At 35.6% G+C, this 143453-nt stretch overlaps 15 protein-coding genes across 17 annotated transcripts; 7 read left to right on the forward strand and 8 right to left on the reverse strand.

Annotated features, from left to right (window-relative positions):
• Nucleotides 1-6361: 6361 nt before the first annotated feature.
• LOC110723665 (long-chain-alcohol O-fatty-acyltransferase-like) lies at nt 6362-6916 on the reverse strand. Its single transcript, XM_021903008.1, has one exon. It carries the CDS (start codon nt 6914-6916, stop codon nt 6362-6364), a length of 555 nt encoding a protein of 184 aa, XP_021758700.1.
• Nucleotides 6917-7972: 1056 nt separating this feature from the next.
• LOC110723951 (probable long-chain-alcohol O-fatty-acyltransferase 5) lies at nt 7973-9348 on the reverse strand. Its single transcript, XM_021903364.1, has one exon. It carries the CDS (start codon nt 9173-9175, stop codon nt 8138-8140), a length of 1038 nt encoding a protein of 345 aa, XP_021759056.1. The 5' UTR covers nt 9176-9348; the 3' UTR covers nt 7973-8137.
• A 626-nt stretch (nt 9349-9974) lies between these two features.
• LOC110723605 (long-chain-alcohol O-fatty-acyltransferase-like) lies at nt 9975-11277 on the reverse strand. The gene has a single exon (XM_021902952.1). It carries the CDS (start codon nt 11164-11166, stop codon nt 10156-10158), a length of 1011 nt encoding a protein of 336 aa, XP_021758644.1. The 5' UTR covers nt 11167-11277; the 3' UTR covers nt 9975-10155.
• Nucleotides 11278-13518: 2241 nt separating this feature from the next.
• LOC110723606 (probable long-chain-alcohol O-fatty-acyltransferase 5) lies at nt 13519-14736 on the forward strand. The gene has a single exon (XM_021902953.1). It carries the CDS (start codon nt 13596-13598, stop codon nt 14643-14645), a length of 1050 nt encoding a protein of 349 aa, XP_021758645.1. The 5' UTR covers nt 13519-13595; the 3' UTR covers nt 14646-14736.
• A 265-nt stretch (nt 14737-15001) lies between these two features.
• LOC110723952 (protein ENHANCED DOWNY MILDEW 2-like) lies at nt 15002-32866 on the reverse strand. 2 transcript variants are annotated; one of them, XM_021903366.1, is made up of 20 exons: nt 32773-32866; nt 31925-32343; nt 31749-31845; nt 30071-30124; nt 29766-29959; nt 28997-29093; nt 28783-28881; nt 27920-28167; nt 27747-27836; nt 27185-27625; nt 26870-27020; nt 26632-26733; nt 23875-23967; nt 21822-21863; nt 20957-21067; nt 18238-18309; nt 18017-18135; nt 17831-17894; nt 17592-17749; nt 15002-16377 (listed from the first exon to the last, which is right to left on the reverse strand). In XM_021903366.1, exons 2-20 carry the CDS (start codon nt 32332-32334, stop codon nt 15363-15365), a joined length of 3657 nt encoding a protein of 1218 aa, XP_021759058.1. In that variant the 5' UTR covers nt 32335-32343; nt 32773-32866; the 3' UTR covers nt 15002-15362. The 2 variants fall into 2 exon arrangements, with proteins under 2 accessions (XP_021759058.1, XP_021759059.1); XM_021903367.1 differs by lacking the exons at nt 31925-32343; nt 32773-32866 and having other exon boundaries at nt 30071-30152; nt 31749-31835.
• An 803-nt stretch (nt 32867-33669) lies between these two features.
• Nucleotides 33670-40261, reverse strand: LOC110723953 (fimbrin-1-like). 2 transcript variants are annotated; one of them, XM_021903368.1, is made up of 15 exons: nt 39980-40261; nt 39538-39705; nt 39065-39235; nt 38558-38796; nt 38287-38458; nt 38159-38197; nt 37971-38039; nt 37764-37880; nt 37045-37256; nt 36734-36889; nt 36252-36451; nt 35994-36151; nt 35799-35895; nt 35597-35688; nt 33670-34277 (listed from the first exon to the last, which is right to left on the reverse strand). In XM_021903368.1, exons 2-15 carry the CDS (start codon nt 39622-39624, stop codon nt 34029-34031), a joined length of 2058 nt encoding a protein of 685 aa, XP_021759060.1. In that variant the 5' UTR covers nt 39625-39705; nt 39980-40261; the 3' UTR covers nt 33670-34028. The 2 variants fall into 2 exon arrangements, with proteins under 2 accessions (XP_021759060.1, XP_021759061.1); XM_021903369.1 differs by having other exon boundaries at nt 39538-39708.
• A 2775-nt stretch (nt 40262-43036) lies between these two features.
• LOC110723666 (glutathione S-transferase T3-like) lies at nt 43037-43827 on the forward strand. Its single transcript, XM_021903009.1, has 2 exons — nt 43037-43162; nt 43216-43827. The coding sequence occupies exons 1-2, from the start codon at nt 43037-43039 to the stop codon at nt 43825-43827; spliced, it is 738 nt and encodes a 245-aa protein (XP_021758701.1).
• An 856-nt stretch (nt 43828-44683) lies between these two features.
• Nucleotides 44684-46048, forward strand: LOC110723667 (putative nuclease HARBI1). Its single transcript, XM_021903010.1, has one exon. It carries the CDS (start codon nt 44684-44686, stop codon nt 46046-46048), a length of 1365 nt encoding a protein of 454 aa, XP_021758702.1.
• A 1865-nt stretch (nt 46049-47913) lies between these two features.
• Nucleotides 47914-55816, reverse strand: LOC110723954 (probable mitochondrial adenine nucleotide transporter BTL3). The gene is made up of 4 exons (XM_021903370.1): nt 55184-55816; nt 53658-53961; nt 52564-53031; nt 47914-48573 (listed from the first exon to the last, which is right to left on the reverse strand). Exons 1-4 carry the CDS (start codon nt 55585-55587, stop codon nt 48505-48507), a joined length of 1245 nt encoding a protein of 414 aa, XP_021759062.1. The 5' UTR covers nt 55588-55816; the 3' UTR covers nt 47914-48504.
• Nucleotides 55817-56782: 966 nt separating this feature from the next.
• On the reverse strand, nt 56783-59111 carry LOC110723607 (rho GDP-dissociation inhibitor 1-like). Its single transcript, XM_021902954.1, has 5 exons — nt 58923-59111; nt 58262-58328; nt 57885-58103; nt 57201-57325; nt 56783-57035 (listed from the first exon to the last, which is right to left on the reverse strand). The coding sequence occupies exons 1-5, from the start codon at nt 59109-59111 to the stop codon at nt 56958-56960; spliced, it is 678 nt and encodes a 225-aa protein (XP_021758646.1). The 3' UTR covers nt 56783-56957.
• Nucleotides 59112-59328: 217 nt separating this feature from the next.
• On the forward strand, nt 59329-62841 carry LOC110723668 (zinc finger BED domain-containing protein RICESLEEPER 2-like). The gene is made up of 5 exons (XM_021903011.1): nt 59329-59392; nt 61383-61426; nt 61517-61766; nt 61884-62769; nt 62838-62841. The coding sequence occupies exons 1-5, from the start codon at nt 59329-59331 to the stop codon at nt 62839-62841; spliced, it is 1248 nt and encodes a 415-aa protein (XP_021758703.1).
• A 4598-nt stretch (nt 62842-67439) lies between these two features.
• LOC110723957 (protein app1-like) lies at nt 67440-76469 on the forward strand. The gene is made up of 6 exons (XM_021903372.1): nt 67440-68288; nt 71196-71307; nt 71389-71560; nt 71645-71997; nt 74792-74923; nt 76123-76469. Exons 1-5 carry the CDS (start codon nt 67807-67809, stop codon nt 74912-74914), a joined length of 1242 nt encoding a protein of 413 aa, XP_021759064.1. The 5' UTR covers nt 67440-67806; the 3' UTR covers nt 74915-74923; nt 76123-76469.
• An 88-nt stretch (nt 76470-76557) lies between these two features.
• LOC110723955 (sodium/hydrogen exchanger 4-like) lies at nt 76558-81848 on the reverse strand. Its single transcript, XM_021903371.1, has 14 exons — nt 81187-81848; nt 79922-80040; nt 79726-79823; nt 79580-79639; nt 79437-79483; nt 79155-79343; nt 79006-79052; nt 78850-78916; nt 78517-78617; nt 78256-78357; nt 77761-77914; nt 77611-77673; nt 77408-77491; nt 76558-77231 (listed from the first exon to the last, which is right to left on the reverse strand). The coding sequence occupies exons 1-14, from the start codon at nt 81355-81357 to the stop codon at nt 76968-76970; spliced, it is 1566 nt and encodes a 521-aa protein (XP_021759063.1). The 5' UTR covers nt 81358-81848; the 3' UTR covers nt 76558-76967.
• Nucleotides 81849-95778: 13930 nt separating this feature from the next.
• On the forward strand, nt 95779-102506 carry LOC110723958 (GTP-binding protein BRASSINAZOLE INSENSITIVE PALE GREEN 2, chloroplastic-like). Its single transcript, XM_021903373.1, is given in 4 exon segments — nt 95779-96533; nt 96535-97374; nt 101234-101401; nt 101989-102506. Coding segments are annotated over 4 exon segments (1773 nt in total). The 5' UTR covers nt 95779-96113; the 3' UTR covers nt 102334-102506.
• A 27684-nt stretch (nt 102507-130190) lies between these two features.
• Nucleotides 130191-131289, forward strand: LOC110723669. The gene is made up of 2 exons (XM_021903012.1): nt 130191-130983; nt 131129-131289. The coding sequence occupies exons 1-2, from the start codon at nt 130191-130193 to the stop codon at nt 131287-131289; spliced, it is 954 nt and encodes a 317-aa protein (XP_021758704.1).
• The last annotated feature ends 12164 nt before the right edge of the window (nt 131290-143453 follow it).

Below are 143453 nucleotides of genomic sequence, written 5' to 3' on the forward strand. Positions count from 1 at the left end.
CCGGATGCCATCCATCCAGGTAGAGCTTCGGTCCAGAATTCCAACGGGATCCTCATAGATGCTTCTCTTTTCAAGAACTTCCCAGAAGACTGACCGAGGCGTATCATGGCAGGCGGAAGATGCCAGCTTTGACAATGCATCCGCCTGGTTGTTTTCCGACCTAGGCACCTGATTCAGCCGGAATTCCTCAAGTGCCTTGTTCTCTTCTTTGACTGCCTGAAGATATTTAATCATAGCCGGATGAGTAGCCTCGTAGCTTCCCTCATACTGGCTAACAACCAATTGAAAATCAGAGTAGGCGTCAATTTTCATGGCCTCTGCCGCCTTACACATGCGAATGCCGGCTAGCAGGGCTTCATATTCCGCCTCATTGTTAGAGGCCTGAAACTTGAAGCGTAGTGCATATTCAAATCTGTCTCCTTCAGGAGACTCGTAAATTACACCTGCACCACAGCCGTTCTTTGTAGAGCTTCCGTCTACGTACACTTTCAAAACCTGATCAAGATTATCCGGAGCCACCGGACGAGTCATTTCCACAATGAAGTCGGAAAACGCCTGACCTTTCACTGCCTTTCTTGGTTCGTAAGTGATTTCAAGGCTCTGCATTTCAATAGCCCATTTCAACATTCTCCCGGATGAGTCCAAGGTAGACATTGGCCGCTTGAGTGGCTGGTCCGTATAAATCACCACCGGATGTGCCAAAAAGTAAGGCTTCAATTTTTTGAATGCCATATACAAAGCGAGGCCAAATTTTTCAACCATGGGGTACCGGAGTTCAGCATTTTTAAGAACATGGCTAATGAAGTAAACCGGGAGCTGCACGTCGTCTCGCTCAGCAAGGAGAACGGCACTGAGGGCATAGTCTGAGACGGCTAAATACATGTACAACGTCTCCCTAGGAAAAGGACTGGCCAACCTAGGCAGAGAATGTAAATGCTCTTTCAACCTCTGGAACGCCGCCTCAGCATCATCCCCCCATTCAAATCTGGTCTTCTTCCTGATTGCTTGGAAGAAATAGAGGCATTTGTCACCTGACCGGCTGAGGAACCTCCCCAGGGCGGCCAGACAACCGATGAGTCTCTGAACTTCCTTAACAGAGCGGGGTGACCTCATGTCAATCACCGCCTGTATCTTTTCGGGGTTAGCCTCTATCCCCCTTTGATCAATCAGGAATCCGAGAAACTTCCCAGACTCAACACCAAAGACGCATTTATTAGGATTTAACATAACCTTATGCCGCCTGAGGGTGGTGAATGTTTCTTGGAGATCAGCAAGGTGATCCGTCTATAACTTGGATTTGACTATCATGTCATCAATATACGCCTCCACGTTCCTCCCAATCTGATTAATGAAGACCGTATTAATCATCCGTTGGAATGTGGCAAGCGCATTTTTCAAGCCAAACGGCATCACAGTATAACAAAATAGCCCCTGATCAGTGACGAAGGCCGTCTTCTCTTGATCTTTTTTCCACAGGGGTATCTGATGGAAGCCGGAGTAGGCATCCATAAAGCTCATCAAGGCGTGACCGGCTGTAGAATCGACCAGACTGTCGATCTTTGGAAGCGGATAACTGTCCTTAGGACACGCCTTGTTGAGGTCTGTGTAATCAACACACATGCGCCAGGTCCCATTCGGTTTCTTCACAAAGACCACATTGGCCACCCAGTCGGGGAAATTACAAGGCCGAATGAACCTGGCATCTAGCAGCTTTTTGACTTCGGCAGCTGCCGCCTGACTTCTTTCTTCGCCGTGGTTTCTTTTCTTTTTCCGGATGGGCTTCTTTTTGGGGTCCACGGCGAGTTTGTGGACGGCAAGATCCGGGCTGATGCCTGGCATCTCTTCCACTTCAAAGGCAAAAATGTCTTTGAATTCTTTCAGCAGAAGGTGCAAGCTTGCACCCAAGGTAGCATGAGAAACCGTCCCAACCTTAACAGTGCGTTCTGGACGGCTGTCGTCCAGTACGAGATCAATGCTTTCGCCAGCCGGTTGGGGACGGAGCTCATCTGACCGTTCACCGGTCAGTGATTGCTATTTTTTCTCTTTTTTCACCTCCACCAGCAGAGGAGCCTTTCTTTTCTTTCCGGCTGCTGATGGGGCAGGAGCTGGGTCGGCATCCTTGACGTTGTCAAGGTCTATTGGTTCCTGACCGCCTGGGGCCACGGTATCTCGGACGGCTGAGAGATAACATTCTCGGGCCGTCTTCTGATCCCCATTCAAGGAACCAACAGAACCGCCATCCCTCTCATACTTGATGAGCATGAGGGAAGGGATGATTATTGTCTTGGCTACGTTGAGGGTTGGCCTGCCAAGAATGATGTTATAGGCGGTCAACTCCTCAACAACCAAGAATCTGACGACAATATGTCGTCCCTGGCCTTTCTCTCCCAGCCGGATGGGTAAATCAATTCTCCCGGCTGGGTAGACCATCCCACCCCCAAAACCAACCAAGGGGTGGGTGACCGGATGCATGCTGCTGACGTTGTAATTCAGCTTTTGCAAGCACCGGAAACTGATGATGTCTGATGAGCTGTCGATGTCTATAAGGATCCGTCCAACCAGCTGATTGGAAACCTTACATTCAATGACCACCGGGTCATCATGCGGGCGGCGAACGCTGCCCCTATCCTTCTCAGTGATCAAGACGTCTGGGAAGGAGGAGTTGGCTTTCGCCTGTTCATCATCATCTTTGTCCATCTTTCGAAGATGGCTCTTGGTGCCCTGGATGGTAGGGCCACCACATGAGAACCCGCCTGCTATAGTGTAGACCGGCTCCTTATCGGTATCCGAGCTACTAGCAGGCTGGGGGGTAGTCTTGGAGGACTAACCCTTGTTTTTCTTTTTTGCCCCGGCTGGGGACTTAGAAATGTAGGACTTCAACAGCCCTTTGTCAGCCAGACGGTCCAACGCACGCTGAAGACTGAAGCAGTCGTTGGTGTCATGGCCGACCTCCTCATGGAACTGACAGAATTTATTCTTGTTCCGTGACTGGACAGAACTCTTCATAGGATTCGGCTTCTCAATGGACAGCCGGTCCTTTACCTCCATGAAGATGGAGTTGCAATCTTTATTAAACTCGTACTTGGGGACGTACGGTTTAAATTCTTTCTTTTTCTTCTGGGACGGCTGATCAGAGTCAGTAACCGCCCAGACTTCTTTTCTTTTCTTGCTCTCTTCTTTGTTTTTAGCCGGCTGAGCTGACCGGCTGTCTTTTTGTTTGTCAGACTTCTTGGAGTCCGACTGGCTACCAGGCGAGCAGAGGTCGGTAGCTTGAATGTAGCTTTCCGCCTCCCTTAGGGCCGCCTGTAGGGTGAAAGCCCCTTTTCTGACTAGGTTGAACTTAAAGGTCGACCCGTCTCTCAGACCTTTAAAAAAGTCTGTAAAAGCTACCTCATCAGACAGTCCCTGAATCTGAATTCTGATCAGGTTGAACCGCCTGACATATGAGCGCAGCCCTTCTCTCTCTCCCTGCTTAACAGTGCTCAAATCAAGGCTTGTTTTCTTAGCAGGGATGTTCATTGAGAAGTTGGAAGCAAACAGGAAGGCAAGCTTCCTGAAGCTGTCTATGGACCCGGCTGGCAGGTTGCCAAACCATTGTTGGGAAATGCCCTTCAATGTAGCCGGAAAGCAGCGACACCAAGTGGCATCATCCAACCCCTGCAGATACATGAGGTTGGTGTAAGCCATGAGGTGGTCTTCCGGATTGGTGGTACCATCATAGGTACCAACCAACACATTCTTAACATTGGCCGGCTGAGCCGCCTCGGTTATCTCCCGAGTGAACGCAGAAGGTTGTTCACCCAGGCGCAGCAGGCGAAGCTGCCAGTCCAATGGCTGGACATTTGGATATGCCGCCTGACCCCCAAAGAAGGTCGGCTGCATGAAGTGAGGAGGATACTTCCCGTAAGCCTGAGTAGGCACGTACGGGACGACTCCAATCATATGAGGGCCAGAATGGATGGTATTACCGCCTCTCTGGCTCTCATGCAAGGAGGGTGCACTCCCTGCAGAGACGTTGTTGAAGCTGTCTGGAAAGTTCGACGTTGAAGTCGACTCAGACAGCGATTGATTTCTCTTCCGGTTGATGATCTCCCGGGCATCGAGAGTTGATTTTTTACTTCTTACCGGCTGATGAGGCCGGCGAGAGTTATTGGGGTTCCCCCCAGGAAGGAGAATTTTCGACCAATCGATGGTCCCGGCTGCCTTCTCCTTTGGGTGAGGAGTGGGCTGCCGGTTTCTGACTGACTTCTCCTTCTCTGGAGGAGTCTTCTTCGCCGACTGACCTTTACTTGGGCCAGCCTGGCTTTTGGTGATCAACTTTGTAATTTCACCCTTGAAACTCGTCATGAACCTCATGAGTTCGTCTCGGGTGACAGGGGCCGATCCAGCTGCCACTTGGGTTGCCCCTTCCAGCTGCCCAGTAGGTCTGCTCGGACCCGCCTGGGAGGCGCCTCGCTCCAGAGTCTCTCTGGGCCGGATGCGCTTGACTCTGAGAGAGCCGTCCTCGGCTATAGAGGTTTCCACCTGAGGATCCTCCTCCTCCTCATTGTCTATAAAGACTTCTGGGTCTTCGTCCAGACGGTTAAGGGGTGGTACAGACTCTTAAACCATCTTCGAGGTACTCTCCCCACAGACGGCGCCAAATGTTTTGGGTGTTTTTGTCCCTCGGGAGAGTTACAACACGAAGACTGATCTGGGGTGAGCTGTACCTGCAAAACAAACGGAGACACCAGTTGGGTGGTGCTCCGCCTCCGACGCACAAGTTAGAAACTTGAAAGGAGAAAAAAGGTGCGGAAATTTAGGTGGGGATCTTCTTGGATTCCAAGCTCAGGATGTCTCTATCAAAAAGTAAAATGTGTAATAAATGGTAAAACGTGTCCTCAAATTGAGGGACATCTCCCTATTTATAGGGTCTTTGGGAATTGTGCCCCTGATTAGGTTACTGAACCCTAATCATTGGTGGGCTGCGCCGTTAGGCGGCATTCTCGGGATTTTGGGCCTGAAGGCAGCCTTTTCCCTTGATTTCGGGAATGACACGTGTCGAGCAGGGATTGGTCCATTTTAGACCAATCTGGGGCTGACACGCGTCACCTTCTGATTGGGCCACGTGGCAGGGTAAAATTACCCTAAACAGTTACTAGTCGACTTGAAATTAACACGACTTGTATGTTATTGACCAAACCTAAATTCAACTCAAATTGTTCCTGTCCCGATTTCAAATCGCCTTAATGCAATTTAGACCACCTTATTATTGTTGATCAAAGCATTTTGTCCAGGGAGACCAAGTCGGTCCACGCCAGCAAAAGAAAAGGAGCATCATCCTCAAATTTAAGAGCTAAATATAGTATATATTTGTTGTATGGTCAAAGGAGATAATTATCTTCCTAAATTATAGACTATAGTTCCCTAGTATATTGCCATATATATATTATAGTCAAAGGAAATAATTAGCTTGATAAAAATGATGATTATCTATTTATAGTTAGTTGAACCCGAATATGACCTGACTTGGAAATGACTCGACCTGATTGTAATCTGGAAATTATTGACTTGAACATAGCCCGACTTGAACCCGAGAATGACCCGACTTGAAAATGATCCAACCTGATTATAACCCACAAATTATTAACTTGAACCGAACCCGAATTGAAATCGAGAATGACCCGACCTGATTATAATCCACAAATTATTGACTTGAACCAAACCCGAGAATGACCCGGCCTGATTTTAAATCACAAATTATTGACTTGAACTAAACCCGACTCGAACCCGAGAATTACCCTAACCCGTGAAAACCCGAATTAAACCCGACCTATTGTTCACCCGACCCGAATGTAACCCGACCCAAACCCGATAAGAAGCCTGACCTGACGTGACCCGACTTAAGTATGACCCAACCCAAACCCGACCCGCATAGGTTATGGAATTAATCTGAATTGACCCTATCCAAGTTGACCCGACCCACTCTTACCCAACTCAAACCCGACTCGTTTACCCGAATTGACAGCAGGCACAATTGCTTCAAGGTAGAATTTGAACAAGTTGAATATCAATAACTAGCTAGCCATTGGTAAAAACCCATTTAAATTTCACCTGAGATTTTGTTAGAATGTATTTTAATTTGTAATTTCATTTAGGGATACATAATCAAGTAGAGTGAGTTACAAAATAAAGCAGTTAAATTAACTCAATTTTTATAATCATAAGAAGAAAACAATAAAATTACAAATAATTTGTGATCTAACAAAGACATAATCCAAATTAAATTGTCATACATTTTTTTTTTTGGAAAGAAATTGAATTATCATACATTGAGTAAAAAAATAATGAAATTAAACAAATAATAATTACAAGATTTCATTTAAAATAATTGTGATCCTATAAACTTGAACAATGCCTGAGCCTCCTCAGCAATTCTTACATCAACTTGATTCCTTAAAAATGGTGGAAAGAACAATAGATATCCTGTACCCATTACTAGACCAAGGCTTAATGGGCCACTTAAAGCCCAATGCAACCTTAACTTATGGCCCAAATTCTTCTTCAAATAGCTCTCCAAAATAACTAAAATCCCATTTAGTCCAAAAAAGCACGTGACCTCCCACGTGGGGCTCACAAATGTTAAGTAGTAAAAGATTAGTTCATGTATTAGACCAGATACTAGAAAAACAGTCATAACCGAAGGAATTAAGACCTTTTGTTGACGTACATTATTTTTGGACAAAAATACCCTCATGGGTACATATATGGTGTGTCGTAGTACATCTGTTACCATGAGGTTCCACCTTCGACTCCAAAAATCTTGGAGTGATGTTGACAAGTAAGGCTCATCGAACGGTGGATGTAGCTCCACGTCTAAGATAGCCTTTGCTAACTTGTTGCATATTACCACAATTACATCAAGGAATAAGTACATTATGCCACAATAACTTATCCAAATAACACATGAGTGTAGTGTTCTTTTGTAGGCATAATAATATGTTGAGAGAATTGAGAAAAGCAAGGCCTCATGCCATAAAGTTAGGGGTATTACTTTCTTGGTTTTTTGTTTTTTGGATATTGAGTCTTTGATTTTCATCGGAAATATAGCAACCAATATAAACCTAACCAGAGAGGTTAATTTTATTGGTGGATCGTCTTTCTCTTTGTCAGGATTAGTGGTAGGATTATGTAAACAATAAGATAATGGGCCGAGGCCATAGGAAAACAATAACAGTTTAAAGTTTCCTACATATGTGATGAAGTATGAAATAATTCCTTTAAGGATTACGGAGGAAAAAGAGAGGGGGAAAATGGTGAATAGAAAGAAACATGGAAGGAAAAAGATAAACCTTAACTTTCCCTTTGGAATCTTGAAAGCTATGAAGTAGCAATAGCATAGAGATGCTAGTAGTATTGACCATGCCCGAAGAAATGACTTTATTTCACCCTCCATATAATCTTTGTTTGGATTATATTTGGTTGCTTGGTTTAGTTTCCACTGTTTTTTTTTTTTTTTTTTTTTGATTTTTGGTATTGATTTTAGCTTAATACTACATAACAACCCTCAAATACTCCTATAAATTTCAATTATGATATTCTAATTTTAGGGACTAATGAACTATTAGTTAATCTAGTGATGGTTCTTGTTAGAATTAATTATATGAAACCTAAACAATCACGTAAATTGGATTTTTAATTTTACACATAAGAGTTGTCTTTTTACTTGGTCATGTAAAGTGAGTGCTAGGGTAGATCACTTTATAAGCAAAGGAAACGTGTTTTCCATGCATAAACAAATGTGTGTACTAAACAAACCTCTTTGTAAAGTTAAGAGTCCAATTTTAAGACTATTAAGTGATGATTTAAGTTTTATCCTTTGAAAAATAAATTAATTCTCATTTTTTTTTTTTAATATTTTATTACAAGTTAATTAAGGATTGGCAACTACTCATTATTTACAAGATTTTTGATGGATTAATATGTTCCTTTACTCTTTTAGTGTTAGGTAATTAGAGAAAACATCTGGGGAAATTATAAAGAGCAAATTTCACTCTTAGATTAGATTATAAAAATAAACCACAAATAAATTGTAATTTCAATACCAAAAACAATTAAGCTAACATTTCTCAAAAAAAATATAATAATTAATTTAAGCTTATGGTAACATTCCTTTGAGAAATCTACAAACAGCATTGACTTCCTCAAGAGATCTAACATCAATTTTGTTCCTTACAAATTGTGGAAAGAACAACCAAAACCCAGTTACCATCACAAACCCAACAGTTAATGGACCAGCTAAGGCCCAATGTAACTCTCCAAAGCCCAATCCTCTTTTCAGCCCAATCTCAATAACCAAGCATAGCCCATGAAGCAAGAAGAAGCACGTGACTTCCCACGTGGGACTCGCACGTGTAATATAGAAGAACAATAACTCATGCATCAACCCAGACACCACAAAAGCAGCCATAGTAGCCACTACTTGGGCCCACCTCTTCCCGATATGATTTTCCCAAAATGCCCTTACTGGAAAATATACAGTGTAACGTAGTACATCTGATACCATAAGGTTCCATCTTCGACCCCAAAAATCTTGCAACGATGTCGATAAGTAAGGCTCATCGAACGGTGGAGATAGCTCCAACCCTAGGATGGACCCCACAATTTTATTACAAACACCCATAACAATCTCCAAATTTAAGTACACTATACAACAATAAACCCCTAAAAGAACATTAGGGTGCAAACTCTTGTTGTAATTACTAAAATACCCCGCGATAATAATCAATGAATAAATCAAAACCTTCAACGGCAAACTAAGTGGTAATTTTTGAGTAGGGGTAAAAGGGTCTTTTCCAATCTTCTTAATCTTGATAGGAAAAGCAGCAATTAAGATGAAATTAAAGAAAGATTTAGATGGTAAATCATGGGTTAATGGACCAAGATTAAAGGAAAATAGGATTAACTTGAAATTAGCAAGCCAAGTAATGAAAAAACCGGTTAATCCTGCTGTTGTTGGGGTAGATAAAGAATATGGGAGAATAGTAAAAACAGAGAAAACTGGTAATAAGGAAATTAATCTGATTTTACCTTTTGGAAGCTTTGAAACTATGAAATAAGTATAAATGAAAGAGATTAATACCTTAAACCATACCTTAATTAAAGCCTTAATTTCCCCGTTTTCTTGTTCTTCCATTTTTTTGAATCAAATTTGAGAAATTTTTTGACTTAAAAAATGTAGGAGTTTCAGATCTTTATTGGAATGGAATGTTTGATTAGTTCAATCTGTAAAATTATATTCTGTACAGTTGTGATATCTAATTGAATCACAATCTAGTTGACCACGTTGGTACATTATTATGTAGGACATTTTTATAACGTTAACTTTTTTTTAAAAAAAAGTGGAATAAAGTGTAGTTTGCCTTTTATAAATTTTGATTTGCCTGATTATAGGAATTAAAAGGCACCAAAAACAAAAATGTTGACCCTAAACAGAGTTTCCATGCATCATAATTTGTAATTAGTATCATTGAATTTGATCCAATTAACCCTTTATTCTAAATATTTTGGTGGCATGATTATGCATTTTTAAATCTTTGATATGTCTAATTGAAAACTCTCAAGTTGCTCTTGCAGTCTTGCTAAAGTCAGCTTGACTAAATTTTTCGCGGCCAATTTTCATAGGTTAAAGTTATTTTTTAAAGTTTTGGTTAAAGGAAATTGACAAGGGACAAAAGTAGTTGGGTTTAAATGCTATAGTCCTCTACGACCAAAAATAGTAGGGAGCAAATTTTTAAACAAACTAAAAATAAAATAAAAAAATGGACCAAATATTAAGAGACAGAAAAATAAAACTTTTCTTAAATCTTAACCTTTTACTAAATGAACAACCCTACTTGTAAGTTGTACTGAACTACTAGTTGTACTTCGTAGTTGGTTAATGGAAGCAATAAATAGAGAACCATATGTAACAATACAAGTGTAAAAGTGCTACATAATACACTCAACTAGTAAATCTTGTTGATAAATAATACTTCTTCCAATATAGTAACTACATATCTATACTAAATAATAAATCCGTCATTTAATTATCACTCTTTAATATAAGATCTAATACCAACCGTAAATAAAAATTAGAGTTCTAATTCTTTCACTTATAATATAAAAATCTTGTAATTAATTTATACTTGGTATAATAATATCCTTCAAATTCTTGGCAAATACTTTGACATCCTCAATAGACTCAGAATCAACATGGCTCCTCCAAAGTGTAGGAAAGAACAACCAATAACCCGTTATCAACACAAACCCAACTGTTAATGGGCCTGAAACGGCCCAATGAAAATTCAGCTTCCAGCCCAATTCCCTCTTAACAGCCATCTCCAAAACAACACACACCCCATGCAACAAGAAGTAGCACGTGACCTCCCAAGTGGGCCAAACCCGGGTCACATAAAAGATCATAACTTCATGGACAAGCCCAGATACAAAAAAGGTCGCCATTGTACCCATCACTTGGGCCCATTTAAGGCCCACCAAATCAACAAAAGTTGACCTAACGGGTTTATATACAGTGTGACGCAGTGTATCTGATACCATGCGGTTCCACCTCCGACCCCAAAAATCTTGAAGAGATGATGACGCGTAAGGCTCATCGGACGGCTCTTCGAGGTCTAACCCTAGGGGACCCACAATGAAAGCACAAAATGCAAAACATAGGTCAATAAAAAGAAATAATGCACATCCAAACATAACCCAACTTTTTGTAAGGTCATAAATTATTACAAAAAGGGTAAAAAAGAAAGATCTTAGCCAATTATCAGGGGGTAATATTCTAGTGTGATCACTGTGATGGGTGTAATGTAGAGGATCTTTTTCCTTAATTTTAATGGGTAATGCAGCAATTAAAATAAAATTAATTAGAGAGTTTTGGGCCGATAATGGGCCGAGATTGAAAGCAAAAAGGAGAAGCTTTGAGTTAGCAAGCCAAGTAATGAACCAACTTATTATTGTGATTGGAATTGGTCTAGAAAGAGAAAGTGGGAGAATTGTGAAGAGTGAGAAAATTGGGAGGAGTGAAAAAAACCTAATTTTGCCTTTTGGAAGCTTTGAAGGTATCAAGTAAGAGTAGCAAAGTGATGCTAAAATTATTAAGGAAGATTGGAAGAATTTTTGTGCTTCTCCCATTTTTATGGGATTTGTTTGAAGTTTGTGATGGTTTTTTTAGGTTGCCAATATATTTTGTTTTGTCTTTGTTACTATGTATTTGGTTTTATAATGTAACAAAGGATGTATGTGTCATATACTCTTAGAAAAAGTCATAGTCATAGACCTAGTAGCTTATATATAGAGGACCTCTCTAGATATATACAAGTACAACCCAACCACCATTTATATGTCATTGAAAATTCTACCTAATACTTCTTCCCATTTTTATTTAGTGTAACATTTTTTAAAATGAAAATCCTTCATTATTTTTTGACACACCTTTCTTCATCCATAGGTTCCACTCTTATTGTTAAAATGGAGTAACATTTGTTGATGTATAATTTGCATAAATTCCTAACTTTGACCATTTGAAAATTGAATTTAAATTATAATGCGTTACAACCATACAGTTACATATAAATGAGTTATTTCATAAAATTGGATGACACACTTAGAATACGTGTTATTTATCTAATTGGCTAATTTGTACTCCAAACTTACTTATAAGACTTAATTTAAATTTATTTTAGTTGTAAAATGAACCTTGGCTAATTTGTACTCTAAACTTATTTATAAGACCTAATTTAAATTAATTTTAGTTGTAAAATGAACCTCAAGTAACTTTTGTATATCCTTATTAAAACATAACTTATCTCTAACTTATCTTCTTTATGTTTATAAAATATAATATAAGGTCTTGTTTGGTTGATTAGTGAATTAAATTCTCATATAGAGTAGAAAATTGCATTTCACTAGAAGTTATTTTCCTTATGAAATTCTTAGGAACTTGAGAAATTCCTAACGAATTTTGATTGACGGAAAAGAGTTGGGTATTCATCTCTTATATTATGTGGAAAATTAAAACTCCCATAAATTTTCTCTTCTTTCATTTTATTCTTTTGTATGTCAACTAAACAAGTATCCAACTTATCAAATATTCAGATCTAATACATTTCCACTTCTCTTATTTTATAATGTCAATCAAACAAGGCATAAGAGTATGTTCTCTTCAGCTCAATTTCAGTTCAGTTCAATTTAGCTTCAATCAGTTCAGTTTAATTCAGTTCCTAATTTCCTTCGCTCATAACAATTCAATTCAGTTCAGCTCCAATCAATACAATTCAATTCAGTAAATCAGAACATACCCTAAATATATAACTCATTTTTCTCGAATTATTTAGTGAAAATAGAGTGAAGTATTATGGATTTAGCTATGGTCTTATTGTTCTTTAATGCGTTTAGTTTAGAGCTTATGTCTTCAACCAGTGACATACTGACATTTCACTTTTAATTGATTGATACAGTATTTTTTTTTACTGTTGGTTGTTTGGTAGATGAAAAGATGAGCGAGGGTAACTAATACGATGTAGACAAGTCATAAAACCCTATTCAATTTTACCACATTTTTAGCTGCCTTGTCTGATCCACTTAACAGATGTATTTATTCGTTTATAAATCACATTCAATGGAACAGAATTTAAGTACATTGATAGAATCGTTGCCTGTTTGATATTAATGCCTTTTTTTGGTGCATTTTTACTTTTAGTAAGAGTGATGGATTTGAGTTGAGCATATGCAAATTGCTTTGTTTTTTTTTCTCTAGAGATTATTGATTCATTTGAAGTTACATTTGTGCATGGTTATTGTCCTTATTGAAAGAGCAAAATCAAGATCTCGGATCGAATTGGTTGGATACGGATCATAAGATTTAAATGACCTTTCTTGTTGATTTATTGAGGATCTGATCCATTATGAAATTGTCTATCACTTTGCTCGAATTTAATTTTAAAAATATACTAATGCATAAGTTTGGCAAAATTATTGATTATGAGTTAGAAGAACTACCTATATGTTTAATTTTCTTTTATTGCATTCTCATTTTGTTCAATGAATATATGGACAATATGGTACTCAACTTTTTCATCAAGAACTTTCAAAATTGATTCACAAAATATCCACATTATCTTATGGCTTGCATTAATTTGTGTAAATAAAACCTACTATTAATGAGACGGAAAGAGTATCATATAGTCATGTAACAAACCAAAAATCGAGAAGGAAGGAGTATCAAAAATATGTATACACTCTCTTTGTTTTTTAAATGCACTGATGCACGCAAAAAGTTTTTAAATACTACCTCCGTTAACTATTATGTGCAACAAAGGGGTAATTTCATTCTCAATATGCTTTATTATACACGTTGAAAGCCAGCTTGTACAAGCACTAATTTAATCAAATAATTACAATCTCCAAAGACTTTAAAAACTTATTTATTAATTTAAGTATATTTCTTTTTTAATTTAGATCATTAGATCACAAAGCTTAGCTACTTGTATAAAACTAACATATATTCCAAATAAAAATCCTTCTAAAAAGTAAACCCATAAATTTTTAGTTATTTCATAAAAATGGAAGAAGATGAAGGCAAGAAATTCATAAAAGCATGGATAATAATCCTTGCATCACTTTGTTACTCCTATTTCATAGCCTCTAAAATTCCAAAGGGTATTCTTAGATTCATCTCTCTTTTACCAATTTTCTCTCTCTTCACTCTTCTCCCTCTTTCTCTCTCTAGACCTCTTACAAATATCCTCTTTGGGGGTTTTATCGTGTGGCTCGCAAACTTCAAACTCTTATTGTACGCCTTCAATCATGGCCCTTTATCATATGATGTTAATGATGATCAACCATCTCTTCTTAGATTCATATTTCTTGCAGCTTTTCCAATCAAGATTAAGAAAGTCAACCCCTCAACAAAAGGTCAAGAGGGTAATTTAGTAATTTCACCCAACAAAAAGGAGGTGGTATTACCCTTGAATTTTTGGTCAAAGGTTGTTATTTTTGTCATTTTAGAAGTGGTGTACTCTTACAACAAAAATATGGTGGCCTTTTGTGGTTTGATGTATTTGGCTATTGATATTGCATTTGGGGTGTGTGATTTTTTAGTAGGGTTCACACTTGGGATCGAGCTCGAACCACCGTCCAATGAGCCTTATTTATCAACATCGCTACAAGATTTTTGGGGTCGGAGATGGAACCTCAGAGTAACAGAAATACTGCATCACACTGTATATAAACCCGTTAGGTCAACGGTTGTGAAATTTGTTGGTCAAAAGTGGGCCCAAGTGACAGGTGTCATGGCTTCATTTGTTGTTTCAGGGTTGATGCATGAGTTGGTTTATTACTATACAACACGAGCGATTCCCACGTGGGAAGTCACGTGGTTCTTTGTGTTGCACGGTGTGTGTGTGGTGTTGGAGATAGGTGTGAAGAGAACTTTGGGCCTGAAGTGGAAGTTGCATTGGGCTGTTTCCGGCCCATTAACAGTTGGGTTTGTGATGGTAACGGGCTTTTGGTTGTTCTTCCCACAATTAATGAGGAATGAGGTAGATGTTAAAGCAACTCAAGACATTATTGATTTTGGCAAGTATTTGAAAGAGATGGTGATGAGAAGATGAATGAGGTAGATCTTAGGTTTATCCAAGTTCAAAGTTTCTAATTGTTTAGTTGTGATTTGATCCTATAATTCCATTTTTCATTTTTTGTTCATGATCTCATGTATACCTTTCATTCTTTTGCCCGGTACGAATAGCAATCGTTTTACATATAATTAAGATAGGATTTATCTTACAAAATATAAAGAGTAAGGCTAAATAACTAGCACATAAACCACCTAACACTCGATAAGTAATCAAGATGTCAACAATATCGCGCATTCTCTCTTATAGAGCCTAGTCATGCATTAAAGTTTCAAGGTTGATCAAAGGAGCCTTACATTGATCTCCCCTTATTACACTGGCAATTTCGCCAAATGTTAGATAATTAATCTTGCATCTTACATTACCATCAATTTCTTTTATAGTAAGCCTGGAAATATTTTGATAATATTAACAAAGACGACCAGATTTTAGAAGAATTACATCATTACTAACATCTAAAGAAAACTTTTATTAGCAACCGTAAATTATGAGACATGTCATGGTAAAACTTAATCCAGGACAATACCATTGATATCCCCTGCCTTAAAATATGCTAATAAATTAGAAGAAACGATGATTATATACACCTGATAAACAATAATGACTCCCAGCAAAAACAAAACCCAGGCCCCTAAACCGAAATTATAAAATGAGGGTCAGTGCACAGCACACATCAGTTGAATACACTGTCAATATCTAATCATTGATCCAGCCTCCAGATGAAGAATAAGGATGGTAAGGATTGGCAGGACCTGGGATGAAGCCCCCCATTGGAATGCCAGGATGTTCATGCCTCGGACCTGGATGATGGTTGTAGAATCGAGAATCAGTGGGCCTGGGGCCTATATCAGGAGGACCATGAACAAATCCAGCACCACCACCCATCATAAGGCTCGGTTCATCCAATCTAGCACTATATTTATTTATAGCTGACATATGATCCACTCTGTTATGGAAAAGAGATGGTTCTGGCATGTATGTTGGTGCTGCAAACCGTTCAGGGGTTTCACTGTGAGACTGGTTTATTCCATATCCACGAGGGTGGTGATAATTGGGAATGGGGCCTGCCTCTTCAGTCCATATCTCTCTCCTGTTGGGATAAACATCACCTTGTGGATGGTACTTTGCCACTGTGTCATGATAGTGAGGATTCCCAATTCTGTAATTTGTAGCCCCTGGGTGATCATGATCATGAACATGAACTGGGCCTCCACTCATTACATTCGAAGGGGACTCGTACATAGAAGTTGGATTCTCCACGGAAAATCGTCTCTCTTCGTGATGGATAGGCTCGAAGTTTGGAGATCCTGGATGATACCTTAAATTGTGGGGTTCCCTTCTGCCTCTTTTATCAAAAGGAGAGTGATGGGGAACTTCATGACGAGTATTATCTGGAGTAAAACGTTGACGTTTGTAGTCTTGCGAGGACTCAACAGGCCGTCCAGCTACATGCATCATTTCACGGCGCCTCTTTTTCTTTTCATTCTTCTTACTTTTACTATTCCCTGGGGTAGCCTTTACTTGTTTGTCTATACTATGATCCTTGCGAGCAGATTGCTTCTCAAGATCTTCATTTCCACCTACAGCTCTGTCCTTCGGACCTTCAGGTGGATGAGTTTGTGGGGAAGCATTGTCAGCCTCCTTTGCTATAGAACTCTGACCGTGATTCTTGAATGACAAATCACGATCTAGCCTATTTGTCGGGTCGTTCCTAAGAAACATAGTGACGTAAGAAGGTGAAACACAGAAACATTCTCCATCCTTCAAGATTATCAGAGAAAACAAAGTATTCAACTTGTCACAGTCAAGCTTGCAATATTTTTTAGTACATTCTATTGGTGGGAACTGGGAAGAGTTTCAAATCATAGTTTTGCATCGGCATGTGTGTCATGTTACTATGGGGCACTTGAAAACAACGGAGGGAGTATCAATTTAAGAAATTTTCTTTACGTCTTCAAAATTTTACAGCTCTATTGGTTAGAGGGAGTATTTGATAGCTCAAGAAATAATTCCAAGACAACTAGCTTATTATTAATAAACTACACAGAGGCCCTATACACTAAAAACAGGTTTTTAATCAATAAAATTGAAAAAAACACTTGACAATCTGTAAAAACCAGTTTAAAAAGCAAAAGTAAATTAAGTTGAAGTAAAAAAAAAATGGTGAAGCAAACAGGACCTAAAGTTTTTTGCACCACCCAAAACACCACAAAATGCACTGACAGGATACAAATGGATGGTTCTCTTACCCTCCCACACCCTCAAGATGCAAGGACAGTTTTTAGACTGATGGGCTGGCTCTCACCTCATCTAAGACACCAGTAAAAAAATTCCCATTTGCCACAGTAAATTAATTGCAAGAGCAAAAGAAATTGTTTTTGCTACTGAAGAGGCCTACTGGATTACAGGGCAAGGAAAGAGAACAACAACAAAGCCTTATTCCCAAAATGATTTGGGGGGCTAACATGAAACGTCATAAGGAATTGTACGATATAAAGAAAAGGACATAACAAAATCATCATTTAAAGAGTTTGAAAAAAGATGAATAAAGTGTGTAAACAAAAGAGCAATTAAGAAAAATTAAGGGAGTTTTAAAGGAGGAACCAAGAAAAAAATTCAATAAGGTTTTAAAAGTGTGGTTAAAACATTGAAGAGGGTAAGAGAGGAAGAAATAAAAAAGGTAACCCATTTAGGTTTAAGGAATAAGGCAAGGAGCATCCCACAACTTCTCATCTGTACTACCTTTATGCAATTTGACCAGCTTACCAAAACTGGGTATTATTCGCACAGGTGCACAGCTCAAGCTACTAAAAATCCCCATACCCACAAAACCCCTTCACAATATCTGATATCCAGTGAGCATACAAATCTAAGTAGGAATGGCAGATAATGAGCTGAAACAAAAATGGGATAACTGTAGCTCACTCTGTTTTCTGTCCATGCGGATGATTATGCTTCTTTGCTATTTCCATATGTTTAGCAGTCCAATCTTGGCGACTCCAAAGATAGAGGACAGGTGCTACAACGTTCCAATCTTCCAATTGTTTGTCATTTACGTCAACCGATCCGGGAAGATAGAAAGACTGCAAGGAAAAGGGGCATCAAAAAAGATATGCAACAAAAAACTGTAAATAGATAGGTAATTCATACAAATTTCAGATTACCTTTCCAGAGAGTTTATCTTTATTCTCCCAGACCAAATCATAAGGAGGTTTCTTTTTATCTAGCCTAAACACACAAAAACACAGATAAGTACACACACACACACCAGAGAGAGAGAGAGAGAGAGAGAGAGAGAGAGAGAGAGAGAGAGAGAGAGAGAGAGGGGAGGGGGGGGGGGTGAACAATACCTTTCTGTTTCAGGGGGGACAATAAGAATAAGGAGCTTTGGCTTAAATTGAAGGGCCTTGTTTATGAACTGGTTTGCCTTGCTTGCTTTAACCCCAAAAGGAGGATTTAGCCCCATGATCTGATCCAGCGTTAACAACAAAGCAGGAGAAAATTTTCCAAGATTAATAAATAATTGACTCAAAGTATCAAACTGATAAATTTTCATGAAAATATTTCTCACCAACTTCGACCCCGTTGGCAATTCATTAGGTTGAACATCCATCCAATCTCTTGTCTCAAAGCAGAAATCATTCTGTAGAGGTATTCATTACAATCACTTTAACGTGATAAAAATCAGAGAACAAGACGAGCTATAAGAGGAAATATAATAGCCTTGGTCAATTCAATAAGCTGAAGATAAGATTATGAGCAAGAGATACTTTGAAAATTCATGAAATTTTTTTTCAAGGCATAGGGATCATCAAAAAGGAGACTGAGGGAGGGAAACAGATGATGAAGGGGGAAGGCTGAAAGGTGCAATGAAGTTGCAAGTGGACCACAGGCTGAAAATTAGAGGGTTCAACCAAAGCATCTCTGGGAAGTACACATGCTTTAACTCCAGCTTTGTAAAGCTAATTTATCATACAAATGCCACTGGCCAAAAGCAACATTCTGCTCACACCAGGAGATGGGAAAGGATTCCAGTTCAAAACAAAAAAAACAAAAGGCAAATATGGTCCATCCTGTTGTTTCACCCTATCTTCACTGCATTTACCTCACAATAATTCTTCTGCATCCCCCTCTACTTAACCCTCTCATATCTCCATTGCTCACTCCACTCTTTGCTTGCTTTCATTATTATTTGATTTTTCTTGAATTCTAATTACACACAGAAAATATGTAATACCTCTCATTCTCACCAAATATTACTCTGTGATTTACATGTCCACTTGAGCTATACTTCAAAACAAATCCATGAAAGAAACTATGGAATACATGATTTTTGGTACGAAAATCTTGGAGGCTCTTCAAATCTTTATCGATCATCACAACCAAATCCCAATCCTAAAGCATCAAGGTGATACCACAGTAGTAATACCATTTCTTCCCTACAACAGATAACATGGCTTTGGGAATATTTACACATAAGTTCTAATCCAAGGTGGTGGGCAATTTGATTGTTGGTGATTAGGTGCAAAATTAAGTATCTAACATATTATCCTCTCGGGAAACAGGGGTGAAACAATAAGCATAAGTCCTACAGAATACACATGGAATGACAAAGGATAAGTCTCTACCCTTGAATATTCTGCGAACACTCAAATTTTCAAATATAGCCAAATTGCTGGAAAAGTTTAGGAGTTCTGTAAAAGAAGAAAATACAGGTAAAGCAATTCTCAAAACACTTATTAACAATCATTTCTCATTTTCAAAATCTTCAAATGTACTCTAAAAACTATTACAATCAAACCTCACTTCAAATACCCCTTAATCTCATATCACGTCTCAACAACAATTGGGAAGAACAACTCATCTCCAAAAATTTTGTGCACTAAGAAATGATCAACTATTTGGGGACAAAGGGGGTGATTTGCTCAAGTATACAAAAACTGCAGTAAGTTATAAAACAATGCAATGTTAAAATGAAAGAGTTCATGTGAAAGCAAAAAAGAAGGCACACAAAAATTTTTAGATAATCCCACTTGTTGAAGTTTCACCTGCAAACTCTCCTCTATTGAAGAATGGTGTTATTCTAAAGTAAAGAAGAAATTGAAGACTACACTAGTATGTGAGTAGATGATAACTGTATGATATTAACTCTTTTTAAAATAATTGACAAGGCACAAGCACATCAGTACATTAAATATAAGTATGAAAATCACCAACTTGAATCTCCAAAATCCGACAAAATATTTCCTAGTTTGCCAATTAATTTCACTCTGTCTTCAAAATCCAACAAAACATATGTTAAGGGATGTTTTGTGGGGTTTGAAGCGAGATTCGGCAGTTTAGCAACTGTTAAGGGATTCAGAGGGTAAGTTTGTCAAATTTGATCCCCAGACACGTGTCACTTATAGTAAGTAATTAAGAAGTGCTTTTATCACATAACATTGGGGTTAACAGCGACAAGTACATCACCAAAGTGACAATACATTCATTCACAAAAATAAAAATATTGAAAACACAGGTCACTCTAGATCAAGGTAGCAAAGTTCAGCTCTGGATCTGGATTAATGAATCAGCAACAAGGGTAAACCTCGAATAAGAAGTTTGGCAAGTGGAGAGCATGTTATTATGGGTTCAGAAAAAACCTTGTCATACTATTGGAAAATTCATGAAATCACTACAGCTAATATGTCTCATATGTATTAATATATATGACATACCTAAACATCTGACTGCAAAAAAAATTATTAAGTGTTATAACTTGATATACAACAACAACAACAAAGCCTTAGTCCCAAATGATTTGGGTCAGCTAACATGAATGGTCATAAGAAACCATATGATATAAAGAAAGGACATAACAAGAGTATCATTTGAAAGAGTTCGAAAAAAATGGTGACTAAAGCAAGCAAAAGAAAGGGCATCCAAAAAAAAATTAAGAGTTTTAAAAGAGAACCAAGAATAAAATTTGAGAAAGATTTAAAGTGGTGGTTAAAACATTGGAGTAAACAAAAAACATGAAGGTTTGGGAAAACTTTAGAAAAGGAAATCAATACAATTCATAAAACATTAGTGGGATTAAATAATAGATATATAATCACGACACATCGTTGACGTGAATTTTCTCCCTCCACAATGCCCTATCCAATACCATATTTTCCTCAATCCCCAAAGCACTCATGTCACTCTCAATCCCCTCTTCCAAGTTTTCTTAGGTCTTCCCATACCTCTCGCGATCCCAACACTTGGTACAAGTTAAGATAGCCAAGGAAAAAAATATGTAATTAGAATACCTTTGGCCTGAAAAGATCATAATTTTTGTAATTGCATTTTCTCCCCCTAGTTTCAAGCTTTTCTTTCATAAGCTGGCTGAAATCATTAGCTCCACAACAGAAATCAACTATCTGTTCAAAATGTTTTAACATACAGCAAAGCATTAGTAATATAAGAAAGAACTACATCGAGAGTTTTAATAAGTAACGGAAAGCCAAAAATACCCACTACCTACAGCACATAACAAGCGTAAAAATCAACTAGCTTAAACATGCAAATACTGCATACTACAAACACAGTTTTAGCACCAAAATTGCAAGAGAATAATTATAATTCATATATTATCCAATACCATATGTAATTACAAACTATTGCAATTGATTTGAAAAGAAAATTGCACATTACAAATCCAAGTAACACCTTCAATCAGTAACTACCAACAGGTGTAACTGTTGCGAGCTTTTTTTTCTCAGAATAACCATGAAATGATTGAGGCCAAGTCAGCAAAGTCATTGAATCTGAAGGCACCAAATACTAACATTTCCACTGCTAAATCAATACCCTCAAAAGTCAAAACAGAGAATCACCAAAAGTTCAATACCAATTAATACCCAATATTGAATTTTCGGGAATGGAGGTAAGCATAAAAGATCTATCACCTTGATATTAATGAATGATTTTTACAGGACCTACTATAACTAATAATATAAAGCTGACCTCACTTATCAAATGTAGGTTGCGCTTAAAGAAACTGCTACTAACTAATACTATTATATATAAAAAAAAAAAAAAAAAAAAATAATAATAATAATAATAATAATAATAATAATGATTTAAGTATATAACAAACATAGTGGAAGAGTACATAGCAACAGAAACTCATACCATGTCATCGTCGTTGACATACCAATGAAGTAATTCAGCAATCTGCATACAGAAATGATGCTTTCAGAAAACCTTTCAGAGAGTTTGCTTGTATAAATTACAGAAATAAATAAATAAATAAATAAAATAATCCAAGGCAGTGCTATAACATTGCACATCCTTCGGATAACCTTATTTACCTACTAACAAGGATAACTTGGATGCATAGACGTGCACATCAACATAATAAGAAGCTCATTTCAAGGGTATGGTATATATTATTTTCAAGGAAGTAAGCTCATTCATACAGAACAAGGTTTCAATGACAAACCAGAAGACTTTGCCAGAAAAGGCAAAAGTTGACTAGAAGCTTGAGCAACACAAAGCCAGGATTACCCAAAAATAAATAAAAGTAATAGTCAAGCAGGCAGGAAATAGGGGTTTAAAGAGTCCAGGGCTACAGCCCACAGGCTTTTGCTTTAGGCCCTGAAACTTTAAACTTACCTTACCGCCCACTTGGAAAAAGTATTAGAGATCAGAGAGCTAATACCCCAAAACCTGAGCCAAAAACATATCTATCCCAATCTATTCCACATTTGCTTGACCCCCCAGGTAAAACCGTAAAACATAAACACTGTCAAGAACTAAGGTTTTATTTTGACATTCTTGCATGACTAATAGGATCAGACTTAGTATAAAACATAAAGTTCTATTTATAATAATGGAGATGGCATTTCCTGTTCAAGAGAATCCCGATAATTAAAAATGTAATTTCTGAACATATATATCCTCAATAAATAATCAGATAAACTCTCAATTACTCCTGCATCCAACCCAGATTTGTTTATGAGGAAACAACACTCCAACGTATTGGATGGGAAAGCAACTTCAACTACAACTTTTTGACTCCATTGCAAATCATTATTTACACTTTCATTCTTCCAAAGTTCCAAATTCATCAAACTAGATGGGAGGCAAGGGTAAGCAAATTAAATTAAGAGGTCGGTATCTCTTAACAATCCCATAAACTTTTCCTTGCATCTTTTCTGCAACCAAACATAATATTTTAGCAGCTTTAAAGGCAATGTCTTTCTTTTCTTTTATGAAAATTAAGCAGCTTATGCAACTGAAATTTAAGCAAGAGCTTATTTGAATATGCTATGGGCTCACCCTACACCTCCAGAGCTTTTTACATGGAGCAGGAGAACTCCATGGGGTAATACTAGATATATATGATAAGGATAATGTTAGCTCATAGCAAAGTTTAGTAGATGGCATCAAGGTCTTTATGTACGAATTTGTTAGAAAAAAGCTTTGCTACGCCAGTAACAAGTAATAATAATAAAGGAAAGTGTGATAGATCAGCCAAGAACAGCCAAATAACAGAGAAAAAGCAATAGACCAGTAAAATAGAGAAGAAATATTGAGGCTTTGACTAACAAAACAACGGTTTACACAATCGATAGGTTTAGCCTATCAAGCTCTATAATGACTTGAGGTCACAACTCTCCAAATAGTGACTTGAGGTCACAACTCTCTCAAGGAAGGATTCACTCCCAAATCTCTGCCTACTTTTTTTCCTTTCTCCTCTTTCTGTTTTTATACTAAGGCTAAATAATATTAAACTAATAATACTAGACTTCCTACAGTGCCCTTCCTAAAGTTAGTCTATTACAGAAAGCTGTAATACCGAAGAGGCATGTGAAATGTAGAGACAGAGCATAGAAGGAATTATCACCCTTTGAAGAGTGATAACTTTGTAAGTGTTAATTATACTGATCTTCAATAAAAGTAGTTCACTTTTCCACTGTTTTTACTGCTTCCTTGAGTTACAGCATAATTCTCATAATTTCCTACTGTTCCAGTTTGGTTCTAGCAAATTTCCATATTAAATCAAGAAAATTAGTAGAAATACAATTCACCAGCACCAATATGACTTTTTACCAATAAAGGCATAAAATTAAAATTCATCTAAATCAAGTGGTAGAATTACAATCACAATAAAAAAACATTCAGAATTAAAGAGCTAGATAATTCTTACTCACTGAGTAAATAATATCAGAAAACAGCTTACCTCCTTTAGCTTTTCAACCTTAGTAAAATGACGACCATACGAAGTATAGCGCATACCATAGAGGAAAGGAGCAAGGTGAACTCTAAGCTTGCTCTGCAAACAAGAAGGATGCAGCATACAATCAATGTTAAAATATTTTTTTGATACCAGAGTAGCTGACAATATGTAGCCAACTAAAGCATTAAACTACAGTCAAAACTCAAAAGCAAAACAATTATGCAATCTTAATCACAAATCAAAAGATTTATTATTTCCCCGATATAACTGATATAACCTTCCTAAATACTTAGGTCTTCGATAACTGCAACATGAAGCCCATTTGATGACAAGACCCTTTGGGGGGGGGGGGGGGGTCAAACTGAATGTATATTAGGGAAAGTGGAAATAGTCCCTAAACTTTATAAGGATAAAGAACCTTGCATCTAAAACACAATCAGCCAGTTTAGGGCTTGTTTGTGACCATTTTTTGTTATTAGTTTTCTGTTTTTTTTAAAAACATAAAAAAAAGAAACATGAAAAAGTTGTTTCCACATAATTGTTGTCAATTTAAAAAAAAAAAATCATGATATTAATAAGTTTGACCAATCTTCAATTCATTAAGACATATATCATATGATTTTAAAAAACAAAAAGCCAAACATCAGAAAACTACAGCAATACAGAACAAGCCCTTATATTTTGGTTACAAGGTTTCAAAAATAATACTTCCTCCGTCTCTTTACTTGCAACACCTAGGCGCACCTTAAGACCCTAAAACCTCTCCAATATGTTTTCTAGACTAATATTGTACTTAAAGCTACATATCACATCTATTATAAATGCATAAAGGGAGGCATAATTTGACAAAAATCATCGCTAACTCATTAAAACGCGGAAATATTAGACAAGTACTTAGAGACTAGTTAGAGTAAGACATAATTAGCATAATTTAATTAAAAGATAGAAAGAAAAGCAAACATAGTGTAGTGGATGGTCTCTTAAAGCACTAAAGAGTCTTTAAATCAACATCAAAGTCTTCAACATCTTCATTATCCACATCTTCACCAATGTTCTCCTCCCACTCCTCCTCCTCCTCATCATCATCAATCACCATTGGTCCCTTCCCTTTATTCCCTCTAGATGATGATAGGGCATTGTTTCTAACCCTTGATGCCCCTCTAGTAGCATAGGAAGGCTCATTGGCCCCGGTGGCTTTACTAACCGCACTCCATGTCATTAAACTAGCATTGATAATTTTTAGTTAAGGAAACATATAGTCATTAGAGATCTTGTTACACTTTAGACCTGCCTCAATTTTTACTTTCGTAAAATACAAATTTATATTTATTAATAATTAAACTTACAGGTGATAGAAATAACAAGCGTGAAATGAGATGTGTATCAAGTAAAAAGAAACAAAGAAAGTAACTTTTTGGAAGAGCTTAGACCTTCGATCAGTTTAAAATCCTGAATTTGACTTTTGAGTGTTTGCCAACCAGCTTAAGGGGCCACAGGTTCCAATAAAAAGCACTTTTACACAATGCTCAGTTGCTCACTAGTCACTACTCAAGCTTGTTGACTAGGCTATTAAAATAAGACCTAAATAAATATACTTTAAACAATTGAAGCTTTTAAGGCTTCTTTAATGGAAGAACAAGATAAAATGTTGAAGAAGTATAAGATGAATCAAACTGGTATAGTAATGGGATAGCCGATATAGTCACATAGGGAATGCCACAAAAATTTGTGGACCCCGTTGCCCCCTTCTATTTCTTATCTTTTTTTTTTTAATCCTTAATGAGTTAATGTTGTACAGCCGTAAATGGGTACCTTTAAAAAATTTCATTATTTTTTTAAGTTATTTACCCGTAAGGCCGTAAGTCAAATTTTCTTTATAAAAATATACAAGTATCTTAAAATTTTCCAACACTTTGCCTGATATAAGGATCTAAAAAATTAGTCAAGACACTTTTTGACCGTATCCCCATATCGGTTATTTTTTGAATCAGAGGATCCTCCAATCCCTAATTGGATACGACACGTCGACACCCAACTCGAATCTGTGCAACATAGATGGAGGTATTAACCCAACAGAGAAATGATGCAGAAAGTAGAAGTCAGAAGAAATACTTCCTCCTTTCTTTTTTACTTGACCCGCTTTGACTTATACACTATTCACCACTTCTCTTTTGACCGTCTTTTGTTAATAATATGTAAGGAAAAAAATATAAATCTAGGGTCTTATTAAATTTGTCTCAATAAGTACTATCATAATATATAACTTTTATAATTTTAACTTTAGAAAAAAAAGTTATTGATCGTTAAAGTTTTGCATTGACGAGTGTGATAAAAGAAACAAGTCAAGTAAAAAAAACAGAGGAAGTATAAAAGTAATGCAAAAGCCCACAAAGTCTACCAAGAAATTGTTGGGATGAAACTTTTTATGGGAACAAAGGAGTAGTATGGAAAACCGATAATTTGGAGTTATATGACAGAAGAGACTCTTGCTGGACTACCTAGACTTTAAATATAACCAAGGATGTAAAACATTGCAGAAAGTTGTGGCAAATATAGCTTAAGAGTAAATTGATCACTAGAAGAAACTACTTTCACTTCCCACCACCAAAATACAGCAGCAACCACTCCATACTTGTGGAATTGTGGTTGGATAGAACGGCAAAATAAAATATTCAATAGCTCTCAAAAACCTCATAAACTATGAAATCAAATAGCATAGCAAGAAAAGTAGTGCATAACACAGCAATGTACAGAAACTACCTTCCAATTGATCATATTTTTAAAAACTGATTGGTCACAGGCTTTTTTTATTTCTACAACACTGCTTCCTCCATCTAGTTTCTTAATTGCTTCACGAACAGCCTACATACAACACAAAAATGAACATACAGTGTCAAACAGTCAATAGCACAACCCAACTGCTAGGATGTAATGGCACACTGGAAAAAGCAACAACAAATGTCAATTTAATTTTCTCAAAATAGGTCAAGAATTATACATCACATGACTTTAGCACTTTCCCCTCTGTAATACTCTTACAGGGTTCCATTTTTCGCTTATAATCACGGCTAGAAATTAAACTCTCATGTTTTGCAATGATATCATCCAAAGTGATTATAGACGAAGCTTCACTCATCAAATTGAGAATCCTGCATTACGAAACCATACATTATCACCAAAATAAACACACAGCAGAATTTTAATTAGCTAAGCTGCTGGTCATAGAACTTGTAAACTCCTCGGCACAAAGAATATAAATAAAAACATTTAGAGAAAGCAAACTCAGAAACCTCACACCAGGAATAAACATTACCATCTTTCAGACTCAGAATCTAATTTTGGCACAAAACTGTTCACGGCAGATTTACTTGTTTCAGAAGATTCAACCACTGCGAGTTTCTCAGTCTGGAAAGGCTTGAAACACTTGCGTTCTTCAACTGCAAAAGATCCATCAATGTTTGTCAAACCAGACTTCTTTTCAGATGGTATCTTCTTGGATAAATTACTTTTTTGCAATTTAGGAACTCTTCTGTCAATCTTTTTATCGGAATCAATGTCTTCAACAGCCTTTTTCTTAGACTCAATGGCAGGTAAAGCCGGAGAAGATGCCTTCAAAGAAGCCATTTCCTTTTTTACTGCAAATTTATCTTCCTGCAAAACTCCTACAGAGGGCCCTGTCTTCTTTTTTGTAACACCAGGAAAGATAATATGGTCCCTTGAGGGAGTCCCTAAATCATCCCTAATCTTATGCTTCCTGGTGTAAAAAAGAACATTGAAAAAAAAAAAAGTCACTGTTTGAAGAATTATACTATAACAATGTGACAAATATATACAATCCAAAAAAAGCTTGGCAGCAGAATTTTAAATTCACTCACAAGCAATATATCAAAATGCGGTCTACCAATAGGCCTTCCCAAGCCCTTTGTTCAATGCCTGCATCTTCATCTTCTTCAAAAGCTATCTTCCTGGTGAGAGGTAACATAAACAGATCAAGTGACAATCTAAAAGGACCGGTGCTAAAAAACCTAAAATTAAAAATAGATTTTACCTGGGTAAACATTTTTTGTGATATGCCTTTGGACAACGTCTACAAACAGCCATCTGCAGTTGAGGGTTGCTCTTATCCTCCGATTGTTTACAGACACAGCAAGTATGAAGGGGGCATGTAAATGATTCTCCCAAACGGATCTTATCTGCAAACTCTTTAGCAGCATCTTCATTATTCCCATGTAGCCGATTTGCAACACAATGGGGATGATAGAAGTATCCACAGGTTGCATTAATACATTGAAACACCTGGGGAAAATAAAATAGTTGACACTCATAGAGACACCACAGTAGAGACATTTTGCACATTTGGAGAATTCATATAATCATATAGACAGACCATGTATACTTTGATGCAGCATATCTCAATTCTACATATAGTTGATAGATGTAGCTCAACCATGTATTCAAGTTTCTGAGATACAGAAGAAAAGTTTCTAGAGACATGGAAGAAAAGATAAGAGTAAAATAAAAACAGAGACCAGTCATCCAAATTTTAAGGTTCTTGTTGCGCACTCAGACCAGACTTGTTCATCTAAAAATATTAGAAAATAAAGAAAACTGAACTGTACACACCCAACAAAGTCAAGTTTTCCAACAAATTCAATCCTGAAATCACTCAATGGCCACATTGCATAAGAAAAGATATCAAAAACAGCTTGTTTAATTGCTCACAACCTTTCTAGTTCCTTATACTACATTGTAAAATAGAGTAGCCTTCTTATGCAAGGTACATCAATATATTTATGTCACAAAAAACAGTGAAAGATGTGTACGGACAGCCAGAGATAGAAAAGTAATAAATGAGCATATAAACAGAAAAGGGTGAGCAAGAAGCAAAATCTTAATTTATCGAGCAGATACCTTGGCACCAGTCTGTTTATCAGAAGACCCTAACTGCCCACAGGAGAAGCATTGATGCTGCTTATATTGACAATTTTGACACTTGAAATAAGGCAAAGCCTGCAAGGTAACACTTCATATCAAGTTCCACAAAATAACAAAAGTGCAAATTAATGTTGATAAGCAGAAGCTAGTAATTCATTTGACAATGAGAATAAAATGAAAGGCAACACACCTGCACTTCCATCTCAGTAAAACCAAGAGAGACGCATTTTGACGGTTTACCGGCTCTTCGAGTAGCATGAAAGGATCTCATGCAACTTCCTTCACAGCTGCATTTGAACAAACAAAATATAAACTAACCATAGACATATCAACGTAGTATACTGTTTCAAGTATATCGTGTCCCAATCCATAAGCTGTAATTTACATATGTTACATAGTGAAATATCATGTAAGCAGCTATACACTAAAATCAAACTGAATCATTTCCTACTGCTAATCCGCCATATGATTTTCACAGAAAAGAACAGAAACCAAAAAAAAGCTATATATAAAAAGAAAGTGAAATAAGGCCTCCTGGAAGAAATGATGCATCAGGGGTAAGGGTGGGACTGTCGATTTGGGAAGGTAAAAGTGGGTGGGACAGCTGTCTGCTAATTCTGTTTTTTTTATGTTTTACTTTCACTTTAGATTATTTTCTTTGGAAAGGTGCATAAAGCACGTGAATAAACTTAATATCACATGTCAATGTGTCATGTACAAAGTATATCATTTTGGCTTTGGGCCTTCTATTTTTTAGTATCAATGATTTTTTTTTTTTATCTAAAAAATTTCCAACACTTTATATACTAGCAGTGTCCAAAAAATTAGTCAAGACTCTCTTTTGAGCGTATCCTCGTATTAGCTATTTTTTGAATTGGAGGATTGGATCCTCTGATCCCTACTTGGATATGACACCCAAAACATAGTCCAAGATCAATAATACAAGATGATATACATACCACAATAAGGGACCTCCCTCATCACATAAGGAACAAACTGAATCAAAAGGCTCATCCTCATCGTTTTCCTCATCAGACGAACCACCTTCTTCACTAGAGCCAACTTCGTCATCACCAGAACCATCCTCGAGATCATCTGACAAACAATCATCATCACTAACCACAAACTCACTTTTTCCTTTAGCTAAAACATCCTGTGTAACCAACGGGCCCGCATAAGCATAACGTGCTATGATGCCACTTCAATAGAAAGAAAAACATAGAACAAAAATATATAGGAAGTGCTAGATAGTAAATAAACAAACCTCATCAGTTTTATGCTTCTTCTGCGGGTTTTTCTCAAGAAATGCCATTAAGCACTGTCCAGAGCCATTCTTTGATATTAAACTAAAGAATACATGACAAAAATAATAACAAATAACATAAACTAGTACCATAATACATGTATTTGATCATCAAGGCAGATAAAAAATTAGCGTATAGACAATGTGAATAGAGAAATATTGCAAAGCACATCCATAGTATAATTTTCACAAGTCATATAATAGAAGCCCCGGGTCCTCGAGAAACTAGCAAAAAATTAAATGGTGTTACAACTAGTTAGTGGCCTACAAGAATGAAAGGAGGCAAACAGAAAAAAGTATTGCAGATGATTAGCAATATATAGAAAGAACAACTGAATTGTAACAAAATATAGCCAGTTTTCAACAAACTCAAATGAATATTTTTTTAGCTCAGGGATAAGGAAATATATTAATTAAGTTGTTTGGTCACAAAATTCCAAGATATGCAATTTTTCTTCAACTTTGTTAGCTCAATTTCTCCTCACTGATAATCCATTGCTTCACGCTTTCTTTCACAATCATTCCACAATGCATTAACCTTAAGACAAATCATTGCTTCCCTATACTCACCACTTTCAAACCATCTTTCTCTCCCCTCAATCAGACAATCACCCATTGACACCTCCCTTCTTCCATAAACCCCACTACTCCCTCCCCTAGCCCACAGTTACACTCCCTTTTGACTTTCTCCATCACTCACCAGACAACTCAGCCCTTACCCCTCCCACAAACATCCATTTTCTTCACAAACCGCAATCCCCAAGAATTCATCCAAAATACATATTTTTTTTCCTTGCTTAATTTCCCAAATCCATATAAGTCAAACATTTCCCAGCCACAGGCCCACAGTCACCAGATTCCTCAACTTTCTTTGACCTCCTGCAACTTTTTTGTTGTTTCAAAAATCCCATATATGCACCAGTGATACAATTGACACTCCCTTGCCCTTACTCTTATTTGACTACCTTACCCCAATGCTTGCCCCACTACCACCCTTCACTTTCTTTTGCCTCAGCCTACACCAATCCACCACCGCCGCCCTCCCTCTTTTCAAACCCCTCCCCAAAAAATACCCACCGGCACAACCTGCAATAACTCCTTGTCATCACAAGTACAGCGATACCTTCCAGTCTTCCACAGGTTACCTAGATTTTGGCTTTGTTGAGATCATTAATTACTAATGCTACTATCACTTAAGGATTAACCCTCGTTTACCATCATCTAAGAGAACATTTTGGTATCTTTTTTCTATCAAGAAAACCCACTATGAAATAAAGAAAACCCAAACAATAATGATGAAGCAAACAATTTACACAATTCAACAAAAAGAACAAATTGGTATCTTTTTTCTATCAAGAGCTTTGCATCAGGTGAATGGTTATTGGTAAAATCCCTATGTGATGATAGAAAACTGATTTATAAGCTTAACATGAGTTTCACATCATTAGAAGATTTTACTTCTATGAAATTCACTAAATCTTTAACCAAAGCATAAACAAAGGAACATGTGTTGCAGACAAGGAACATGTGCTGGTCAAAGGAATGTTAAATCAAACTATCAAACAGCAAAAAAATGTCTATTGTCAAATACATAAATAAGGTTGATACAGCAGATGAGAGTGTCATGAGACTGACATACCTTTGATGTTTTTAATGATTTATCGTGCTTCACAGCTTGCTCGATTAAAGCCCTATTATGAGTGAGGTCTTTTGTAGAAGGGATGCTATCATACAAGCTACAAATCCGAAAAGAGGGTGAGAAACTATACTTCTATAAATGCAAGCATAAGGAATTTCCTATTTACCATTAAATACCTGAAAGTATCTGATAACTTGTTCCTAACACGACTCCAAGCCCACTCTGGCTTTCGTTTTACAACATGAAGAAAATTTACGGTTATCAACACCGTCCTAATATATTCCTCATAACTTTGCCTAGGTTTTTGAAGTTTGATCCAGTTGTTGTCCTTAGAAAGAACCGATATCTCCGGTTTTACTCCGGAGCAATCAAATTTCCAAGCTTTCACAGGCTTAAAGATTTTATCCAGCCCACCATCAGCATTACCACGAACGTATATCGGGCTTTCCGCCCCCTGCTCGGTCTCACTTGAATTCCAGTTCACAGGCAGAACCGAAAATGAAATCGGTTCCTCACCATCATCAACAAAGTAGTAATTTGTGACGGATTCCGGCAACTCTTCCATCTCATCATCAGAAATTGCCATATTCTCAACCTTTGATGATTAACAAGTTATTAAAATAAAAAACCTAACTTCAACAAAAAAAATCCTAAAACACCTTCCAGTAAACCTTTAAAGAAATTGACAAGATAATTTAGCATCAATAAACAAACAGAATCAACCACAAATTCACAATCAAACAATGATAAATTCATGATAAATAAAAAAAATTTGAAAAACAATTCACGATATACAGAAGTTCTGTTATCAAAGCAAATTGCATGTAACAAAATTCTTGCAACAAAATCGCTTCAAAAATATCATAACTTTGTTAATTTTAAGCAATAATTCAATCATTTGCCTTAGAAGAACCCTAAATTGACTATTATAAAACGATAAACCCTAAATTGACTATTATAAAACGATAAACCCTAAATTGTCGAATTGAAATTCGATTGTTAAACGAAAGAAAGAAAAAATTACCTCGAAAGTAGCTTCAATGGAGCACGCTTCAATGGAAGAGAAAGCGGTGAGTACTACGTACTGAAAAGTTATTGAAGGAAAAAAGTGCGAAAATACAAGTATAATGTCAATCGTCGGATCTAATTTATATCGATGGTCAAAATTAGCCCTATCGCTCCTTTTGTGTTTTAACAAATGTTACAATTTGACCGATATATAGTTTTAGACAACTTAATTGACTAAAATAAAATAAGAGTGAAGTAAGACAGTTAGGGTTTGATCACATTTACTTAACTAAACTAAACTGATTAAAGCTGAGCTGAATTGAACTGAACTAAACTAAACTGATTGAAGCTGAGCTGAATAACTTTTATGGTATTTGCAAAAAATCTTTAAGTTATTAGAATGAAAAACTTCCTCTCTACGTTGCGCTAGAACAAAACTTACCATCTTTATTTCAGCATAATAGTTAAACTTCTCTATTATACAAATCAAGATATTCATTATAAACGTTCTACCTTATTCATCGAATGCAATTTTAATTCTATTATTTCCATGTTACCAATTTAATTTGTCGAACACACCAATTGCCAAATCAGGCCTTAGTTTAAGTTTTCCGATCAATGATAGAGAAATAAGAAAGTATTTATAATGGAATAAATAATGAAATAATTACCTACACTACCTCCATCCCAATTTACGTGACTCATTTTCCTTGTATAAAATGTGTCATGTTAAATCACGTGCAAATGGCTATAGTCTAGGGATCAGCATTTTATTGAGGGTAAAGGTATGATACATGTAACTTATGTAGTCAAATTACTAAATTTGTGTTGTGAGAAAGTGATGGATTTTCCAACAAGGGTTTCAACATAGAATAAGAAAATCCAGCATATTAAAAGAGGAATTCTATGCACATCATCAATGGAAGGCCTAGTATATAATAGAGATCATATCATATCATATCATTAATAATGGACTGACACCAAAAAAGTGCTATGGAAATGAAAATGCACAAAGCACAGATGCGCATATTTGAGAAAGCAGACTTCTATATCACAGATGAGCACAAGAAATACAAGCTCATCTCTAAACGAAAATGCTCGTATTACAATAACTAAACTTTTCTGGCTCTCCCCTTCCTTGCCAACCTCTTTAACCTTTGCGCTACTTCCATAACGTTGTATAATATAAACATTGTTCTCTGTACAACTCCTAATGTGTTGATGGTTTTTATTTAACTCGTGCACCAGGAATGCAGCTTTTAAGAACTACCCTCATTGCTCATCTTCAATGCTGTCAATCACTGAAGAAGCCGTTGAGTCAGATGCAGCATCGTCGAGATTGAATGATGAGATCTCTCCGCAAATGGAACTCTCATCCTCGCTTTGAACTGAGGGAGCGGTAGAGGATATATCTGTGACGGTAGCAGATTCTGAGAGGGACGGGGAAGATTCTAGATCCTCCTGCTGTAAGCACCAGTACATGATGCTGGCCATCAAGGTCAGGATCATCTTTGGATTTACCTGTAAGAACCAAAGCAAATAAACATCAGCTTTTGACAAGCAGCATCACATGATTGTTTCACTAATCAAGAAACTTAACAAGATTTATTTATGTTTTTCTTTCAAGTTCACCCCAACATGTCCAAAGGAATTCAGCTCTTTGATGAAATTTCATTTATTTGGTCTATACATATGTTAGAGTGTCAAGGATCCAACACAAGTAATCGAGACAAAACAAGGGTCATGCAGCATAGCCCTTTTCTTCTCCGCCATTGCAAATTTATAACTGTTAAAAATCCAGTAGCAAGACCCTTTCCTCCCCTCTCCCTGTAGATTTAGCAACTCAACTAGAAAATGCCCCAAATCTCACTCTTCCTAAGATGATTTTTTCAAATCTTCATTTTCAAAAGTCAATAAATTTGATTTCTAAAAGGTTTTACAAGCCGTTAATCACAAGTCTTGAGGTTAAAAATCGGATCCGATCTGGAAATTGAACTCAAATTCATTCCTCAAGAAAAAAGTCATTCTCTGGCTAACAACCCTAGAGAGGATTTCTCAATAAAAAGTTACGGGTCAATAGAAACATCGCTCAACTATACCCGTCCTAAGACATTATCCTCAAGCCAAAGATTAAGACATGTTTAATGTGTCTGACAGCTTCTTCTAAATCCTATTGGAGCACACTACCTCCTTCGTAGTCTGGTTGACTTAGAAAAAACGGTACTCAGCCATACTTTCCCAAATTACAGTCACCTGAAGCCTACCTTCAATCCTTCACTCCAAAAAATTACTTTCCTAGGGGTTCTTTACCTCCGAGTAGACATGTGGTCCCGATCAATCTTATATTACATGCAATGGTGGCAAATATCCTAATGACAGAGCTGATAGTCATATTAGGCTGGAGGACTCTCATTATTAGCAAAAAAAAGTGGTGGAATGTACAACTGACAACCAATTTGCACAGAATGATTCTCATAATATGATAATATTGTAATACAATACAGGGAAGTTTTGTTGAGCTATACAGACATGAAGATTGAGCCTTGCAGAAGACAAACAACCTAGGTTGTGGATGGGCAAGAATAAAGTAGTAGAATGTCAGGAATCTTTTGTCTTCAAATCAAACAGCACTATTATTCAATCCTCCTGAGTTTGTAACCTTGGAAATAACTAAGGATTCAATATCTAGCTCTTGTTTTGTAACTTTGTAATACAAACTGCCCACTTTTGCATCAATTATAAAAGAATATTTTATCATGCTTGGTACTATGACAAATCTATAGCAATGGTTCGTGGTAAGGTGAGATGAAATAGGAATTTCACGATATTTCATAAATTACCTCCATAATGTCCTCGGGCAATAAAAAGACAGAGCATCCAAGCTTTCTTGCAACACTGATAATGTATATAGCATTCAACCTTTTTTCGTCATCTACAACACCAAAAAAAAGATTACAATGAATATCCCTACATTTTCACACATGGAATTATGGATAATAAAGTAGTCTGTTGTAAGTAAACCATAGAAACCAAAGTCTTTACCATTATCACCCTTGGTGACAAGGTTCCAATTGACAACCCTAGGCTCCACTGCACTTAAAAGTTCAAGGAAGAATAGGCCAGTAGAAAGGCTTTTGTCCTGAGTATAACATCATAGTCCAATCAGTTCTAATTCTCTGGAAACTAAGCATTCATAAAAGAGAAAAGATATTAATAAATACTTTGCTAGCCACTGACCTTGTAGCTTGAAATTCGAGACTTTCTCCCAGAGCTTTTCACCTTATAATTAGCCCAATTAAGGATGTCTGAATCAGAGATCTCCTTCCCGTGGGAGAAAGATCTTAAGTTTTTCAATAGTTGGAGCATGTTATACCTCATTAACTGCCACAGTAAAGCTAGATGAAAATAGAAATGTGTTATGTGATCAATCATATACAAAGTAAATTAATATGTGTTCAAAGAGTCTCAATCTCAGAGCATTTGCAGTGTTTATACCGAGTATTAGCTTCTTGTTTCCTTGAACAATATCATTTCCAGCAACATTCACAAGGGAAAACTTCAATTGCTTCCCGATTTTTATAACTTGATTGCAATTCTCCACTTTTCTGAAAGGCATTTTGATAGGAGGCTTTGTAGCATGCTTCCAGTTGACTGATCCAGGAGATACCTTGTCCAAAGCTTCCAAGAGTACCCAGCTGCAAGACATAAGATTAGATTGTAAAAAACAAAGAAGAAACAATATCCTTTACATGTAGCCAGATAACCCCAGAACAGAGAGAATCATTGATATATTAGTTCTGATACTAGTAGACAAAATAATAAAATATAGCTAAGTGACGTTTAATCTCAAAGAAGGGGAAATGATCTTAGCAGGTCTGATTAAGAAGTGACATTTTTATCAATTTAGTGGTTCCATCACCCCCACATCCCTGCCCTATTGATGGAGAAAGAAGAATAGAAGTTCAGAACATGCTCACCCATTTCTAACATCCTCGAACACATTGTTGACATAGGTGGCAATACCAAGACTATTCATCCAAAATCTGAAGCACCTTCCTTCCCTGGATGTCTGTACATCGTCTGTCATCATCTCTGCAAAAGAAACCTTTTTTCCATCTAATGACAAACCATTCCTGCAAATAAAATTCACATTTTAATAATTTACATGTAGGAAAAGGAAATAACAATTGTTCAGTCCACAAAACAGAATATTAAGAACAAAGACTGATGTATTAATTGCCTCTTACAATAATAAGATGTGTATATCTTCTAAATACTAATATCTCACCTCATCTTGAAAACCTGAGCAACAAAAGCGAGATTCAGGTTTGATGAGCCTTCAACAATGTCCTTAGAATCTAAATATCTCTTGCAACCCATTCTCTCTGCATGGTCAAGTGCCAATTTTGCTCTCTCAGTAGGGTCCTTCGCATCTAATGTAGCTGGATCACAATGTTCCGGTGCAAGAACATTGAGCAGGTAAGTATATGCCTTTGCATCCTATTAAACAGCAGCACAATCATTCAGTCACCAGCACAATAACTTGAATGATAAGATAAATTGAAGTTTAGGGATTCTAAGCAGATACTTGACGGGATTAATTAACTCCTAGCATAATACTGAATAAAACGAGAATCTATTGAATTTCTAACATTAGCACAGACATGATAAGTAGATAAGCATGATTAACTGTGAGTTTAATCAAAATAAGACGGGAAGTAAAGCTTTAGGCAAAAATAGTTTCAACTTTGTGCAATATAACATCTGCTGTTGTATAAGCAATCAGTCAAGGAAAAGATTTATCCATTCCCCAAAATAGCAATGACATGCTTCTAAGCCCAAAAGCTTTCCAACAATTAACATCCATGATTGCAAGTCAAGTTAATCATAATCATAACTAGTAGATGCTATACGTGAACATGTAACCAACATTACTACCAACAATATTACAGTATACATTTCTGGAAAGAGCTTCCTCAAAAAGCAAATTTATCAATTCAGACATACCTTCATATCAGATGAAAAGTTTGTGACAATTTTCTCATAACCGGCTCTCTGGAGATGAAAATTCATCCATTTCAACAAGACTTTTTCAGGGGATAAACCCATGAGCTCCTCAATGTCCTGCAAACATAGATAAAATGTCATTAGAAAACAACTTCTCTTAAGCTCAAACAGTATTATTGAGCAAAAAAAGGATGAACAGGGCATTACATCAGCGTCATCAGCCAATTCCACTAGCTGTGGTGTCTTCCTAAGGTTGAGATCGGCAAGGAGTTGGATCTGAACCAATATGATTGTCAGATAATTAGTGACACGTACAATCATTGTCTTATTATCTAAGTTTGACCACCAGTAAATAAGAAAATCAAAGGTCTCAAACTTGAAATATAAAGCTATACCTTTATAATTTGAGAGATTAATCCAAGCACCAAATGTGGCTGTAAAAGGAAAGGAGAGCTTCAGTTATAGAGATACAGAGAGAAATTTTCAAAAACAAAAAGTTCCTAGCTAGTTCAATTCTACTTACCCTTCCTTCCACCAAATCATGAGGTCCAATGTTAACCACAGTGCATCCAATGGCTTTTGCGGAGTTCAGACACAGAGTATGATTCTCATTTCTCTCCCAAGGATTAAGTACCCTTTTGGTGTTTATTGTTCTTTCATCTATTGTGCCAGGAACGGCAACATTTATAAGCTTACTGCAATAACCACAGAACATGTCATGATCTCATCCACACATGAGAAAGTTGCCACAAGGAGAAAATAATTTTCTAAATCAACTTAATTGAATGACTTACCAGAGAAGAACTCCATCTTTTGCAATATTGAAAAGATCGTCACTATTAGGATCTAAAGGAAGAAATTGCACCAGGAAAGGGTCATCACCAAGGTAAGTGTTGATGTGATGAACATAACATCCCTTCTCGGATTGACTGATTGTATGAAGTAGGGTAGTTGTCGAGGCCTTGAGAAAGGCAGAGGAGTCCTTTGTACCACCAACCTGAGCTGAGGCTCGAACTTGGAAGCTTAGATGAACCTGCCAATGCCAATAAAATTGACCTACATGTTACTTATGCTTATACATACTACCACATTATAACCTCCAATGTCATAAAGCAAGTTGTAACTTCTACATACAGATATTTATTATAGCATTAAAAACAGACTGATTAATTATAACATGAGCTCATCATTTTCAACAATAAATTCTACTTCTCAATTCTTAAATCTTAATGCATTAATACACAATCATACAACTACACAACACAGATAGATTAAGAATAAGAGATTCACCAAGTCATTACCTTCAAGAAATCCTCGAACTCGACCTCTTGATTCATATCTGAGGCTGACTCTATCAAAATATCCTTAATATCCTCCTCTTTGAAAGACTGATTAAACGCTTTTAACTTCGCCAAAACTGGCGGCATGTCTCCAATGGTAACCTTGCCATTGTTATTCTTCAAAGAAGTATACTATAACCAGAAAGCAAAACAAAACAAAAAACACCCATTAATCATCATCTACATCATTTTGTTTAATAACTACTCCCTCCATCCGGACTTAATGTTCGCCCTCATTATAGCCATTTGAATTAGTAATGTGACAACTAAATTCGGACGGGGTAATAAATTAATAATTATGAAAAAATACTCAAATCAAGAACTATACCAATACAATATTGTGCACCATCTAATTGCAATGACCAAAAAATAAACAAAACCCAGAAATTGCAATAAGACTAAAATGAAATAAAGAGGGTTTAAAGGGTAATTACTTTGGATTTGAGGCTGCGAAGTTCAACCTGAGTAAACTGGCTATGAAGCAAAGGATCAGAAACAACAACACCCGCATAACCAGACATCTTGCTAATCCTTTCTTCCTCCTCCAATCAGACAATCTGATTGGGAAACCGATTGAAATCTTCCAAATATGGTATTATTTCCTACTAAATCAAACAAAATCAATACCAATACATCATTATTGAAATTAAAAGAGAAATGAGGGCAAATTATTGGTATATTAATCATACAGTATAGTAATATTAGTTAATTCATACATTTATTCAAGAAAATTGCACTGTTCCATTGATCCAATAAATTAAACAAAATTGTCAACTACTACATATTATTATCAGATTATGAGAAGATAAACTGGTAAAATGAAAACCCAGAAAGAAAAATAAGATTTTAAACTAAAATAAACAAAAATGAACATACCAATTAACAAAATCTTTGTTCTTGCAGAAAAAAATAACCCAGCAAAAATCCTGTTTTGGTCTTAAAGTTTGACTCTTTTCTCCAAAATTATCACAAATTTTGGGAAGGGCAAGAAGAATGCGTAGCAAAAGAGCAAAGGTAACCCAAAAAGATTAGAAAAATGAAATCTTTTTTTATTTTTAGAAACTAAAGATTGAAATCTAAAAAACCCAAAAAGAAAGAAAACAAAATTAAAAAATGGGTTTGTGGTTTTAGTTTAGTGGCCGGCAGAAAAAAAAGAATTATTTGAGTTTTTTGAGGTTTTTTTTTCCTTTTTCTTCTAGTATTACAAAAAAAAAAAATTAAAATAATTAAAAAATATATATTGTTGTATTTTTTTTTTTCTGGTTCATTTTCATGACACAAAAAAATGGCCCACCAATCCAAGTCACCGATTATGATTTGTCTTTATTAAAGGCTTTCTTTGTCCACCTGGATTGTGGTGATGCCCGAAATTTGACACTATTCTTGATTTACCTTTTCATTTTCCCTAGTAGTCATCGACTTTCTTGGTATTTCATGCCATTTTTGGATTCTTCGATGTTGTTAGTTTTGGTAAGTTTTTGGTGCTTCATTGAGAGCTGGCAAACCCTGACCCGATCCGAACCCGACTCGAAGTTACTGAGAGAGATCCGAATCCGACCTAAACCGAACCCGAACAACCCGAATTCGACCCGATTTGACCCAAATTTCATATTTCGTAATAATATTAAGTTTTACACTATTTTTAATAGTTTCTAAGCATAACCCGAAATCTGACCCGGACCCGACCTGCTGACCCGAATTGCCACCCCTAATCTTATCTCGGGAGATTTTTATTTTTCACAATTCACATCCTAGTTCAATAAAACTTGTAAGAATAGCGAATATTATGTGTTATTGTCCATTTAACTAGTTTAGTTGGTAAAGTCTTAGAGGTGATACCTAAAACTTGAGATTGAATCACGTTAACATGATTCAACTTTGAACTAAATTAATCAAATATGCCTTTTTTTTTGTACTTTCATTGTGTTTCGTGATTGTTGTGATTTGCAATGGGTTGGTGGCTAACACACTATGGTGGTTAGTGGTGTTTGTAGTCGATGGCAATGGGTTTGAGGAGCGTTTTTTTATTGTCACACACTTGAAGGAAGGAGGTTGAATTGTGGTGGTTTCACTTGTTATTTTGATAGTAGAGTACACCGGTATATTGTAGAGAGGATAGTAAAAAGAAATCTATAAAATTTTAGCTTCTCAATAAAGAAAGAAAGTGAAAATTAGTTAACTCAAACATATCATATGAATAATTGTTAAATATGGTTCTGGACTGCACCTACAAATCAAGAGAGATAGTTCACTTTACAAATCCAAAGAAGATTTCATTCAAAAACTATATGGCAATAGAGGAGTAGCCCCTCGGCATTATAAAGTGATTAACTATTTTCTTCAACTAATGTAAGACATTTACATGTGATGATACTTAATTAAGAGGTCTATTTTTCAACACTCTTCCTCACATGTAAGGTCCTTTTAACCTTGTCTAATGATGATACTTAATTCTTTATGACTAACAGTTTGTTTGGATAAAGAAAGGGGAAGGAAAAGAAGGGGAGGGAGGAGAAGAGGAGGGGAGGGAAGAATGATGAGTTTTCCTTCCAAATCTCTCCATTGTTGGAGGGACCAATTTCCTACAATTTAATCATTCCATTTCTCTCCCCTCTAATTCCCTCCCTTCCTCATTTGCTATTCAAATGAAAGATACTCATCTCTCCATTTCTCTTTCCTTCCTTTCCCTCCATTTCTTTCAATCCAAACACACCGTAATGGTAAATATACTTGTCCTGTTTAAAGACTCAAAGGAATTTATTTTATTTTATTATAATATATATAATCTTTGGGATAATTATTAAGCTTTAACACATGTTCAAAATGATTTTCATTTTGTCGGTATTTTATGCGTAATAATTCTTATCTTCCCTCACTAAATTCTTAGAGCATCTTTAAGGGTGAACATTTTAATAGTTCACAATGAGTGAACAAATACGGTGGTGGCTTAATGGCAAACTCTTTAATTGTTCATGTTGAGTGGTCATGGGTTCGATTGCAGGAGCAAGCACTTGCATGAATTAATTCGATGTGGGCCCCACCAATATTTTGGACTGATATTCATGCAAAACGACGTCGTTTTGCTGTTTCATGTTGCAAAACGACGTCGTTTTGCTGTTAAAGGTCAGAAAAAAAATAGAAATCATCGGCTGGGAGCGCGCCACTTGGCCCAGCCGCTGCTTGACACGTGTGTACTGTTTTAAATATATCCGTTGTAATTTTACAACGAATATATTTTACAAAATACAAATCAAAAAAAAAAATTACCAACGACTCTATTTTTTTCCCCTCTATAAATAGACACCCATATTGATATACTTTTTTCAACTTTGAAAATTCATTTTTTTCTACTATATTTTTCTCTTCAAAAATCCCCTCTATAATTACCAATATTATTATTATTTATACCAATATTAATATTATTATTGTTATTATTATTTTTAATTATTATCATTAATATTATTATTATCGTTACTATTATTTTTATTATTATCGTTATTATTATTATTATTATTTTTATTATTATCGTTATTATTATTATTATTATCGTTATTATTATTATTATTATTATTATCGTTATTATTATTATTATTATTATCGTTATTATTATTTTTATTATTATTGTTATTATTATTATTATTATTAAAATTTTATTTTTTCCAAATATAAATTATAATTATGGATGCTAATACCAACCCCAAAACAAATAGAAAGAAGAAAAAAAATTTGGGTCAAAATATGATCCCGAATCAAGCCAATTTTCCTCCAATTCACCCAAATTTTTCACAAACACCCACAAATATTCCCCATAATTTTTCTGGAGTTTATCCTCAAATACCCCAGTCAAGTTTCCCAAATAATCCACCAAATTTCCCTCAAAATTTTAATTTTTCTCAAAGCAGTTCAAATTTCCCACATCCATCCATGATACCAATGGGTTACGGTGAATATGGTGCTGCATCTGGTTATTTTCCGTCACAACAACCGAATCCCAATATTTGGGAATCGAGCAATGTCTTATCTGAAGAAGATGAGGCAGAAGAAGATGAGAGGATGATGGTGAGGGAAATGAAACTCCTTCTCCCCATCAAAACTTCACTCAAATGTTACAGCAACCACTCAAATCAACTCCGGAATTTCGTGTTAGTGGTTCAAACAATAGAGGTTGGTCGCGATCAGAAACTGCGGCTCTTATATCCGGCTACATGAACACCAGCACCGACATAATTACCGGCACAAATCAAAAGAAGGGTGTATTTTGGAAGAGAGTCTTGGACGCATACGATGCTGCCAGGGAATCGAATGCAGATGAAATATCCCTACGAACTATTAGTAGTTTGAAGGGAAGGTGGATGCGAATCTCTGAAGCCGTGTTAAAGTGGTGCAGAAGCTATGATAAGGCCCGGAAGCGAAAGGGAAGTGGCTATAACGAAGATGATGTTATCCAAGAGGCCCACAAAATCCATGAGAACTCATTCGGACGATTCACCTTCTACGAGGAATGGATCCAATTAAGGAAGTGGGACAAATTCCGGTCTTTCTTGGACCAACAAACATTCAAGCCTTCGGTGGGACGTCCACATTCAACTCCACTGACGGATGAGTCTGTAGGGAGCGGAAGTAGTGGGAAGAGGACACGGGATGAGGGTGACAATTCCTCACCTACCACACCAACCAGCGTGGGTGTCGGTGATGAGAGAGTAGCTCGTGCTGAAGGTATTTAAAAGGCTAAGTCGAGATTGAAGGGTAAAGCTCCATCAAGTCAAGCATTTAAGGAATTAGAAACATTCAACAGCCGATTGCAGCTACTTGGGGATTCGATGAATGTGTCAAGCGAAGCAGAAATGAAGAGACTTGAAATACAGGAGCGTAAGGAGGCAAGGAAACAACGGAAAATTGAGTTAGAGCAATATAGGATCAACTGGGAGAAACTATCTCGTCTAGAACAGAAAGTAAACCGAGAACAGTGGGAAGACGAAATGATAGTAATACTTCGGAACAATATTCAACGTTTCAATAATGATGCTTAGTGTCCTTTATTTTTATTGTAGTTAAGTGTGTTCAATTCCTTTGTTGTTCTTCATTTGCAGTAGTGATAAGTTTTCAATTCCAGTTCAACCTCTTGTACTCATTTCCTTATGTTTGTACTTTATCAATTAATCAGTAAAATGGATCTTTTCCACTTTCCCATTTTCATAGCCCATGTGATCTTATTCTGTTTATTCAATTATATCAATTTGTCTCTTTATATATAATTGTGTCAGTATCTTAATTTCCCCTTTGTTAGCCCATGTGAAACCCTTCTTCTCCATTCAATTTCTGTGTGGTTCTAATCCAGTGTTGGTCATAGCCCATGTGAAACCCTTCTTCTCCATTCAATTTCTTTGTGGTTGTAATTCATTGTTTGTCATAGCCCATGTGATCTTTGTCTCTTTATATTCAGTTATTTCTGAAGAAGAATTACAAATTAGTTCACTATAAATAAACACCATTCTTTCATTTTTTTTACACACAAACACATAAATCGTTTGCAGTTACTATTAGCAAACCTCACTCTATCTTACATTTCTTACGTACAAAATGAATTCAAACAGTTTAAACGAAAGCTCAACCGATTCCTCTTCATCTTCATCTAACTCGGATGATGAGGGAAGGGAGCTTAGAGTTCAACAACGTAATGAAGTGTGTCTTATGATACAACACGTAATGCATGAGTACATTCCACCAATTATTCAAGCTGCCACTCAGCAACGCCGACGCAAATCTACTGAGCCCCGAAAGGATAGGGGACGCGAAGAAGGTCATGCACGGTTATACAATGACTATTTCGCGGAAGTCCCAGTTTATCCAAGTTCCTTGTTCCGGCGCCCGTTTCGAATGCGTAAACATGTGTTTGAGCGCCTTCTCAACGCAGTGACCCAACATGACCCCTGGTTTCAACAAAGGCGAGATGCGGCAGGTCGTCTTGGTTTGTCTCCACTTCAAAAGTGCACTGCGGCCGTTAGACAACTAGCTTACGGGTGTGCTTCAGACGCTTGTGATGAGTATGTCCGTATAAGTGAGGCAACTTCACGATTGGCACTCCAAAAGTTTACAGAAGGTGTCATCAACCTGTTCGGTGATCAGTACCTACGCCGTCCAAACATCGCAGATATGGAAAGATTGCTACGTATTGGGGAAGAACGTGGATTTCCTGGCATGATAGGCAGCATTGATTGTATGCACTGGGAGTGGAAGAACTGTCCACACGCATGGAAGGGGCAGTATCAAGGAAGAGAAGGAGTTGCAACTCTCGTACTGGAGGCAGTTGCGGACAGAGATCTATGGATATGGCATTCGTTCTTTGGGATTCCAGGTAGCTGCAACGATATTAATGTGCTTCATCGATCCCCTGTGTTCGAAGACGTCTTAGAGGGTCGAACACCTCCTGTGAACTTCGTAGTCAATGGTCATCATTATACGAATGGGTATTATCTTACTGATGGAATCTACCCTAGATGGGCTTCTTTTGTGAAATCCATTACGAGTCCACAAACTCGTCAGGATCGTTTATTCGCAAAACACCAGGAAGCTGCAAGGAAAGACGTTGAACGCGCATTTGGGGTCCTTCAAGCTCGTTTTGCCATTATTAAAAAGTCGTCTTTGGCGTGGGATACCGACATACTCCACAATATCATGCTCGCCTGCATCATAATACATAATATGATCGTTGAAGATGAACGAGAGACGTATCAAAATAACGTTAATACCAATGAGTTTATGAATGCTGGAGGCAACGCTAATGAGGACACTACCGAGTACCGTACTGATCGTATTGTGGATATCGGCTTATACTTGTCTCGTAGAACAGAGATTGAGGATCAACATACTCATTTGCAGCTAAAAAACGACTTGGTCGAACATATATGGAATAAATTTGGTAACAACGAAAACTTAGGCAAATAGGTTTACAACAAATGGTTATCCCTAAGGACATCTTACAAAACGATGTGTAGTTGTTTTTTTTTTTAAAAATAAAATGTACTAGATTATAGTTGTAGAACTGTAATCACGATTTGTACCTCTTTTTTTTTTGTTAATTAAAATTAGCTGCATTGTTGTTTAAAAAATATTAATCACAAGAATTAGTTTTTTAAAAAGCTGATAAAAAAATGCGATAATTTCTTAATTAGTAATCACGATTAAAATATTAAATACGTCAATTAATTACATTGACATCGGGTTAATAAATTATAATTATGAAACAAAAAAGATTATATTTACAAAAATAAAATAAGGTGGGGTAGGGAGTATTGATGATGAACCATTGTTTAGTGTTCATTGTTAAGAGTGAATATTGTAAATGGTTTGTTGGGTTGATGTGGATGAGAGAGAAATGGTGATAGTGACCCATGAACCATTTTTTTGTGTTCACCAATAATGATGCTCTTAATATATCATACTATGTCACCGACTAAATTCGCCAATTGTCATATGTAAGTATTATCTCATAGGGAGTTAAAAATGCATATCACTACTCACTAGTATGTAGGGATGTAGGATAAACTATATTGATATAAATATTGTCCTTTTCATCATGCTAGATCCAACTACCATTGAAAGATGTATAAATGCTGATTCATGCTCTACATCTCCATGATGCAAGTATATTTCTATAATAAGACATGTTTTTCAACTCAACCATCCGCACACACAATATATGATTATTTAATTATTTTAATCTAGAAAAAAAATTTAAATACATTTTTATTCAATTAAATTAATTAAAAAAAAATAATACCTCACACAAAATTCATGATCACTATGATCACAAAATTAATTTAAATACAAAATTGATATTCAAAATTAATTGACATTCACATACAATTTACACCATTTAGCATACTTGATGATTTTTTAACCTTTTAGACACTTTTTGCAGACAAACTTTTTTATGAATCCAAGTTTGATGCAATGAGAAAAGGGAAGAGTAGATTCATCATTCATTAGTAAATGATTCGTTTAGGCCCCCACAAATCACATACAGTAGCTTATTAATATTGTTATAGGAATTGTGGGACTAAACTTAGCTAACTTGTTACTCCTTTTTCTGATAGAGACTGGTCAAAACATAAGCATATGACCATATGCTGCTAGTAATAAATTATAATTAATTATATTTATCAAAATAAAAATATTAATTAATTATAGTGTATTTATTTATCAAATTAATTAATTAATAATCTATTAGTTTAGGGCCCAGCCCAACTTCCCAAGTTTTTGCAAAAGCAACCACACAAATTAGATTTTATTACGTCATTTTTTTATTTATTAAAATTAATAATATATGATTTTATTTTTATTTTATCATTGGGTAGAGGAGGACATCTTTCTACATTTTGAGTCTTCTAAAATAGAGTATGGTGAAATTAAATTTTATATGATTTGTCAAAAAAAATAAAAAATAAAAAAATACAAGAGTTCCATCACTTTTCCTAAGCTAACGCACACGGAACACCGGCCTAAACCGACCAAAACATTCCCTATACTCCAACAAAACAAAGCAACAACACTTTTTGCACCTTCCCCAACCCGTTTTTCTTGTTATATTCATTCAATCTTATGTGTGAATTCTTCTAATCATTTTAGTTTTATTATAAATTATTTTGGATTTGAAATACTTACATTACCGGATATATCCATTACGGTTATAAATATTAATTAGGTGTCACATGGGTGAAGAATGTTGGAGTGAATAACGGAAATGTGACACCTTTTTCAATCATCTTAAGATAGCATATGTGACTATTAACTTTAAACAATAGTAGGTTGTTTCAAGATCTACATCTCATTGTCAACTTGTCAACATAGACACAATTCAGACAAATCGCTAATAACTCTGTTAAGATAAAAAATGAAAGGCTCCCTTGCTGATTGCCATTTACCATAATGAATTAGGCCTAAGTTTCCTTGGGCTAAAAGGAATAGTAATAACTAATAAGTACAACAATGTAAACAACGAAGTGTATTTTACCAATAATAGGTCAAGAATGTACTAAAAAGCCTCTTCTAAGGTTCTGAAGGCAATCTAGGTGTCTTGCTACACCCCTGTGGCTTCACCAGATATGCCCCCTGTCCCCCGATCAGCAGTTAAGCCAGGGCGTTTGTGAGAATCATGATCATGCCGGCTACTGCAAACTGACAAAACGCACATGGATTGACAGGAAAGGATTATTAGATTCCCAATAGTATGGAACAACCAAATATACTTCCCCAGAAAGTTGACAGGACACCAGCTGACCAAATTTGTAGAAAAAGTTTCCGGAAGCTGTCAAAATGGAGTGGCTTTGCCAATCTCAATATATGACATGCTCGCTCATGGCTGTAGCACCAACTGGCTTCAATTAAGCTGTTACGCTATTTCATTCTGCTTTGAGGACTATCTTCATACACTCATACACAAAATAACTTATTGCTGCTGATGGGAGTACCTGAAGATATTCAGAGCATAGCACCACAATATGTTAGACATACATCAAGATCAAGTCATATCGACTCAATTCAATTAAATCAAAGCCAGAAAAATTCTTTTGCCTCCAACAGAAATGGACCCTGATTTTAATAATCAAAATGGAGGTCTTTGAGTCATTCCGTTGTGAGTTTGCCATTGGAACAGATATCTATTACTTAAGTCATGAATGTGAAGACAGAGCTGAAGCTCCTGCTAAGGTAATTCGAGCATAAAAACCAGAAAAATTGATAACGTGAGTGACAAAACAAATACAGCCTGCAGACCCTCCTATCTTCCTAAGAATTTAACACCAGCTTAAATCCAAGATTTTAATGGTTCATCAAGAGGTCACTTCAGAATCATTAGCCCTCATGTTTATGAAGGTTGGAGCATTTTTTCAAGGAAAAGTGGAGACAACGGAAAAAAGTAACATGGCGTCAACCTGATCCTGGGGAGAACAATCCAAAGGCTTTCCAGAGTAGATCAGTTATCCTCAGGTGGAAAAAGTAGCAATTGTTGAGGGTAGTTCTAGTTTGTTCCCCAACTCAAGCTTTCTTACCTAACGATAAAGTTACTCATTGGTATAAAACAGGTCTAAACCAAGCTACAAAATAAAGTAGTTGCAATAAACTCAGTTAATGTTTTAGGCCTTTTAAAAAAGTAAAAATGCAAAATCGTGAATTGGAGATAGATCTCTCACATTATAAAATTCAGTCTAGGGCCTCCAACTCAAAGTTTTGGTTAACTGCTGCATATAACTTCAATTATAGAAGGAATAACATAGAACGATAAAAATCATGAGGAATTGAACTAGCCCTGATCAGAGAGTGCCTAAACAGAAATTTCACATCTGTGTTCCTTATTGAAGATGGATTAACAGGGCTCCAATAATATAAGGAAGAACACAAGAATAAAAAAAAATTGTGAGCAATTGAACTAACCCTAAGCAGATAGTGCCTAAGCAGGAATTTCAAGACTGTGCTCCATATTGAAGATTTGCATTATTTAAAAAATTACCAGTCTTTTGACATACATTGCAATTCACTTAGGCCACTGAGCTTAAGAGTACAGGATGCTCATGCATGGAAGCATGAACAAGAAACTTCTATCTACAGCATGATTGATAGATTATTCACAACAACATAAAGAACGAAAGAATTTAAAGATGTTGGAGCTGATTTCCTAAACTTAATAATCCCCATTATTTTCTCATTCTAATCACTAGCACTCAATAGACAGGAAAGCGAAAGGCTTTTAAGATCTTGAATTTCAAGGTGCAAGTGTGCAACAGCCATATTACCTCAGTCTTGTCATCAAAACTCGGTACCAGATTGTGCAATAAAAAGACAAACGGTGCAATTTAGAAGACTGATTTCAAGGGCCTTAACCGTCCCACAATACCACTTTAGAGTTTAGAGCTGAGGAAGCCAGGGCTAAAGTCAATAACATATAGGGCAAGGTGCAGTCTGATACTAATAATGTGCTGCTGTTTAATTTGTATGTCTGAAAAGAAGAAAAATGTTTAGCTACTGAGGAAAGCATTCTGAAACACAAATCCGGGATTGATTGGCTAAAGGTTAGTAATTCCAACTAAAAAGTTGTCTTCTCTTTGCTTTTATTTAAATGAAAACAATTTAGGCACTGCATCCCAAAACAACAATCAAGGCAGCAAACTCAAACGATCCTACTAATATTCAATCCAAAGATTCAAAACTTAATACTTAATGCAAGTAGTAGTGGGAATCTGCGGACCATGTACTTCCTGCTAGTGATTCCATTGATGAAAAAAGGAAAATGTTTGAGTCAAGCTTTAAATAAGATGCTGCACAGTCCACTTATTTCAGACCAGACCAGACCAAATGAGACCATATCTTTTTATTAGCTTGTGTTTATTGCTAAATATCTTTAATTCCATAAGAAAATATCATTACAAAAATTTCATGATTAGAAAATACACATTAAAAAAAAAAAAAAAAAAAAAAAAAAAAAGTTAAGGACATCTCATTTAATGCTTTGATTCCTCAAGGATCAGAATACAAATAAGGTCAGAGTAGCCATATCAGGAAATCAGATCAAATCACATCAACTGAACTGAACATAGCCTAGATTGAGCTAACTTTGTTGTTAAATAACGGTTACAGTTACTGCACCAGTAATCAAGGAGAATAGGAGAGAGAGTGAAGAATATGGGATTAATAAGAAAACATAAGAGCGAGAGTTGTGAGTAGGATTTAGTAAGAAAGAGAGTGTTTTCAGAGGGATTTGTGGAAGGAAAGGTTTGCCACGATAGGAAAAGAGCAAAAGTGTAACCAACTTTAAGGAACAGATGAAAGTAGGAAGCCTAACCAACAAAAAGGAATGGAGGTACTATGTACAACCTCAACCCTGATTTCTAATATTTTTAATCTGCCAGTCAGGGATGAAGCCTTCAGACCACTTCCTTGCTGCAAAAGTTTTAGCAGGTAGAATGTTTCAGGTCATTAATTCGATTGTAGATATGATATGTCTCGTCTTTTACAGCTAAGAAGCTCTTCATTAGCAATGTAGTTTGAACCCAAAAACAGATCTAGCATGGTAGTAAGAAGATTTTGTCTCCAAGATGTATGTTTTATTGTTTTCATGTGGACCTTCAAAAACCTGATGATTCCATTTATGAGCTCTGGTTGATTGCAAAAATATGACAGCCAAGGTTAGCAACTAGTCTCAACGCCATTACTTACAGAGTCGAATTAAGCTACCAAATTTAAATGCTCTTTGCTTTAAACTGGATAAGCTATGGGTTAGCTGAACTCATAGTTACTATATAATTCAGGGTTTGTGCAAAATAGAGGTAAGAGGACAAAAAGGAGAGGAAAAACATGTCAGTAAAAGACATAAAGGATTGAGAGAACTTTAACAAAGGAAACTAGGAAAGAAGTATAATAAAATTAAGGGGATTTTTTACAACAACAAAGCCTTAGTCCCACAATGATTTGGAGTCGGCTAACATGTATCGTCATAAGGAACCATACGATATAAAGAAAGGGACAGTATTTTTTTTTTTTTTTAATACCAAAAAAAAAAAAATGTACGCAGCACAGAAAAAGGAGTACAAGCAAAAAAGAGCAAACTATCCTTTAAAACAGAAAAACAAAAATAACAGATAAAAAGGATCCTTAGAACCTCCCAAATTATGTAATCTATCAAAGCCCCCACCGCCTTATGCCACAAATAACAGATAAAAAGGATCCTTAGATCCTCCCAAACTATGCAATCTATCAAAGCCCCCACCGCCTTATGCCGTTATCCCATAACAACGCCAAATAAGACATTCTGTTCAAAACAAAATGAAAGCCAAAGAAACCATGAATATACCCAGGAGGCTGGGAGTTTCATTCCAACCACAATTGCCATGAAAGCATTGTCACAACTTCTCCCTACTCTTACCACATTCTCTAATACAAATATGTAGCCACTCCAAAATCTCTAAAGGGCAAACTCCCGATTGTCATGCAAACTAAACCTCTGTTATTAACAAAGCACTTCACAGGTAAAAAAAAAAAATAAAAAAAAAAAAAACATGTGAGAAGTCTTTAAGCTACATCATACTTCAACACTATTCAATTAAATAGGGTTTGCATTTTCAGGACCTTTTGTGCTTTTAAGATGCATAAAAGTCTGGGTCAAACATGCCTTTAGATATATAATATACTTTGTTAAACTGCTCAGCACAGATTCCCCCCCCCCCCCCCAATCCAACCAGGCAACTATCCAAAAAAAGAGTTCCACCTTCCCGTTTTCTAATAATAAGTGGCGGAGATGAGTAAAAGTCCCTAATAAATTTATATCTGAGCCATTATAATTATTTGACTTAGGGAAGGGAATAATATCACCAAATTCCAAAAATTCTATTCTGGCTTCATAGCTTAAAAATGAAATCAAATGTCTATTTGCAATATCTAATTAACAGTAGAGAAGAACATAAATGTACCTGAAGTACGCTGGGAAGCAGTCCAGCATAGAGAGCTGGAATCCCTCCTTGTTCAACTATCTTCATAAAAGTTGCTGGAGTACTCAATCTTGCTCCATGAGCTTGCAACTGAAGCTGTCTCCTGATGACTTCAAGCGGATAAGTAGCAGTTTCGGCACAAGCACCAGAAATAGCACCATACAATAAGGTTCTTAGGGGTCCCAATTCCAGTTGACCCAATGCTGTTATATCTTGGCCCTGTGACTTTGTTTTCTGTATCCTTTCCTTTCCTTCAGGTGAATTCAGATAGGATGTTTTGAGTATATCATACACCCCATAAAAAACTGCACTGGAAGGTGCGATGCTAAGAATTGATGGAAGAAAGCCCTTGTAAAGGGAAAAATATCCTTCTGTTTGGATCATATAGCGGAAAGCACCAACAATACCACCCAAATTTTCCCCACCATGTGCAACTATTCTGGTCCGAATCTGAAACAAAAAACAGCAGATATTAAAAGGAAAAACCACATCAAAAGTGTTGAAAGATAAACTCAAAGTACAATTGAATAGATGAATGAATGAATCCAACCAAATAATTGCAATGCCACTCTAAATTGATTCTGAAGCCTTCATTAGAAGTTTAAAATTAGGATTTCACAAAATAAATCAAACATGTTCATTCAGTGTTACCAAATATACTAATCCCACAACAAATTACGATCAGAAACATGCGACGTGGTCCAAAAGAACAATTGGGACTAATTTAACAAATAAACAGGTAGGGAAATGTGCTCCTGCCCGTTCCACATAACAAAGTCTACTGCAAATTAGGTTACGTTGCAAACCATTAGACACCCCATCAACTAACATTTATCTCTTGCAAACATACAACCAGGTCGACCACAATAGTTTAATGCACACCACTTCCCTACTAGAGTAGCAATCTTTAAATATATTATACTCCCTCCGTTACATATTACTCGCAACAAAGGGGTATTCTTTGTTAGACATAAAATATTCCTTTGTTGCGAGTAAGTAACGGAGGGAGTATAATTTTACTTTGTAACTGAACTCTAGAATGATTATAGAACAGGCAGTTCCAGTTTGTAACATACTGTGTCTAAAGGTAAGCAGAGAACAGAGGCAGTAATTCCAGCAGCAGCTCCGGCAATGAACCTTTCAGAATTTGCTGTTTTATCCGTGAGATGTAATTTGCGTAGTTGCTTTCTATATGTATCATAAGCACAAAAATTGATTGCTTTAAATGGAGCTGTCCGTAGAATATTAAGCAAGTTTCCTTTCCAAAAGCCCCTCAAGCCCTGAGTGGCAGCAATTGTCTTAACGAGCTCTGAGATGTTTTTCTGCTCACCACGAACTATATATTCTAGCTTCAGTCTCTCAAGTGGGGCAACAACAGTTCTGAAACAGTGAAATCACTCATAAACTGATGAAGTCGAGAAACTGTAGACCCAAAGAAAAAGGCACAGTTAAGAGTTAAAATCTTAACCTATTTTTGTTTTCAGCAAAGGGACGCAAGCTAGAAAGGATCTAATGCAGCTGATATTCTCAAACTCTCAACAGTATGTGAGATCAGCACCTCATCATCTTATGGATAAATGACATAATTAGATTAACTTTTACTAGAGGGATAGGAGTGAAGAGGAATGATACCTTAACAAGCTAACATAAACACAAATATGAAAAAGCAAGCAGAAGGTGACTTGCGCAACCATAATACTGTCCTAAAAGGTAAATGAAACAACAAAACTGTACAACAACCACATTATGTGGACCACACAACTAGCATTTAACAATTTGCTGGATCTTCTTCTATTTTAATGTTGCACATTGCACTATCACATGTATCATGCAATCAGCACAAAAAGGGGGAGGTGAGGTGAGTGTGACTGATGTCATATAAGATTCAATGAAAAATCTAGTAACTTGTGCTTTTAATCTAATGAGTTTGAAATGTCATTGATATGAAACTAACACGCTACTCTAGAAACACAAAAAGCTTTTTCATGATGTATTAAAAAAGGAGTAAGATCTGACCAAATAAACACCGTGAAATGAAAATAAATGCTTCTATTGCTCTCTTATAAGCTATAAAATTCCACATACAGGATGTAACAACTGCAGGATATGAGTATTAGAACTATCTGTGGCCGATAATTACTAAAACCGGAACAAATTATCGAAAAGCCTTAATCCTCAGCAAACCCATTTCTGGGCTTGTACAAAAAATTGTGGTAGTTACGTCCCATTCTCGATTGCTAACTGATATACTTCAATAATCCTACATTGTATAGTCACAACATACAGCCAATGATCACAACATTTGCAAGAATGCAAACATCAATTCGAAAATTCGAGGAACCACAACATTGTCCAGAATCTATGTTTTTCAGCACCATGTCAATAGATAAACCATAATTCCAAACAAAACTTTGCACCCAAATTCACAAATACAGTTGGATTAAACAAACCCAATAAGCCTAAATAATACTGTATAAATTTTCAATCAACAACAAAACAAGACCCAAAATTAAAGGCATTGATTAATTAACAATTATCAACATAAGAAAAACCAATTAAAATACCAAATTAACAAGAATTGCAACAAAATGTAGGGAGGCACCTGGCAACCATGGCAGCAACAGCACCAGCCCAGAAATGCTTACTAGAGTTCATAGCGGCGGCACCGCGACCCGAAGACACAACCTTTTCCTTCTCCAACACCACATTCTTAATACCCAAATCCCCTTCACCTCCATTAGCAAAACCACTACTACAATCCTTCAAACTAATTGATGAAAAAACCCCTTTAAAAGAAAAAGAAACTACCCTTTTCCCTTTAATTGAAACCCCAGAATTTCGAGAGCATGATTTTGAAATGCTATTGTTGATTGAAGAAGGGGGTGAAATGCAATTGAGGAAAGAAGGTGGGATAGTGGGGTCGAGGAAGAGACCGCCGGCGAAGAGATAAGGTGAGGAGTGAGAAGGGTAGTGTTCTAGTAGAACTATGGCATCGGAGGTGGGCATTGAATGAGATTGTGGAGGTCAAATTGAAGGATTTTTGGAGAGAGAAAGAAGGGAAATGAAAACCTGAAATTTGCAGATTTTCAGATTTTGAAAGTGGGGGTAGCTAGAGGAAGACGAATGAGGGGGATTGCAAACGGAGTGGTGTGGCCGTGTGGGGTTTTGCTTACTCGCTTTGACGTGTTAATACGGGTCACTGAGTTGGGTTCGGTTGAAGAGTTTAATCGAGGGGTTGGTTAGTTTTTGACACTTAAAATCTGTTTATATTTATATTTACTAAACTGAGTTGGACTAAACTAAATAGAGCTGAACTGATTGAAGTTTAACTGAACTGAATAGAGGTGAAGAGAAGAAAATTAGGAGATGAACTGAACTAATTGGAGCTGAACTGAACTGATTGGAACTGAATTGAACTGAACTAAAATCAAGCTGAAGTGAACCGACCTTTAAAGGAGTATTGTACTATGTAATTGAGTACTCTGTTCATTTATGTCCTTTGTTTGGTACGAGTAACTAATTTTTGCAGAGTTTTTAGCCAATTAAACTCTATTTGAGTGTTTGGTAAATATTAGCTTATTAAAAGAGCTAAATGGCTCAAATAGATCGAGCGTTTTCAATTGGTTTATTAAACATTTATTTTTTTAGTTGTTACGTACTCAAAAGCAGCTAATAGTTAACATTTACTTCATCTATTCTTGCATAATTGACACAATCGAACTTGACATGCATGCCAAGTGGTATTTAACATTTACTTCATCTGTTCTTTTTTTAGTTGCTTTCTATGTGCTTAACACACATGCTAATAATTAACATTTACTTCATCTGAACTTAAGATTTACCTATTAAAGAAGCAAGTGCCTGCTATAAGACAATATTCATAGTACGAGTAACTTACAGAGAAAGAGATCATTTAGACGCCTATTTATATAGTATTCATACCAACAAGCTTAAAGTAGGCTACATCTCAAGATGAATCAACAATGAAATTAAAGGATTAATTTTTAAACTTATGAATTGCTCATAAATTTATAATATAAACAAATTTAGAAGAAATATAATTGTAAGAAAAAAGGTTAGCTAGTAGCTACTAGCTAGATAGAGTTGCATTGCATCATTGCATGTAGATATATCAAAATTGTTATATCAAGAATGTAAAAATAAAATACAAATATATCAAAATTGTAAAATACAAGCATTACATAATAATCGGTACATTGTTATGAATACCAAACATTTATTAGTTAGAAAGGTACACCTACATATCTCACATATATTAGTTCTTCAATTTTTTTTTTTCTCCTGAATTTTTTTATTAACACTTCCTTTAATTGTTGCTACAAACAAGATTAAAATGAAAAAAAAAAATACTTTAATTAGTCGGATGGCCATTCTTTTTGAATATCGAACGTGTATTTGATCTCCAAGTAACATTTGTTGTCATCGTCAAGAAACTGAAACAATCAAAATACATATACATCACATTATTAGTCGTAAGATCTCTATCATTATCGAGACTTTATTAATTAAACAAAGTATTTAGAAATAATCACGGTACAAACAAGTAGTACTACGTATATAAGAGTCGATTTGAAAACTTGATGAGAATTTTCATTCACCTTAGACTTAGCACTGTATGAGCCTCTTGCAAAATAACCCGAAGGTGTAGTTTCCTCTGGGATCTCATGTGTATAAGGTTCTAATTGAGGGCTAAATGTTCCAATCATTTCTTTGGTACTGTCAACTGCATAATATTATAATCGAGTGAAGAATCGATCAAATATCGTAACACATTTTATTGAAAATTTAGCAAAGAATGTCTCAATAATAAGCATGATGCATTCAAAAAAAAAATAAAAAAATTCCAACCTAAAACGCAAATATGTCCAGAGTTTATTACTTAATTACAAGAAATAAGTAGAGATATTCTTATCAATATTATACGAGGTATTACACTTATAACTTTATAAGCATAATAAAAGTAAAAATATTGCGAGTAGTTTAAAATTGTATAATTGTATAAGTATGCACGCGTGGTTATCTAAAATTGTACAATGTGTTTTGATCAAAATGAAAAATAAATGAACATGTTACACATTCTCTTTAAATCCAAGTAGCACAATGTCCAGGCCACCATGCTCTAGACCAGCTTAGTAGCAGGATATCTCTAGAATATAGAGGGAGTTCAAAGGGCAATGATATAAACGGAATTCGTTAAATGTTTTAAGTAAGCACTAATCCTCGAACAATTTATGCAATAAAGATCAAGTAATATGTACTTGAATTGAGATAATAAGATGTACCTTTGATACCAGTTTTCCATATTGTGTTGGTGTACCTAAGGCCAGAGACAATGTTGTTGGTAACTTGAAAGCAAAATCGAAGATTATAAGGGCTACCTTCCTTCAAAGTGAACCATAAGCCTTTTGGGTCCCCCGACTCTGGTAATGGAAGAACAATATCCTCTCGACCAGGAGATATTATTGTCAAACTCAATATCTTCACCTCTGGTTCCAGAGTTTCTACGATATTTATTTAGTGCAAAAAGTTAATATAAAAACTATTGAAATACCGGTTTTTTTTTTTCCCAAATAAATCACAATGACGACAATATATACAATTTGCACATACGACCTGATATACATTTGAAAATTTACAACCCCGTATTTCCCATATATACCTTCTCCTGAGTTGATATCAATTTGTCCAAGGAGTTGCTCCTTCCATTTTCTTAAACTCTCGTCATCCTGTAACATTTTACAAAATTTCATAAAGAACAAGAAAGGACAATTAAATAATTAAATCTACAAACCCACGTTTCAAATTCTCTTCTCTTATTGAAACTTGATAATTGTATCATTTAATTTGTATGTATTCTTACCAAAATATTATCAAAAAGTTAAGGCATACTTATATATACTTTGCATGTATTAATGCAACGTCGTCAAGTTGACCATATTAGTCTATTCTCAGTCTCCTTTACTACAATTTGACAATAATATTATAACTATAGCTAGGGCTGTATCAAGTTGCAATAATCATCATCGTCTTATAGAAATAAATATATAATAATATTAAATAATATATAATTTCTACATTGCGACCAGATTCAGACAACAATCTTTGACATGGAAAATATAAAGTTACTCCCTCCTGTTTTGGGACATCCAAAAAGAGTACCCACACTATATGTGCGGGAGGGAGTACGTACGTATTTCATTAGCATTTCAACAATGTCAACAAAAGAGAGATAGGTATTTGTGGATCATCACCAAAATTTTCAACAAATAATGAAAAAAAGTTTGAAAATAAATACGTAGTAAATAAAAATGTGATATCACCTTATCTTTCTCAAGGTGTTGCCGAATACTGCATTTTGGACCCAGTTGTATATTATTTAACTCTTCCTCTTCTTCCTCAGTATGACCTAATGAAGATTCACTAGGTAATCTATTAAAAGATGGATTTGGATCTTCTTCAATTCCACTTCCATGGGTTGAAGATGATATTGAATCAATTGTTTCTCCCATTTCCTTTCTTTGAAATCCCTTTATTTTATTAGAACTATATATATAATTTTTAGATAAACTTGTAAAAATTCTACCCTAAATTGATCATAGCCTATCTGAAAATTTAATTGTGAATAAAAGCACAACTAATTTCCATCATCAAACAGTTTGAAATATCACAAATAATCATAATATTAGGTTTGAAATAATGAGGGTTATTATGAAAGAGGTAAAATTAATGAAGGGACAAATTTTGATGGAAAGGGAGCTAATTAATTATGAAAGAGATTTAGATTCTAGAAGTATGACTTATCCTCAAAAGAAATTTGAGAAAAAGAAGGGAGAAAACAGATCACAATAATTAGAGGCTAAGTTGATCATACTAATTTTGAAATGGTAATAATAAAGGTTAATTTTGGGATCATATGCTTTTAATTAGAGGTGAATTCCTCTATACATTAATGGTGAGAAACAAGTAAAAGTAGGGGTGTACAAAAACTGGACCGGACCTGAAACCGGACCTGAACCGACCTGATCCGGACCGGACCTGACCCGGACCTGTTGATTCAGGTCCGGTCCCGGTCCTTAAAAATCAAGGTTCCCGGTTCCGGTCCGGACCCGGTCTAAACCCGGGGTTTTCAGGTCCGGACCTGAAACCCGGAAAAATTGTATTTTTAAAAAAAAAAAAAAAATAAAAAAAAAAAAAATTAAAATAATGCTTGACAGCTTGAGGCCTTGTGACGCTTGAATTCTCTTTCATTTCATTCTAACCCTAACAAACAACAGGCTGTCTCCCCCTCTCCCTCACGCAGTCACGCACTCACGCAAGTCTCAGCCCACCGCGGCAACGCCCACCGCCGACACCTCCTGCCTTCCTCACTCTCTCAGGCGAAGTCCAGGCGCCCACCGACCACCGCATGAGACAGCTACTGCGCGGATTTCGATTTCTCCGGTAAGTTATTTTTTTTTTTAATGTAAATCTAAATTATCTAATTATGTTTGGGTATTTTGTATTCGAAATAATGAATTAAGTGTTAGAATTTATATGTTTATTCATGTTTCAATTGCTTATAATGATTATTTGATGTTTGCATGTTGAATTTCTTTTTTTTACTTCAATGGTTTCGAATTTATGTTTTTTCTTTTTTGGTTTATTTTCGAATTTTAATAGAACAGGGAATAGAGCAAGATATTACATTGAATTTATTGTCTGTGATTTGATTTTGAGAGCTGAAGGAGTATGATAGAAGGGTAAAAGTAGTGAAATATAGGAGCTGGACAGATGAAAGAGAATACGAGGGTGGTAATTTAGAATTTGAAATCATGAAGTTTTTTTAGTATTGTTGATCTTGGACCTTGGATGTCAAACTAATTGCTGATACTAGGATATTGTTATGATCTTTCTGTAGTGTGTTGTTTATTTAATTGTAGTCTTAATCATCTGACTTTGATTTCCCATTTAGCATTCTAATTTTAAATCACATTATTCCAGGCAATCAATTTTAGTTACCTAGTTCATGTAATGATATAAAAATCGAGAGCAAGCATTTGGTTATTATTCACAGAAATAAAAGAGATTCCTTGTATACAGAGCTAGTAATTTGGGTAAGCAAATCATTAACTAAATTATATGTAAGATGGTGACATATTATGAAAATGGACCAGACCGGGTTGATTCATGAGTTTCGTGTCTAGTTTATCTCAGTGACTTCGCATAGGATTTAAGCCTTGTTGCCGTGTTGGGTGACATATTGCCATTTTCATGCATCATAATTCATAAGTAGCTAAAATGTGTTGCACCAATTGAATTGCTTATTTTTGGCAATCAAATTTTAAACTTACTTAGATGAAATAAATTCTTTGGTGTTAGAGGAGAGTTTTAGATTGTAATGATTACGTGATTTTCATTCTCTTTTTTTTTTTTTTTTTTTTTTTCTTTATAGAAGGTTGGCAGAGAACAAGAGGTGGGAATAATTCTTCCTCTTGTTGCTCCAATGGGCAAAGACTCAGAAGGGTACGTAGTTGTCTATATGAAGTAGTTTACAACTAAGGCCACTCGATCTCATTGACTATCCAGCCTAGTTATTACCTTTGTGGCAATAGGTGCAGATAAGGAGCCTTAACTAGATAAGCAGTTGTTTGTTATCAACAATATCCTACAAGTTTTTTGTTTGCAGTTGTTTGTTATCAACAATATCCTACAAGTTTTTTGTTTGCAGTTGTTTGTTATCAACAATATCCTACAAGTTTTTTGTTTGCAGTTGTTTGTTATTTTTGTTTTTATTCTTGCAGGGAGTGAAGGAAGTCAAGGAACCACGGATTCTTATTCTTGCAATGTAAGTTGCTCTTAAATTTTTTTTATAAAATGGTATGTGTATATAATTGTTACTTTAAAATTACTTATATTGTATATAATTATATTGTAGATGGAGAGCTCTCAATCCAAACGGTCTGCTTCTTTTTCTGAACAAACGTCACAGCCACTTTCTGAAAAGGATATGGAAGAATTGCAATCTACTTTGCCTCCTGATAAGAAGCTAAAAGCGGGGCGGGAATATATATGGAACAGAAAAAGTAAGAGGAAAGCTGAGTATTGGAAATATTACTTAGAGTACGTCGAGAATGGAAAACTACGAGCTGAATGTAAGTTCTGTCCTAAAACTTTTGCTGCTGATGGTAATCTTAATGGTTCAAAAAATGTTAAAAACCATGCGGAATCATGTCTCGGTAATCCTATTAATATAGAAAAAGAAAAGGGCAAAGAAAAGCAAACTAAATTGTATTTTGATCAAGAACATGAGAGTAGTGAATTAAAGTGTGGGAGTAGGATTATTAACATGAATGATGTTAGAGAGGCATTGATTCACATGATTATTGTTGATGAGTTACCATTTAAGCATGTGGAAAAACCCGGTTTTAGGCACTTTGTGCAAGTTGCATGTCCACAATTTCACATTCCATCTCGTGTTACCATTGCTCGTGATTGTTTAAAGTTGTATTATAGTGAAAAAGAGAAATTGAGAGAAATGTTTAAGACATGTCAAAGAATTTCTGTGACCACTGATACTTGGACTTCAATACAAAGAATTAATTATATGTGTCTTACAGCTCATTTCATTGATAATGACTGGAAATTGAATAAAAAGATCATAAATTTTTGTCCAATTTCTAGTCATAAAGGAGAGGCTATTGGAAAAGCAGTTGAGGCATGTTTAGAGTATTGGGGTATTGATGATAAACTTTTTACTATCACTGTTGATAATGCTTCTTCAAATGATGTTGCTTGTGCACACTTGAGTAGAATGGTTAGAAGAACAGGATGTATAAATGATGGAAAAAATCTTCATGTTAGATGCATTGCTCATATCATTAATTTAATTGTGTGGGATGGTATTAGAGAACATGGTGTGTGCATTGATAGAGTTAGAAATGCTGTGAAATATGTTAAGAATTCCCCTGCAAGAATACTTAGATTCAAAGATCTTGTGCAAAAAGCAAACATAGATTCAAAATCTTCTTTATCCTTTGATGTCCCCACTCGTTGGAACTCCACATACATAATGTTGGAAACGGCTTTGAAGTTTCGACGTGTTTTTAGTGGGTTATCTCTTCCTGATGGAGAGGATTTGAATGACAATGAAAGGCCTCCCGAACCCGAAGATTGGGAAAAAGTGGAGAGGTTGGTTTTGTTTCTAGGGGGGTTTTATCTGTTAACTAAACGAATTTCTGGTTCCCATTATGTGACAGCTAATAAAGGTTTAGGAGAAATTGCTTCTATGTATGATATGTTGAATAATTGGGAACAAAGTGAGGACTTGAATTTTCAAGCCATGGCCATTGCAATGAAAAAAAAGTTTGATAAGTATTGGGGGGATGTGGATAAGATGAATAAGTTCATTTATGTTGCTCTTCTTCTCGACCCTCACTCTAAGATGGTCATTGTTGAATTGACACTAACGGATATGCATGGACCGGAAAAGGGTACAAAACTTGCTAATGATGTGAAGGAGTTCGCTTACTCTTTATTTGAGGAATATAGAAAAATGTATGCTACTTCTAATATTCCAGATTGTGGAGATAATATGTCAATGGATATTGATAATAGTAAAGGAGTGGGTTCCGATTATGTGAGGAAACTAAAAGAAAGAGCAAAACGATTGAAGGGGACAAGTGGGTATGCGATAAGTGAGTTGGATAGGTACTTAAATGATCAATTAGGGCCGGAGGAGGAAGAACAAGATGCATTGACATGGTGGGGTAAGAATGGTCAGCGTTATGTGATTCTTAATCGCATGGCACGTGACATACTAGCCATCCCATTGTCGACCGTTGCATCGGAATCTGCTTTTAGTACGGGAGGTCGTACTCTAGATCCATTTCGGAGTTCTTTGACTCCTAAGGTAATGCATCGTTATCTTTTTATTTTATAAAATCAAGTTTGTTTATATCTTAATATGACTTTGTTTATACATATTTGTGTAATATTTTTGTATTGAAGATGGTTCAAGCGTTACTTTGCACACAAGATTGGCTTAGAGCTAAGGAAGTGCCAATTGTTGATGTGGAAGAAAATTTGAAAGAGTTAGAGGAAATAGAGAAAGGTAGTAATAATTTTATGTATTTGAAATTTTGTTACACCAAATTTATTATTTCATTGTTATCAATCATTAATATATTCTATATTGTATTTTATTTAGAGGTGCAACGTGGTGAATCTAACGATGTAGACGATGAAGTTGTTTTCGTGGACTCATTAGTGTGAATCACGCGATCAAAGGGAAAACAACTCGTTGGAGAATTTATGTATTCCTAGTACTTGAGAGTTGAGAGTTGAGACTTAAGAGAATTTATGTAATTTTATGACTTTTCGTGGACTTATTTGTATTTTCGGTGGACTCATTTGTATTTTTGGTGTTTGAGAATCGGGACTTTATAGACTTTATGTAGTTTTGTAATTGATAATTTTGGTTTGTATGTAATTATTAAATTATGCAACAGGTCTAAAAATCACAAAACAGGTCCATATGCAGGTCCAACAGGTTTTGTATTAAAAAAAAAAAAAAAAACGAAAAAGACACAAAACAGGTCCATTCAGGTCCAAACCCGGACCGGACCTGATTTTTCAGGTCTGGCCCGGAACCGGACCTGTTAATTCAGGTCCGGTCCCCGGTCCTCATAATTACCCAATTCAGGTCCCCGGTCCAAACAGGTCCGGTCCAGGTCCGGTCCGGTTTTGGACCGGTGTACACCCCTAAGTAAAAGGATAGAGGGTAAATTAAGTCTTGTGATGATCCGAGATTTGTGGAAAAAATTGTAATTTACTAATTTTTGCACAAATGATATTATTTTTTTTTTTTTTTTTGAAACAGCACAAATGACACTACGTATTATAATATGCAAGAATTTATTTAACTTGACAATTTTGGAATAAGAAAATATCTAGTTTTTAGTTTGTGTTGCTTGCTTCATGCCTTCATGGATAATAATTGTGACCTTATTTTTCAAGGTTGTATCCTTAATTTATACTTTTATCTACGTGACTATTTGTGTATATATACAAGTACTCTCACTTATTGTTCACGGGATTTAAAATCTTAACCAAAAGAAGAAAATGTGAGATCATGTAATATATTTCTAACGTTAAATTCAAAATAATAATTTACATAAAACTTTGACCATATTGTATGGTTTATAATGCATTTGATATTGTACAAAAGACAATGAGTATAATATTGCGGAACATAGCGGGTATATAGATAGAAGAGAACACTTAGAATAACATATATATATATATCATTGGAAAAGATGTACTCGAGTGTTCAATTTTACTATTCATTCCCCCAAGGCCAAATCTTATTTTAGCCTCATATATATATGAGTATATATTTTATAGTTTTAAATCATATTTGGTTCATAGGGGGTTTTAAAAAAAAAAAAAAATTGGTTCGTAGGGAGTAACTAGCTAGGGATCAATCATACGATTATATGAAAGCAATGCAACGTCCCATCCCAAGTTATAAATTTATTATTCTAATACTTCCTCCGTTTTCTTTTACTTGCAACACTTCCCTAAAAAGGAAATGTCACAATACTAGCAACACACTATAAAAGGAAAGTTATCTTGAGGAAAAACTATACTATTTTCCTTATTTAAAGCACATGTCCCACTAAATTACACTCCTAACAGCCACTCATCCCATTTTTAAGTGTATTATATCATGTGAACCCCACATTTCTTAAATACCGTGAAAAAATGTGTGTTGCATCTAAAAGAAAACAGAGGAAGTATGTGTTATCAACCACAACAATACAACGTCCAAAATAACACTCCTGAGTCACTCTTACTAATAATGAGCTAATAATAATTGGACCTTGCTAACGAACGCCCCCGACATGGATAAACCTTTAAAATATCATCTAAAATGAATCGATCGGTGTAATTAATGTTAATTTTAATTTAATCTTTCTACTTTTAACTAGCTTATCCAACGCCTCGGACGGGTTCGTTAGCTTTTATCATAATAATTAGTTAATTACACAAATATCAATTCTTAACAAGAAAATCAAAGCATATTAAGTATAGCTTTTTGGTTTACTAGCATCAAATTTAAGTAAATTATAGTAAACCATCTATATCTATATCTATATCTATATTAAAACTCCAAGATAAGGAGTTTCATTTTCCCATTTGTCATTTTTTTTTGTCATTTCGCCACATCACTTTAAATTTTTTGCCACGTCACTTTTGCAATTGTATTATTGTATCTAAATAATGTGCTTGATTTACATCTTATAATAATGATTAATCAAATATTGATTCTATATTTAAAGAAAGAGAAGGTGTTACTTGCAAACCAATAGACTAGCCATTATTAGTATTTAGTTTGGTCATAATTGAGAAGATGAATAATTAAAATGTTTTAAAATTGCTTTGACCCATTTAATTTGTAAAATATGTAACCGATATGTATTCAAAATATTTATCCCTATAAATTAACTATCTAAGAAAATGATATACTAAACGGTCTAAACCTCTTGGAGAAACATTTTACTAGGCCAGTATTGAGCCAGGTAAGTATTTGTTTACTCTACCTACCTTGAATGCAATGGATATATTTTGCATACTTAACTCATATTTTTACACTTTTAATAAATCACCCCGAATTAATTATGGGCTATATATATTTTAAGCAATAAGTAGCATTTTTGTTCGATGATTGTGTAATATGTAAGAATTGCTATATTTTAATAATATGATATTTCATTTTCCCTCCAAAAAAAAAAAAAAAAAAGAGATTCCATTGGTTGATTTTATTTATAGTTCACTCAAAGCTCTCAAAGCTAGTGCGTGTAAAATTTTTCATTATTTACTACTTATGCTCGGTGGTTGAATATTGGTTTGATGATTCATTTGTGCATCCAATTTGAAAACAATACTACATTTTTTAAAAAAGGATATAATGCATGTAATTATTTACCATATACGTAATTGAATATGAAGAAGATAAACAAGCCCGGGGCATTGCCCGGGGCACTAACTAGTTTATCTTGTAACAACCAACATTTTGGTTGATTGATAACATATCAAAGCCCCTAAACTATCAAGCTGTTTACTCTTTAGTCCTCTTTCCAACCCAAACCAACCCCCACCTCCCTTCAACCCATATCTTCCTTCGATTTTACAATCCAGCCCAATGCTAGTGGGTCAACCTTAGTACTTTTATGTTTGATTAAAATTTACTCCGTAAATAACAATATACTTCCTTTGTTCATTTTAATCACAATATTGGAGATTTTACACTATACTTGCACACTCCTTTAACTTTTGTTGTGTTCATTTACTTATTATTTATTTATTTATTTATTTATTATTATTATTATTATTTATTTTTTATGATTTATGTGTTAGGAGAAACATAATATAGTGGAGTCTTATTATTATCCGTCTCATCTCAATATATACTTCAAAAATATTAACTCTTTATAGTATTTACTAAAATATACGTAGTAATTTAAAATATTAATGATACGAAACGTGGACTAATTGACAAGCGTGAATAAGTTTCTACTTTACAACATTATTTTTCACTCTCTAACCAACCTCATAAGATTCAGTGCGTTTTCTAGTGTGGTCGGTTGACACACACCCAAAACACTGGTCAAATAACCGAGTAACCCCTAATTGACCAACTAAACAAGTAATCTCGGCTATACAATGTAAGCAGTCACGTATGAAACTTTGTGCATAAAATTACAAAAATCATAAAAATCAAAACAGATCACCTTATTATTAATAAAATAAAATCATAACTATTTAGTTTTTCTAAAAAAAATAGAAATAAAACTATTCAAAAATTTTGAAAAATAAAAAATAAAAAAGTGGGATATTGACATGTCAACTAGTAGTGGGTTTGACTTTTTTCCAACCAAATTTTAGATAATGTCTTAAACCAAAAAAAGGGGCAATTTTGTCATTTTCAAACAATAAAAATCGAATAAAGTGCTATCTTCTCTCTCTCCTCTCCCTTCCCCTCTCTCAGAAAACCAACAGAAGAGAGAGAAAGAAAGAGACCGACTTTCATACCAGAAAACCAACTTTGTGACTCAGTGAGTGGATACCGTCCGTTTTTTTCTGTTAGAGAGAGAAACAAATTTTAATTATTATTTTCCCCAAAAAAAACCCCATAAAATTATTATCCAAAAATACAAAAAAAAAATGGTGTCTGACCAAGAAATAGCAGAGGGTTTAGAAGCTTTGTTTCGTGAAACTAACCCTAATTCCTTCACTTCCCTAAATGAAGTTATTCATCGATTGCAATCGAAATTAGGGTTTGATCTTTCCACCAAAATCGATTTCATTCGTGCTCATATTAGCTTCCTTTTTAGTACTCCTCAATCGGCGATTCCACCGCCGTCGTCGGCGCCGGCGCCGGCGACGGTTTCTCCGGTGGTGGTTTCTCGGCCTCATCCCCAGAATTTGAATGTAAACCCTAACCCTAACCCTAATAATAGCCCTAATGTTGTTCATCCTCAGCTTAATGTCAATGTTGTTCATCCTCAACATCGGGTTTTTCATCACCCTCCTCCTCCTTCGGCTCAGTCGTACTTCCCAAGGGGCCCCACTGAGATCAGTTTTGCTCAGCCTGGAACTGGGACTGTTGTTTCTGACTCTCTCTCCTCACCAACTGCTAAAGAGAGGTTTGTGTTTTTTTGTCTTTTATTTTTAATAAAAATTCTTTAATTTTTCTAGGGCATGTTTACAATTTGGGGGTTTTTAGACGTGGGTCACTTTGGAAATGCGTTAAAAATTAGAAAAGAGCTGAGTGTTTGAGATTTTTAGGGTTAGTTTTTACATCTTTTGCAGTTAATTAGTTGTTTTTCTGCTCCTTTACTGTAGGCAAGTGATTATGATTAAATTTGATATCTTGTGTGATGGGTCTTGTAGCAATGTGTTGCTGTCATGTGTATCGCCTATGAAGAATTCTGCCTTTAGGGTGAATGGGGGATTTCTTGTGTTGTTGCGTTTTTGGTAAAGTTTTGATCTTGATCGTTGTAGCTAGATTTAGTTAATGAAATGAACGGTTTTTAGATATTTTGGTCCTTGAATGCATACTATTTAGTCATTGGGGAATGTAAAGTTTGGGACTTTAGGCTTCTTATATACTCGTTTAGCTTACACATGTTGTGTTTTGGAGTCATGGCATTCTGTGGAGCTTTGTGAGGTTCAAGTAGGACCAGAGTGTATAGAATTGAGTTAGGTAGTATGCTTCATTCATAGTAGTTAGGTCATAGTACCTGTCCAATTGTCATGGCGAAGGCCTATTTTGGGTAGTTGGGCTGTTTGTCTTGATTGCTATGGAAAAACATGAAGAATCTGAATGTATGGGAAGATAAAGGTTTCATCAGTTGGGATTAATGAGGTTGAGAGGTGAAGAAACCCATAATTTGACGTTGCTGGATCAAATGTCTCTATGCAAGGGTGTGTACGTGTTATGTAATGAATCTTCTACTATTGTGATTTAAGATAAATCGAAGGACTTTAAAGTGTATATCTATTCTTACTTCCTCCGTTTATTTAACTGTCCCATTGGGGATTTTGGCACGATTTATCAAACATACTTTGACTAATGTCTGTGAATTATACATAAGAAACAATATAGTTTTGTGGGTACTCGTTGGAATCGTCTCAATGAGTAGATTATTGATATTCATTTGTTATAATTTATATTTAATGATAATTAAAGGTACTATTGGTCAAAGATTTGCATCGGCATGCGTGTCATGTCACTATGGGGCACTTTAAAAACAACGGAGGGAGTATATAATATGAATATTACCATAGATTTTGTTTGATGTTTTAATTGTTATTAGGATACTATTAAATTAAGGGGCATTTGGGTGTGTGTGGTGAATCTCCTACTCTTGTGATCTAAGATAAATCAAATGGCTTGAAAATTTATATTGTATAATATGACTATTGGCATAGATTTTGTTTTAATAGTGATGAGGAATTTACCAAATTAGGGGCATTTAGGTGTGTATTTGGTGAACTATGTTATATGGACTCGAGTACACGACATTTATGTTGTCATACTTTGCCTGACACGGACCCATGTATGAAATCCAATTTTATTCCGGATACGTCATTTGGTCGTTGGGCACGACGATGTTTGTTTAAGAAGAGGAGTCGAGGTTTCATGATGGCCATGAATGACGCTTCGAAGGGGGGGGGGAGAGGAATGGCTTTTTACTATATATATATATATATTTTTTTTTTTGTTTTTACTTTAAGGTCATTTGCAGATGGGAAACTCTTAAAGCAAAATGATAAGGGATTTTTGTGTATATATATATATATACACACACACACACACATATATATATATCTTTTTTTCATATGTAAGTCAACAAGAACTCGAAAGGCACGTGTTGTGGGTCAGTTTAGTAGTCTAATATTTGATGTAAAATTAAATTAAATTTTGCCTTCCTAGCAAGACTTTATTAACCTTTGATTGAAGATATTTTCACCTAATTGTATTGCCATGTACCGTTTACCATACCCGTGTCCAAAGTTAAGATAGTGTCCTTGTGTCATTTTTTTGAAAATGATGTATCGGACACTCGGATCTATACCCATATTTGATATTCGTTCTGGTGTCCACGTAACATAGGTGGTGAATCTCCGTGATCTAAGATAAGCCGAATGGCTTGAAAGTGTATATCTTTTCTTGTATAATATGAATATTGGCATAGATTTATGCCTTAGTGTGAATAGGAAACTACCAAATTAGGGGACGAATGGTTGGTATGATACCATATTGGTATCAACTATGATTTTAGAATGATTAAAATTTATGGGTTTAGGAACCTTTTTTTTTTTTTTTTTTTTTTTTTTGTTGAGGGGGGGGGGGGGGGGGGACGTGCCAATCGTCTAGGTATGGAAATAAAAATTTGTGTTCATTTCTATACATAACCCAAACACATGGTTTTTAGAATCAAGCTCAAATCCCATACCTTCTGTATTTAATTCTTCCTTTTAAGCCCATATCAGCTTAATATTCTTACTTGTCATGAATGCTTTAAATGTCAGGAATCCTACGGTTTGATTCCATTATTTATTCATCTTTTTTAATTGTGATTGGCCGCTTTATATGACATTTGGCAATTATGGATATTCTATACTCCTATCAGGTTATCTATTAGAGTACCTTTCAACTGCAATTTGTCTTTGCCATTGTGGCTTTGTGTATTTCACCAAAGTATACACAGGCTAATGCAAGTTTAACACCTTATTTCTGGAAGTGATATGTTGTATTTCCATTCACTAAATTTATATATATATATTTTTTTTTTTTTTAAATTACACAGTTATTCTGGCAAGACATCCGGTCTCCAGGTCTTGTATTTTCAAATATTTGGTCTTTGGCCTGTTTCGTTCTGGTCTGGTCTGGGTTTGTACCAGTGACCAACCCTATTTAAGATATCAATTTGTCCCTTTTATATTGTTTGCCTCTATGCTTCTCTTTATTTGTTATGGAAATATTTTTTACTTTTCTATTGCTGGGATTTGAACTAACATGTGTTATAATTTCACCTCTATTGTAGTACCCAAAGTCGACCAAAACGAAGAGGAGGCCCAGGAGGGCTGAATAAACTTTGTGGTGTTTCACCTCAGCTTCAGGCAATTGTTGGCCAACCAGCCTTGCCTAGGACAGAGGTTTAGCTCCTTTATTTGCTCTTTCTTTCTTCTCTCTATATCTATTCTTTCTTGGTTATTCAATGTATGTATCTGGTACAGATTGTGAAGCAGCTCTGGGCCTATATAAGGAAGAATAATCTCCAAGATCCAAGTAATAAAAGAAAGATAATTTGCAATGATGAGCTACGGTTGGTATTTGAAGTTGACTGTACAGATATGTTTCAGATGAACAAACTGCTGTCAAAACATATTGTTCCTCTTGACCCAACAAGTATGAATAGCTTTGTATGAAAAAAAAAAACTCTCATATCTGCTTTCTATGTTGCCTTTTGAGCCTATGTTTTGATGGCTGCAGAGGTTCCAGAGCAACCATCCAAGAAAGCAAAGGTTGAAGAAGCTGAAGTTCCGAGCACTGATCCTGCGGCCCCTGATACACCTGCTGCTCCTGCTGTCTCTGCAGCCCCTGTTACCCCCGCTGTCTCTGCTGCCTCTGTTACCCCTGATGTCTCTGCTGCCCCTGTTACCCCCGTTGTCTCTGCTGCTCCTGTTACCCCTGCTGCCATTGCTCCTCCTGCTGCGACTGTTCCTCCTGCTCCTATTGTGATCTCTGAGGCACTGGCTAAATTCTTTGGTACGAGTGAGAAGGAGATGCCTCAATCTGAGGTATATAAGCGTATTGAAGAGTACATCAAGGCACAAGGCTTGGAGGTGGGTGAACATTTGTTTTGGACTGCTTTTGTCTAATTATATGTACAATTTATGCTTGGTAAAATTCCTGAAAGCTTTTGGTGGTTCTGTACTTCTTGAATTGGTTTGATCACTGTTGTTGGTTTGGGATAAGTGAAAAATATATTGAAGAGGTATGAATTAGTACCAGTACAACGGAAGATCCGAGTCTAAATGATACAGAAAAAAACATTCATAGTTGGAGAAATAGTGACAGTTCTAGTTATAGTAAATTGGATGTTTTGACAAGTCTGTCCTGTGAAGTGCTTTTTTACTTGTGGAATATTCTAATATTTTTGATGACATTGCTCAAGATTTTGGATTGGATAGTGTACTTTACACGGTGTATTAGCTAAAAAAAAGGATAGTTGGATAAAATCTTCAAATCCCACTGCAGAGAATCTCAAGTACCAGGTTTATCAGTTAATGCACCTACCAGAGTGCCCTAGCAAGTTCTGATTTTTAATTAGTGACACTGACGAGTAGGGCTTTCATGTTCTCTGCTAATAGGTCTTTTGTTGAACTTGATCTTGTTTGCTTGAGTTCTTAGTACTATCCTAATTTGTGGTTGCTTTTCAAATGAGACTGACCCCATATAATCTTCACTTATGGATTCATGTTGCCAGAATGGCCATGGATAGGTTGATTCCTGATAAGTGTGAGTTCCATTTATGGTGACCATGTGCAAGGAACTAAGGACAGTGAGGCTGCCAAGACTGCACTTTTTACATTGAAGATGACCATTTAAGTCTGATCTCATGGAGCTTAGTTGGCTCTAATGACTATGGATCTTACATTAACCATGCTGATTGTCAATTATTTTATTCAATTGCAGGGGCAACGCTGTTTAGGACAGCAGTGCACTGTAAACCTGTGATGGGTGACATTATTTCAGGAGTGTTGTGGACATTGAGGCAGGGGATTTCATGATCTGGGTAACTGCTGATCATGTTGCTGTAAACCCTAATTTAAGAGCCTGTATTGTAAAGGTGGAGGTGTTTAAAGGTCTGTTGTTGAGGATTAAGGGTAAAGGGAGGTTGTCATGGCTCATGGAGTCATGGGGGAGTATGAAGCAGGAGAAAAAGGTTGATAGTGAGATAGTGATGATGGCCTGTGTGTGGAAACAGGTCTAGGGGGAAAGGGAAGGTTTAAGGTTTTATATCTCAAAGGAAGTGGTGTGGTATATATATATATATATATATATATATTTCCAGTTTAGAAGCTTATCTGGTTGTGTTACCATTTTCTATTTGGCTGTAAATTCTGTGCAGCCTGTGTTTTCTTGGTTCTGGCTGCTATTTTCTTATGCATATGACTTGCCTTTTCCCTGTAGATTCAAACTATGGTCCTTTTTTTTTTTTTTTTGGGAGTAGTTGCTGTGTGGCATTGCATTTAATGGGGTTTTCGTTTTGAGTTTTTGGCTGTGGTATTGGTAAATAGTTTCTGTATGGAGGCAATGGCCTTTTATGTATTGTTATAGAGCATAAACTGTGTGCTTCACAGTGCCCGTGCCTATGTTAGCCCTGTTGACCTTTGTTTGTTTTCTGAATATAAAAGGTATAACTAGATGAATCAAATTAAGGATGGACAGCATGAATTAGCAGTGGCGGAGCCACATTAGAACAAGGGGGGACAGTTGTCCCCCCATTTTCGGAAAAAAAGTTTTTCTAAAAAAAAAAAAAAATCAAGAAAATACAGTAAAAGGCTATAAATAACATATACTTACAGTAGATATCACAATATTGAATATGGTTTGGTGGTTGAGTCCTTAGTAAGGCTGTGTTTTGGTCCTAGGTTCGATTCCCTACTCTACTGTTTTTCAGCTTTTTTGTTTTTTTTTTCCCCTACTTCTTGTTTTTTTTATTACATACTCTAATTTTCAACAACCTTTTTAATTTGATTTTTTATTTCCTATTTCTTGTTTTAGGATTTTTAATGTTATTTTTTATTTCCTACTTCTTGTTTTTAATTATCGCTTTAACTAAGTGTGCTTAAACTCAATTTTTTTTTTACATTTCTAATAAATAGATTACTATTAATTAATTGTTTGTAACTGTGTTTTAACGAAATACATATTAATAATATGATTGATTTGAAAAAGTTGAGTTTATTTTTTCGAATGTAACTCAAACCCTGGCCCTTCATATCTACCATCAATTTGTTTTAACGATAATTATTTGACTTTTTATTTATCAATTATGTGATTACATAACAGGATTTACAAATATAAATTTATTCATTTTTGTTGGATAATTTTCTTAATATACAATAAAACTTTTTTACCCCTCTTTTTCCATATAGAAATAATTGGCATATGTGATTTCAAATAAATATTAAACAATTTAGGTTATTTTTTTTTTTCTTGAGATTTTTGCCGAAACTTTAACCTCCAAAATTTGTCCCCCCGAATTATAAATCCTGGCTCCGCCACTGTGAATTAGAATGTAGTGATAGCGAAGAAAGATGGATTCAGTTCATATAACATCCAACCTAGATTCCTAGCTTTGTATAGGTATTCTGCATTGTGCAGCTTAAGTGCCCGTTTTCCCTAAGTACAGGACTACTTGATCTTCTTGCATCCTCACAGCCTCACCTTTATAATGATTTTTCACTTTTTTTATGATGATGATTAGGAGTTTCTATGAATTAGATCTATTTGCATGTTGGATTTTTTTTTTCTTATTATTATTTTTTATATATTTGTATATTTTAATTTTTTTTAGGACGAGATCATATTTGGGATTACTCACTCTGTTGTATTTTACTTATTTTCCAGGATCCTTTAAATTCGATGGTCAGATGTGATACAAAACTTCAAGAACTGTTGGGATGTGAAAGCATTCCTGCTCCTGGGATTCGTGAAGCTTTGGCTCGTAATCATCTTTTCCAGCGAGCATGATGTAAAATGGTTAGTATCAATTACTACTTTCTTTGGGGTATTGCTTTAAAGTAAAAGCACACATTGATCTGAATGTTTGTGATACTGGGTGTTGTTTGATATGAAATTGATGATGACTTACATGTTTCTGGATCAAGCTAAATATTCTTTTCATAAATATCTTCAAAAATTAGTTCATCTTTATGGTCCGCTGTTATCCAGTTAGCATTTGCATGATTACTGGGTAACTTTTATGAGCAATGAGTCTCCTGTTATGTCTTTTGTTTGGCATGTAATACCTGAGATGAATTATACAACACATATCGTTGGCTATGATAATCATCTGTTTCACATAACTATTTATCAGGTTTTATTAATTTTTTTTTAGTATTATGGTGTTATGATAATTGGCTATGAAATTCATGTGTCATTTGAGAGGTATTCTTTAAATTTTTCTACATAATGGAATATCCATCCTTTAAATTGATTATGGGGCCAAGACAGTTAATTTATGAAACAAAATCGAATCTTAAAAGACTTGTGTGGGCTTAAATTTATACTCCCTCTGTGTTTTAACAAGTGTTATAGTTTGATTTTTGTTCACTATTCACATAATTATTTTGACTTGATTAATTTACTAATATATAAAAAAAACAAATGTTATTGTATAATACATTATTGGATTCATTATAATGTATACTTTCATAATATCAATTTTCAAATAATTTTACTTGCATATAATGAGATAAATTAATGGTCAAAGTCGTGTCTCGGCATGCGTGTTTGGTCAAAATGTAACATTTATTAAAACACGGAGGGAGTATAATTGGGTGTGTTTATTCACATATTTCTGTTTACTTATGGTTATTCTTGTTAAAAATATTAATCTTAAGCTCCTTTGTGAATCTTTATATTCTCCGTTAGTAATATGTGGCTCAAAAACCTTGACATATCCAACCCAAAATTGAAATGTTAGATTTAGATAAAGTGTTGAACACCGGTGCTGTAGATAAAATGACGAGTTGGGATTGGTATATGATGCAAAAGCAATGTGGCAAACTGTTGCTGACAGTCACACCGACTTGAAAGACCCAGTTTAAGCTGTTTTTTATTTGCTGTTATAAAATTTGTAGTTTCTGAAGTGTTCTTGTAGTTTGGTCTTCTGTGCATCGTACTTCATTTTCGTTTACATATGAATGCCATTTACACAATGATGTTGTTGCTTGCAGGTGTTGATTTAATGGCAATCTAACTGACATGGTTGGATGTGTTCTAGGCAAATAGTAGTCTGAGCGATCTATCTGGACATTATTGTAAGTTATGCGTAGGAAGATGACTGTAATTAGGTTCAGGATATGATGTAGGTAAGTAAATCCAAAGTTAGGGCTGGGACTCAGAATCTGCTGTTTATTTGTTATTCTGTAGAGATGCACTTCGACTATGATGGAGTTTTCTAACCAGTAGGGGGATTCATAGATCTTATGACTTAGAAAGCTTTGTACAAGATAGTAGTGATTACTTGCCTGTCTTATGAACATTTTATTTATTAATGCTAGGCTTTTAATGTTGCAAATCACATTTATATAGTTATGTCCTTGTGTGTTGTCATGTATAGGTAATCAAAATTCGAAAAATAAATAAAATCAAAATGTCGCTTTGTGAAAGTTAAACATCATATTGACCTTGTCATATTCGAAAAAGCATTATAAATTTGTACTTTCATATGAATATATACTATGATAGTATGATTTATGACAGCAATGTGGAAGTATGAAAAAAAACATTTATTAAATTATTATCAAACTTTGGTTAACTAGCCCACCAAGGGCAAGCAATCAACGGATTAGCCTTTGTTCTTAGGACTGCATTTGCCCCAAGCACCATGTCCACCCGAAACTGTTTCATTGAGCAAGGCAAATTACTCTCACCTCACCTCAGCCGCAATGCAGGTTTGTCAAAGCCTGAATGAAATAAAGACTTGTTTCTCACAGGACTATCTGGACTGCAATTGCTCAATCAGAACCTGAAGCTCGACTAGCTTCCAATTGTAAATCAGCGAAGATGCTGTTTCTTCTCACCTTCGCTGGTTGTTACTTGGCCCGCCAAAGAATGGTCTCATATAAGCATCATCAAACTTTCTCCAGTATGAATGTATAGTGTGAATGGGTCTTTCAAACAGCATTGATAGACTGTCCTTAGCCCGACTCAGATTTGTAGCAGTAGATTCGTCCATTGAAAGCATTGGTAGGGTGAGATCATCTTTAGGAGATTTGGGCTCTTGGGTGGGAGAATGCGGGACTAGATAAAATATGAGTGGCTTTGTTAAAAATCCAAAGACCTGTGGATGCAAAGAAAAACTTGATTGAGATTTATTTTTCTTCCCCGTTTATGTTAATATTTTTTTCCCGCGCTTTCCCAGATAGAAATTACAAGAAAAACAATCAGTGTTTTTAACAGAAGTTACTGAAGCACAACACAATTTTTGGTAGAGTTCAAACAAAGAATATAGCTTACCAGTGTAGTAAAGAGTACAACGATCACGGTAGTGGTAACCATTGTAGCATTGATCGTATCCATTGTTACACCGGAGTATGTAAACTTCAAAGTTCAAACATAATAAAGTTCACAGTAATCAGCAAAGTATATCACAAAGCAATTGAATATGAGAGCTAAGTTAGAAAGGCTATGAATTGAACTGGCATAGGATAAACATGAACCTGTTTAAATGCTAAGGCAATTGAGACAGCACCTCTCATAAGTCCAGCCCACCATATAATTACCTACACAGCAGGGAGGTGAACTAGTAAAGCATGAACAAGTTTTTAAATACATAACTCGGAAATCTAGCTACTTAACAAGAAGCTTACCTGCTTTTTAAATGTAATGGATGATCTTCTTCCAGATCTCTCTTTCTCTCGATTCATACGATTGGACAAAGCGGATAGAGGAAACACAAAAGCAGCACGAGCAAGTAAAATAAGAAATACGATGGTACCGTAGATGCCCAACAATGTCCAAATGCTGCAGGTAACAATGAAAACACATTGGAAACCAAATGTATCAGGCAGACAGGCACCCCTAGTTGATACTTGGGATTGGATTATTAACTATTCTAAATAAAGATTATATATCCAATGCATAAATGGTCTGATTCCTGAGAGTGATATATCTTTACTCAAAAATATCGAATAACATTGTCCAAGCAGAAGAATTGATGCATTAATTCCAATAGCATACTAATCAAAACAAGGAATCATATAGCTCATGTATATGATCAAAACAAGCTAGAATCAGAAGCATTTGGTAGCAGTATAAATTGAAATTATTAGTCTGAGTTGCATAAAATAAAGAAGTCGCCGTACCTCAGCCTGGTCATTTTCCATTTCTCCATATCAAAAACATCCATACCCACGTAAAGGAAAATGAAGGTCTCGGCAATGAATGACATGGTTGCAAATATGTGCCTGCAAAAGTTTGAGAAAAGTGACAAAGTACACCAACACAATCATGTAGAATTCTCTTCCGGTTTTCTCTAGAGTGCAGAACTTTTTTAGGGGGGAAAGAGCTTAAGTACATAATCATATCGACTGCAATAACATTTAGATGAAAACTGTTCTGTCTACCTTGTTGAAATTCTTGAATTTTCTGTAATATTATACCACGCATAATGTGACATTACGATACCACAGAAGAAGACAGTCAGAATTCCACTCAGCTCTGCTAGCTGCAAAAGCCAAATTGAAACACAGAAGAGCATAAAGCTTTAATGATATACATGTATAAGGTAGTAACTAAAGAAAGCAGATCAGCATGATATGATATATGCATGTTTAGTAGTGAAATGAAAAGGAACAAGTTATAAAACGATTATCAAGACATGAGCAATTGCTATAGAATCATGCATATCTGAGTGATAACCAACAAACTCGCAACTTTGAGCAAAAATATGCACTTGCCTCTGCCAATGTGTAGGAAAGATATGCCATCAAAGTCATTAGGGCGATTTCACGATCTGTGGAATGTCTGTAAAGAGATGAGTAACATACTTTTAACTCGACTGCCAACCAAACTTAAATTATGGTATGAAATGGTTTTAAGCTCAGAACACTTACCTACCAAAATACGATGCTTTAAGAGCATATGCAGTCAGAAGCCCTGTCTGCAAGAATAGAAGAAATGTTAAGAATTGGATCTGTCAGACAAACAATTTCTGAAACAAAGGATATACTTTGAGAAAGTATTTCAAGTTGTTTAAACTTACACCAATCCCCAGTGCAGTGCTCGCGAAGAAAAGATAGAGAAAACTTCCAAGAACATGTGTCCAATCACCAACTTTTTTCACATTGAGCTTTTGAATTGCATTGAAGAGAACAACTGATGTTGCATCGTTTACAACCCCTTCCCCAAAAACTAAGCTGTACAGCAGAGGAGTATCGTCTTGATTAAGAACCTTCAAACAAAAGAAACTTATTAGAACTGATGCTTATGAAAATTTACATCATCACACTTAAAAGGCGCTAAATTGATCAATGTACGTACTGACCTGAAGTGTGCACACAGTGTCAGTAGACGAGAAAATAGTACCAATAGCTGAATTAAAGGTACAAAACAAAAAGATAAGTGAGTTAACATAAAAGATCACTGGAAATTTAGCATGAAAGTGACTAAAAGGAACATAAAGCTTACCGAGGTAGTCTCGTGCTGTTAGCGCAGCAAATCCAACTTTAGGAAGCAGCCACCAGCTACCTAACAGACGAAAACATGCAGGAATGACTTAATGAAAAATTCATTTTCAGGCCAAATGCAAAGGCATAAGAGGGTCTGCATATTACCAAGAGAAATGATGGTTGTTGAGATAAAGACACCAATTACACCGAAAAGCATAATTGTCAAGAAGTTTTGGAAAAATTGTTTCTTCTTAACTTGAAACCTGAGTCAAGTACAAGCAATATATGGCACCTCAGTAAATCTAGTGAATGTAGTTATCTATATTATCAATGAAGTCAAGTGCACTGACTGACTGATTACCCTGCATTGAAGATGATCGGCGGAAGGAGATAGATGAAGAATAGTTCTTCATCAAACCGTAATATGTGAGAGTTTGTCCCCTTGCTTATGAACAATATAATCATTCCAGTCAAGCATCCCTAAACCGAGGCAAAAAGTTCATCAATACTTGAAAAACATGCTTGATAGATATGAAAAAATGCAAAGAAGGTTCCTATATATGTTTTGGTGTATGAAATGACAATTCTAAAAGTAATCACTAAGGTTGGTCCGGCTTAAAGAGGTTTTGATGGCCATTGTAGGAACAACGCGTAAATTCTTTAGTCTCATTTCTCTCAACTGTAATGTATAACCATTCAAGGCATAACTAAGCCTTTAAACTCTAGTTTTATCATATGTTAACTTCTCTATTTCTTAGCACACACAAAAATTGCATTCTTCTCTTTCATTTCTTGCAACTCACAATTTTCTTAAAGTCACAAACTTCTTGGGCAGATCATATTATAAATGACTAAAAAATTTCTGATAATGTAATTCCTTTAATACAAAACTTATCAATGAACTTATGAACACAGGCTAAACAAATCATCTAACAAATGACATTATAAACATTAAGTAAGGTTTCAATTGGATCAATCTACCAAACTTAAGGTATAGTCATTGGAACAAAAGGTTTACTACTCCTAGAATGTTACATTGTTGCTCCAAATGAATATGTACCATATAACACGAACACCATCATTATCACACATAATAATGTATCGTTACGTGTATACAACATGTTCGGTTCACTTCTTGTTCATATTTAGTCATACTTATTAAGATCACCACATTCCACCTCCTAGTTCCTAACATCTAATGTTACATATAGCATGTTCGGCTTATTTCTTGTTCAAATTTAGTCTTATTCATTTAGAGCACCATACACAAATATACATTCACAATATTCCACTTTCTAGTCCCTAACATCTAATGTACATAGCTAGTGTAAATATGAAACATTTAAATAAATGTGCATTCTACTACCCTATATGTTACTCGGACATGAATGTCCGAAACAGTTAACCCATATATGTAAATCCGACCCAAGTAGTGAAACATAACAACTACCCACATGCAAATTTGTCAAGCATGATCAAAACAACCCTTTTTTTTTTTTTTTTACATACTCCTACCCAACAAATACAAATTACTTATAATATGTACAAAGTATATATCATATCATATAAGTTTTGTATGATTTAAATCAATGTAACAAATAACAAAATGAATATAGGAGTAATTACAATGACAATGGCAGTGATAGATTCATTGAGCCAGCGATTTTCTTCAAGCAAATGACCAATCACCAAACAAAAGCAAAGAACAGCCACAAATACTGAAATGGGCACTACTTGTGCATGCCCACTTTCACCCATATTTGCTATTTCCACTCCTTTTTCCCATAACAAATCCATAAAAAACACCTATAAATTTGAGATTTTTTTTTTTTGATTAATTGAATGTATGTGTGCAAAAAATATAGGAGATAATTGTGTATTGTTAAAGGTAGAGAAGAGCGAAATTCAAGCTCTATATTGACATCTGGACTTTGGACTGTGTGATATTGTGTTACGTGGTATTTTTATGAGAGGTGTTTATTGTCATTTTCTGGTTTCATTTGCCTACTTTTATAGTAGGTTTTTATTGATCTCTTGGATGTAATCCTAAATTTCATGTTCCAATTTTCAATGTTTATCTTTGTTTATTTATAGTTTTGGTCAAGGTTGCCAAGAGGGTAGGCCCAATCCATTGAATTCGAAAAGATTTACTCCAGAACAGTTCGGTATAACATATTGGCTCATCTGAACTTCACTTATCTTATCGATTGAGGTTATCTTATTTGAATTTATTCAAACTTATTTACTTATCAGTTATCTTATCAAACTGAGTTATCTACATAAAATTATTATATGTTATTAGAATTTACTCCTTTCTTATAATTAAATCTAAAATAAGTAAAATAAAGGATTTTTTGACTTTTACCACAAAAAAGAATTAAAAAAATGTTTTTTACCACCAAAATTTCTAGAAATTTTATTTTACCACCAAATAAAAAATTAAAAGTTGTTTTTTACCACCTGTCGTCAAATACCTAACGGAATTTTTTAAATTCTTCGATTTTTGTGTCAAACACAAGCTTTTTAGGGGTTTTGGGGGGCACTTTAGTCCTATGGTACCAATTTGAGATTAGAATTAACAAAAATGATCGAAAATACCTCGTTTTACGTGTTTAAAAAACTTCGATTTGCGTGAACACACAAAACGAGGCATTTTCGATCATTTTTTGTCAATTTTGACCTCAAATTGAATTCGTAGGGCCAAAGTGCCCCCCTAAACCTATGAAATACATCTTTTGCGCACAAAATTCGAAGGATTTTTTTTAAAACCGTTAGATTTAACAGTTTTCTTGATGTTTGGTGGTAAAAAACAATTTTTAGAAATTTTTTTGGTGGTAAAATAAAAGTTTTAGAAGTTATGGTGGTAAAAAACAATTTTTTGATTTTTTTTGGTGGTAAAAGTCAAAATTTCCTAAAATAAAATGAGGAAAAAAATTAATATTTATGTACCATAATTGATTTTAAGTTTTAAATGACCTCAACTTAAGGAAATTAATACTGATTAGGGGATTTTTCCACCAATCACCATCTGACAAGTGGACCAATCAGGTTCCGCCATGTGTCCGTCACATGGGCCAATAGGAGCCTGCCACGTGTCAAGCAATGACCCGTCCACTATGGACCAATTACGACACGACATGTGTCCTTCCCATGACACCTGGGATAACTGGTCACCAAGGCCCAACTTCCGAGGGAAGCCCAATCAGCCCAAGGTTAGCCTAAACCTAGATTGGCACGTTTCCCGAGGTTATAAATACCTCCCTTAATCCTCATTAAGAGAAAAAAACACGAAGATTACACACGTTAAACTCTCTCACCTAGAGAGACCCAATCACTTTAATTTCCGCATTAATTACTCCTTAATCAAGTACTAACTTGACCGTCGGAGGCGGATCTCCAATCATCCGGAGCATCCGTTTGTTTTGCAGGTACAAGCGTTCGGTTCCAGTCTCGGAATTGTAACTCTCCCGCAGGACATCAGAAAACCCCGAAACATTTTGGCGCCGTCTGTGGGGAGAGTACTTCTGAGATGGCATCCACGTTTGTACCGACTCCTGAAGAGAGACGTCCCCTGGACGACCCTCTAGTTCAGTCGGACCACGATACTAAGACTGAATTTGAAGTTGAAGCTCACACAGCTTCAGACGGGACCCTAAGGGCCCGACGTACCCGTCATACCGAAAGGAGGGAACGGGAACATCTTCATACAGGAAGCGAGCCAGCAGGCGCACCGCCTGTTCGGCAACAGCCGACTGATGGGTCTGCTCCCATCACAAGGAACGAACTCATGACCTTCATGAGGGACTTCAAGGGAGAAATTCAAGAGTTGATCAACAAGAAGCCGCCTGCTCTGGACAAGGAGCAGTCGGCTAAGAAACCCTCCACTTCACAGAAGAGGAAGCCAGTTCAAGGGCGAGAGGCGACCCCTCATCCTAAATCTAGGAAGCGGGAGCCACCTGCCCTTGATTTCACAAAATACCGTTTTCCTACTCCAGGAAATAGGAAACCTGTTCGTCATATTCAGGCGGACGGGTCGAGGAAAGCATACACAGACGCTCGGCTACTGCTAGAGCAGAAGAAGAGTGACCGATTGTCAGAGTCGGCCTCTACTTCAAACTTCCAAGACAGTCTGCGAAATACCTCGATGAGGCATACTCAGTCGTATCATGAGAGTCAGTCAGGCGGCACCTCCCGTCAGTTCGGCTATCATAGCGACCAGGCGGTACCAAACTTACCGTTTGTACCGCAACAACAGTATTTTTTACAGCCACCTCCGTTTGGTGGACATGCAGCAAAAAACGTCCAACCTATGGACTGGCAGCTACGGTTGCTTAGACTTGGTGAACAGCCGTCGGCCTTCTCCAAGGAAATTACTGAAGCCGCTCAGCCGGCCAAAGTGAAAAATGTATTAGTAGGCGCCTATGACGGCACTACTAACCCAGAAGACCATCTGATGGCATTCACCAACCTGATGTACCTTCAAGGGTTGGATGATCCCACTTGGTGCAAGTGTTTCCCAGCGACTCTCAAAGGAATCGCACAACAATGGTTCGGCAACCTGCCGACTGGTTGTGTAAATAGCTTCAAGACGCTTGCTTACTTATTCACCTCCAACTTCGCCATGAACATCCCTGCGAAGAAGACGACCCTTGATTTAGGAACAATTCAGCAGGGCGAGAAGGAGGGGCTTCGTTCTTACATCAGGCGGTTTAACCTGATGAGAATACAGATTCAAGGGTTATCGGATGAAGTAGCCTATACTGACTTTTTCAGAGGTCTCAAAGACGGGTCGACCTTCAAATTTGATTTGGTCCGAAAGAGGGTGGCGACTCTTCAAGAGGCCTTGATTGAAGCGGAAGCTTATATACAGGCGACTGATCTTTGTAGTACGGTAAAACAGTCAGACGGGAGAAGGTCCGACAAAAGAGAAGGACGACAGAAACAGTCGTCAAACAAATACGAGAAGAGAAAAGAGGTTTGGGCGGCTGATTCCTCTAAACAGCCGGCCCAGAAAAAGAAAAAAGAATTCAAACCATACTCCCCAAAGTATGCGTTTAACAAGGATAGCCAATTTATCCTAAAGGAAATCAAGGGACGGATCTCAATTGAAAAGCCGGTCCCCATGAAGGGTTCTGCAAACAACCGGAACCAAGAAAAATTCTGTGATTATCATGAAGATGTTGGTCATCACACCAATGAATGCATCAGTCTCATGCGGTATCTGGACCGCCTGGCTGAGCAAGGTGATCTTGACACTTATGTCAAGAAATCTACGGGGAACACTTCCTCGAAAAAGCAGTCGGCCAAAAAGAATCAACAGGCCGACAGTTCCGATACAGATGATGCAGTCGTCTACACCATTGCAGGCGGCTTCTCAGGAGGCGGCCCCACTATTAGGGGCAACAAAGACAATATCAGACGGTTAGATGTAAATTCCGTTCACCAAGAACGACCCTCCAAATATTCATTTCCTGAGATTGTCATCACTGAAGAAGATCTAGGAGGGGTAAGATGGCCGCATGATGACCCTATCGTTATTGAATGTAAAGTGGCCAACCAGAGAGTAGGCCGAATCCTCATAGATACCGGAAGCTCCTCAGATCTCATCAGTAGCAAATGTCTGTCGAAGCTAAAATATCATACTGATTGCATACAACCGGCATCCCACCCTTTAGTAGGGTTTGGAGGAGGAGTCGTCCACCCAGTGGGACGAGTGGATTTACCCATCCGCCTGGGCGAAAAAGGGGAAGGACGACACATGGTAGTCCGGTTCCTGGTAGTAGAAGAACTCTCGGCCTACAACATGATTCTGGGACGACCAACCCTGAATAATTCCAAGGCTGTTATAATCCCATCTCTTATGTTGCTCAAGTTTGAGAGGGATAATGGAACAGTCGGGTCCCTAAGGGGAGATCAAAGGATGGCCCGAGAGTGCTATCTCTCGGATGTCAAGCCCACTGTTATGGCCACTATGTCGAGCGGTGGAAAAATAGACCTTGACAATGTCAAGGAGAGTGCGCCTGTTCAAGAAGCAGACGGCAAGAAGAGAAAGACATCCCAGACAGGGGCCGCAAGAAAAGACAGAAAATAACAATCATTGGCAGAGGAGCGGTCGGATGAATTCCGCCCTCAGCCAGCTGGTGAGGATACGGACCTAATGTTAGATGACTCGCGTCCTGACAGAACAATCACGGTTGGGACGACTGCTCTAAGGTACCTGGGTGACGACTTTCACAAACTATTGAAAGAATACAAGGACATCTTTGCATTCGAAGTCCATGAAATGCCAGGCATTAGTCCTGATCTGGCGGTACATAAACTGGTCGTGGATCCGAAAAAGAAGCCGGTACGGCAGAAGAAGCGGAACCATGGCGAAGAAAGAAGTCAGGCGGCAGCCGCCGAAGTTAAAAAATTACTTGATGCAGGGTTCATTCGGCAATGTTACTTCCCAGACTGGGTTGCAAATGTGGTGCTTGTTAAAAAGCCGAATGACACCTGGCGAATGTGTGTAGACTACACAGACTTAAACAAGGCGTGCCCCAAAGACAGTTACCCTCTGCCTAAAATTGATAACCTGGTCGACTCAACAGTCGGCCATGCTTTGATGAGCTTTATGGACGCCTACTCTGGTTTCCATCAAATTCCTTTATGGGAGAAAGATCAGGAGAAGACGACCTTCGTCACTGATCAGGGGTTATACTGTTACACGGTCATGCCATTTGGTCTTAAGAATGCCCCGACCACTTTCCAGCGGATGATAAACACTGTGTTTTTTTGATCAGATTGGGAGAAATGTCGAGGCATATATTGATGATATGATTGTCAAGTCTAAACTTCAAAAAGATCATCTGTCGGACCTTCGAGAAACTTTCGCCACACTCAGGCGGCACCATGTCATGCTCAATCCCAAGAAATGTGTCTTTGGAGTTGAGTCTGGGAAATTTCTCGGATTCCTTATCAATCAGAGAGGAATAGAGGCGAACCCTGAGAAGGTGCAGGCGGTCATCGACATGCAGTCGCCTCGTACCATCCGAGAGGTTCAGAAGTTAACAGGTTGTCTGGCGGCCTTGGGAAGATTTCTAAGCCGATCAGGCGACAAATGCCTATACTTTTTCCAGGCAATTAAGAAAAAGGCAAGGTTTGAATGGGGGCCGGATGCTGAGGCGGCCTTCTTGAAATTGAAAGTTCACTTGCATTCCTTGCCAAGGCTGGTCAGCCCTTTGCCCAAAGAAGTACTCTACATGTACCTGACCGTCTCTTATCATGCGTTAAGCGCTGTTCTCCTTGCTGAAAGAGACGGTTGTCAGCTCCCGGTCTACTTTGTCAGTCATGTACTGAAAAATGCCGAGTTGAGGTATCCCTTAGTGGAGAAATTTGGTCTTGCACTCTTCATGGCTGTTAAAAAATTGAAGCCCTACTTTTTGGCACATGCAGTCGTCGTGTATACAGACCAACCTATCAAGCGGCCACTTACCATCATGGAGTCGTCAGGCCGAATGATCAAATGGGCCATAGAAATACAGAGCCTCAAAGTTACTTTCGAGCCTAGAAAAGCAGTGAAGGGGCAAGCCTTTGCTGACTTTATTGTTGAGATGACTCGTCCTCCTGACTCTCAAGTTACAGACCAGGTCTGGAAGGTATATGTGGACGGAAGCTCTACTTCAAATGGTTGTGGAGCAGGCGTCATATGTCAGTCGCCAGAGGGCGACAGGTACGAGTATGCTCTACGCTTCAGTTTTCAGGCCTCAAACAATGAGGCAGAATATGAAGCTAGACTAGCCGGAATCCGCATGTGCAAGGCGGCAGGGGCAAGAAAAATAGACGCCTGTTCCGATTCACAATTGATAGTGAGTCAGTACAATGGCGAATACGAAGCAACCCATCCGGCCATGATCAAGTATTTACAGGCGGTCCGACAAGCAGTCGGCTCCCTTGAGGATTTCCATCTGACCCAAGTGCCGAGATCAGAAAACAACCAGGCGGATGCACTGTCAAAATTAGCATCATCCGCCTCCTGTGATACTCCTCGAACTGTTTTTTGGGAAGTAATGGAGAAGAGAAGCATCGAGGAAGACCCTATTGGAATCCTAGACAGAAGCTCAACCTGGATGGATCAAATCAGGGCATATCTGACAAACGGTACCTTGCCTGATGATCATCAACAGGCGGCAGCACTGAAAAAACGAGCAACCAGTTTTGAAATAATAAAGGGAGAACTTCACAAAAGGGGGTACCTTCAACCCTTCTTAAAGTGTGTTACTCCAGAAAAGGGACGAGAGATACTAGACGATCTTCACTCTGGTTACTGTGCTTCCCATATAGGCGGTAGGACGCTTGCTCAACGGGCAAGGCGGCAGGGCTACTTTTGGCCTACTTTAGAAGCGGATGCAATGGAGATGGTGAAAAAATGTGACAAGTGCCAAAGGTTTGGCAAGTTAATTCACCGTCCGGCTACTGACCTCACTACCATTCATAGCCCACTACCGTTTGCTAAGTGGGGCATGGATATTCTGGGTCCATATACGCCTGCTACAGGCGGAAGGAGGTACATGCTTGTTGCCGTCGACTACTTCACTAAATGGGTAGAGGCGGAGGCTGTAAAGGGAATCAAGACGAAGGATGTAATTTCATTCATTTGGAAAAATGTCATCACTCGGTTCGGGGTTCCCATGTCTATGGTTTTTGATAATGGTCCCCAATTTGAGACGCCTGTTCTCAAAAGCTGGTTGGGTGACCAAGGAATTGCACACTACTTTGCATCTGTCGGCCGTCCACAAGCAAACGGCCAGGTAGAAGCCTTTAATAAAATCATCTCAGACGGTCTCAAGAAAAAGATTGAACGAGCAGGCGGCCTATGGGCGGATGAATTACCACAAGTTCTCTGGGCCATTAGGACAACTGAAAAAGGGGCGACTGGAGAAACTCCATTCCTCCTAACTTATGGTGCGGAAGCTGTTCTTCCAATAGAACACTACGAGCCGACTCTTCGAGTAATGTTATATGACGAAGAGGCAAACTGGGAAGCCATGCGCCTGGCATTAGACTCACTTCCTGAAAGAAGAGGCAATGTTGTCTTGCGCCATGAAATTTACCGCCTGAGAATGACTAGATCATACAACAAAAAAGTACACAGGCGTCCACTCAAAGTGGGGGACTTTGTACTTAGGAAAATGGAAGCAGTTGGAAGGGCTAATGAGTCTGGCAAACTAACTCCCAACTGGGAAGGACCCTACCGAATCTGTGAAGAGGTCAGGGACGGTACCTACCGTCTGGAAACACCAGACGGCCAACCGTTGCCTCGAACTTGGAATGTAGATAATCTTAAGAAATATTTCTTTTGAATGATATAAATAGTCAAGGACTACTTAATAAAAGTTTGCATACTTAATATTCAATTTTGTACAAAGAGGGGCACGCCTACTAACAAACAGTCGGCTACTCTCCATTAAGTGTTTCTCTTATCTTCAGAGGGGCATGCCGCCTGTACCTTTACAGTCGGCTACTCTCCATTGAATATTTTACTCTATCACCATAGGGGCATGCCGTCTGGACATATAGTCGGCTACTCTCCATAGAAGAGGGCCGACTGGTTCCAAACACACAGCCACCCCCCTTATACTTAACTAAAAATGATCAGGGCCTGGCCGACCCTGTGCCTAAACAGGCGGCTACCCTCCTTTTACTTAGCACCTACGTTCACCAAGAACTAACCAAGGCCACAGGCCGAATGATCAGACCAGGCGCCAAGCCAACTAATCCAATCTCTAAACTAATACGACCTGTCCCAACATCATAGCAGGCGTCCGGCGGCATCCCTCCGGATGAAATTCGTCGCAGAGAGAAGCTCCCTTTTGGGTGGAACATTTCTCTATAAACTAATTACACGGCACCTATACGACTGTCCCCAAGGGCAACCACGTAGCCGTTTTTGAGACAAGGATAACTCTATCACTAACTAAACCAGTGGTAGCAGTTGGTATCTGAGTCTGATGACCGCCTGTATTACTTGGGATAAATGCAGGGGGTACCTCTTGAGTTAATAGCCAACAAACATTGGCGAATCAAAAGGTTCAGCCGGCCTCCGCCGCCTGGTACCTTTACTACTCAAGCAGGAGTGACGGCGACTGAGTAACACCAAAGTTAACTCATAGTCACTCTCTCAAACTTAGTATGGAGCCTAAAAGGTATGAGTCGTCCGCCTGTTTTTAGCAAACAGGGGATCTCAACCACTACTCCTGCTAAGTTAACAACCTATGAGTTAAAAGCCAAAAAACATTGGCGAAAAAAGGGGAAAAACCGGTACCCACCGCTTGATACCTCTACTACTCAGTTACTTGGCGATTAGGTAACAATCATGTTTACTTGGTCACTCCCTAAAAAATTTAGTTTGAAACTAAAAAGGTGTTCATACAGTCGGCCCAGACGGCCTAAAGTCTCTAGCCTAAAAACATGACAAGTAGGAAACCACTTTCCTACTTGGTTAATTTTACAAAGAACAGAACCGCCTGCTTAAAGGCAATCTAGTCTTTGAGATGGTTCGAATACCGATTGGATAAATGGCCGACTGATCGTCTAGCCTGGAAACAGACAACCAGTCGTCCAGGGGCATAGGCGGCGTGACTAACTATCCGTACCTGTCTGCAACTATCGGCCATGTAAAACAGTCGGTATAGTGTACAATTGGATTTCAGAATAATTCAATACTTGAACAAATTTGAAGCAAAACAAAAAAATTCATTAAAAAGAAGCCGGTCATTAAAGACCGGCAAAATATTCAGAGCCCCGGCCCCCTGGCCGTGTAAATACAAAAAAACGGCACGCAGGCCGTGGAAAGAAGACATAAAACTTAAGAAGGGGGCAGATCTTCAATATTAGCAGCTGCTGCCTGGTCAGCACTCTTCCTGCTGGACTCGGCTTCAGCTGCATCCTTCTTTGATGCATTACCCCCAAGCGGCACAAGCGCCACTACCGGTTGCTCCTCCTCCTCCAACGCCTCTTCCTCAGCAACCGCCAGGATCTCTTGATTATATCTATCAGAACACTGGCGGTACGTTTTTTCCCATGAGGCAAAGTCGGCATTGGGGAAGAGGCGGCCCCAAGTCATGCGCTGGATTTGAGCAGAGTCTTCCATCATCTCCCGGACCAGCTCTTTCTTTTCTTGCTCGGCCTTTTCCGAGAGCTCCTGAGTAAGACTCTTCTCCTGGGTCACCAGGCGTACCTTTACGCTCGCCAAGGATTTCTCCAAGGTTTCGTATGAGGACATCTTTTGGCGAAGAGGTCTCAGCTCGGCCTTGAGGTTGTTGATGGTTGCCTCCAGCTCGCTATTCTTCTTCTGGGCCGCCTCTAACTGAGCCCGGATAGCGGCGGTAGCCTGCGCCTGATAATAAAGAATATCAATGGTCAGAACTTCATTTTGGGCAATTTGAAACATTGCCTTATCACAGTCAGAGGCGGCCATAGCTTTTGCAGCCTTTACCTCTTTGTTCTTCCGGTCAAGCGGCTTGCGAAGGCCGTTCACTCGGAGCAGGGCCTAAGTAAAAAGGGGAACAGGCGTCAGTTTCCAAACAAAAAAGAAAACAGGCGTCCTGGAATTCAAATACTCAAAAATATGCTAAGTATACCTCAGCAAGGACCCCTGCAATCCCGTCTAGGTCAAGGGTGCCGACACCCCTGACCGCCTCCCTTTCAGCTGGAGGAACGGCCTTGATCATAGACTTGGCCACCTCGACCAAGTCAGGCTCCTGAGGGCCGGCTGCATCAAGCATAAACAAACGGATTAGACCTAGTAAAGAAGGGAGCAAGTCTAACATTTACAAGGATAATTTCATACTTCTAGGTGGCCCAGCTGGAGTTTTAGAAGAAGTGGTCGGCTGCTTCTCAGCCGCCACATGTTTCCTGGCAGAACCAGGAGAGCTCGCAACAGTCGTCCTCCGGGCCTTGGGGTCCGGCTGTTGGGAAGAAGAAGCTCTTGGAGCGCCCGTCTAAAAAAAAAAAAGAAGAAAAGAGTCAGTATATGCATAAACACAACTCCAAAAAGAGGGTGAAAGGTTCGAAGCCCACCAGGGGTGCCCCCTTGTTGGGGGAGTCGGTTGAAGACTGTTGCATGATGGAGGCCCGCAACATGGCCGCCGCAGTCTTGGAGGCGGTAATTTTGCTCATGGCGTCCGCTGCAAAAACAAATAGCAAAGTTAATAAAAGTCATAACACGAAATGCATGGAACAACAGAGTATTCGACAGGCCGGCTACCTCTTGAGCACCGACTGCTGAGGCCACAGGCGGCCAAAAAGTACTCGTCGTAGAGCCATTTGAAGCTCGGGACGCAGTGCAGGGGTACTTGCTCTCGTACCCCTGAAGTAGAGTTCACCTTCGACTCTACTTTGAAGAGTCCTTTATCTAGGATCTCTTTTTTAGCCTTGGGGGGAACAGGCGGCATGCTGCGGCCGCCTGCAAGAAGGGGCGGATTCCTGTTCCACCTGTTGAAGCGCTTGTTCAGCTCTGTGTCTGAACTCTCAATAATAAGGAAGGTGCTCCGCCAGTCCTTCCATTTGTTTGCTTTACCTCTCGTCATGAGGTAGCCCCTGTGGCTCGTCAATTAATACCAGCCGGTACCGCCTGCCTTAGGGGTCCGGTTGAGGTAGTTCGTGTGGGCGAAAGCCTCGAAGTTCGGCTTCACCCCATGCAGTTCGCACCCGGCCACATAGCCGAGTACGTTGACCCAGGAGTTCGGGGCTAACTGCCATAACCCCAACTCATACCCATCCAAGATCCGCTGAACAGCCGGATGTAGTAGGAAGCGCAGCCCAGCCTTGATGGCCGCCTCGTAGCAGCCAAAGCAGGCGCCATCATAACTGGTACCAGCCGGCCAGACGACTGTGTCTTCTGGATCCGGCACAAACACTAAAAAGCCGGGGCCCATTGTGTGGTTTGCGATAAAGCTCTCCACTTTCTCTTGCATGGCTGTGATCCGGCCCCGACGTACCGTGCAGTAGTAGGGGGTATTTTGCTCTTGGTGAGAGGCGGATGGCTCCGCCCAATCGTCCCCCTTCTCAACTGCGTGAGAAAGCCTCGCCTCTTGTAGGCGACTGTTTTTCTCTTCTGTGTCCAGAGAAGCATGGCCAGAAGAGCTAGACTCGGAATCGTCCTCTGACGAGTCCGAAGAGGACGACTCTTCCCCTCTCCCAGAGGGGCCCGCCTCCTCTCCTTTAAAAGGAGCACGAGAGAATGTAGAATTGTCAACTGTAAAATGGGAAGGGGTCACTTTGACTCCTCCCTCAGAACTGCCGGCTTTCAAGCCGCTTTGTTTCACTTCCACATCTGGCGCCTGGTCAGATGTTTCACTAATCGGCACCCTGTGGGAGGAGCCGTCTGAGTTTGAGATCCTGGCAGTCTTTTTTGTTCTGGCCATCATGCTCTGCATAGACACAGATACAGTCGGACTTTGTATAAAGGGCAAAGATGGGTCCAGAAAAGGGCAGGCGGCACTCCTAGTCCTAGATTCAGCCGTCCCCGGTGACCGACTGATCACTAACCTAGGTCGTGTCGTGTGCTTCTGTGGTGCCATTTCAAAAAAAGAATAAAGTAAAGAGAAAATTAAGAGTAAGAGAACCGACGGTTACCTGAACGAGTGACGATTGATGAAGTTCTGAAAATCCTTTGCAGTCGGCTTGTCAGAGCAGGCGGTAGGCAGAAAGGGTCCAAAATGTCAGAGCAAGTTCAGGGGTCCGAATGTTCTCTCACAAAGTTTTCAAGTGTGAAAATGACCGAAGTCAACACTCCTTTATATAGGCGAAGTGAGAAGGCGAAGGGTCACTTCCAGAATTCAAAATTTTGGCGGGAGAATCTCTCGGCCTCTCGCCGAGTGACACCTGTAGCAGGCCGTCGCCTGTTACAGGGTGATACCTGTCACAGGTAACACGCGACCAGTCACGTGCCACCTGTGAGGGGCAAATGATTAGGGGATTTTTCCACCAATCACCATCTGACAAGTGGACCAATCAGGTTCCGCCATGTGTCCGTCACATGGGCCAATAGGAGCCTGCCACGTGTCAAGCAATGACCCGTCCACTATGGACCAATTACGACACGACATGTGTCCTTCCCATGACACCTGGGATAACTGGTCACCAAGGCCCAACTTCCGAGGGAAGCCCAATCAGCCCAAGGTTAGCCTAAACCTAGATTGGCACGTTTCCCGAGGTTATAAATACCTCCCTTAATCCTCATTAAGAGAAAAAAACACGCAGATTACACACGTTAAACTCTCTCACCTAGAGAGACCCAATCACTTTAATTTCCGCATTAATTACTCCTTAATCAAGTACTAACTTGACCGTCGGAGGCAGATCTCCAATCATCCGGAGCATCCGTTTGTTTTGCAGGTACAGGCGTCCGGTTCCAGTCTCGGAATTGTAACTCTCCCGCAGGACATCAGAAAACCCCGAAACAAATACCACATGGACACATCATGCATCTTCATCCGAATTTGCATGAGAATCTTACAAAAAGTATATATACTCAACAAATATAATTTGATATTGGGAAATTCTCTTTGGTAATACCATAATTTTTACTTTTCTCAGTTGTGAATTACAAAAAAATTTATTATCTTTGGTAAACCTAAATTTTGATTACCAAAGATAATACTTATTTTAATTTAAACTCATTAACCATAGTTAGTTTTTATATTTTTGTAAATAATTAAATTATTTTTATTTAAAAAAAAAAAAAACCAACCCCACCCACTGGTGCCCAAGCCAACCCCAGCCCCTTCCCCTCCGCCAGCGCCACCGCACTTCATTGCCGACTCCACCCACCGTTGCCGGCACCCAAACCCCTTAACACCGACGACCATCCCTCATCTCTGAAAACCGCCAGCCGCTCATCCCCCCACCCCCGAAAACCACTAGTCGCTCACCCTCCACCCTCGAAAACCACCAACCTTTCATCCCTCACCTCTGAAAACCGCCAGCCGCTCATCCCCCACTCCCGAAATTCGCCAGCCTTTCATTCTTATCCCTGAAATCCGCAACCACACCTGGAACCCCTCTCCTTTCGGACTCCCCTTCCCCGATTTCCTAATTCCCTTTCCTTCGCCAAATCGGACCCAAACCCACGACCCAAACAACCATCGAAAAATCACTGGCGAAAATCAGGACAAAATCATCGGTTTTTGTGGCGAAATTCAACGACGCTGCTTCGAGACGAAGGCCGTGGTTTTTGAAACCAATCGGTTTCGAAGGTGGAAAAAGCCCGATTAACGTTTTTGATGGTGGGGTATTAGTCGGATGGGGGATTTCGAGGGTGGTTTCTAGGGTTTTCGGGGAAAAGGGAGGTGGGTTTCAGGGATAGGGGATAGGCGCGGCGGGCTGGGGAGGCCGAGGCGCCGGTCAGGGAGGTGGTTGGGCGCCGAAATGGGTTGGGGCATGAGGTGGGTTGCCGGCGCCGGCGTGGTGAATGTTGTTCGAGGAAGGGGGTGGGTTTTTTTTTAAATTTTTTTTTTAAATTTAATTTATTTATTAAAAAAAATAATAAAACTAACCATGGTTTATGATTTCAACTAAAAAGATGTTAACCATGGTTTAATATTAACTAAATTGCTTCATTAAGTTCACCATTGAAAATTATAATAAATTAAAGTTTATCAATGATAATAAGAATTTTTGCAATTTACCACTGAAAAAATTAAAAAGTTTAGTGCTACCATTGAGAATTTCCCTTTGATTTTTAATACGACTTAATTAAATCAAATACTATCATAAAATTTTTATGGATGATTTTGCGGGTGTTGAGCCCTCATGGTTGTCTAGGCTCGTTTGGCACAAATCGTGCAACAAACTAAAAATGAGCTCTCTAAGCATAACAAGACTCATATGCTCACATTATTAGGAAGTGTCATGCACTCATGTGGCTTTTGCCTAACTATGTATAGTGTTAAGACGTGTTCAATCTGTTCATCATATTTTGCAAAAATAAGCCTATAATTAGACACAACTAACAAAAAAAATCGTGTTTTACTTGCCTAACACCAATATGGTCTCGTGAACACAATAAGTAAGAGATGTCAAAATCTGTCGCGAACTCGCGATCGATCTGATTCGAAATTGACTCGAAAAACATCCAACTCAGATTTTAACTTGCATGAACACAATAAGTTAACATGATTCAAATTTGAAATTAGAGTCCACCCAAGTTCACCAAACCCGACTGAAACATTCAAATTGACTTTCTTTGCTCGATGGTACGGTGCTATGTCTCAACCTAACTCCGACAACACCCAAAAAATTATAATTGAACCACGACTCGTTTGGCTATTTTGATTTTTGACCCAAAAATCAAAACCTTGCAACAGTCCTAAGACTCCTAACCTGCATTACATGTTGCGCACACTCCACAGCATCAGCCACCAACGCCGCCTTCAACCACCCAACACAAACACAAGCATTACTCTTCTACAGAGAGCAAAATTTCTGCCATGAAAACTTAGATTATTACAAAGAAAAAAGGACTGATTTTTTTTAGTTGCTTCAATCTTTGTATCTTCATTTGTAACAAAATGCTAGCTCGAAATTACTGTCCATCAAAAAAGCTTAAACGTTTGATTTCTGTTTATCTCTTCAATTCATCTCATCAATTTGCTTCAAAGTTTTCATCTTCTTGTTCATGTAATTCTGTAGCAAGTGTAGCAGTTCATAGAACAAACCCCTGTTTTCAAAACCCTGTTCTTCAATTTCTGCCATGTTCTTCATTTGCATTGCAGATTATAAAAAATTATTCATCAAATTCTGTGCAAAACCCATCTCTGAAATTGATTAGAGAAGGTAATTTTGATGAAATTGCATCTCAAACGCTGCAAATTTGCCTTGGTTGTGGTGTTCATATGCAGAATTTAGACCGTAATTTGCCTGGATTTTATGTTACGCCTGCTACGAAAAAACCCAGATTACAAATTGCCAATTAATCGAAAATTTGTCGTTGATGAACCCGAGGCATCGGATTCCCTCAAAAGGGGTGTTCTTAATGAGTTTGATGAGACCCAAAACCCTCCCTTAAACCCTAATTTATGTGAAAAACCTGTTGTTTGTGCTAGGTGTCATTCTTTAAGGCATTATGGTAAGGTTAAGGATGTTAGTTTGGAAAACTTACTGCCAGATTTTGATTTTGATCATACTGTTGGTAGGAAGCTGGCAACAGCCTCAGGGGGTAGGTCTGTAGTTATAATGGTAGTTGATGCAGGTGATTTTGACGGGACGTTCCCGAAAAAGGTTGCTAAGCTGGTTTCAGCTACCATTGATGAGAATTTAATGGCCTGGAAGGAAGGGAAGTCTGGGAATGTTCCTAGAATGGTGTTGGTGTTGTCTAAGCTAGATTTGTTACCGAGTTCGTTGTCCCCTACTCGGTTGGAGCATTGGATTAGGCAACGGGCTCGGGAGGGTGGGGCAAATAAGTTGACTAGTGTGCATATGGTTAGTGCTGTGAGAGATTGGGGTGTAAAGAATTTGATTGATGATGTGGTAAGATTGGTTGGGCCAAGAGGAAATGTATGGGCAATAGGAGCTCAAAATGCTGGGAAATCTACATTGATAAATGCAATAGGAAAGCATGTAACTGGGAAGGTAGCACCTATAACTGAGGCACCTGTACCTGGGACTACCTTGGGGATCATAAGATTGGACGGAATCTTTCCTGGGAAGGCGAAGTTGCTTGATACACCGGGGCTTCTTCATCCACATCACATAGCTACTAGGCTGACAAGGGATGAACAGAAGCTCGTGCAGATCAATAAGGAGCTGAAGCCGAGGACTTACAGGATCAAGGTGAGTGACAAATTATATATCTCAATAGTGAGTTTTTGCTGTAAAATTTTATGCGGTAAATCATTTGTTGTGTGTTATTTCCATTTTACGGCATCAATGATAATCATAGTGGCCTCTGAGCATGTATTTTCTATGTCTTGCATAAATTTGGCGATGATGGTGAATGGATTATTTTTACAAACTGTATAACAAGAAAGGTAGAAAGCCGACTTTGACATTTTTCCGGTTTGTTTAGATACAAGTTGGTAGTGTGACCAGTATCCATACTTAATGACCAGGCTAGTTTATGTGATTAATGTTAAAACAAAACAATTAAATTAGGAAGTGATTATGGTAGGACATGAACTGTAGTAGAATAATATGGCTATTTTTTTGAAAAAAAATAAAAAAAATTGTATAAAGTAGCATTGTGCTGATTGGCCATGTTAATGAAATTCATGTGATTTTTGTGTAATACTATTAATTAACTCAAATACATGACATTGTTGATATAAGAATGCCAAGTATTTTGAAAAATCTACTGCTTTGAAATTTTTGTTTTGTAGGGACAGTGCCCCAAAACTTATTACTCATCAAAGTGAATATGTTTGTAGATCTTAGATGTAGCAACTTAGCAAGCGCCACAAACATAGATAAATCTTTTTTTTCTTATGTTATCTATTTTTGTCAAGTTCAAAGTACGTAAACCATATCTGATTAGCTCAAAACATGAAATACCTTCAAACCATTTCATAGATCTTCATTAAGTCATTTATACCTTGTAAAATTCCATTTGTCTACTCTACATAGTGCTCTTGTGTCTAGTTGATGGTGCTGCAGTGCTTGGGATTTAGATATTTGAAGACCACCCCATGATAGAGAAATAGAGAAGCTTGTGACTTTTTGGCTATATAGTATACAGGTGAGAAGGAATCTAGGGTGTAGATAGAATTATTTCCAGACTAAGCACTGTCCAATCAAAATTTCTCCTATAACCCATCCTTGATATCAGCCTTCACCAATCTCAGCTTATGACCAGCTTTCTTGAGATATAAAGTGTCGATGTCCGTATGTTATACAAAATCACTGAGCTAGATATATAGAAAATTGTAAAAGCGAATGACCCTACTGTCTTTGAGTCAGAACCAGATAAACTGCTAACTACTAGTATTTATTAATCATACTGCTTTATAGATTTTCTGCAGTTTGCTGAATATAATTTTCTGAAAAGAAGTATTAGACTTCCTCCCATTCATCTTCTCCCTTCCACTCCCATTTTCCTATATTCTGAAAGTTTTCTCATGGAAAATCGAAAAATGATCTTCATCAAAATATTTGGTGCCTAAGAGGAGATGAATCATCTAGCTGTACTTGAGCATCAATGCCAATCCTGGAGGAGTAGAATTTTGTGCACTTTTTACTATTATTTGTCAAACCATCACAAACCTGAATTACTTAGTCTGAGACATGGCCCACATGGGAGCATGATTTACTTCATGGATATCTTTTCTGGGATATACCCTGTATAAGTGTTCTTCAGGCAATTCATTAACTCAATCCCCTGAGATACTTGCGAGGTGGTCGGTTGGCACTATGGGAATAAGTTTGGAAGGCAATTGAAGAATATGTTTTGAGATGTATTCTAGACTTTTAGGAGCAGTAAATCGTCCTGAATTTTCATTCATTTACTTAGGCTGTAATAGCAATGTTACAGCCATTCACCAGTATTTAATACATGCACAAAAGGGTAGACTCGTTTAATTCATACGTATAAGATTCGTTCATTATTTTTTTGCTTTGCTCTCTGCAAAATTCCTATTTAATACAACTACTGCATGAACATTGGAACTTAAGAATGCAAAAGATCTCATCTGTCATCAAAACTCTTCAGCAATCAGCATTCTAGTTACAGGTTACAATCTTACATTCTTTGAGGGTCATTTGTGAAGGGGCTATCCCATCCCTAAAATCTGCACTTTGTTTGGGGTATCACCAAAAAAAATTGATTGCCCGCTCATCAAAGGATGATGACCTACTCGTGATGGCGTCAAAAGAGTATGAGATAGAAAAGCAAATGGGTTTTTAAGCTTATGTTGGGGGTTGGAAAATGATATCTAGGTTTGGGGGGATCATTATGCCTCATATTTCCTCCCACATGAGGAGCAAGGGTTAGCGTAACCTGTGATTTCAGATTCTTCTTTTTTGAGTTACAACAATGGAAATGCACAACATAATAAGAGTGTTAGCATGTAGGCTGCTTCCTTTTAGGTCTTATCTAAAGCATTTGTAGCATGCATAGGAAATTGATTGAAAATCGTGCTCTGTAATATATTGGAGCTCCAAGCATCCTTGGCCCTTTTGTTTCCTACATTGCTTGTTTCTTGAGCAACTGGCTAAATTATGACCTTCTCCAAGCATTTCTTCAGATCCCAGCTTCCATTCATATTGCTGTTTTTTTCTGCTCCTTTCTTGCCCTTCAATTCTAAGCATATTTGTGGTCTATACAATTTGAAAGAAGTATGTTCTTACACTCTCTGTTTAGTAAAGGCAATCTGTGGAGCAACATTTATGGTTAGAGTTTTGACAGTCAAGCAGGGAAGAATTTCTTGCTACAATCCTAGCATCCAGTTTCTTGTTCTGCTTCTTAAATTTTCTGGTGTATCTTATCACTCGATGTACCCATATAGGAGGCATTAGTGTTGACCATAATCCTGATTCAAGGGGGTCATAAACAGGACAGTTTGGTGGTGGGTCTTTAGTGCAAGGTAACTACTTATGTTATGACTCTCAACCTCTCAGGTTACAACCTTGGCATTATTAATGGCATAATTGAGTAGAGAAGGAATATTCTGAAAATACATCTTTTATTTAATGGCATAATTGCGTAGAGAAGGAGTATTCTGAAAAACACATCTTTAATTATTATTTTTCTTCTAAGGTACTGCAGTAGGTGCATCTGATTAGAGGTTTCCATGACAGGTTGCCAAGGTTTGAGATGATGTACGCATGTGCATTATTTTTAAATAGCCATTCTTGGGGTTTTTATATGTCAGGATAGGTTATACCTTCCAAACCTTCCCATTATTAACTTCTTTGCCGCAGGAGATTTTTTTTTTTATTTTTGGAATGCCCAATTTCTTCTGCACTTGAAGCATTTCCGTCTTGGATTAAGCTAGCAATCTTCTTGGATTTAATATGAACCCTAAATCAGAGTTCAGTTTTGGGTTTGCACCTTGCAGTGGATTAATAACCATTTAATTCTGAGTCATTATGACAGATTGGTCTTCATAGTCTTCCTTGATGCGCCTATGTTTACATAGAAAGTGAATGGTGTGTGTTATTGTCTTAGCATGCCACCAAGAAAGAAATATTGTTGATTTTGGTTCCTGTAGTGTCTAGTACTTTTCTTCCCTTATATTTTTTTTGGCTGTAAAATATGAGTAAATTCTTAGCTATGTGTTGTTGTATATTTTTCCTCCATTTATACAAATGTAAAATTGTCTTATACGAAGTAGTTCAGTAGCTGTATACCTGTGATGTAGAACAGTAGAAGCAAAAGTAGATCACAAAGGAAAACAAAGGAAGTGTTGTATGATTGACGCTTACAAGCATCACTGATTTATTACAGTGTAACATAATTACTACGAGTTCTATGGATGCACAAATGACGGGATATCAATTTGTAATAAATTTAATGCCGCCGTTGGATTTGTGTCATATCTAATTTGTTGATCTTTCATTGAACGCACTGCCGTATGATGTTGCTGTAATTGGCTGACTGATATATATATATATATAAAGCGTGCGAGTGTCATGAGTTTTATTGATGTGTATCTGCAAGTCTATGTGCCTCGTTCAATAATATTGTTCATCTCTACAGGTTGGTCATACAATTCATATAGCTGGGCTTGCAAGGCTAGGTGTTGAAGAATTGGCTGCAGACTCTGTTTATGTTACTGTATGGGCTTCCCCTCTGTTACCATTGCATATGGGAAAAACAGAAAATGCTGATAGAATGCTAACAGATCATTTTGGTCGACAGTTACAGGTATGTATGCTTATTTCTTTATGCCTGATGTCGTAGTATCTTAGTCTGTTTTGTGTTATGTTTATGTTCCTTATTTTATTATTATTGTTATTATTTTTATGTCTATGATTGGTATGTATGATCATTTTGGATTGTCATCCAGGTTTTCTTAAAAAAAAATTTGCTACGGTGTAAACATGAAGCAAACTTTTAACTTTATCTGACGCGATGGAAATTATATTTAGCAGACTAGTATCCGAACTAAATAAATTATAAGTGCATGCTTGGGGTTTGGGCATTGGGTACTTGTTGTGCTGGAAGTTGTCTATTTGAAGTCATCAAATATCTTATCAAATGCAAAGCTAGGAGAATTTAACATACCAATATACCATATATATCACTCAATCTTTGCTTTTGCAGTTTTGCATGTTAGCTCTTAAGATACTTTAAAAATCCTACTTTACAGCATAAATCTATACTTAGTTTCTGGTATAATCCTTTTTTGTACCATAAACTTTATTTTCACATCTGTCATCTGTTTTCCTATTATTTCTGTGTTATGCTTCTGCGTGAGATCTTTATACCTTCTACGTGTGCCCTTGCTTCAGCCACCAATAGGAGAGAATCGTTATAAAGAGCTTGGTAGCTGGGTGAAACGGGATTTTCAGATAAGAGGAAATAGTTGGGATTCAAGTGCTGTTGATATTGCAGTTGCTGGTGTGGGCTGGTTTGCCATTTGCATCAAAGGGGAGGCAACCATCAGCGCTTGGACTTACGATGGAGTTGATGTTGTTCTCCGAAATTCCCTTCTTCCTCATAGAGCACAACAGTTTGAAGTTGCCGGCTTTAGTGTCTCAAAACTTGTTGCCGAGGCAGACAAAACTTCCAACAAACTGAAAAATCAAGGGAAAGAGGGGAAAAGAAAAAAAGCCTGCTCTAATCTGAAATCCTAAAATTGTATAATTTTTTGAAAAAATTAGGAGTAAACAAATTGAGAATTATCAATTATGGTGACTTGATGTCTATTGACTCCATTCCTTATCTCCTTATTAAGGTTATTTTTTTGAGGGAAAATAAATAAGGTTATCTATACTTTAATATTTAAAAACACAAACCACAAATTTTTCATATGACACATGGCATCACAAGTCACTCATTACCCCATATGCCACATGTCACCCTTAATAACATATTAATATTTATGTTTAAGTCTTTTTGCATTCTCCAACTTCCAAATTCAAGGAAAAAAAATGAAGTGTTTCATTTTCATCATAATAAAATAAAGTTCAATTAATTAGTACACATTATAATAAAAATTGTTTTTTCATGTCATATACTTTAAATATAATTTAAACTAATATGTCATTTCATATCCCATAATCTTCACACACACACACACATTTAACTAAATCCCTTCATCTTCTTTCACAGCTCTACCCTCACTCTTTTTTTCTTTTAAGTTTTAGAAATGAAACAATACTTTGTATAAACTAGGGATTCTTATTGATGCGCGCAGATGGCTAGCCCTTTAAAGAGAATTATTATAGGCGGTCTTTATACCTTATGCATATTTGCATATGGTATATATATTTTATTATATCTATTTGCATAGTAATTTTTAAATAATTATTGATGAGACGTATAAAATAAATTAAACAAGTCATCATATAATTGTATATTTTGTAAAAAAATGGAGAGTGTAAAAAATGGAGAGTCTAAACTCTAAAATGCTTTAAATATTGAAATAAACACAAATAATTAATCAATTTTGGTGATTCAAAAGACAATTTTAAAGCTTTTGAATTCAATGAGGGTAAATATGTAAAAGAACATTTTTAGGGATATAAATGTCCATGCACTATTCATAAGAGTATTCTTCTACTTTTTATAAGGTAGGGAAGCATACCTATATACAAAGATAATTAACCCAAGTAATAACCCGTGCATTGAACGGGCTAAAAAGCTAGTTTGGTTTAATATAACGCGCTTATTAGTATATTACTCATTAAATTTGGACCTATTTTTCATACTTTTTTTTTTGAGGGAAAATTAGATAGGCATAATATTAAAGATCGAATTCCGCGTGAGTACTAATTGAGAAAAAGAGTCTATACAAACAAATTCCAAACAACCCCATGTATCTCACATTCCTGCCTAGTAACCAAGTAGGCTACACATGAGAAATTTTTAATAGAAAATTTGTGTAGAACTACCTTAAAAATAGGCTGTGAACAACTACCAATTTTTTAAAAATTTATTTAAAACTATCCGTAAGTTGGCGAACGTTTGTCTAGCATATTAAATATTAAATTACTTTAATATTGTTGAATCTGTTCAATTTTTTAAGTCTATTACGAATAATAAGACCCTGTCATCTTCACCTTAAAAAAATTTAATTGCAGTAAAATTAATTTCAGTTCAGTAAAAATAAGTTCAGTTGAGTAAAATTCAGTTTTCTTACCGAATAATTATAATAGAAAATCAGTAAAAATAATTTCAGTTCAGCAAAATTAAGGTGAAGAGAACCCGCCTAATATTGAAACTTTTAAATTTTCTAAATTTATTTTCATATCATGTATTCAAATCTTAGAGACAATTTTCTTAAATGATATGGAAAAGAAGGAAGATACTTTAGCTTAAATGTGAACAGCTAATTAGAATTAAAATCATTTCATATATTGTCATATAAGAAAAAAAAAAAAATCACTTTAGAATATCAAAGATATATGCATGTAATAACTATTCCATAATAAGTGTGTATATGGTTTAATAATAAGAAATAAATCATTTGGATATCAAATGAGATCACTTAAGTATCAAAAGAGATGTGGATATGGAGTAATAATATAAGAAATAAATCATTTGGATTTCTAGAGTACTCCATATTTAGTGATATATGAAATAATAAGATAGGAAGAAATCGTTTAGATCTCAAAATTGATATAATTACTCAATAGGTTTAGAATAATCCTCAGCTATAAAAGATGTTAGTCATAAACCTTGATAATTCGTACCATCATATTTTGAAGCACTAGTTGATAAGTTGATCGATCTTTGAAAAAGGTTGTGATTTCAATATGGTTGGGTATACAAAGGCATCATTCACACCTTTCATTATAATGTTGTTGGTCATTTTGTCATTCCGTAAGTCATTATTATTACTTAATTGAATTAAGCTCATGTCATGCAACCATAGTTTGTTTATTTACTAATTTGTATATTTTTTTGTCATTTTTTTTATTTGCAATTCTTAGAAAATATATTAATCTTTATCTTACCAAAAAAAAAAAAAAAAAAAAGTAACACTATTATTAGTTTTAGAAGTTTGATGCTTGCAAGTCCTTTCGAAAAGAGTTTTTTCCATTGACCCTAATATCCTATGCAATTTTTGTATAATATTTTATTATCCTAGGCAATAATTGTGTTGGATATTGTGTCACCAAGCAATGTTTAAATTTTTAGTTATGCTAATTTTATTTTAGTGAGGAGTGACAAAAATATTAAGTTTTAGAAATAATGTTAATGTTTGATATATATATATATATATATATATATATATATATATATATATATATATATATATATATATAGTATTAAGACGAATTAGTTTTGTCCAGAGTCATTGGTGGATGTAGAATATTCGGTGTGGAGGGGCACTAAATAGAAAAATAAAAAATAAAAAAAATGTAAATAAATAATTTTACTGACTTATGTGATTTCGGTTTTATTTTTTTTTTGAAAGACACTTACTATGTGATTTCTTAAATTTTAGTGCTACATCTCATTTGATGGTCTTGGAATTGCTCTCATCATTTATGACTTTATGTGATGTTAGAATAGTATAATGCTAAAATAAATGGTACGAATAATTATTTAGTGTCATTTAATTTTGTCAAAAATATCACGTCGAATACTATAATACTACGGAGTAGGGAGTAGTTTATAAAAGTTTCTTTTTAGCAAAAAAATGCATAATAACTACTTTCTTAATTAATTATATATACTACATAATGTGTTGACAGGCATGGGTGCAATGAGTTCTAGAGTTAGTGAAATACAAGAAGAATCCTGTGTGCCGTTGGGCGGCTATGAATGTACAACTGCTGGGTGTCAAAGATATTGTGCTGACAAAGGCATAAAGGGGTGTTACTGTGGAAGGCCTGCAAAACAGTTTTGTTGTTATCAATGAATTACCAATATATCTATTACCTACGTTTCATATTATTTGCAACGATTAGATATTTTTCCTCTCTACTTTAAGTCAAATCGTTACAAATAATATGAAACAGAGGTAGTATTTCAATAAAATGATTGATTGAAAAAAGTTCTTATTTCCGTAAAGAATTCTTCTCGTGTGTCTTTTCCTTTGTACTAATCTCTACATTAATTACTCCGTAATTAAAATATTTCAACCTGTTCTCTAAATAATTCGATCTAGTTTTTGACTTGTATGAACCTAACGAGTTAGTACTAGACCTGTTAATTTTCAACCCAACTCGAACTTGACTTGTTTCTGTGGGTCTTAATGCAAGTTTTCTAACTCCAAACAAAAGAAAGGGCTGAGAGTTTCAATCTTGGGGGCCTAGAGAGTAGAGACTAGAGACAAAGGTAACCAACAAAGCTACATAAAAGTAAGTCCAACATTCTAATAACTCCAAACAACAAGATATGTTAATCAAATGGCAAAATTATTGGACTCTAATGTTCAATGAACCCATTTGTTTACCATGTGTCAAGAGCATTTTACAAGAAAGTGAAAAGTTAAAAAGTGAAAAGTGAGGAACTTTGAGCTATTAAAGTGAGTGAATGTAATTAGTTAATTACTACTCCATTATTACCCCCTACTTTAACTTCATCAAAAAAAAAAATAAAAAAATATACGAGTGCTTCTATTTCTAAAGAGCACTATATTTGAGAATATAAAGTGAGGAATTATGAGTCATTGGATTGAAAGTTTGAAAGTAATTTCGTAAAGACTGAAGTGACAAACAAAGTGTACACTTCATAATCACTTTTAATCTATACTTGTACTTCAGAGTAGATCTTTAGCAAACAGAAATAAAAATACAAATTACCAAAATAAAAATACCTTTTTTTTTTGTCGTCAAAGCCACCATAATTTTCGACAGATCTTCTAACACTCTATTAATCAACAAAAATAATTAATGAGTAAAACAAGGAGATTATGACTTATATATATTAATTCTCCTAGCAAATAAAAATAAAATTAAAATAAACTAAATATAAAATGAGTGAAGTTAAATTAGGTTTAAATTACCCAAAAGAACTATATGGATCTATAAGCGCATTTGAAAATATTATATTGCTTCCAAAGTGCTTGATTGTTGATCGTAAGTCCTGCTGTTAGTTGAAAAGAAATTATTCAAAACATAAGTTATAAATAAATAAATAAAGTACATTGAAATAAGTTAATGAAAATGATATATACTTACCAATTAGTATTACATACTCCTGGATCATGTACTCGATACCAATTATGTTAGAGTTATTTTTGCTTAAACCTCATGTTATTTTCTTTAAATGTTGTGTTATTTTGCTAAAATAGTATGTTATTTACTTATATACTTCAATAGCATGTATAAAAAAAGCATACAAGAATGAAATAACATGTACTTATCTAAAAATAACATATATAAATTGAAATGATAAAAAGTTTATATCAAAATAACATGAATTTTATAAAACTGGTGTACAATGATATAATCAATGTTGAATATAAAAAAAAAATGCAAGTATAAAATAACATATACTTATTTCAAAATAACATATATAAAAACTAAAATAATAAAAAGTTAACATTGAAATAACATAAGTTTTATAAATTTGGAGCACCATGTGCATGATACTCCAGGAATAACATAGAAATTGCGTATACTTACGTATCCACCATAATAGGTTGATACTGATTTGAGGCGCGGGGAAACATGATACTTTGACGTGCACGATTCAATTTTTTTGGTCAGGTTGAAAGGATTTGGCTGAAATATAGTGTTATTTCCGCAACCTTGGCGGAAAATGAACTCATCACATTTCTGCAATTCAAATAAGTATATTTACTCCTCTCTTCGTTAATAATATAAGTGTATTGAAAATAAAAATAAGTTGATAATACTAAATTTACATAATCTTACCTGGCAGGTCCACGCCTTTGAAGTATTTGAATCAAACAGACTTTCGGTAGAGTAAAATAATTTCAGTTCATTAACAATAAGTTCAGTTCAGTATAATTAATTTCAATTCAGTAAAAATAATTTCAGTTTAGTAAAAATAAGTTCAGTTCAGTAAAATTCAGTTTTCTTAAAGAATAATTATAAAAGAAAATCAGTAAAAATAATTTCAGTTCAGTAAAATTGATTTAAGTTCAGTAAAAATAATTTCAGTTCAGTAAAAATAATTTCAGTTTAGCAAAATTAAGGTGAAAAGAACCCGACCTAATATTGAAACTTTTAAATTTTCTAAATTTATTTTCATATCATGTATTCAAATCTTAGAGACAATTTTCTTAATTGATATGGAAAAAAAGGAAGATACTTTAGCTTAAATGTGAACAGCTAATTAGAATTAAAATCATTTCATATATTGTCATATAAGAAAAAAAAAATCACTTTAGAATATCAAAGATATATGCATGTAATAACTATTCCATAATAAGTGTGAATATGGTTTAATAAGAAGAAATAAATCATTTGGATATCAAATGAGATCACTTAAGTATCAAAAGAGATGTGGATATGGAGTAATAATATAAGAAATAAATCATTTGGATTTCTAGAGTACTCCATATTTAGTGATATATGAAATAATAAGATAGGAAGAAATCGTTTAGATATCAAAACTAATATAATTACTCAATAGGTTTAGAATAATCCTCAACTATAAAAGATGTTATTTGTTAGAATATATGGCAATATATTCTGCCATATATTCAGGTTGACTTTGTATATAACTAATTTGGTTAGTGTATATATATTAGCCTTGTTTATAGCCTAATTTCTAGCTAAACAGTTGGCAGGATTATCTCTTGTAATTTGTATATTTATACCCAAAGATAATCAATGAAAAGCAACGATCAAATTACTTTCATTAGTCATAAACCTTGATAATTCGTACCATATTTTGAAACACTAGTTGATCGATCTTTGTGAAGTTTGGAAAAAGGTTGTGATTTCAATATGGTTGGATATACAAAGGCATCATTCACACCTTTTATTATAATGTTGTTAGTCCTTTTGTCGCTCCGTAAGTCATATTATTACTTGAATTAAGCTCATGTCATGCAACCATAGTTTGTTTATTCACTATTTTGTATTTTTTTTGTCATTTTTTTATTTGCAATTCTCAAAAAAATCTATAAATAAACTAAAGGAACAACCGCTGATATCATATTGTCCACGTGGTAGCTTTATAAAAAAAAAACCCACCTAAATAAAAATCTGACGTCATTATATTTTCTTTGGTTTCAAATTTCAAATTTAATTTTTCCTCCTCTCAATTTATCTATACTCTTTATTTTTTTATTTATCTTCTATCACCACTATTGGTATCTAATACATCTTTCCCTCAGAAATACTTGCGTGGACCTGGTTCACAATAATATTATTGTGAACCAGAGTTTTATACACACACAACTGATATTATATTGATCATAGTGATCCTTATATTTAACATAATAACCTTATTTTTAACATAGTAACCTCTATTAAAAGTTGTATAACGTTTAATACTATTGTGAACTTGAAGTCTGACATTATGACCCTAATTTTAACATAGTGACCTTTATTATTTATATTGACCTTATAAAATATTTCATTAAAAAAATTAACCTCTTATAGTCTATATATTACCAAAATGACTTTTATTTTCAACATAGTGACCTTCATTTAATCATAGTGACTTTTCACGTAACTTACATTATATTGAACATAGTGACCCTTATTTTTAACATGGTAAATTTATTTTTAACATAGTAACCTTTATTAAAACTACTACAACGTTTAATAATATTGTGAACTTGAAATACGACGTTATTACCCTAATTTTATCATAGTGGCCTTTATTATTCATATTGATCAGTATATAAAATATTTCATTAAAAAAATAACCACTTAGGCCTATACATTACCAAAATGATTTTTATTTCAACATAGTGAACTTTTTATAAATTATAGTGACCCTTTTTTTTATTAATATGACAACCATACTTTCTCTAATGTTAGTGGTCCACAATAAATTAGTGTGAACCAGGTCCATTTATGAATTTGTACATTACTTGTTACTCTGTATAATTTATTTTAACGTATAAAAAAGTTGCAAATTTGTGATATAGAGTATAAATAAAATAAAATAAATTAAATTAAATTAAAAAAAAATGAATGTTGGTTTCTTAATTTCTTAAAAAAATAATAAAAAATAAAAAACACGCAAGAAAGACGAGATATATATTCCTTAGACATGATGAACTTAACAACATCATATATATACTAATATACTGATATACAACAACTTCCTCACATTAACTTTAGTTATATAATTTTTTTTTTTGAAAGACAACTTTAGTTGATTAGTTAGAACCCGGCCTAATATTGAAACTTTTAAATTTCCTAAATTTATTTTCATATCATGTATTCAAATCTTAGAGACAATTTTCTTAAATGATGTGGAAAAAAAGGAAGATACTTTAGCTTAAATGTGAACAGCTAATTAGAATTAAAATCATTTCATATATTATCATATAAGAAAAAAAAATCACTTTAGAATATCAAAGATATATGCATGTAAGAACTATTCCATAATAAGTGTGAAATGGTTTAATAATAAGAAATAAATCATTTGGATATCAAATGAGATCACTTAAGTATCAAAAGAGATGTGGATATGGAGTAATAATATAAGAAATAAATCATTTGGATTTCTAGAGTACTCCATATTTAGTGATATATGAAATAATAAGATAGGAAGAAATCGTTTAGATCTCAAAATTGATATAATTACTCAATGGGTTTAGAATAATCCTCAACTATAAAAGATGTTAGTCATAAACCTTGATAATTCGTACCATATTTTGAAACACTAGTTGATAAGTTGATCGATCTTTGTGAAGTTTGGAAAAAGGTTGTGATTTCAATATGGCTGGGTATACAAAGGCATCATTCACACCTTTTATTATAATGTTGTTGGTCCTTTTGTCATTTCGTAAGTCATAGTTTGTTTATTCACTATTTTGTTGGTTTGTTCTTCTTGAAAATTAATTTTTATAAAATTAGCATTTATCACGAACGGTTATGCCTCAATGATTTTTCTGATACATAAGAATTCATAAAATATATACTCCATATTTCAAAGAAATCCGTGTATTGTACGGAACTAATCTAGTATAGTAATGTTTTTCTTACCCAAAAAAAATAAAGAAAAAAAAACTACTTCGTATTATTTTGTCATAATAGATGTTGGATGCTTGTTTTTCGACAAGAAGATATATAGAATAGCCAAAATATTTTGTAGAGTTGTACGGAGTAGTCTATGAGTTTGTTTGAAGATATCCAATAATTGTAGTTTGATTTGTTTGTCTATTTCCTTAAAAGTTTATTTGTAGATGATAACTATTTCATAAATTCTCCAAAAAGGAGGATGTATGTTAATTTATTGTAAAAGAGTTAAATTTATGTTACCCTTTATAGTTTATACTTCAAAATTTATTAATTTTCTTTTAATAAATTTTATCTTACAAAAAACTTATAATATATTAGATTAATCATATTACCCTTTATAATATGTAATCACGTATCTATAAGGAATTACACATAAATCAACGATAAATTAAAAGTTAGCCTATAATTGTTAAAGTTACCATAAGATTAGTTAAAATTACGATCAAACTGACTGTTTTTACAATAAAATTAATGTACACCCGTTGTACGCAAGACTTTATCGAAAAAAAGGATACACATGAAGATGTCATTTGTCACTATCTCCAACATCTCTTAGCTTTTACTATGCATCTTATGTAGGTATTGTTTGGTTCACAAGGAAAACAATTTCCTATTGAAATTTCAATTTAATGGAAAATACTTTCCTTTGGTAATTCCCTTGGAATTGGGCTAAATTTGTTTGTTGGACAATGTAGAAATTTTAATTTCCTAGAAAGTCACTTCCCTAACTTGTTTCAATTCAAATCAAATATAATACAAATTGTCAAATATAAATGGAAGGTTATTTAATAGCCACAATAAAATTCTAGTCACTATAATAAAGGTAAATCTCAGCCCTTAATTTCTTTGGATTAATCTTGTTCACCCCTTTTTATTTTTATTTTTTATATTTTGACCTTTGAAAAAATAAAAAGTTAATAACTGCTTTCTTTAGAGAATCTAGTTTAGTATAGCACCCGTGCGATGCACGGCTTACAAATTTTAATACTCATATTCATTTCACAAAATTTTTTAAATAAAATTATTTAATGAGTAATGATGAATTTACTTATAAATATGTCTCAATCATATATTTTTAACCCTCAAAATAATGATATACGAAGTACTACTTGAAAACAACTTTTTTTTTTATTCATAAATTGTATGGAAAGATTTGAAAAATAATTCAACTCAATGAACTAACAATCAATACCTACATTAAGTCATATTTTTTTCCCTCATTTCCACTTGCGCCACTGGCCACCTAATTTTTAAATGGGAGGATTTTTCTGTGTGGCTAGTCGCACTGGTGGCCGGGGTTGCCCGAGTTACTCGGTCAGGAGTTACTCGAGTTACTGCTAACCGAGTAACCCCTTAAATAACCCCTGACCGAGTAACTCGTATCCCCTGATTAAACCCCTTGAGTATACCCCTGACTGAGTAACCATGACCGATCGAGTAACTCCTGACCGATAGATTAACCATGACCGATCGAGTAACCCATGACTGAGTAACCCCTAACCGAACCCCTCAAGTAGCCCATGACGACCGAGTAACCCCTAATCGAACCCCTCAAGTAAACCCTTTATTAAACCCTAACAGGATAACCCATGACCGAGTAACCCCTCGAGAAATCCCTCACTGAGTAACCCCTTAAGTAACCCATGACCGAGTAACTAACCCCTGACCGAACCCCTCAAGTAACCCCTTACCCGATTCCCTCAAGTAAACCCTGATCAAATCACTCGGGTAAATCATGATGATCGAGTAACCCCTCGAGTAACCCCTGACCAAGTAACCTTTTAATAACTCATGACCGACGAACCCCTCAAGTAATTTCTAACCGAACCCCTCAAGTAACCCTTGACCGAGTAACTCGAGTAACTCCCACCACACGGTGTGGACAACCACATATAAAAATTTGTCTTTCAAATGACTATCTCCGTCCGCTAACTCAATATATTTTGGAAAAGTTTACCTTGATATTAACAATATGATCATTATATATTGTTCTTCGTATATCACAAATAATTTCGTATCTTTTTTCTCCTCTATGGCTTCTAAAAACACTAATAGTTTAACATGAAACTTTTTAAAAAGAATTTTTGATCCCATCACTTACTACCTTAATTTTATTATACGATAAATTCACTTGACCATTTCCACACACTTATTGGCTTATTGCACCTTCTACAACCAAATTTTACATGTCTAAAATTAAAAGCTTAGTACGAATTATTATTTTTTTTGTGTTTTGTTTCTAAGATTTTAATTTCTGTTTAGGCTTGTTTGTTTGATTGTCTGTTTTTTTTTTTAATTATATGTATCCATTTAATATTTTTATTGACTATATGTAATAGTAAATAAAAAAAATTAAATATACAATGCAAGCATATGTATAGGAGATGCAAAAAAATGCATATCATTCTTACATATCACCCATGACGACATAAAAAAAAAACCATCATATTTTCTATGCGGATGGTCACACAATATAGCCACTTGTAAAAAAGGGAGTAATTAAACCCTATGACACTAACAAACTAACCCCTATTATATTGATCACTTCTAAGCCCGGTTCACTTCACCTTATTTTTTCTTAAATGAATTATTTGTACTGAACTAAAATTACTTTTGCTGAACTTAAATTATTTTTACTGAACTAAAATTAATTTTACTGAATTGAAATTATTTTGTTGATAATTTTATTTTTATTTTTATTGTTTCTCTATTATATTTCTTCTTTAAAGTAATTGCTTTTTACTGAACTGAAATTTAATGTACCAAATTTAACTTATATATTTATACTAAGCTAAAACTATTTTCACCAAATATTATATCTTTAAGAGTCTAAAGTGAAGTGAACAAAATCTTATTTTACTTATTTAGTAACCCTTAAATAACAAAGTACAACACAAACAAAGTAACAATTATAACACTAACTGGGTAACCCCTATAATACTAATTGAGTAACCCTATGATGGTTGGCTACACACATATAAAATTAATACCAAAATCTATATTAAAAATGAATATTATAGTTTTTCCTATAGAGTGGTACATATACACTTACATGCCTCGTATTAATATTTTAAAAAACCTACATAGGATGTGTAGCCTATCCTCTAGTCTATGTCCTATCTTTTGAACAAATCTAGTGATTCCTAGACACTATGGATTGCATGTAAATGTGATAAATAGATATGGATATCCATATTACCTGCATGTTTATAGTCATGGCATCCTAAAAATTTTGCCTCATATATCTAGCACTATTAGTAAATGACGAACATAAGACAATCCATAATCCTGTAGATAAAGGACCAATGTCACCTCTCAAAACTGCTTCAACAAAATTCTTATACAAGTATGAGCTCAATTGTTTTTGATGTGTTCTAATGTAGTTAAATCTATTAGTCTCAATCTTAGTGTAGACATTAGCCAAAAACTGCTCAAATAACTTTTTGGATATCAATAATATTGCACCTAAATTTTTTTTTTTTTCATATACTCTATCTATATGCCTTTTGTTGGAAGAACTGCTTCCATTATTATCCCTTAACATAATTTCTACCCTATAACCATCATTGTCCTCAAAAGTATAATCAGTTAACATCCTTTTACCTAGTTTTTTTTTTTTACTAAATTGTAATATAAAGTTGACTAAAATATGTAGGATAGAAATTTTTATTGGTTATAAATAATATTATATAATAATAAATATTTTCTTAATTCATTAAAATATTCTAGATTCTTCATAAAACAATATTTTCATAATTTGTATTCGACCATTGTTATAGAAAAAAATAGTACCCCATAATAACAAAAACTGTTTGATTTTTCCTATAATCAATGAGGAAGTCCCAATTATTTCCTTGATTAACAAATTTTGTTTATTAAGTGGCAATATCCTAAATAAATCAACAATTTTGTTTATTAAGTCATTGATTTATTTACATTTTTGCCATTTTGTTTAGTCATCATAATATTTTGGTAAATAAATAAAAAAAACTATGAGACTCATATATGACACAAAATTCTTATTTATTTACATTTTTGTCATTTAATTAAAATATTTTGTTTACCAAGTATATAAACTTGTACTGTATTTTCTCATAATCAATTTTATTACCGTTAATAATTTTTTTTGTTAATGATATATAATCAAACATATAATAAAAGTGATATATAAGTAATTAATTATGTTTACACAATGAGTGAATATAAATGCATGATGAATAATTTTTAATGAGATCATAGTTTGTGTTATAGTAAAGTGTAGGAGGTTAATTATTAGAATTTATATATTTGTAAAAAAAAAAAAGTTATTAGGATTTCTTAATAAATCATTGTAAGTCATGTGCTTATGTCTGCTTATTAGACCAATGACTAATCAAGGTCGTTTCTGACTTTTTAGGGGTCTAAGGGCAAACTAACGATCAGGGGCCTTATAAATTTAATTGTACGTGTGATAAACACTAAAAATTGACCGTGAAATCGAGAATGGAGAGATTTTTTATTAGGCTATATTTTACTAATTTGTCATTCAATTCCATACAAAACTACACTTCATAGTAATATTAATTTTAATGTGAATATAGTATAATAGAGAAAAAAAAAACTTATAATCTACAAAATTTATCAACATACAAAAATTATAACTAAAAATAATTAAACCTTACGGAGTATCATAAACCTAGCATGTATCTTATTTTTGATGCCATAAAATGTGATGTTTGTTTTTAAACTTTTTAATTTTATTAGTATTATTTTATATACATTATTTTTCATACTTTAAAATAATACTCCCTTTCATAATTTTTAAATAAAAATTTGGGAGGAAACAATTTAAAATAAAATGGTCAAATGAGAAAGAACTAAAAAGGAAAAAAAATGAAGAAACCAAAATTTGTGAAACAAGTTCCGAACCCCTACTACTTGGCTATTAACAAAAGCCTAAATGACCATTGAGCTACTTCATTTAGGGCCTGTTCACATTTACTGAATTGAGTTGAACTGAACTGAACTGAACTGATTGGAGCTGAACTGAACTGAACTGAACTAAGCTGAAATGAATATTTTATGAGAGAGGGAAATTAAGAGCTGAACTGAACTGAACTGATTGGAGGTGTACTGAACTGAACTGAACCGAAATTAAGTAAATGTGAACAGACCCTTAATCAATTAAATAGTAATAACATTAATATTTTATACATAGGTTTAATTTAGAGCATTTCAATAAAAATGGGCTTTTGGTTTGGGGGCCCTGGCGACCGCCCCGGTCGCCCTGGTCCAGCGACGGCGTTGTGACTAATTTTAATTGTACCTAGCAACTGCAATGTCTATATTCGAGAATATTTCAACAGTTAATAGTTTTGACGCATGTAGGCTTATAGAGACAATATTCGTGACAAATGTAATTAGTGTGGTATAGTAATGTTAGTTAAATCTATGATCAATGTCATAACTTTAAAAATGAGAGCCATAATTTTGTGTCAATTAATTAATTATTTAAATTTTTTTTTTTTTTGGTGAGATTAAAATTTAATTATAATAGTACGAGTATTTATATTTATTAAATAAAAAATCTTAGTATATTGGGAACTAAGATAGTTTCTTAATTTAAATTTAATGTAATCTTAATATAATACGTATAAAAATATATATTTTTTTTAAAATATAAGTTAATTCAAGTATAATATATCCTACACATATAATATAATTTTATAAAAAGGAATTATATTAAACTAATACAAATCAAAATGTTTTTTGTTAAAGATATAATATTTATTTGACAAAGATTTTATACATGTATATTTACAGTTGAGAAAGATTATATAGTACTCCATAAAATAAATACTTTAATCATAGTTTTCTTATGTAAAACTATGCAACAATAATATTTATGAAATTTTTTTGAAAAAAATACATTTAACAATTTTAATCAAAAATAAATATTATAGTAATAATCTAAAATAGGGACATGTGTTATCTTTGGAAAAGATTATGTAGTATTCCATGATATTAAGTATTATATATATGCAGTAATATATAAAGAAATATGCAGTATTATATATGAATAGGTTTTTTTTTTGATAAATATACACAATACACGTGACAATTTTTAACCAAAAATAAACTAAACTAAAACAAGGACACGTGTCAGCTATAAAGTTAATGTATCCTTTTTTAGTATTGTATATAAATGGCAATTAAAAACTGCTAAATGGTAGAAGTACGTACATGCATCCAAATATTCATATCATTCTCATGGTGATTAAGTTGCTTATTACGTAGTAGACCTGGTTATTGGGCGGGTCGGGTTAGGGTCAGTGCGGGTCGGTTACGGATTGGGTCAAAGAGGGTCACATTTTATAGGGTCAATATAAGATAGGGTCAATGCGTGTCGCGGGTCATTAGCGGGTCGATAATGAGCGGGCCTACAAAATATCAATTAAAATAAATATTGGACAAAGCTATTATTATATACATATGAATACAAATTTATCTATATAATTATATTTACATTATGTATTTTCTTTATCAATTAAATTGGAAAAACATGTTGGCCCTATATTGATCCTGCCCAATAAGGGTCCTGTCCATTAAAAACCCTATAAGCTTGGCCCTGACCCTATTATCGTTGGGCTACCCTACCCAATAACCACCTCTATTACGTAGTATACTAAATCACCAAGATGTGAGCTGGTGTAAATCAAGATTGTATATCATGTAAAAAAAAAAGAGTTTTTAATTTTTTTTTTTTTTGCTTCTCAAATCATCTATTTCAAATTATTTCTGGGTTATTAAAAATCTGAAAACGGTTTGATTTTCGGCCATGGCAAAAAGCTTGAAATAATATATATATTCAGTGATGAAGAATGCCTATTTTAATTTTGCAAATCAAGATATCATGTTAAAGAACTTTAACTCAAATTAAGAATGCCCATTACAATGGCAAATAAAATAAAGACGTGAATGATGTTTTGTTAATTAGCCATGTAAATTAGCTTTAAGCCTTGAATTAGAGATGAGTGAACATCGTAATTCATGACGAAATCAGAGGGGATTGAAGAGGCAAGGAGTATTTGCTTTAGGTACAAAACATTTTATCTAAATATTTGCGGTCATCTTAATGAATGGTGTAGATTTAGTTTTAAAAATGAATGGTCAAGATTATAAAGTTAAAATGGCTATAAAATTATTATAACCATTGCAAAATTGTCCAATATATATGCTATTTGAAATTTCACTTATGAATTTAGATGCACGTGGTACAAGTAATATAAATATATAGCGTAAATGGTGATTAACTAAGAATAAAAATTTATCTAATTTTTGCTAAATTAATAACACAAATTATTCTCAAACATCATTAAGTACGATTCGTGTTGAAAGTTAATTTATTTACATCAGTAACAACTCAAAAATTAAAAACAAACCATAATAAAACAAACCATAAAAACAAATTTGGGGGAGTGTTAGACGAAGAACGGTTTTGTTTTATCCACCATGACATTATCTTCAACTCCTTTGCCCGCTGGTGTTTTAGCCATTTCGGGTCGTCATCAAATTTGTTGTGGTAATATAAGCAATGAGGCCCTTGAATCAAAAACAACATATATTCATTAATAAATAGAGGAAATATATTCTCCGTCCAATTTAAACATTAGTGGGGTCCACTTCTTCTCTTTCCGATCCAATTAACTCTCCTAAGCAAAACCTTGAAACAAATTGAAGCCATAAACCCTAAATAAGCTAAACTCCCAATTCAATTTCCCCCCTAAACCCTAAAAATCAAATTCTCCAAACTGAATTGAAGCCATAAACTCTAAATTGAATCCCAAATTAAGCTAATTGCAAAACCTTAAAATAAATTCAACAAACCATGGACTAAAAATTAGGTCGTTAAAACATTACTTGAAATAGTGAATAATTGTGTTGAATTGTTAAAGTTTTCTTCTCTTTGATTTTTGGATGAGTTTGGCGGGGAAATTAATTAGGAAGGGGAGTTAATTGGGTGGGAAAGTAAAGAAGTGGGTCCTACTAACGCCAAAAATTGGACGAAAAACGTTATTGGGTAGTGTAAGACAAACGGTTACTAACTTATGGGTAGTTTTAAACAAATAAAAAAAATCAGATAGTTATTCACAAAACAGTCTATTTTTAGGGTATTTTCAGACAAAATTCTCTTTTTAATTAACATATCAAAACTCTTTGCTAGATTGTAAATGTCATAGTAAAAAATATGTGGCTTTGGGAATAGCCTTGATCCTTGCTTGTTTTTGCCTTTGTCACTGCACTTGAATTTCCTTCTAGCCATAGCCTTGCGACTAGGGATGTCAATGGGGCGGGTCGGGGCGGATGTTGGCCTTCCCATTCCCATCCCCATCCCCACCTAACATTTTCATCCCCATCCCCATCCCCGCTGCGGATCCAATATTCATCCCCATCCCCGCTCCAGCGGGTACAATTCTAAAATCATCCCCGTCCCACCCCCCATTTGGATATCCATCCCCACCAAAGACCCACCTAATCCCCACCCAAGTCCCACCTAATCTCCGTCTCTCAAATACACAATCCTACATGATTAATACTCCGTACGGATATAAAAATAAAACATTCTTAATATTATACACATTTTTGTTTATAGTACAAAGTATTATAATCAATATTTTATTTCACGTAATTAATTTATAAAATAGTATAAAAGTATATAATTTTGCTTTTAAAAATATATAGACGTGGGTATGAGGTGGGGATGGGGCGGGTACAACTTAAAATCCATCCCCGTCCCATCACCCATGGCGAGTATGGTTTTTAATCCCATCCCCGTCCCACCACCCGCCAAACCGAGACCCATCCCCGCCTACTTGACCCGCTCCACTGACATCCCTGCTTGCGACACCTATTTTTCATACTTTAAATCCAACTTCTTTGTACTTACTCGGTAATTATTAGGTCAAATAAAAAATTCAAAAATAAATAAATTCCACATGACTATGTTTTAAATTATGTACTCGGTATAAATTACATGTTGGTAAAAAAAAAATTTACTTGTGTTGGGAATTATCTAAAGTGTACTTGGGTTGCAACTTTAGTGAAATACGGAGTAATTGAGTAAACTACGTAGTAATTGTTTATAAGTCCCTGATTTCATAAATAGTACTTTTGTGACCAAGTAACTTTAGTGAAAGTGTTACAAGTCTTACAACTATAAACACAATTACACAAGTAACTAACTTTTTAAAGTATAGTTGTGTAATTGTGTATACAAGTACTTGGTCAAATTTTATGAAAGTGTACTTGTGCTTTGTGACCAAATAATAAATTTGTGTGTGATTACTATTTTTCTAATGGTGTGTTTTGTGTGGGTAACCCTTTTAACATTGACCGAATAACCCCTAATACATTAATCGAGTTACTCATTACTTAAACATTTAAAAAGTAACTAACCCCTGTAAAACTTACCAAGTAACCTTAATAACACCGACGAATTAACTTCCGTAATGAACTAATGACTGACCACAAAGTGCAACCAGCCACATATAAAAATTTCGTATTTTTCTAATTACCCATTAAAAAACAATTAAATTACTTTATTATTGTTGAATCTATTCAATTTGTTAAGTTTATTATGAATAATATATTGAAACTTTAATTTAAATTTCCTAAATTTATTTTCATATCATGTATTCAAATCTTGGAGACAATTTTCTTAAATGATATGGAAAAAAAGGAAGATACTTTAGCTTAAATGTGAACAACTAATTAGAATTAAAATCATTTCATATATTGTCATATAAGAAAAAAAATCACTTTAGAATATCAAAGATATATGCATGTAATAACTATTCCATAATAAGTGTGAATATGGTTTAATAAGAAGAAATAAATCATTTGGATATCAAATGAGATCACTTAAGTATCAAAAGAGATGTGGATATGGAGTAATAATATAAGAAATAAATCATTTGGATTTCTAGAGTACTCCATATTTAGTGATATATGAAATAATAAGATAGGAAGAAATCGTTTAGATATCAAAATTGATATAATTACTCAATAGGTTTAGAATAATCCTCAACTATAAAAGATGTTAGTCATAAACCTTGATAATTGTTAAGATATATTAGTTAGAATATATCTTTGACTTTGTATATTTATAGTTGCCTAATTTGTAGCCTAGATTATTTGATGTATATCTCTTAGCTAAATTAGTGGCCTAACTTCAGCATGTACTTTGTATATAATGACAGTAAGTGGAATGCAAATATTCACGGAAAAGATTTCTTTCATGGTATACATATTTTGACACACTCATTGATAAGTTGATCGATCTTTGTGATTCAATATGGTTGGGTGTACAAATGCATCATTCACACCTTTTGTTATAATGTTGTTGGTCCTTTTGTCATTCCGTAAGTCATTATTATTACTTAATTGAATTAAGCTCATGTTATGCAAGCATAGTTTGATTATTTACTATTTTGTATAATTTTTTTTTTGTCATTCTTTAGTTGCAATTCTTAGAAATTATATTGATCTTTTTCTTAAAAATAAAAGAAATAAAAAAAATAATAAGAAAACACTATTTTTTGTTTTAGAAGTTCGATGTGTGCATGCAAGTCCTTTTGAAAAGAGTTTTTGCCATTGACTCTAATATCCTATGTAATTTTTGTATAGTATTTAATTATAACTATTTGCATTTAGGCGATAATTGTGTTGGATGTTGTGTTACCGTGCAATGTTTAAAGTTTTAGTAAAATTAATTTAATTTAAGTAAGGAAGTGACAAAAATATCAAGTTTTTTTTTTTTTTTTTTTTTTTTTTTGGGCTTTAGAAAGCCACAAGGGCGGGGGTGAAAATCGATCCCAAGATCTCCTGGAATCGGGAGGGAAGCTCTAACCACTTGAGCTATCCATCACTCTTAGATTTAATGTTAATGTTTGATATATTTAACGAATCAATTTAATAAGACATCATACAAAAATGTAGATTGTATAAGATATATAGATTTTTTTTTTTTTTTTTTTTTTTTTTTTGACAAGAAGATATATAGAGTAGCTTTAAATATAATTGAAGTAAAAACAAATTTTTATTTGGAATAATTAATCAAATTAACCTTATAAATTGAGATTGCAATTTTTATGAAATTTAGTAATACAAAAATAGGGAGATCCTCAAACTTTTAAATAGACCGAATATGTAAATATACATATTTACTCACTTTTGTGATTTTTTAATTATTACTCGTAATAAATTTTAATGCATCTCATTCACTAGTCTTGGGATTGCTCTCATCAATTCATCATCTATGTGACGTTAGAATATTATAACCTATTTATTAACTTGTACTAAAGGCAAAATGTGAGACATAATATGTCTATTTATGTGTACTTAAACTTCTTATTTTTTTCAAGCACAAAATGTGAGACATAATATGTCTAGAAATTTAATGAGTATACTATATTTAAAATTAATTGTAAAAATAAATCTTAGTAATATCCGTGGATGCACTAGATCTAAACTAACCCAAAGGGCCTTTCATGTGAGGGGGAGTGATAGAGTATAAAACATATTCATGGTCTTTTAACATGGTATCGGAGCCCTCGTCAAAAAAAAAAAAAAACATGGCATCGGAGCCAGCGTGACACTCAAGGTCACGGGTTCGAATCTCATCCACCCCTCCTTCAAAGTGGAATTAATTCGCACCAGATATGGGTGTGCCTGTGTTGCATCCACATTTCAAGGTCAAAAGGTCTTTCATGTGAGAGGAGTGATAGAGTATAAAACACATATTCATGGGCTTCAACCATCAGTTTAAGCTTTTGGTTGAGTTGGTCCTCTATCAACTAATACTTTGTATAATGTAGAGTTGTACCAGTAGTTTATTATTATTATTATTATTATTATTATTATTATTATTATTATCACTATCACGAAAAATGCATAATACTTGGGAGGAATTTGCTTTTAATGTGTTGACAGGCATGGGTGCAATGAGTTCTAGAGTTGGTGAGGTTTATTCTCTTGAGGTTGGAATACAAGAAACTACCTGCGTCCCATCGGGCGGCGTAGGATGCACATATGAAGGGTGTAAAAGACTTTGTGATCGGTCTCACAAAACTGGCCACTGTTCTGGCGGCTATTGTTGTTGTCAATGATTACAAAATATTTCAATTTCAATAAATTGAAGTGCATCTAGGCGCACAGGGTCTATATATTTTGCATACACATAGGAAGACAATCTGGAGTTCGATGGTACATTTTCTATTTTATTTTAGTATAGTGGTACATTTTTGTGTACTACTATACATGTATAATGTACCATTAAAGTATAAGTTATTTAAATAGTATTTTTTATGTACTATTATGCATGTAATGGTACTTTTTGTCATCAAATTTTTCACCTTCAGATTCCCATTATTTACAAAAATATCATCTTATTTGCACCCTTAATACATAAAACTATGTGCCTAGAGTTTTCCAATAAAATGAATGTGGTAATGTGGTTAGGGATTGATTGGAAAAAGTTCCTATTTCTATAAAGAATTCTTCTCGTGTGTCTTTTCTTTCGTACTTTTTATAAATTAATACTCTGTAGTACTATATATGTTTTACATTTTTTACAACTTTAAAAAGTGCACAGACGCTTAGGCAAAATTTGTTTGTGAATCTAAGATAGAGAGAGAAAAATAGAAATGTATGTGATGAGGAGAGTGATAAAGAAAAATGACAACCTAACAATAGTTGCAAATAATGTGTAGCATCCATTTTTAACAAAAATTGCAAAAAATTATTAAACGGATGTAGTAGTAAAAAAAATTGCCCAACTGAGTTAATCAACTAGCAAATAGATGCACCACGCCTATACTTTTGAACATTTAGTAAAAAATCTGAACAATTGCAAATTTTGAACATGTATTAAAAATATCTGAACATCGCAAATTTTGAACATTTAGTTAAAAAATCTGAACAATCGCAATGCATCACACCTATACTTTTGAACATTTAGTAAAAAACTGAACAATCGCGAATTTTGAACATTTAGTAAAAAATCTGAACAATTGCAATGCACCACACATGTACTTTTGAACATTTAGTAAAACAATATGAACAATAACAAATTTTGAACATTTAGTAAAAAAAATAGGAACAATCACAAATTTTGAATTATTGGAAGTCAAACAAATATTGAAAGAAGTTTGTCTAACTCGTAATAATTCAATAGTTTGTAATATAAACTGAACATCTATTGTATACAAAATGACCATTTTTTTTTTGTAAAATATGAACATAAAAATTGCATGTTTATGTTCATTTTTTGTAACGTGTTCATATTTTTTTTCTAGATGTTCATATTTTTGTAAAATGTTCAATTTTTTTTACTAAATGTTAAAAAGTATAGAAGTGGTGCACATAATACTAACTGTTGATATTGTTGTTGCTGGCGTAGGCTGGTTTGCCATTTGCATCAAAGGGGAGGCAAACATCAGCGCTTGGACTTACGATGGAGTTGATGTTGTTCTCCGAAATTCCCTTCTTCCTCATAGAGCACAACAATTTGAAGTTGCTGGCTTTAGTGTCTCAAAACTTGTTGCCGAGGCAGACAAAACTTCCAACAAACTGAAAAATCAAGGGAAAGAAGGGAAAAGAAAAAAACCCTGCTCTAATCTCAAATCCTAAAATTGTATAATTTTTTGAAAAAATTAGGAGTAAACAAATTGAGGATTATGGTGACTTGATGTCTATTGACTCCATTCCTTATCTCCTTATAAAGGTTATTTTTTTGAGGGAAAATAAATAAGGTTATTTGGTTTAATATAACGCGTTTATTAGTATACTAGGTTAAGTCCCGTGCCATGCACAATAATAATTAAATTTTATAACAAAAAATTATAAAGAATGATGTTAATTTAACAATAATTTACCAAAAAAAATATTTGTAACAAAATAATAGTCTTTAATTAAAGATATTGATGGTTAAAGTTGTGTCTCGACAAATGTGCAAATCCAACTATAACATATAAAAAAACGGAGGAGTTAATATAATAAAATAATTTTGTTTGGTTGTTCTTATAAACGTTATGCATAATTTTAGATTGGAGGAAAAAAATTGATAATATTATAATAATCTTGGATAATGATATATGAAGTATTTCAATACCTGAATTTTAATCTATGTTACTATATTTGTAACTAAAAGATTACTAGTATATAAAATATATGTTAAAAAAATAAATTGAGTATGATTGGATTAAATGTGTTGTCAAAATAGAAATAAGTATTATTGTAGGTTAAAAATTGAAAGTCATTTAAATTTGGCAAAAAAAATAAAGAAAGAAAAAAAAGGCGGAAAATTTTATAATGACATCATGACAAGTGTCACTTTAAGTTCGCTTTTAGTATAGGTTAATTAATGATTACTCATTAAATTTGGACCTATTTTTCATACTTTTTTTTTTGAGGGAAAATTAGATAGGCATAATATTAAAGATCGAATTCCACGTGAGTACTAATTGAGAAAAAGAGTCGATACAAGAAAATTCCAAACAACCCCATGTATCCCACATTCCTGCCTAGCAACCAAGTAGGCTACACTCCGCTACAGTATTACCACCCCTCTTTACATGAGAAATTTTTAATAGAAAATGTGTAGAATTACCCATTTTTAAAATTTATTTAGAACTATCCGTAAGTTGACAAACGTTTGTCTAGCACCACCCAATTTACGGATAATAAGACCCTGCTATTAAATATTAAATTACTTTATTATTGTTGAATTTGTTCAATTTTTTAAGTCTATTACGAATAATAAGACCCTGTTATCTTCACCTTAAAAAATAATATTAAGTAAAATAATTTCAATTCAGTAACAATAAGTTCTGTTCAGTAAAAATAATTTCAGTTCAGTAAAAATAATTTCAGTTCAGTAAAAATAAGTTCAGTTTAGTAAAATTCAGTTTTCTTACAGAATAATTATCATAGTAAATCAGTAAAAATAATTTCAGTTCAGTAAAATTAATTAAGTTCAGTAAAAATAATTTAAGTTCAGTAAAAATAATTTCAGTTCAGCAAAATTAAGGTGAAGAGAACCCAACCTAATATTGAAACTTTTAAATTAAATTTTCTAAATTTATTTTCATATCATGTATTCAAATCTTAGAGACAATTTTCTTAAATGATATGGAAAAAAAAGGAAGATACTTTAGCTTAAATGTGAACAGCTAATTAGAATTAAAATCATTTCATATATTGTCTTATAAGAAAAAAAATCACTTTAGAATATCAAAGATATATGCATGTAATAACTATTCCATAATAAGTGTGAATATGGTTTAATAAGAAGAAATAAATCATTTGGATATCAAATGAGATCACTTAAGTATCAAAAGAGATGTGGATATGGAGTAATAATATAAGAAATAAATCATTTGGATTTCTAGAGTACTCCATATTTAGTGATATATGAAATAATAAGATAGGAAGAAATCGTTTAGATATCAAAATTGATATAATTACTCAATAGGTTTAGAATAATCCTCAACTATAAAAAATGTTAGTCATAAACCTTGATAATTCGTACCATCATATTTTGAAGCACTAGTTGATAAGTTGATCGATCTTTGAAAAAGGTTGTGATTTCAATATGGTTGGGTATACAAAGGCATCATTCACACCTTTTATTATAATGTTGTTGGTCCTTTTGTCATTCCGTATGTCATTATTATTACTTAATTGAATTAAGCTCATGTCATGCAACCATAGTTTGTTTATTCACTATTTTGCACAATTTTATTGTTTTTGTCGTTTTTTATTTGCAATAATTAGAAGTTATATTAATCTTTTTCTTACAAATTAAAAAAAAAAAAAAAAAAGGCTATTTTTTGTGTTAGAAGTTCGATGCGTGCAAGACTGCAAGTCCTTAAATGTGAAGAGCTAATTAGAATTAAAGTCATTGCATTTAGGCGATAATTGTGTCGGATGTTGTGTCACTGTGCAAAGTTTAAAGTTTTAGTAAAGATAATTTAATTTCAGTGAGGAAGTGACAAAAATATCAAGTTTTAGAAATAATGTTAATGTTTGATAATTGATACGAGTATATCTAAAGTATTAAGATGAATCAATTTAACAAGACATCATACAAAAATCTAGATTGTAAAAGATATATAGAGTAGGTTTTTTTTTTTTTTTTTTAACGATAAGATGGATATATAGAGTAGCTTTGAATATAATTGAAGTGAAAGCAAATTTTTATTTGGAATAATTAATCAAATTTGTAATTATTTATTACGGGGTACATTTTAATGCTAAATCTGATCATTCGCTTGTCTTGGAGTTGCTCTCATCATCTATGTTACGTTAGAATATTATAATGGTAAAATAAATTGTAAGTATTAAATGTCATTTGTCCAAATATCATGTAGAATTGTACGGAGTAGTTTATAAGTTACTTTTTATATCAAGAAAAATACATAATATTACGGAATAAATTATTTTTAATGTGTTGACAGGCATGGGTGCAATGAGTTCTAGAGTTGGTGAGGTTTATTCTCTTGATCTTGAAATACAAGTCGAAAGTTGCGATCCACCGGGCGGGGTGGACTGTGCACCTAAATGGTGTCAGTTTGATTGTGCTCAAAAAGGCAAACGTGTTTTCCGATGTACTCCGCCTCCCGTGAGTGTTTGTTGTTGTTCATGATTACCATTTACCAACATTTCTATTTCAATAAAATGATTGTGGATTTGAATTGATCCAAAAAAGTTCCTATTTCCATAACTTTTAAAGTGTACTACTTTAAATAAATAAATAAAAAGTGTAATCCTCATTATTTGAATACTCAACCTCTAATTCTTTTACTTGCATCCTTCCAATTCATAATCTCAGTAGTTACTTGCATCCTTCCAGCAGTCGAATCAGATTCATGTTGCAAGCAATTAGCATACCAAACTTGTAACACCCTCAAATTACTCTCCAATAATAATTATTATGAAACATGATTTAGAGAGTAATTTAGGGATATTATCGCCACGTAATTACGTAAAGCTTTTCAAAACAAATTATTGCAGCGGAAGAAATACATACTTAACTCTTATTTATTATATTATTAATAGTAGGAAAATTTGTCTAGGAGGGACTTATATGTTCACTATTTTGTCTGGAAGGACCTTATATATTCAAAGTGGTCTAAAAGAACCAGATAAATTTGTTTGGTTGTCTGAAGGACCATGACATCGGATTTTGGTTGTTGACTTAATATCTTCGGCGTTGACCAAGCACGTGACTTAAAAAACGAATCCCCAATCTTATTTTATTTTTTCACGTTTTCCCTCCAAGACTTCATTCTCTCTCTTCTAAACCCAAATTATCCCATTCCTCTAATATTCTCTGTCAAATTGGAGTCCAGAATTTATTGCTCTCATCTACCAAATTGAATTCGAGTCAGAAAGGAAGGGACTTAATTGCCCATATATGAATTTATCTTCTCTCTTATTTGTCATTTTCATTTCCTCTTTTGTACATCAACTTTATTTCTTTTTCTGGTCTTCAATAGCGAAAGGGAAAAGGGGGCAAAAACGTGGGAAGGAATTTATGTTTTCTGTCCAAAAAATATATAGAACTAGGTAAATAAACAATATTGAACTTGATATTCTACTTTACGAACGAATATTAGGGTTTTTTTTGCCGATTTTTGCGATGTTGTTGATTTTTGCTAACCAAAATTGACTGGTTTCATGCATTTATGTTGAACTTTGGGTTGGTAATTAGTTAATTGAAGTATGTTGCCTTCAATTTGTTCGGAATTTTTTTAAAGAGAAAGGATTATAGTTAGGTACCCTAAGTTGTTGAGGAGATAGAGAAATTGGGGAAAAAAATCTGGGCAAAATCCGTGAAAAGTAAGTGAAAACATGGAAAAAATTATAAGGGATGTTGAGAAACATGATTGAATTGAACTTCACATGTGGTAATTCAAGTCAATGAAGACTTTACTAAGTACAATAATTTGTATAAAGTACAATAATGTATATTATTGTATTCAATTATTTTGGCTATATAAATGAAAGTTCACGTATTGTGAACTTAAGTTGAAAAACAAGAAAAGAGTTTTCCTACCATTCTACTACTTACTTCCTATCTTCATCCCTTCACTGATAAATATCTTACCATCAGTAAAATATTTTTAACACGTTATCAGCACGGGTTTTCAGTCAGGTATATTTATACCTACTTCTAAAAATTTATAACAAATAATACTATCTACTTCTAAATATTTCGAGGAGTATGCTCTATAGTTGCCCATATTTGGGATCCTCTATACCAGAAACTCAAACATTTACTGTATTATATATACCTCAACAATAACGGTGAAAGTTCTCTCTTGTTTATTCATGTTGATATTTCTTTGTTTGATCCATGTTGATATTACATACTCATTTTACGTAAATGTTTATCTTAGTTATTATAATTGCTAAATAGTAGCTTTGCATGCATATTATTATTAACTAGATTAACAAAAAGATGCAGCCTTTTTATACTTATTATTTTTCTTACTTTTACATACTTTTTTGTGTTTCTTTCCGTTTTCGAACCCATGATCTTTTATAGATATTAGGGCTCTCGGACCACTATGGCTTGCATTCCCAGTGTGATAACCTTTTACAATTATAAATATATATATTTAGACCATAATTTTTGTCAGTATATTAGATTGTTATATGATATTTTTACAGTTGTACAGAACAGTAACGGATAAACCTACCTCTATAAAAGACGGATTTTTCCTCCAATTTCACCACAAATCCTTTATCTCTTCCCACTTTTTATCCAAAAATCACCTAAAAAAAATTCACCCCCTTCTTCTTCAATATGTTCCCCGACGACGGCAACCAAAACACCCACAACTTCACTTTTGAGGAAGATTTAATGAACATAAAACAATATTTCCTTCTAATTACGACGCTTGTAATTTTATTAGTAGCAATATTAGTTTTTGTCATTATGTATAAGTAAAACTCACTTATCTTGTCGTTTTAGTATATTAAAAGCTTGTTTTTGTTTTATTATGTTTGTTTGTTGTTATTAATCATCATTGTATAATATTACCGTTATCATTATAATTATTGTTACTACTGTCATTGTTGTCGTTTTGCTGTTTTTTTTGCAACTAACATGATTAATTTTTGTCTAATCATATAATTACTCACAATAATAAACCAAGGGGGAGAAAAGACTATATTATTTATGGTTTATTATTATATTAAATTTAATTATCACGTGTCTTATTAACTTAATTATAAATATGGAAGAACTAAACATGTGAGTTGTACATATAATTTGTTATTATAAACTAATTATCACGAAATTTGTTGTAGCTAAAATGGGAGACCTTATGAAAAGACAGTTCAGCATCTTAGATTTATCTGGAAAGAAATTCCTGGAATGGAAAGTGGACGCAATGATGAATTTGAAAGCTCAAGGCTTGGAGCACACTGTTAAAGAAAATAAAAGTCCCCCTGGTCAAACAACTTATACTACCACTTCTGCAATGACGGTTGAAAAACCCATTACCGAACAAGAAAAGGCAAAAGTCTTAGTGTTACTAAGGCATCATTTACATGAAGGCCTTAAAACTGAGTACATGATGGTTGAAGATCCCAAAGAATTATGGGACTGCCTTAATGAAAGATTTGGACACCACAAAAGGGTGCTCCTTCCTAAGGCATTATTTGACTGGACAAATTTACGGTTCCAGGATTTCAAATCTGTAATAGATTACAATTCAACCATACATGAGATAGTATCTATATTGAGATATTGTGATCATCCAGTCACCGATGAACAAATGATTGAAAAAACACTCACTACCTTTCATGCAAGCAACATACTGTTGCAAGAACAATATCGTGAAAGAGGTTTTAAGAAGTTTAATGAATTAATGAGTGTATTGCTTGTTGCGGAACAAAATAGCGATCTTTTGTTGAAAAATCATAATCTCAGAACAACTGGGTCTTTGGCCACTCATCATGAGGCAAATGCAACAAATTCCTATCCACCCGAGTCAAATGCTACAAGAAGAGGTGGACGTGGAAATTACAATGGCCGTGGAAGAGGCCGTGGAAATTATCGCGGACGCGGCCGTGGTCGTGGTAGAAATAATTTTCAAAGAAACAGTAATTTCAAAAATTTTGAAAAAACAGAAGGGACAGTTATCTGGAAGCCACAAACAAACTCCTTCGAAAGGAAAAGACACATGTTACAGATGTGGCATGACATGACATTGGGGACGTACTTGTCGAACGACCAAACATTTGGTAGACCTTTACCAGGCTTCTGTAAAAGGCAAAGAGAAAAATGCAGAAGCAAATTATGTTAATGAGGAAAATGCTCCTTGTCCCAGCCTTGATGTGTCTGATTATTTCATGGATAATGCTGAAATTGGAAATGATTTCATTCTTGGAGAAAACAACAATACTTAGGTTTCTCATCTACTAATGTAACATATGCTATGTTTTAATGTATTTTCTTAGTTCCCTGTATTTTAATGTACTTTTAATCTCTATCATCAATAAAAGTTTGTATGATATTATTCTAAACTAATCTCAAATTTATTTTATGAAGATATGGATCTACCTGAAGTTAGTTCTGAATATCAATGCCTTTTGGACAGTGGAACAACGCACACTATCTTAATAGATAGAAATTATTTTTCACAACTAAAGTTGTTTCAAGCAAATGTAAACACCATTTCCGGGTCAGCTAAATTAATTAAAGGATCTGGAAAGGCTTGTATAATGCTTCCAAATGGAACAAAATTAATAATCAATAATGCTTTATATTCGAGTAAATCTCGAAGAAATCTCATAAGCTTTAAAGATGTACGCCAAAATGGCTATCATCTAGAAACAATGACAACAAATCAAAAAGAGTATATATGCCTCACGGCAGAAAAACATGGCAAGAAACATATATATGAGAAATTGCCAGCATACTTTTCGGGGTTATATCGTATAAACATACGACCCGTGGAAATCAATATGGTATCTAACCAGAAGTTAGATGACAAACGTTTGACTATTTTATGGCATGATCGTTTGGGACATCCAGCAACTGGGATGATGCAAAGAATAATAGCACATTCAGTTGGACATTCAATAAGAAATGTCAAAATTCCCCGATCAGATGAATTAACATGCTCTGCATGCTCACTTGGCAAATTAATAATAAGGCCATCTATGAACAAAATTGCTACTGAATCTCCAAAATTCTTGGAAAGAATTCAGGGAGACATATGTGGGCCAATTAATCCAGCATGTGGACCATTTCGATATTTCATGGTTTTAATTGATGCCTCTACACGATGGTCACATGTTAGTCTACTTTCAAGTAGAAATGTTGCCTTTGCAAAATTACTTGTCCAAATCATCAAATTAAGAGCACAATTCCCAGATCATACAATAAAGAAAATAAGACTAGACAATGCTGGGGAATTTACATCCCAAACATTTAATGATTATTGTATGTCAATTGGAATTGATGTTGAACATCCAGTAGCTCATGTCCATACACAAAATGGTCTAGCTGAATCACTAATTAAGATATTACAATTGATTGCAAGACCATTATTAATGAGGTCAAGATTGCCATCATCTGCTTGGGGACATGCTATAATACATGCAGCAGCGCTAATTAGATTGAGACCTACAGCTTATCATAAATTCTCACCACTACAACTTGTTTGTGGTCGAGAACCAAGTATCTCACATCTAAAAATCTTTGGTTGTGCTGTATATGTTCCCATTGCTCCACCCCAACGAACAAAAATGGGTCCACAAAGAAGGTTGGGAATTTATGTCGGGTTTGAATCCCCCTCTATAATTAAATATCTTGAACCATTGATTGGTGACTTATTTACGGCTAGATTTGCGGACTGTCACTTTAATGAAACAGTATTCCCAGCCTTAGGGGGAGAGAAAGTGGACCTACGTAAGAAAGAAATTGAACTCATTTGGAATGCAACACAACTGTTGATGTTAGACCCACGAACAAATATGTGTGAACAAGAAGTTAAGAAAATTGTTCATTTACAAAGTGTTGCAAATCAATTGCCTGATACATTTGTAGACACAAAGAAGGTGACAAAATCACATATACCAGCAGAAAATGCCCCTGCACGTATTGAAATCCCAACTGGTAATAAGGCCATAAAAAATGAATCTCAGGCACGCAGAAAGCGTGGAAGACCACTTGGTTCAAAAGATTTTAAGCCAAGAAAATTGAAAAGATTGGATGGAATAGAAAAATGAGACTAATGATGTTCCCCCGTCAGAAGGTCAAGAAAAACCAAATGTGGATGAAAGTAAAGAAACTGATGATAATCCAAAAGGGGACGAACAAGAAGACAACCCTACGGGGAATGAACAAGATGTTCAAAACATCGATAACAATGAAATTTCAATGAATTACGTCTCTACAAAGACTCAGTGGAATAGGAAAGATGTTATCGTTAATGAAACATTTGCAAATTCCATCGCAATCGACATCGTGTCTGATGAAAATGATGTTGAACCAAGAACTGTAGAAGAATGTCGACGTAGGAGTGATTGGCCAAAGTGGAAGGAGGCAATGCTGGCTGAGTTAAAGTCACTTGAAAAACGAGAAGTTTTTGGGAAAATAACCCTTACACCAGCAGGTGTAAAACCCGTTGGATACAAATGGGTATTTGTGAGAAAACGTAATGAGAAAAATGAAATAGTTAGATACAAAGCAAGACTTGTAGCCCAAGGATTTTCTCAAATTCCAGGGATTGATTATGAAGAAACATATTCTCCAGTGGTTGATGCAACTACATTAAGATTTCTGGTAAGTTTGACAGTCACAAAAGGACTACAAATGCGATTAATGGATGTAGTGACTGCGTATTTGTATGGGTCACTCGATACGGACATTTACATGAAAGTCCCCGAAGGACGAAAACTACCAGAAAACCACAAGCCTAGACAACTGCTTTCCATAAAACTAAAAAGGTCACTTTATGGATTGAAACAATCTGGAAGGATGTGGTACAACCGTCTGAGTGAATACCTTATGAGAGAAGGATTCAAAAACAATCAAGTTAGTCCCTGTGTTTTCATAAAGCGATCACAATCAGGATTCGTTATCATTGCAGTTTATGTTGATGATTTAAATATCATCGGAACCCCAAATGAACTCGAGAAAACTGCAAAATACTTGATGAAAGAATTTGAGATGAAAGACCTTGGGAAAACTAAATTTTGCCTTGGACTACAAATTGAGCACTTGAGTCATGGCATTTTTGTCCATCAATCAAACTATACAGAAAGAGTTTTGAAACGTTTCTTCATGGACAAAGCAACCCCAACCAACTTCCCAATGGTTGTTCGTTCTTTGAATATGAAAAATGATCCATTTAGACCCCGAGAAGAAAATGAAGAGATTTTGGGTCCAGAAGTACCATACTTAAGTGCAATTGGAGCCTTAATGTACTTAGCTAACAATACTAGACCCGACATAGCTTTCTCTGTGAATTTGTTAGCCAGGCACAACAATGCACCAACATATAGGCATTGGAAGGGAGTTCGACACTTACTCCGGTACCTACGAGGGACACAAGACCTTGGTTTATATTACCAACCAAAACAAGATGCTGCTCTCATTGGGTATGCAGACGCTGGATACTTATCAAATCCTCAAAATGCCAAGTCACAAAATGGATATGTGTTCACTTATGGCGGCACTGCAATATCATGGAAATCAACAAAGCAGACATTGACCGCGACATCATCAAATCATGCAGAGTTGATAGCCCTCTATGAAGCAGGACGGGAATGTGTGTGGCTGAGGTCGATGACCAGTAATATCCAAAAGGAGTGTGGAATGAACACAATAACAGAAGACCCAACCATCATCTTTGAAGACAATACAACATGTATCGCTCAAGTAACTGAAGGATATATTAAGGGAGATAAAACGAAACATATTGCCCCAAAACTGTTCTTCACACATGATCTGCAAAAGGACAAGGAAATAAATATCCAGCAAATTCAGTCTTGTGAAAATCTTGCCGACCTTTTCACCAAATCACTTCCTTCGAAGAAATTTGAACAGTTAGTTCACAAAATCGGAATGCGACATCTTCGTGAACTATGCTGAGATCAGGGGGAGTATTATATGTACTGCACTCTTTTTCCCTTCGATCAGGTTTTTATCCCACCGGGTTTTTCCTGACAAGGTTTTTAACGAGGCAGTATACCAAAGCATATATTACTATATCGTTGTACTCTTTTTCCCTAGCTATGGTATTTACCCCATAAGGGTTTTACCTAGCAAGGTTTTTAATGAGGCAACTTGTACCCCATTCCATGTGAACGTTCAAAGGGGGAGTGTTGAGAAACATGATTGAATTGAACTTCACATGTGGTAATTAAAGTCAATGAAGACTTTACTAAGTACAATAATTTGTATAAAGTACAATAATGTATATTATTGTATTCAATTATTTTGGCTATATAAATGAAAGTTCACGTATTGTGAACTTAAGTTGAAAAACAAGAAAAGAGTTTTTCTACCATTCTACTACTTACTTCCTATCTTCATCCCTTCACTGATAAATATCTTACCATCAGTAAAATATTTTTAACAAGGGATTCGTTCTTTTAAATCACGTGATAGTCACGTGCCAAGTTAACGATATAGACAAAATAATGAACATATAAGTTCCTTCTAGACAAAATTTCCCTTAAAAAAAAGTAATTAACAAGCTAAAGACTTATATATATATATATATATATATATATATATATATATATATATATATATATATATAAGTAGTTAATTTATCTTCTCGCGTTGTTTCAATTCAAATCAAACAAGCCCGTCTCCTGGGCGATTTTTTCAAACCCACAAACCAAGGCCCCAAAATTTTGGGCCCAAAAAATGAAAAATTTACTGAGTAACCCTAAAAAAAGGAAAAATTAATGAGAATAATCCAATTTTACTCGATTCGCTCAAAATAATCCCAACTATTGAGTATCTTTAAATAATCCCAACTTTATACCTCGATGTCTTTAAATGGTCCCAACAAATTAAATCACCTAATATAGCCGGTTTGTAGCTGACGTGGCACCCAATGTTTATACTAAGTTGAATTTAGTTTAATTTCCCTTTAATTAAACACTAATTGGAAAAACCAACTCCCTAATAAAAAAAAAATAAAAATTTCACATTTGCTACCAGCAAAAGGACCCTACTTCACATTTATTACCGATCGAAGGGGGTTTTCGAGGGGAGAGAGGAGGTTGGGATCGGGTTTTAGAGTGGGTTGGGAACGCGACGCCGGGGGAGATTGAAGGATTTATGTCTTCGTTGTGTGCAATTAATAGATATATAAGTGGATCAAATTATAGAGATAATTAAGTTCGGACATTTGGGTCGTCGTTTTATCATAGCTAGAGGTACTAACGATCTTTGGACTAGTAAAATGGGCAAAACCCAGTTGGACGGATCATATAAGGTCATACAAAGGGGCTAGATCGAGCATTAGAGGACGAGGCCTATCATGGTCCTCATCACTCTAGGTGGCCGGCCATAGGGAGGAATAAAGAGGGCTTTTTTGGGCTTCGTGCCCTAGTCTAATTATAATTAGATTATAAATAGACTAGGTGCCTAGCTAGGGTTTGCATGTAAGCATTTCACTAATCAGTTTTATCAAAAACCTGAGTTAGCAAATACGAGACCTAGCCATCTCAAACTCCTATCTCTCCCATGGCTCTCTCCTCCTCCTCGGCTTCGGTGGTGGTTTGTGGTGGTGGTGGTTCGTGCAGTGATCGGTTGTCCATAAAGGTGGTGATCGCGGTTTTCCCCAATCACTCGACTAATCTAGGTGGTCGGCTCGTTTGAATCTCGTGGACTAAGGAGAGGAGCAACACTTGGGGCTCTATTTTCTTCATGATTTGCCTGTAGAATAGCTTTGTAGAATTCACGCATCAAAGGTATATTTTATGTGTCTTGTGTGTTATGCATGCGATTTTGGGATTAGGTGCTTCTATGAATATGATTCATGTTTTTCCGCATTATATTACCTTTAAACTCCTACACGAATAGGCTGGGTGGTCGGAGTCGCGGGCAGGGAGTGGGCTCAGGCGACGGTTAGCTGGACGGTAAGTGGTGGTTGCGATGGTTTGATGTTGAACAGTGGCGGTGGATTGGCAGCTGGTGGGTGAAAAGGAGTGTTGGGTGGGAAAGATGGTGGTTGGGTGGTGGTAACGGAAATATTAACGGTGTCCGTTAAGTGGTAGTGATTTTTAAAAAAACTCTGATTTAGGTGGTAGTGATTTTTAAAAAACTCTGATTTAGGTGGTAGCAATTTAAAATAAAAAACTAAAACAGTAGTAAATGTGAAGCAGGGTCCTTTTGATGGTAGCAAATGTGAAAATTTCCTAAAAAAAAAGGAAAAACGAACCCCCCTATTTGTTTTATTTTCTCTGTATTCTTCATCTCTCCATTCATTTCGCATTTTTGCTATGTTTTTTCTTTTATTATTATTATTATTATTATTATTATTATTATTATTATTATTATTATTATTATTATTATTATTATTATTATTATTATTATTATTATTATTATTATTATTATTATTATTTTATTTTCCACCAAATTTGCCATGACGATTTAGTTGGAATGGTAAAGAATAGTGTAAATATTATAATGAAGTTCTATGGTTGCCTTATATGGCGCTTTCTTCAGTATAGTTAAATTAAATTAATTACTAGTATGTGTTTGAGCGGAAAAAAAAATTTGAATTGGGTTGAAATTAGGGTTTATGATTGCGATTGATTTGGGGATTTTAATGTGCAGGAGACTAATTGCGAATTTTTTTTGACAGATTAATGTGAATAATCTAAATGTTACAAAAGGATGTATGTATTATGGTTGAAGCAACTTATGGCTGCCAATTTCATTTCTTGAGAAAATTGGTGAGGTAAGTTTCAGAGGAGCAATGAGGGTAGTTGGTAGGGAGAAAGAGATAGTTTGGTATCAATTAGTAGGGGAATAAAGTCCAATAGGCAACAGTCAACCAATAAAGACTTGACTTTTATTAGCCGGTTTTAAGGGTTTTTTTTTTTTGACATGAATAGTTTTAAGTATTGGGACCATTTAAAGTGATCAAGATATAAATTGGGAATATTTAAAAATAATTAATAATTGAGATTATTTTGAGCAAATTGAGTAAAGTTGAGATTATTCCCGTCAATTATTCAAAAAAAAAAAGGCTTTCATTTCCCTACTTAATTGTTTCCGGCTGTAGTGCTCACCATACCATTACCAACACACAACAATTCAACAAACTCTACAATTTACCATGGTTTTAAATGACTAATCTCTTTTTCCCCATAATTTTATTAATGCTCTTAAGGCCTGTTCACATTTACTGAGCTGAGCTGAACTGAACTGAATTGATTGGAGCTGAACTGAACAGAACTGAACAAAGCTGAAATGAATATTTTATGAGAGAAGGAAATTAGAAGCTGAACTGATTGGAGCTGAACTGAACTGAATTGAAGTGAAATTAAACTGAAGTGAACAGACCCTTAATTTCATTCTCATCTTCCCTTGATTTTTTTTTTCTCAACAAGCAACTATGGGGTCAAAACCATCCAATAACCAATATCATGTCTATTAAACTATTTATCTCAATGTCTCAAACAATCGACCTAAATAATGATGTTTATCAACCATTTTTTTTATTTTTTATTATTATTATTATTATTATTATTTATAGTAGAATTAAGCATCTCTATTCATACTATTTCTCACATTATATATTTCGAAATTTTGGGTAATGGAAGCAAAAGAATTCTTGCTGTTAACGACTTTCCTTTGTCAATTCAACTATTGTAATTATCATTCTATTTAAGAAATTTTTATAATAGGGGCCTAATTTTGTTCTTAGCACATGGTACAAGTAATATATTTTTTTTGAAACATGGTACAAGTAATTATAAATGTTTCGGGTGAAAACAATGGGACCTTGCCGAAGGTCCGCTGAAACGGAGAAGACTAGATTCGGTCCAAGTTATGTTGGGCCGAAGGTTTCCTGCACAATAAACACACGTAAACTAGCCTCGGGGGTGTTGCCGAGGAAGGCCCCTCCGATGCTAAAGTCAGTACAATGTGTAGAAAGAGAACACTATGCAAGAGAATTTGTTGCTTGAGGCTTTTCTTGAGTTATCATAATATATGAGAATATGTGAATGAATGTGAATATATGAATCAATGTGATATTGATGGCTTTTATACCTCTTCATACATGGAGAAGTTGGGCCTTAGCCCAATTGGCTTGCCTTGAGGGCTGATCTTTGACTTTAGCACAATTGGAGAGTTGAACCTTGACCTTGGGCTTTTAATTGGATCATTTAATGCCTAGGCCCAATTGGACTAAATTGGACCCAAACAACTTGCCCCCCAGACCCGATTTGGAAGGATGACGGGTCGGGTTTGATTTAATTCAGAAAAGGAGGGAAGTAAATGATTTAATTAATCCAAAAATTTGAATTTAAACCGTAATTAATGAGATAACAACGGTTAAGGCGGATGATTGTGGAAGTTGGACGGATAATGGGCAGTTTAATCGCAAGGTCGTGTGTTTAACGGTTACTTAGTGGGGTATTTAAGAGAAATTGAAACGCGGACTCCCCGTATTCCCATTTCTAGAGATATAATCAGAAGCGCGTCATCTCTCCTCACTTATTCACCAACACAAACCCAGAATTCTCGAGAGAACCCAAGAACCCGCATCAAAACTTCGCAAATTCCCCGAGCATTAAGCTTAGAAACTGAGACTTGCCACTACGAACTCGTAAATCGGCAACTTTCGCTTCAGATTAAGGTAAATTCCTTTGATTTCAGTTTATTTTTCTTCGAATTCGAACTCCTTCCCTTTTTTTTGACTTTTTTCTTCGAAATAATCAATGGCAAGAGGAGTTAGAGGTAGAGCCCGTGCTCCAATAAGAGCAAGGCCAATTCCCGATCCTAGGAACAGGATTGGGACCTGGAATGGACAAAGGCCAGAGTCTGACCCTGCTGAAGGGATTAGGGCGACTCCAATTTCCTCGGCTCCTCCTCAGAGAACGGAGGGGCCGAGCGCTTCTGGACGGGACGATGAAGTTCCCGCTGTCCTTTGGGATATCCTCCCCGGGTTTTCAGAGTGGGAGAATGCCGAAGTAGCTTCGGCCATGATAAAGAACCGCCCCTACTCATGGTGGGTGGAGAATGCCGAACAATATCGGTTTGCCGAGCAAATTGAGTTGCATTACGGCATTTTTGAAGCTGATGGGTATTGGTGCCGAATGCCCGTGGCATCCGATAGAATCCATCGTCCACCCCCGGGGTACGTGGGGGTGTACACAAGACAGCTTCAGTATGGGCTGAGGTTCCCTTTGGACGTATTCGTCCGAGACTTGCTGATCCATTACAATATCTCCTTATGTCAGCTAACTCCCACCAGCATCCGAAGGGTGATGACATACTTATGGGTCTGCAAGTTCTTCAAGTATGTGCCGAACCTGCACTGCTTCAAAAAGCTTCATCGGCTAGTGCCAAATATTCAAAGTGGGCACGGAAGCCATGGTTCTGGGTGGTACCGAATTGAGTCTCGGCCCCAGTACCTGACCATGTGGCCGAACGACTCTTCAGACAAGGACTGGAGAGGTCAATGGATTTGGGTTAGGGCACCCACGGATCCGGGCCACCCTTGCGTCTTCAGCGCTCCCCGGTACCTTGCTGAGCCTGATCCCGACATGGGAAGCCTAGGTCCCCCCGCAGATAACAGGCCGGATCCGAACCTTGATCAACAAAATATCTTCGGCAAGCTGCCGAACCGGGGGGGCAGCGGCCGAATGCAGCATATCCCAGAGACTTGGCTCCCCGATACGCATTATGTTTTCCAAGAGAACATGCTAGCAGCTGTTGGCCTCAGCCGAAAGTTTAAGGATGGTAAGCTTCTTCGGCTGGGGCCGAGGCTTTTTAATTATCTCTTTTTCTCCCCACTTCGCTTTTTTATGTTATGCCAACCTAACTGAACTGACCTTTCCCCTTTTCTTCTTCAGAGCGGGACGAGACCAACGTTGGCATTAACTACGCTCGTCTTGGCGTCAACCGAGAACGAGTTGTAACTGATCGGGCCCCGTCTATCACTGAACCGAGGCATAGAGAAGTTCATCTAGACTCTTCCCACTTCCAAATTGAGGCTGTTGCTCTGTATCAGAGGCAGAAGCCTTGGTGGAAGAAGAGAGACCCCTGGTTTCAGCTGTTGGACGAAGAAGCTGAAGCTGCCCGTACAGCCGAAGAGGTTGCACGGGTTCTCGAAGCTTGCGAAGGAGGAGAAGGGTCCTCCAGAGCTGCTGAAGAAGAAGCTGCGGCTAGGGCAGCTGAAGAAGACGAGGCTTTGCTGAAGACCTCGGTGAGCTTTCAGACTTAACTTTGTCTTTTTTTTTTTTTTTGTACTCACATTCTTCCTCCCCCTGTCTGTTACAGTCTGAAGAGAGTAACAGACACAGAGAAGGGAAAGCCCCTGTTCGTCCCGAAGACCAAATACAAGAAGAGTCTTCAGAATCAGACATGGACGAGCAGCCCCTTCAGAAAAGGCGCCGAAGAATGGCCATCATCGGCCCTCATGACTTTCAGCGGAGGCCGATGACCATCGACGTTGAAATAAGGGAACCTGAGGAAGGCAATGGATCGCCGAGGGTTCCCCGGCCACAACCTCAATCACCTCAAAAGACCCCTCCGCCACCTCCTGAGATGGAGGTGGATCAGAAAACTCCCGAGTCTAAGGGAGGGGTCCAAGAAGAAATTCAGGAGAGTGCTGCTGAGCACAAAAATAAGGATGCCGTGATGCCCAGTGCTGAGGGTTTCACGGCAGACATTGCAAGAGAGGTTGAGGCTTTCGTCCTCACCCCTGAAGAAGAAGAGGTCATAGTAATTGACTCTTCTGAGAAGGATGATGCTGAGCCATCCAAAGCTAAAGAAGCTCCATCGTCATCCTTTCCTTCCTTCCAGACTCTGCAATCTGGAGAAATGGGTTTCTCGGCCCCCCGAATTCCAATCCCAAATCACATCTGGGACCTCATATGGGGTCAGAACCGAGAAGGTGCTGCAGCCTACTTCGGCGATTTTTCTGGCATGTCCGATGTAGATAGGGCAAGAATCTGGTCGCTGAAGGCCACTGCTGGGATGGGCGAATCCAGCAGATCAGTTCCTGACCCAGCCAGGTCTAATCAACTGCTGATGATGCAGGTGATTTTCCTTGCATTTATTTCCTCTAAAATTCAGCTCTATTTTTATTATTTTTTTTTTAACTTGTGCTCCTGTTTTCAGTTCGTGCACAATCAGACTCTCACTGTAGAGCTGATAGATACCCTACAAGATAGGGTAGACGCTGCCGAGCACGACAAGAAGGTAGCTGAAGTGAAATTAAAGCTTGCTAAGCTGAAGCAAGCAGCAGCTGAAGAGAAGCAGCAGAAGGGTGAGGAGTACGAGAAAAAAGCTGCTGATGCCCTCAAAACCTTCTGCGACGCTATGGAGAAGGAAGTTTTTCCCCCACTGATGGAAGGGGAAAAATTCCTCCAGGAGCACATGGGAGTGGACGTCTCCAAATTCAAGGCTGCCGTTGAGAGCCGTATTCAGGAAGGGGCTGCTGCACAAGCTGAAGTGCAGCAACGGCTAGAAGCTCTTGAAGCCAGCAGAATGGCTGCTGAAGAGCTGCTCCAAGCCAAGGATGTCCAACTCTCAGAGGCTGCTGCTGCTGCTGAAGCTCAGAAAGCTAAGCTCCAAGAGGCTGAGGATCTGCTGATGGCCAAAAAGGAAGAAGTGGCCCAGGCTCAGACAGAGGCTTCCCAAGTTCAGCAGGAGCTGAATGAGCTGAAAGGTTCCTCCTCCAAGCTCGCCGATGAGCTGAAGAAATCCAAGGAAGACTTGGAGGAGACCCAGAAGAAGTTGGCTGATGCTGAGGCTCTACTTAAAGTCCGTGTCTATACCCAGGAAGAATATGAAATGGGTTTTAGAAACGGGTTCAGAGTATGCCGAAGAGTCTGCCTTCATGCTGAGCCGAAGCTGGACTTGTCCAAATGTGCTGAATGGGTCCAGAATCCCGAAGACCCTCATATGAAGTATGCAACTCCAGTCGAAGCTGAAATTCTTAAGGCTGAGGAAGCCGAAGAAGAAGCTGAGAGAATGGAGTTGGAGGCTGAACAGAGGGAAAGGGAGGCTCGGCGGAGTGCAAAGCTTGCTTCTTCTGCTGCTGGGGTTGAGGCCACCATGGGGCTCAACAATGCTGATCAGTCTGATCCTCGGGCTGAAGCATAGGAACTCGGGCAGTCGTCTTCAGAATCTTGCGGTTCATCATGCGCTTAACTTTAGACTTGCCGCTTTCTGAATTTTTTGCCTTGTTTTTTGCTTCAGCTTGCCTTGTCGTACAACAGTTTATTTTTCTGCTTATGTACGTATTTCGGCAGCTGTTATTTTCCGCTTGTGGGCGGCTGCCGATACAGTTTATTTGAACTTGTAGCTCAATTTCTGAGCATAAATTATTAATTTGATGCTCTTTTCTTCAGCTGCTTTG

This window comes from Chenopodium quinoa, unplaced genomic scaffold (genome assembly GCF_001683475.1).
Source record: "Chenopodium quinoa cultivar QQ74 unplaced genomic scaffold, ASM168347v1, whole genome shotgun sequence".
Lineage (NCBI taxonomy): Eukaryota > Viridiplantae > Streptophyta > Magnoliopsida > Caryophyllales > Amaranthaceae > Chenopodium > Chenopodium quinoa.

Excerpts from the sequence above, each read along its gene's own strand:
- LOC110723665 (XM_021903008.1), bottom strand. The coding sequence starts at position 6,916 with ATGTACTTATTCCTTGATGTAATTGTGGTAATATGCAACAAGTTAGCA.
- LOC110723951 (XM_021903364.1), bottom strand. The coding sequence starts at position 9,175 with ATGGAAGAACAAGAAAACGGGGAAATTAAGGCTTTAATTAAGGTATGG.
- LOC110723605 (XM_021902952.1), bottom strand. The coding sequence starts at position 11,166 with ATGGGAGAAGCACAAAAATTCTTCCAATCTTCCTTAATAATTTTAGCA.
- LOC110723606 (XM_021902953.1), top strand. The coding sequence starts at position 13,596 with ATGGAAGAAGATGAAGGCAAGAAATTCATAAAAGCATGGATAATAATC.
- LOC110723952 (XM_021903366.1), bottom strand. The coding sequence starts at position 32,334 with ATGGCAATTTCTGATGATGAGATGGAAGAGTTGCCGGAATCCGTCACA. Across the intron at positions 21,864-23,874 it reads AGGTTGAAAAGCTAAAGGAG|ATTGCTGAATTACTTCATTG; the intron begins GTAAGCTGTTTT and ends TTCTGTATGCAG. Across the intron at positions 16,378-17,591 it reads CCGCATGGACAGAAAACAGA|GAACGACCCGACAAATAGGC; the intron begins GTGAGCTACAGT and ends TATGTTTCTTAG.
- LOC110723953 (XM_021903368.1), bottom strand. The coding sequence starts at position 39,624 with ATGTCTGGTTATGCGGGTGTTGTTGTTTCTGATCCTTTGCTTCATAGC. Across the intron at positions 37,257-37,763 it reads ACTTTTCATCTGATATGAAG|GATGCAAAGGCATATACTTA; the intron begins GTATGTCTGAAT and ends GCTGTTTAATAG. Across the intron at positions 36,152-36,251 it reads AAACAAGAAGCTAATACTCG|CTTTACTGTGGCAGTTAATG; the intron begins GTATAAACACTG and ends ATTTTCATCTAG.
- LOC110723666 (XM_021903009.1), top strand. The coding sequence starts at position 43,037 with ATGGGTTACGGTGAATATGGTGCTGCATCTGGTTATTTTCCGTCACAA. Across the intron at positions 43,163-43,215 it reads AAGAAGATGAGAGGATGATG|CAACCACTCAAATCAACTCC; the intron begins GTGAGGGAAATG and ends CAAATGTTACAG.
- LOC110723667 (XM_021903010.1), top strand. The coding sequence starts at position 44,684 with ATGAATTCAAACAGTTTAAACGAAAGCTCAACCGATTCCTCTTCATCT.
- LOC110723954 (XM_021903370.1), bottom strand. The coding sequence starts at position 55,587 with ATGCCCACCTCCGATGCCATAGTTCTACTAGAACACTACCCTTCTCAC. Across the intron at positions 53,032-53,657 it reads TCTGCTTACCTTTAGACACA|ATTCGGACCAGAATAGTTGC; the intron begins GTATGTTACAAA and ends TTTTTGTTTCAG. Across the intron at positions 48,574-52,563 it reads TGCTTCCCAGCGTACTTCAG|GTACTCCCATCAGCAGCAAT; the intron begins GTACATTTATGT and ends GAATATCTTCAG.
- LOC110723607 (XM_021902954.1), bottom strand. The coding sequence starts at position 59,111 with ATGGGAGAAACAATTGATTCAATATCATCTTCAACCCATGGAAGTGGA. Across the intron at positions 58,104-58,261 it reads TGATATCAACTCAGGAGAAG|AAACTCTGGAACCAGAGGTG; the intron begins GTATATATGGGA and ends TAAATATCGTAG. Across the intron at positions 57,326-57,884 it reads ATGGAAAACTGGTATCAAAG|TTGACAGTACCAAAGAAATG; the intron begins GTACATCTTATT and ends AATATTATGCAG.
- LOC110723668 (XM_021903011.1), top strand. The coding sequence starts at position 59,329 with ATGAAGGGACAAATTTTGATGGAAAGGGAGCTAATTAATTATGAAAGA. Across the intron at positions 61,427-61,516 it reads CGGATTCTTATTCTTGCAAT|ATGGAGAGCTCTCAATCCAA; the intron begins GTAAGTTGCTCT and ends ATTATATTGTAG. Across the intron at positions 61,767-61,883 it reads TAAAACTTTTGCTGCTGATG|AACATGAGAGTAGTGAATTA; the intron begins GTAATCTTAATG and ends ATTTTGATCAAG.
- LOC110723957 (XM_021903372.1), top strand. The coding sequence starts at position 67,807 with ATGGTGTCTGACCAAGAAATAGCAGAGGGTTTAGAAGCTTTGTTTCGT. Across the intron at positions 68,289-71,195 it reads TCACCAACTGCTAAAGAGAG|TACCCAAAGTCGACCAAAAC; the intron begins GTTTGTGTTTTT and ends CCTCTATTGTAG. Across the intron at positions 71,561-71,644 it reads TGTTCCTCTTGACCCAACAA|AGGTTCCAGAGCAACCATCC; the intron begins GTATGAATAGCT and ends TGATGGCTGCAG.
- LOC110723955 (XM_021903371.1), bottom strand. The coding sequence starts at position 81,357 with ATGGATTTGTTATGGGAAAAAGGAGTGGAAATAGCAAATATGGGTGAA. Across the intron at positions 80,041-81,186 it reads CTATCACTGCCATTGTCATT|GGATGCTTGACTGGAATGAT; the intron begins GTAATTACTCCT and ends GCCTCGGTTTAG. Across the intron at positions 77,915-78,255 it reads TGGAAAATGACCAGGCTGAG|CATTTGGACATTGTTGGGCA; the intron begins GTACGGCGACTT and ends TGTTACCTGCAG.
- LOC110723669 (XM_021903012.1), top strand. The coding sequence starts at position 130,191 with ATGGGAGACCTTATGAAAAGACAGTTCAGCATCTTAGATTTATCTGGA. Across the intron at positions 130,984-131,128 it reads AAATAATTTTCAAAGAAACA|ACCTTTACCAGGCTTCTGTA; the intron begins GTAATTTCAAAA and ends AACATTTGGTAG.